We start from the raw sequence: 122,399 nt of genomic DNA on the forward strand, positions 1-122,399 counted from the left end.
ACTGCAGCAAACAGGCAGCTCTGTTTTATAGATTACAGTCACTAAAAGGCTGCATTGGGCCTTGTTTATATTTGTAATAGTGTAATTCTGTAAAGACAAAATATGTAAATCAGAGCTAAACCACCAGCTCTGATTTACATTTCTTGCTAAATTGCGGGTTTGAATATTGCAAAACTTTCCTATAACAAAATAGACCTGCAGAAAAAATTACTAATAAAATATCTTATATATGCATAGTTGTATGCTCTGTATAGAGATTTACCTTAGCTTTGATTGTATATTTCACAATTTTGTAATTTATCATTGTTTATTAAACTGTGAAAGCTGAGAGGCTTTGTTCATATTCTGTCCTAGAATGCGGTAGGATGTGCCCTTTTTTTTTTTGAGCACCTGCCCTTGTAGTGGTCTCTGCACGGCCCTGGGTTCCACCACTTGTCGGATAAATGTGTCAAACTTAAGGTGGTTGACAATTTATCTTAATTTTCTTATCAAAAAATTAGAAATCATACCTTTAAAAAAAAGAGACATAACTGAAGTCTTCTGATTTTTATGATTATATTTTGTGTTGTTTACATGTTGTTTCAAGGTTTTCCTGAAGCTTTCTGTGAATTTTCCATGGTTCCTATTTAAAAACAATAAATTCTGTAATTTTTTAACAACAACAGAAAAGCTGACCGACTTCATTTATACCACATCAGCAGCCATTTTACCCCAGAACGACCTGATTTCACATGAAATTTGGAAAAATATTTCAAGGAAAGCAGGAATCCAGAGTCCTGGTCCTAAACTGAACCGTTCCGTTTGGTTCGGACTTCGGTTCGGTTCGGTTCAGTTCGGTTTGGTTTGGACTTCGGTTTGGTTTGGTTTGGTTCGGTTCATTTCGGTTTGGTTTGGTTCGGTTTGGTTTGGTTCTGTTCATTTCGGTTTTGTTCGGTTCGGTTTGGTTCGGACTTCGGTTCGGTTTTGTTCGGTTCGGTTTGGTTCGGTTCATTTCGGTTTTGTTCGGTTCGGTTTGGTTCGGACTTCGGTTTGGTTTGGTTTGGACTTCGGTTTGGTTCGGTTCAGTTCGGTTTGGTTTGGACTTCGGTTTGGTTTGGTTTGGTTTGGTTCGGTTCATTTCGGTTTTGTTCGGTTCGGTTTGGTTTGGTTCATTTCGGTTTTGTTCGGTTCGGTTTGGTTCGGACTTCGGTTTGGTTTGGTTTGGACTTCGGTTTGGTTCGGTTCAGTTCGGTTTGGTTTGGACTTCGGTTTGGTTTGGTTTGGTTTGGTTCGGTTCATTTCGGTTTTGTTCGGTTCGGTTTGGTTCGGTTCATTTCGGTTTTGTTCGGTTCGGTTTGGTTCGGACTTCGGTTCGGTTTGGTTTGGTTTGGACTTCGGTTTGGTTCAGTTTGGTTTGGTTTGGACTTCGGTTCGGTTCAGTTTGGTTTGGACTTCGGTTTGGTTCGGTTCGGTTTGGTTTGGACTTCGGTTTGGTTCAGTTTGGTTTGGACTTCGGTTTGGTTCGGTTCGGTTTGGTTTGGACTTCGGTTTGGTTCGGTTCGGTTTGGTTTGGACTTCGGTTTGGTTCAGTTTGGTTTGGACTTCGGTTTGGTTCAGTTCGGTTCGGTTCATTTCGGTTTGGTTTGGTTCAGTTCGGTTCAGTTTGGTTTGGACTTCGGTTTGGTTCAGTTTGGTTTGGACTTCGGTTTGGTTCAGTTCGGTTCGGTTCATTTCGGTTTGGTTTGGTTCAGTTCGGTTCAGTTTGGTTTGGACTTCGGTTTGGTTTGGTTTGGACTTCGGTTTGGTTCGGTTCAGTTCGGTTTGGTTTGGACTTCGGTTTGGTTTGGTTTGGTTTGGTTCGGTTCATTTCGGTTTTGTTCGGTTCGGTTTGGTTCGGTTCATTTCGGTTTTGTTCGGTTCGGTTTGGTTCGGACTTCGGTTCGGTTTGGTTTGGTTTGGACTTCGGTTTGGTTCAGTTTGGTTTGGTTTGGACTTCGGTTCGGTTCAGTTTGGTTTGGACTTCGGTTTGGTTCGGTTCGGTTTGGTTTGGACTTCGGTTTGGTTCAGTTTGGTTTGGACTTCGGTTTGGTTCGGTTCGGTTTGGTTTGGACTTCGGTTTGGTTCGGTTCGGTTTGGTTTGGACTTCGGTTTGGTTCAGTTTGGTTTGGACTTCGGTTTGGTTCAGTTCGGTTCGGTTCATTTCGGTTTGGTTTGGTTCAGTTCGGTTCAGTTTGGTTTGGACTTCGGTTTGGTTTGGTTTGGACTTCGGTTCGGTTCAGTTTGGTTTGGACTTCGGTTTGGTTCAGTTCGGTTCGGTTCATTTCGGTTTGGTTTGGTTCAGTTCGGTTCAGTTTGGTTTGGACTTCGGTTTGGTTCAGTTCGGTTCGGTTCATTTCGGTTTGGTTTGGTTCAGTTCGGTTCAGTTTGGTTTGGACTTCGGTTTGGTTTGGTTCGGTTCGGTTCATTTCGGTTTGGTTCAGTTCGGTTCGGTTCATTTCGGTTTGGTTCAGTTCGGTTCGGTTCATTTCGGTTTGGTTCAGTTCGGTTCAGTTTGGTTTGGACTTCGGTTTGGTTTGGTTCGGTTCGGTTCATTTCGGTTTGGCTCAGTCCGGTTCGGTCGGGCTCAGACCTGCAGACTGAAACCTTTGGACGGCGCCTTGGTCACCAGACTAATTAAAATAAGCGGCTCTACACTTTCCGTTTATTCTGTCTAAATCATAATTATCTGCTAATGTCTAATTAGTTTATCGCAACAGATCTAAATATTAAACTTTGCTTTTTAAGTTCATATTAATCTTAAATCTTGTGTTTCTACTAATTATGATAATTTAAACTCATAAAATGCTAAGTGAATGTTTTGGAGACAACCTGGAGACGTTTTCACATCGATGAGTCGAGTTGTAAAGTATCCCGTAGGAAAACCTCGTTTAGACGTCGGGTCTGTAAGGACAGCGGGACTCGAACCGACAACCACTGCAGTGGATCCTCAGCGGTCCGTGAATGTTTTCATCAAATCCTTGGTGTTGAGGAGGAAATTGCCACAGAAGATTGTGATTTTAAACGAAGGTGGTACGGAGGGCGAGACATCTGGGTTTAATTTATGGCTCCAATAAATCCCCTCTGTTTGCCCTCTGACCCCTGAACCAGCCAGCCAGCTTCCTAAAATCTGAATGGCTCCCCCGCCGCTCCGGCAGAGCGCGAACAGTGGCCGTGTTATTCTGCTGTAAAACCCAACGGCGTCCTTGTAATCACCTGAGTGCGTCAGCCAGGCGGCCGGCGGCGAGACAGTCGCTCTTTCACTGCCGGGAACGACGGGCCGAGTTACACCGCCGCTTCAGCTGCAGCTCATTAAGACCTGGAGATTTATTCTGCTTCCCGCATCAGCAGAACGCTTTCCTGCTCTTCACCAATAAAAACTCTGGATCTGCCTTCTGCTGTCAGGTCAGAGAGCAGTCAGCATATTTCATAAATATCTACGACTGAGATTCGGTCCATATTTTAGTGGTGGGATTAAGAACTTTAATCACATTTTAATTATGACTCATCTCAACATAAAAACATTTTAAACTCAAAAAGTTTTTCTGCTGCTAAATCATTGAATAAACATGAACTCAACAACAAAATATTTGTCTATTTTGGGTCTTCAGCCATCAGATTGGTGCAAACTGCTGTTAGACCAACCTGATTCAGAAATGTGGGCTGTGGATGCTAACATTAGCGTTAGCTGCTACTGTGGATGCTAACATTAGCATTAGCTGTTACTGTGGATGCTAACATTAGCATTAGCTGTTACTGTGGATGCTAACATTAGCATTAGCTGCTACTGTGGATGCTAACATTAGCATTAGCTGTTACTGTGGATGCTAACATTAGCATTAGCTGTTACTGTGGATGCTAACATTAGCATTAGCTGTTACTGTGGATGCTAACATTAGCATTAGCTGCTACTGCGGTTAGCTATTTTGACACTGATGCACTAAAGCAGGGGTGTCCAGTACATCGGTCGGTCGGAAAGGTTCTGAGTCGATCTCAGCAGGTGACAATCTGATCGCCACCAGGAAGCTGAGAGCAGCACTTCCTCTTCTGACGGGCTTATCAAAAATATTCACTAAGATCCTAAACGTTTGTAGCTTCATTAAAAAAGAATAATTATAAAAAGATCAACAAAATGTATTAAAATTAATAATCTCAGTAATTATTGTTTTAACAAGGTGTTGCGCAATTCAGTGCGTTTCGGTTCCATTAACAGAAAAAGAAAAAAAAAGCGACTCAAAGACTGAGAGCAGAGCAGGAGTTTAAATGAGCTGCTGGACCAGCGCTGTGTTCATGAGAGGATTATTAATAATCCAGAAATAAATATCAAGTCTGGAAACCCGATATGTAACGGACTGAATGTTGTGTTTTTAATGTAATCTCTGCTCGGCTTGCGGGCGCAGGCGGTTGCCACGGCAACAGGTGTGCTTAAACTACAAAGAGACAGAAAGTACAAAGGTGGGAGTGGTTTTGATTTGATCGTCTGTTCGGGTTGGTTTACCTTTGTTTACCTTTGTTTACCGTTGTTTACCTTTGTTTACCGTTTACCTTTGTTTACCGTTGTTTACCGTTGTTTACCTTTGTTTACCTTTGTTTACCTTTGTTTACCGTTGTTTACCGTTGTTTACCGTTGTTTACCGTTGTTTACCGTTGTTTACCGTTGTTTACCGTTGTTTACCTTTGTTTACCGTTGTTTACCTTTGTTTACCTTTGTTTACCTTTGTTTACCTTTGTTTACCGTTGTTTACCTTTGTTTACCTTTGTTTACCGTTGTTTACCTTTGTTTACCGTTGTTTACCGTTGTTTACCTTTGTTTACCGTTGTTTACCGTTGTTTACCTTTGTTTACCTTTGTTTACCGTTGTTTACCTTTGTTTACCGTTGTTTACCTTTGTTTACCGTTGTTTACCTTTGTTTACCTTTGTTTACCGTTGTTTACCTTTGTTTACCTTTGTTTACCGTTGTTTACCGTTGTTTACCGTTGTTTACCGTTGTTTACCTTTGTTTACCGTTGTTTACCTTTGTTTACCTTTGTTTACCGTTGTTTACCTTTGTTTACCTTTGTTTACCGTTGTTTACCTTTGTTTACCTTTGTTTACCGTTGTTTACCGTTGTTTACCTTTGTTTACCTTTGTTTACCGTTGTTTACCGTTGTTTACCGTTGTTTACCTTTGTTTACCGTTGTTTACCGTTGTTTACCTTTGTTTACCGTTGTTTACCTTTGTTTACCGTTGTTTACCGTTGTTTACCGTTGTTTACCTTTGTTTACCGTTGTTTACCGTTGTTTACCTTTGTTTACCTTTGTTTACCTTTGTTTACCGTTGTTTACCGTTGTTTACCTTTGTTTACCTTTGTTTACCGTTGTTTACCTTTGTTTACCTTTGTTTACCGTTGTTTACCTTTGTTTACCGTTGTTTACCGTTGTTTACCGTTGTTTACCTTTGTTTACCGTTGTTTACCGTTGTTTACCGTTGTTTACCGTTGTTTACCGTTGTTTACCGTTGTTTACCTTTGTTTACCTTTGTTTACCTTTGTTTACCGTTGTTTACCGTTGTTTACCTTTGTTTACCTTTGTTTACCGTTGTTTACCTTTGTTTACCTTTGTTTACCGTTGTTTACCTTTGTTTACCGTTGTTTACCGTTGTTTACCGTTGTTTACCTTTGTTTACCGTTGTTTACCGTTGTTTACCGTTGTTTACCTTTGTTTACCGTTGTTTACCTTTGTTTACCTTTGTTTACCTTTGTTTACCGTTGTTTACCGTTGTTTACCTTTGTTTACCGTTGTTTACCTTTGTTTACCGTTGTTTACCGTTGTTTACCTTTGTTTACCGTTGTTTACCGTTGTTTACCTTTGTTTACCGTTGTTTACCTTTGTTTACCTTTGTTTACCTTTGTTTACCGTTGTTTACCGTTGTTTACCTTTGTTTACCGTTGTTTACCTTTGTTTACCGTTGTTTACCGTTGTTTACCTTTGTTTACCGTTGTTTACCGTTGTTTACCTTTGTTTACCGTTGTTTACCTTTGTTTACCGTTGTTTACCTTTGTTTACCGTTGTTTACCGTTGTTTACCGTTGTTTACCGTTGTTTACCGTTGTTTACCTTTGTTTACCGTTGTTTACCTTTGTTTACCGTTGTTTACCGTTGTTTACCTTTGTTTACCGTTGTTTACCGTTGTTTACCTTTGTTTACCGTTGTTTACCGTTGTTTACCTTTGTTTACCGTTGTTTACCTTTGTTTACCGTTGTTTACCTTTGTTTACCGTTGTTTACCGTTGTTTACCGTTGTTTACCTTTGTTTACCGTTGTTTACCTTTGTTTACCGTTGTTTACCGTTGTTTACCTTTGTTTACCTTTGTTTACCGTTGTTTACCGTTGTTTACCGTTGTTTACCTTTGTTTACCGTTGTTTACCGTTGTTTACCGTTGTTTACCTTTGTTTACCGTTGTTTACCTTTGTTTACCGTTGTTTACCGTTGTTTACCGTTGTTTACCGTTGTTTACCGTTGTTTACCTTTGTTTACCGTTGTTTACCTTTGTTTACCGTTGTTTACCTTTGTTTACCGTTGTTTACCGTTGTTTACCTTTGTTTACCGTTGTTTACCTTTGTTTACCTTTGTTTACCTTTGTTTACCGTTGTTTACCTTTGTTTACCGTTGTTTACCGTTGTTTACCGTTGTTTACCGTTGTTTACCGTTGCTGTGGCTCATCAGTCACACCCGCTGTAGTTTCTGAACATTCAATAAACGACAAACTTGGACTAATGACCTCGTTCTTTGTGAGTCTATGTCACAACGTCAAATAGGACAAATATATTTCATTAAGTTTTAATAAATTCTACCGCGATAATTATGTGAAATTAAATTAATTATATCCTGACTTCAGAAGATTTGCCTTTAGCTTTTCTGGGCTCTTGGTTAGTTTCTCATATTTCAGTCATCAAACCAAAGTTCAGATCCACCATGACTGACTGACCTGCTGGTCTGAAACCAGCTTCTGACTGAGAAACCAGTAACCTGCTCCCAGTGTCAGAATCTCACTGAGGAAGAAACTGGATCAGGTTTTCTGTCACTTTATTATTTCTGCTATAACTGATGCATATTCGCATACAAAATAAGTCAATAGAGTTTAATTTGTAATTTTTATGACTTTGTGTCATGAAGTAGATCTCAGGCGGCTGGTGAGAGAAAAAGTAGATCTTGCTCTCAAGAAGTTTGGGCAGGCCTGCACTAAAGCATCTGGAGAACTCTGCAGCAGATGCCAGACTTCTTTTTGTCGTTTTTAGTTCAGGTTTTAATTCTATCCATGTAAATATTCTTCTCAGGAAATTGGTACAGTTGAAGGTTAATCCTTCTTTAACTAGTGGTATTATTCCTTTTTATCAATAAGATCTCAGCAAGTGAAATACAATTCAGTTCTCTCTGATTCTATGTTAAGTAGCACAGGGGCTGCAATGCCTTTTTATTTTGTACACAAATGAATGTGTCAGTTCTCAACCCAATCAGTACATAATAAAATGTTGAGATGATTCTGTTATTCTGAGTCTCTTAACAGACAATCCCGACAGTCATAAATCTGCTGTATGTAACAGAGAGAAAAGCTTGTGTGTGTCTTTGTGTGAGTTTTGATCAAAATGATTGTAGGGTTGTACGTTTTTATTAGATTTTTGATCAATGCGTTTGTTTGGAGCCACCTAGTGGTGTGATTAGTGACTGCATGCAACGCGGCTTCCCCCACCAGAATGCTGAGGAGCTGGTGGAGCCTGTCGGACCACTTGCCTGCAGTCAAAGCCACATTGTGAAGAGTTTTTATTTTGTATTGTACTAGGTGACCAACAACTAAATAAGAAGAGTTACACAAACACTTTATTTAAACCGGCCCGGTCTAATGAGAAGAAGCTCAAACTGTTTTTGAATGTTTCCCAGCTGATGTGAACGATTACTGTGCATTTTCACTGAGAAGGCCTGTAATTGTTGAAGCCCTGGGGATGTGGCTGATTGGACCTCGTTAAGCTGCATGTGCGTCAGCGGACACCAGCCCAGAATATCGCAGTCAAACTTCAGCTTTATAACCTGCACTTTCCCCGCAGAGGGCGGCTAATGGCGCACAACGTCCAGGTAGCAATTTGGGCCAGTTAGGGTTTAACTACATCCGACTGTAATCTGAAAGCTCACAAAGAATAATACGGCACGGAATCTTCTTTAGAATATTGTGGGAAAACATTTGGATCGGAACCGCAGCATCACAAGTTACACAGTCAAAAAGCAACAGCAATAATCTGAGTTATTTAGCCTGTTAGAAGAGGAAAAAGTCCTATTTTCACCTTGTTATACATTTATAAATATCACAGTTTCAAACTAAATGTTTAGACAGCAAGCTAAGTATATCTTTACAAACATGTAAACAAAATTAAAAAGTTAAATATTTCATCTGAAGCTAAATATGTAGCTAATATGCTAATTTCCTTACAGAGAAGCCGAATTACACTACCAAAATAAAAGGGGAGTTATTGAACCTTTTTATAAACTTCTAATTTTGAATTGCTTTTTGTCATCGTCATCTTTCATCTTATTCAATATTTCAGATTAAAATAAAAGATGAGTGGTTTTAAAGGCGCCTACAACAACAGAGACTGCAGCTTTTATTTTAATAGTTCACTTCCGCTTAATGGCAAGTGAATTTTCATGTTAGCTAAATATTTAACCTGCTAGCTAAATATTCCAAGTCCACCTCGCTGCAGCAAACAGGAAGGGGCGGGACGGACCGCAGTCAGTCTCAGACCTTATTTGGAAATGGGACCATTGCACTCCGGAAATGAAGGGGGCGCTATTTCCTATATTATTCGCTGTCTCCCGTTTTTTATTTTCTTTTGAAATCTGTGATACATCTTCACCTTTGGGGAGGAGTTTCACTCTCAACATGTATTTGAACTTCTCTTTTATTTACTTCAGCGCAGCTCACAGTTTTTAAATTCTGTAGCTTTCGGTGTACTTCTAAATCTGCTCTTTAGTCGCATGTTTCGGGTCTACTACTGCCTCTAGTGGCGTGGGGTAGTAACACAACTGACATAAGTACACTAAATGAGAATAGCACAAAGTCTTTATTATTTATTATTAATGTTTTCATTTTTGTTAGGATGTAGATTTAATTAAATGACCTAAACAAGACCTGAAAGTGGTTTGAGTTTCTCTTGATGGCCAACCTGTTAAAACTGTGGCTAATTTTAAATAGTTTGGGTCGTTCCTGGACAGTCAGCTCAAATTTGCTGAAAACACTGACTATGTTTTTAAGAACTGTTCTTAGAGACTCTATCTTTTAAAAAACCCAGTGATCTTGGGGTTACCCAACTAGAGGTTGTGTACAAGACAATGTTGAGTTTTAACTTTTCATTTTCTCAGCTGGTTTGGTCACATGAGCTGCAGAATAACAGACAAACTTTTAAGAATATTTTCAATGGGTAAAATAGCAGGTAAATGGTGGTGAAACCAAAAACATCTCTGTCTCAACTGTTTGCTGAAAGAACATGGAAAACGGAAAAATATTTCAGCAGAGATCATCCATCCTCTTTATTCATCAGTTTGAACCTCTGAGCTCATGAAGGCGTTACTTTGTTCCTCTGGTAACTAAGAACATCTATTAGACGTCACTCATTGACAGTAAAATAATTATTCTTAACCAAACTAAATGATAACATTTACCTGTAGTGTGCTAAGTGTTTACTCGATGCACAAATTGAGTTTTATTTTATTGTTTTAGAAGGAAAATTTCCACCTTGATATATTAAATAATTTCATCTTATTTTTTCCTATGTATAAGACTCTACCAACAAAGAATCTCTCAGAATAATATAAATGGCACAGTAAAAGCAAAAAATGTGAATTTTTGCTCGCATCTGTTTAACAACCAGATTTGTTTTTCTTCTGTGAACCTAATTCATTTGTTTATTATTGACTTTTGCTCAATTACGTTTCTTACATATACATTGTAAATTGTTTTTATTATAGTTGATAATGTTGCTTTTCATGTGTCTGTTTCATTTATTCCTCCTACAATTTATATAGGTATTATTTATAATGTATAAAGATCTTGTTCAGGTCATTCAATTAGCTCCACATCATTAAGAAAATTTAAAAAAAATATTGTGCTTTATTAGAGAATTTATTTTTTTACGGTGCCAGTAATACCGGAATTAATAGTAAATAATAAATACTTTGTGCTATTCTCATTTATTGTAGTTATGTTAGTTGTGTTACTACCTTCCCGCCACTGGGGGCAGTAGAAAGCCTGAAAAGATGCGACTAAGAAGCAGATTTAGAAGTACACAGAAAGCTACAGAATTTGCTAAAAACTGTGAGCTGCGCTGAAGAAAATAAGAGAGAGAAGTTCAAATACATTATGAGAGTGAAACTCCTTCCTAAAGATGAAGATGTATCACAGATTTCAAAAGAAAATAAAAACGGGATAAACGGATAATATAGGAATTAGCGCCCCCTTCACTTCCGGAGTGCCATGATTCCATTTCCAAATAAGGTCTGAGACTGCCAGCGGTCCGTCCTGCCAGCGGTCCGTCCTGCCAGCGGTCCGTCCTGCCGCTTCCTGTTTGCTGCAGCGAGGTGGACTTGGAATATTTAGGCTGGAGTTAAGTAGTTAGCTGTACTGCTCAAAAACTAAAATGGAGCTAAATATTTAGCTTTAATGTCTAAATATTTAGCAAATTAACCTCAACTTCTTTCTTCTGACAGGCTAAAAACCCAAATTATTTCTGTTCATTTTGTAACTTTACCAACAGCAGGTCATCCACAACGACTCTGAATATTGTTGGATATGATTAGCATTTCATTTCCCTTTGGGATTATTATGTAAAGTTTTTCTGAATTGGATAAATGACCCTTATTGACTGACTTTCATCTTTTCATGAGTTATTTTAGATATGAACGGCTGATTTTTTTTTTTTTTACATTTTAACCTTTTTCATGTTGCCAGATGGGTTTTGTTTAAGTAATTTCTTGATTCTACCAGTCATAGTGAAGCGAATGAGTGAAATTTGAACAAAATATGGTCAGTTACTCTTAATTACACCAGTTTTGTTCCCTTTCAGTTTCCTTGCTCCTGTAACGCTGCTGCCTGTGACACTTTTAGTTTTAGTTTATAAAATATAACTTTGGGCTTTCCCAGCCTTCCTGTTTCCTTCCTGTTTCCTTCCTGTTTCCTTCCTGTTTCCTGCAGCCCGACATCAATGCATGAAGCTTCGTCAGTAAAAGCCGTAACACTGGCAGAAAGTTTCTGCATGTGGAAGGAAAGTAAAAATGATACCGAGGTGTTGAAGGCAGGAGTGTCTATAAACCAGAGGATAGGATAATTACACAGTTTAAAGATGAAATGTGACGAGGATGGCCGTCTGCTCCGTTTGTTCTTTAAAGTCTTTGTTTGGGCTCAAACCCAAGAGGATGAATCGTCCTGGAAGGGAATTCACTCCCAGCAACAAATCACATCTTCAGTAAGACACTGGGCTGCTGAGAAATGTCGTCTGTTCTGGTTGCTTGGTCAACTTAAATCAAATACAGCGCAATGTGTTTTTTTCCTCTTGGGTTGCCATGTTTGGTCTTTCATTTTCAGCTGCAAATCAGAAACAAACAGATGAAAAAACAAAAATCGTGTCCTGATTTAACATGAAGCAGAAGTCTGAGCAGTGTGGTCTGATGGTGCGTCAGAGTAAAACTGTCGTCATAAACCAGAAGCTCAGTGCAAATGAGAGTCATGAAGCTGGAACATCTAACAATATTATAGAGCTTAGAAGATAATGAATGGGAGGAAAAACTCAGTGGACGGAAAGCTTCGAAGCTTTTGTTTGTAATGAGATGCAGTTTGAAAACAGGAATAAAATCATCCCACAAAAACAGAAACGTGTTCAGGAAGGACCCGACTTCACATGAACGATAGATTCACTTCATCGCTTAAGGATTTCACACTTATCAAAAAAAGCTTTTTAAGAATATATTTTTATTTCAAAATGGATTCCCTTTCTTGTCCATCATCCATCAGACTCTAATTTTTCATTCTTCATATAAAATCTGATAATTGTAGAAACATTTTGACATGATAATATTTAAGAAGCTCATGAAGGTCCCAGAGAAAATGTTGATAATCTGAATTCCTCTGGAACCTGAATGTTGGAGTCGCTTTGAGCGAAGCGTAGAACCGCAGCGACTTATCAGATGTCAGTCAGGCGGTTCTGGTTGGTGCGTTTCTATGGCTTTATCTGGGTCATCTGGACCAGAACAGTCTGTTGTTTTCTGGTCTGCAGAACTTTGTGTGAAAGTTTCATATGTTGAACGTGAGACTCCATGAACAGGAAGTCCAACTTCAGGCGGGAGGAAGCAGCGAAGAGGCGCCGCTGAGAAACGAGATGCACCTACGGAGCGGAGCTGCCGGGACAGAACCGGGACAGAACCAGGAGTAAAAACATAATTTCTCAGATTTTTGGCTCCTCTGCTTGTTTGAAAATGAAAAATAAGATAAATTGATTTTTACAGCGTGGAGGCAGAAACAGGATTTGTAGGAGAGTCGAAGTGAATCCGTTCCGTCAGACGATTTATTTTTGTCTCGTTAAAACGAGATCAAATCATCACATTAAATCAAGAAACTTCTCTGGTGTTTCCCTTCATTATCATATTTGCTGGTCTGAATGAGGCAGAAACACAAAGCTGTAAACTAAATGGTGCTAAAACTCATATTTATTATTTTTATTGTTTAAGTTTCTCTTTTGAGCCTCATGACTCCAAACCGTCCACAGCAGAATGTGTCCTATTCAAATCCTCCTGTCCTTTTGTCCTTCTATTTTTCCTCTGAGAAAAATTTGAATCTCAAATGTAAAGTTGGGATTTTACATTTTAGACAAACGAGTGGATTTACATGAAGCCGGACCGACCCGACGCTTCGTAACATTTCATGTTCACCGTCGTTTCTCCGTTGAGTTTTTCAGGGAAACAAACTTTCTGGGTTTTTGTTCTGCTGATGGTTTTTAATAATCAGGTCAAGTTTATCTGTAGAACATTTCAGCAACAAGGAAGTTCAAAGTTTAACATCAGACAGCCTCTGAATGTGAAACAAGAAATAAATAAAACATTTTGTCAAATTCCATCATCAGAATCATCAATACACAAATAATACACAGATCAATATTCCACTTGTTACGAATCAAAGCAGCTCCAACCAGCTGGGATTTTAGCCTTAAAGCACATGTGTCAAACTCAAGGCCCGCGGGCCACATGTGGCCCGCCATGTCATTTTATGTGGCCCCCCAGCGTTTTATAGGCCCATGATTGACTTAAAATAGGTTTTGAGCACGAATTAACTACAAACTACATCTCCCATAATGCATTCCGATTGTTACTAGCAAACATTACGGCTTCTCGCCACTAGAGAGCAGCAGAGTCACCTTAAGCTGCTTATTGATTTTACCAGCGGATAAAACTGAGACGTCGACAAGCTAACATCAAAACGTCCGAGAAAAGAAAAATCGATTTACAAGTAAGACTGTGAATGAAGATGTGTGAGTTGGTGTCAGGACGGCAGGTGGCGCTAGACTTCTTTTGTTATCCGTTATCTTGACCGGCAACATAAAAAAAAAATCGGTCATGTAATATTTTTATCCGTGAAATTACAATAATATAAACATCGGCTATTTAGCAGCATTTTATGCGGGTTAGTTAATATTCACGATGAATCCAGATCCCATCACAAATTAAGCATCTACGTTTTTCTCCGTAGTGACAAAAACCACTGACTGAGGCCCCAATAACTTTTAATAAATTAAACTAAGCGACTTCACTTAAATAAGCATCACTTCACCCGCTGGGGTCTGAACGCACTTCCTCCTGGTTCCCATCTGCAGAAAAATCTGCGCTAATTCATCAGTCAGTTGGATCTGTCTGATCCAAACAGATCAACTGAACTCTGAGTGTTTTACCCTGCGCGGTCCGGTGTGCGCTTTAAGGATTTTTTTTTATTATTATTATTTTTTAGCTTCTCTGAAACGGACAGATGTCACGTCTGCAGCTCCTCCAGAGCGGCTCTCCTGGGTAACGTGAACCCAGAAGGCTCCATTTGTTAAATCCGCTGGATGAGTTTCTCCCAGCGGTTTTTAATTCTTCGCAGTGGCGTAGCGTAACTGCCTCCGCAGTGGTTGAACATCAGACTGTGCATGTTACAGTCTAATTAATTTTTGCATCGTCATTTATTTCCTCAAGATAAACTGCCGGCTCCTCAGATGGATTAACAAAACGTTTCATTCTCTTTAGCTTTCTCTGGTCTGTAATGGAAACTTGAATTTAACGCGCCATTTCAAACAAAGGTTTTGAATGCGCTTCCTAACCAGACGTTCCAAAGCGTTATTTAACAATATGAGGTGTTTAATTTATTTTTAACATTGTATTTTTATACATTTATACTAGGGTTGCCCAAGTCTAGTTTTCCAGAACTACCATCTGCAACTTTAGATGTGTTCCTTCTCCAACACACCTGGACCATTTACTCATTATAAGGCTCTACAGAACTGAATGAGGGAAGTCAACCTTTTGCCTGGGGTGTGTTTTAGCAGGGATGCATCGAAAAGTTGCAGTCTGGAGGACTGGACCTGGCCACTCCTGATTTGTACCGTCAATGTGGCCCGTTGAGGGTGGCCAATATGCTGAAGTGGCCCTCGGTGAAATTGAGTTTGACACCCCTGCCTTAAAGGAACTCAGGGTTTCGGCTGTTTTTCAGTTTTCTGGAAGTTTGTTCCAGATCTGTGGATTGTAGAAGCTGAATGCTGCTTCCACATGTCTGGTTCTGGTTCTGGGAAGTCTCCTCTCTGACCTTCAGTGGGAAAACGTGAAATATTTGTGACACAGTGTCGAGAAAAGTCGAGCTCAGCCCACTTCCCCATGCTGGAGATTTTAGTTTAATAATAACAATAAATAAAGTTATCTTTAAAACTGATTATACAGGTGACATCAAGACCCAACAGTAGAGTCAGATGGTAATAAAATTAATCTGGTTGTGTGTGTGTTATTGTGTCCTGCAAACTTTGCTTTAATTCTACTTTTTTCTATTTAATCATAAAAAAAAATCATAGTCAGACAGAAAGAGAGTTATGCAACAGGAAAAGCAGGTTTCCTGGAAAAAGAGGAAGTTTCCAGCCTGCAGTGAATAAATATAGTTCAGACTGCTCATTTTGAGCTCTAAAGGTTTAAAGAATAAAATCTAGACGTTTTGAGTAATTGAATAAAACCCAGAGTAAAATCCTTGAATTAATAATGATAACTTATGATTAAGCCGATAATTAATATTGGGTTAACCGGTGGTTGATGTTGGTTTGATTATAAGAATATTTACACTTAGTCTTATACTTAAAGGTGAAACAAGTAACTGTAACATGGTGTCAAATAATTAGAAAAATGAATTATTCTTGGTTTCTTTTCAGAAATGTCTGTAATAACACATTATGATTATAATAAGAGTAACTAATAAGTAATGGTTATTATAAAATTATAAGTGAATGCTAAATCAGAGAAACTAAAAGATTATAAATGTGAATTTGACATTGAACTTGAAATGGTGTAAAATGTGTAACTGTAACTAAAGGTCACTGATGTTGTGTTAGAGGTAGATGGTAGGTGAAGGGTCAGGTGGAAAGAGGAACTGATGGGAGAGCGGAGGAGTCCAACGCCTTATTGCTAAACTTCAACTTACCTAAGAGAAGGTTAGACACAGGAGAGCTGGGAGCAACATCTCCCTCCTCTCAGAAGAGGAAGTAGAGAGAGAGAAGGGGGGGGGGGAGGTGTTGTGCAACAACAAGGTGGCGCCCAACGTGGGGCCACGCCCCTTGAGAAGAGGTGGGCCCATTTCAAATGAGTAGGAAGGACCTACGTTAACCAAGTCAGTAAAAACAGAGAGGCGAGTATCTGAATAGCTCACTTGGAGGCTAGCTCTTAAGGAATAGAGTTAGTGGTGACTGATCCGGCTGTCAGTCACAACCCTCGCAGTAACTGTATGGCATGCAGGTGAGGGAGAGCTTCTGCTGAGGATAGACGCGAGTGTCCAGACGAGAAGCCAGTAGCCAATAGCCTAAACCCATCCCTGCTTGAAGGCTAAAGAGAGGCTTTGGGGGAAAGGCAACTCGAACACAAAGAAAAGCAGGAGAGAAGATGAAGATTGATCCCTGTCTAAATCCCTGTTCCAGTCAGCCCCAGTGAGAGTGATTCTGTATGGCGAGGGATTTGAGACATGGACTCGAGTGAATCAAAGGAAGGTTGTCTTTGCTGGAATCGAGAAGTGGGACAGTTCTCCCAGAGGAAGGGAGGTCCCAGAAGAGTACGGGGACGAGGTCGTGCGGAGCGTGCATGGGGCCCTAGGACATGCAGGCGTGCGATCCACCCGTAAGGAGCTGGAAGAGCATGAACTTTGGATCCCACTGAAACAAGTCCAACGCGTGCTGAGGGACTGTGAAGTGTGTGGAAAATACAACGCAGGTCGCCGAGGGCAACGGTTGGAAGGGTGTTCATCAAAGAGCACATTACCCAGGGCTTCAGTCTGCATGGATGTAGCAGACCCCATGGATAACAGAAAAGAGAGGTCAGGAGTACCTCTTGGTGCTGATGGACATGATGTAACAGTGACAGCTGTAGAAGAGTAGGTCTTCCCCTGCAGAGAAACTCCGTTCACGTCACGGAAAGCAGGAGGGCGGAGGCGCTTCTCCTTTTGGCCCAGAGAGGGAAAGGGGAAGTTGCGGTTTGCAGTGTCATTGAAAACAGGGCAGAAAGTTTGGATTAAAGCTCAAGATCAGCCTGCAACAACGGTGATCAAGCTGAAATTCAATGGAAATAATTTTGTGAAGCAAGTACTGCACTGCAAAACAGTACTATTAATGAGGAAAGGGGTCCACAAGGTCAGTGCTCAAGCCAGTTCTTAGCTAAAGCGAACCAGAACATTGCAAGAATCAAGCAACATGCCATCACGTGTTAGATTTTCCACTATTACAGGATGATTGCCATTCAAAGATCAACTTCAAGGCTTTGACTGGGAGGGCCCTGAAGAAATTGGATTATGCTAAAGAAGAACTCCTGTCACAAACGGATGGATTAAAATGGAAAAGGGACTGAAGTCGTGAGGAAGGAGTGGCATCATAGAGAACCACAAAGATCATCCTGCAACAAAGTATTGAACACCTGGAAGGGGAAGGGTCAACAGTTTCCTCCCAGGACCTGAACAACTTCTGATGCTCCGACAACTCCAGTACCCCTTAACGACCTCCAGCGACGGAAAAGGATTATGATTATGGATAAAGCGTCATGCTGCTCATGCTTTTTGTGTTGTTCTGCTGAACTTCCAGATTTTTTTTTTTTTGTGAGGTTTCTGCCTCAGCCCGTCAGCTCATCAACATGTTCCTAAGGATATTCCACATCCTGAAGAACCGACAGTTCATCCAGCTGAGGATCAGAGCGACCTGGGTTCTCTTCGACATTCGTCACTTCCTGGGAGGCATCAAAACTCCAAGGAGGGGGTGTCAAAGAGCAGTGGAGTTTTGAGACTCTGCATCTTCACATCACAAGCTGCTGTGGCCTTGGTGACGACTGAGGATCTGCATCTTCACATCACAAGCTGCTGAGTCCTTTGTGACGACTGAGGATCTGCATCTTCACATCCCAGAGGACCATCTTCTCTTTCCAGAGGATGAGGACGCAGACCTGCAGGAGGGTGTTGGGTTACCAGCATGTGAAAGGTCCGACCTCGAGGAGGGGGTGTCGAGAAAAGTCGAGCTCAGCCCACTTCCCCATGCTGGAGATTTTAGTTTAATAATAACAATAAATAAAGTTATCTTTAAAACTGATTACACAGGTGACATCAAGACCCAACAGTAGAGTCAGATGGTAATAAAATTAATCTGGTTGTGTGTGTTGTTATTGTGTCCTGCAAACTTTGCTTTAATTCTACTTTTTTCTATTTAATCATAAAAAAAAATCATAGTCAGACAGAAAGAGAGTTATGCAACAGGAAAAGCAGGTTTCCTGGAAAAAGAGGAAGTTTCCAGCCTGCAGTGAATAAATATAGTTCAGACTGCTCATTTTGAGCTCTAAAGGTTTAAAGAATAAAATCTAGACGTTTTGAGTAATTGAATAAAACCCAGAGTAAAATCCTTGAATTAATAATGATAACTTATGATTAAGCCGATAATTAATATTGGGTTAACCGGTGGTTGATGTTGGTTTGATTATAAGAATATTTACACTTAGTCTTATACTTAAAGGTGAAACAAGTAACTGTAACATGGTGTCAAATAATTAGAAAAATGAATTATTCTTGGTTTCTTTTCAGAAATGTCTGTAATAACACATTATGATTATAATAAGAGTAACTAATAAGTAATGGTTATTATAAAATTATAAGTGAATGCTAAATCAGAGAAACTAAAAGATTATAAATGTGAATTTGACATTGAACTTGAAATGGTGTAAAATGTGTAACTGTAACTAAAGGTCACTGATGTTGTGTTAGAGGTAGATGGTAGGTGAAGGGTCAGGTGGAAAGAGGAACTGATGGGAGAGCGGAGGAGTCCAACGCCTTATTGCTAAACTTCAACTTACCTAAGAGAAGGTTAGACACAGGAGAGCTGGGAGCAACATCTCCCTCCTCTCAGAAGAGGAAGTAGAGAGAGAGAAGGGGGGGGGGGAGGTGTTGTGCAACAACAACAGTTTTCCTTTAATTGAAGTCTAATCTATCTGTCTAGTCAAAGTCCGGTTGGGTTGGTGTGAACACCAACCGACCTCTGACCTCTGGTCCTCCAAACCTCGGTCTGGGTTCAGTTGAAGTGAACTCTGGTTTGGTTTGATGTGAACGCCAAGCAGACTGGAGACCGCTCCAAAAGCAGGAAGTGGACTACAGCGCAGGGCATTCTGGGTAAATACAACCAAAGCTAACGTGCTAGCCTAGCGCTAGCAGCAGAAATGCCTCCATCTTGATTCCATCTGGTGAAGAAGGAAGTTGCTCTCAGTGTCTTCAGAGGTTTTTTTGTCGTTTCCTTCTGTGGTTCTTGGTGCAGCGCCCCCACAGGCCAGGAGGGGAACAGGTTGGTTTGACTCAGAACCACAGCAGCTGGAGGTGGAGCAGATGTTCTGGGTCCAGTAGAACCGGGTCGACCGGACTGAAGGAGGGAAACATTCATGGCTCTCTATCCAGTCTAAATGTTTCAGTTGGAAAATGTTTCCAGAAGCTGGCTTCATATTCGATCCCCTCTCCATGTTGTGCGTCCAGAGTGAAAGCGAGCCGCCTCGTTAAAGCCCATTTCTGAATGAAAGTCCTTAGATTGACACATAAACTCTGAAAGAGAAAGTGTCTGCAGGCAGCGCTGCTGTTATGACCGCTGCTCTTTGTGCTGCAGCTTCGTGACAGAGACGTCAAGCTGTCAGGCAGGACAAAGCAGCGCGTCCCGACTTCATCTCTGGGAGACGGAGACACACAAAGAGCTGCTGGGAGGAGGTGAACTGAAGGCCAGATGGTGGAGATGCTGCTGTTGCTACTCGTCATTTCTTAGCTTCGCTGAGGTTTGGTGATCGTTCTACCTCGGTGGGGTGAGGCTCTCCTCCTCCGTCTGATTGGCTGTCCTGCATGAAGGAACCTGAGAATCCTCCTGAAGATGTCTGCCTGAAAATGAGAGATGCTGAATGTCTAACAGAAAGGTTTGGAGAACGTTGACCTGCCTAACTATCCTCCTCACTGAAGCTGCCCCTCCAGTCCAGTCCAAACACGGAGCCTGGTCTTCATCAACACTAATATCTCCACCACAACCTTTCAAAAATACGATCATTCACACAGGATGTTTCAGAAAAGTTTTCATCCACATGAACCAATCCACCCTGGGGCGTTGCTTTAAACCTGCCAAACCCATAGGGGGCAGCGCAGTGCTAAGAACTGTCAGATTGCTTCAAAACAACACGACTTCCTGTAAGCTATTAAACATGAGGTTGATTTGAGTGGACAGATATACAAGTTCAACTGCTTTTAAAACGCATATTAGAATAAAGTTAATAAAAGACAATGTTGGCTGGGAATCGTGTCAAAGCGAGAACACAGATATATGAGGTAATTATTTGTCATATTAAATAACGATAAACATATTTTACTTAACATAAAATCTTATGCATAGTTTTCATCTGAAAAACCCAGACGTTTCTGTTGATGTAAATCCAATGAACGAATAAAACCAGCTGACCAAACCTGCTGGAACATTCTTGGGTTGCCAGGTAACGAGCTGGGATCCACCGTGGTTGCTAGGTAACGGCGCAGCGCCAGTGGAACGTGACTCAACAATCCGGAGGTTTTTCAAATAGCTCATAATGGATCCATTTTTTTAAAAATTAAGATGTAAATGGAGAAAAGTGATTGTAGTAAGTTGTCTCTCTTTTTAAAATGCTTTATTTACTTGTTAAGTAAACTCAACCTCCCTACTTTTTATTTTATTGTGTTTTTTGCTAGTGTTAGTTTGTTTGTGTATGGCTAGTTATGCTAAGGAAAGCTTTGCATAAACAAAATAAAAATAAGTAATTTCACCTTTAATATGTTAACAGGTCTTACATTTTGTCATAACTGGTCTATTTAATCTTGAATATTTAATGTATTTTTCTGTCAGGCAAAAGGTTGACTCAATGAAACATTTCATTGTGTTGTGACTCCAGGGGTTGATGCTAAAGCTAACTATATGCTAATGTAGCTACATGATATTTTGTCTGTTTGATGACACCATTTCAAAATAATGAATCAGACATTATGATCACTACTCAAGTAGACTTTTTACCAAATACTTGCTTTTACTTAAGTAATTTTTTGTCAACTTTTTACTGGAGCATAATTATGTTGACGTTTTACTCTGAGCATAATTTATCGTCACTCTGCCTATTTTTGGCTTTATGATGTTATTTTCCTCTGGATTGTCCTGCCATCTTTTTGTCCACCATCTGGCGACACGGCGTCCCGTCCTCATTGATCCATTGGTTCATCTGCCTGTATGGTTACCCCACAGAGGGGCAGGGGGGCAACTGAGGCTCTTAGAGCAGAAAGCAGGGTGATAGCATCAGGTCCTTCACAGCCCTCCTGCTCTCTGATCTGATCCTGGCAGAAACCTGCAGGGTGGATTGGCAACGCAGTGAAGCGACCAGAGCCAAACGTTAACACGCAGCATTTCACACCTCGGTCTCTGTGTGAGGGAACGTCAGCTAACGCCCAACACAGCATCCAACCTGACGCCCAACACAGCATCCAACCTGACGCCCAACACAGCATCCAACCTGACGCCCAACACAGCATCCAACCATCTGACGCCCAACACAGCATCCAACCATCTGACGCCCAACACAGCATCCAACCATCTGACGCCCAACACAGCATCCAACCATCTGACGCCCAACACAGCATCCAACCATCTGACGCCCAACACAGCATCCAACCATCTGACGCCCAACACAGCATCCAACCTGACGCCCAACACAGCATCCAACCTGACGCCCAACACAGCATCCAACCTGACGCCCAACACAGCATCCAACCTGACGCCCAACACAGCATCCAACCTGACGCCCAACACAGCATCCAACCTGACGCCCAACACAGCATCCAACCTGACGCCCAACACAGCATCCAACCTGACGCCCAACACAGCATCCAACCTGACGCCCAACACAGCATCCAACCATCTGACGCCCAACACAGCATCCAACCATCTGACGCCCAACACAGCATCCAACCATCTGACGCCCAACACAGCATCCAACCATCTGACGCCCAACACAGCATCCAACCATCTGACGCCCAACACAGCATCCAACCATCTGACGCCCAACACAGCATCCAACCTGACGCCCAACACAGCATCCAACCAACCATCTGACGCCCAACACAGCATCCAACCATCTGACGCCCAACACAGCATCCAACCATCTGACGCCCAACACAGCATCCAACCATCTGACGCCCAACACAGCATCCAACCTGACGCCCAACACAGCATCCAACCTGACGCCCAACACAGCATCCAACCTGACGCCCAACACAGCATCCAACCTGACGCCCAACACAGCATCCAACCTGACGCCCAACACAGCATCCAACTTGACGCCCAACACAGCATCCAACCATCTGACGCCCAACACAGCATCCAACCTGACGCCCAACACAGCATCCAACCTGACGCCCAACACAGCATCCAACCATCTGACGCCCAACACAGCATCCAACCATCTGACGCCCAACACAGCATCCAACCTGATGCCCAACACAGCATCCAACCTGACGCCCAACACAGCATCCAACCATCTGACGCCCAACACAGCATCCAACCATCTGACGCCCAACACAGCATCCAACCTGACGCCCAACACAGCATCCAACCTGACGCCCAACACAGCATCCAACCTGACGCCCAACACAGCATCCAACCTGATGCCCAACACAGCATCCAACCTGACGCCCAACACAGCATCCAACCATCTGACGCCCAACACAGCATCCAACCATCTGACGCCCAACACAGCATCCAACCATCTGACGCCCAACACAGCATCCAACCTGATGCCCAACACAGCATCCAACCTGACGCCCAACACAGCATCCAACCATCTGACGCCCAACACAGCATCCAACCATCTGACGCCCAACACAGCATCCAACCTGACGCCCAACACAGCATCCAACCTGACGCCCAACACAGCATCCAACCTGACGCCCAACACAGCATCCAACCTGACGCCCAACACAGCATCCAACCATCTGAGGCCCAACACAGCATCCAACCTGACGCCCAACACAGCATCCAACCTGACGCCCAACACACCATCCAACCTGACGCCCAACACACCATCCAACCTGACGCCCAACACACCATCCAACCATCTGACGCCCAACACAGCATCCAACCTGACGCCCAACACAGCATCCAACCTGACTCCCAACACACCATCCAACCTGACGCCCAACACAGCATCCAACCATCTGACGCCCAACACAGCATCCAACCTGACGCCCAACACAGCATCCAACCTGACGCCCAACACAGCATCCAACCTGACGCCCAACACAGCATCCAACCTGACGCCCAACACAGCATCCAACCATCTGACGCCCAACACAGCATCCAACCTGACGCCCAACACAGCATCCAACCTGACGCCCAACACAGCATCCAACCTGACGCACAACACAGCATCCAACCTGACGCCCAACACAGCATCCAACCTGACGCCCAACACAGCATCCAACCATCTGACGCCCAACACAGCATCCAACCATCTGACGCCCAACACAGCATCCAACCTGACGCCCAACACAGCATCCAACCATCTGACGCCCAACACAGCATCCAACCATCTGACGCCCAACACAGCATCCAACCTGACGCCCAACACAGCATCCAACCTGACGCCCAACACAGCATCCAACCATCTGACGCCCAACACAGCATCCAACCATCTGACGCCCAACACAGCATCCAACCTGACGCCCAACACAGCATCCAACCATCTGACGCCCAACACACCATCCAACCTGACGCCCAACACAGCATCCAACCATCTGACGCCCAACACAGCATCCAACCATCTGACGCCCAACACAGCATCCAACCATCTGACGCCCAACACAGCATCCAACCATCTGACGCCCAACACACCATCCAACCTGACGCCCAACACAGCATCCAACCATCTGACGCCCAACACAGCATCCAACCATCTGACGCCCAACACAGCATCCAACCATCTGACGCCCAACACAGCATCCAACCATCTGACGCCCAACACAGCATCCAACCTGACGCCCAACACAGCATCCAACCTGACGCCCAACACAGCATCCAACCTGACGCCCAACACAGCATCCAACCTGACGCCCAACACAGCATCCAACCTGACGCCCAACACAGCATCCAACCATCTGAGGCCCAACACAGCATCCAACCTGACGCCCAACACAGCATCCAACCTGACGCCCAACACACCATCCAACCTGACGCCCAACACACCATCCAACCTGACGCCCAACACACCATCCAACCATCTGACGCCCAACACAGCATCCAACCTGACGCCCAACACAGCATCCAACCTGACGCCCAACACACCATCCAACCTGACGCCCAACACAGCATCCAACCATCTGACGCCCAACACAGCATCCAACCTGACGCCCAACACAGCATCCAACCTGACGCCCAACACAGCATCCAACCTGACGCCCAACACAGCATCCAACCTGACGCCCAACACAGCATCCAACCATCTGACGCCCAACACAGCATCCAACCTGACGCCCAACACAGCATCCAACCATCTGACGCCCAACACAGCATCCAACCTGACGCCCAACACAGCATCCAACCTGACGCCCAACACAGCATCCAACCTGACGCCCAACACAGCATCCAACCTGACGCCCAACACAGCATCCAACCTGACGCCCAACACAGCATCCAACCATCTGACGCCCAACACAGCATCCAACCATCTGACGCCCAACACAGCATCCAACCTGACGCCCAACACAGCATCCAACCATCTGACGCCCAACACAGCATCCAACCATCTGACGCCCAACACAGCATCCAACCATCTGACGCCCAACACAGCATCCAACCTGACGCCCAACACAGCATCCAACCTGACGCCCAACACAGCATCCAACCATCTGACGCCCAACACAGCATCCAACCATCTGACGCCCAACACAGCATCCAACCTGACGCCCAACACAGCATCCAACCATCTGACGCCCAACACACCATCCAACCTGACGCCCAACACAGCATCCAACCATCTGACGCCCAACACAGCATCCAACCATCTGACGCCCAACACAGCATCCAACCATCTGACGCCCAACACAGCATCCAACCATCTGACGCCCAACACAGCATCCAACCATCTGACGCCCAACACACCATCCAACCTGACGCCCAACACAGCATCCAACCATCTGACGCCCAACACAGCATCCAACCATCTGACGCCCAACACAGCATCCAACCTGACGCCCAACACAGCATCCAACCTGACGCCCAACACAGCATCCAACCATCTGACGCCCAACACAGCATCCAACCTGACGCCCAACACAGCATCCAACCTGACGCCCAACACAGCATCCAACCATCTGACGCCCAACACAGCATCCAACCATCTGACGCCCAACACAGCATCCAACCTGACGCCCAACACAGCATCCAACCTGACGCCCAACACACCATCCAACCTGACGCCCAACACAGCATCCAACCTGACGCCCAACACACCATCCAACCTGACGCCCAACACAGCATCCAACCTGACGCCCAACACAGCATCCAACCATCTGACGCCCAACACAGCATCCAACCTGACGCCCAACACACCATCCAACCTGACGCCCAACACAGCATCCAACCTGACGCCCAACACAGCATCCAACCATCTGACGCCCAACACAGCATCCAACCTGACGCCCAACACAGCATCCAACCATCTGACGCCCAACACAGCATCCAACCTGACGCCCAACACACCATCCAACCTGACGCCCAACACACCATCCAACCTGACGCCCAACACAGCATCCAACCATCTGACGCCCAACACAGCATCCAACCTGACGCCCAACACACCATCCAACCTGACGCCCAACACAGCATCCAACCATCTGACGCCCAACACAGCATCCAACCTGACGCCCAACACACCATCCAACCTGACGCCCAACACAGCATCCAACCTGACGCCCAACACAGCATCCAACCATCTGACGCCCAACACAGCATCCAACCTGACGCCCAACACAGCATCCAACCTGACGCCCAACACACCATCCAACCTGACGCCCAACACAGCATCCAACCTGACGCCCAACACAGCATCCAACCATCTGACGCCCAACACAGCATCCAACCTGACGCCCAACACACCATCCAACCTGACGCCCAACACAGCATCCAACCATCTGACGCCCAACACAGCATCCAACCTGACGCCCAACACAGCATCCAACCTGACGCCCAACACAGCATCCAACCTGACGCCCAACACAGCATCCAACCTGACGCCCAACACAGCATCCAACCTGACGCCCAACACAGCATCCAACCATCCATTTTTGTGGTGATCTGTGTTTTCTGTGGTTATTTTGAGGTTTTCTGTGTTCAGTCCAGTTCCTGTCCTGTCTTCCCTGTTGATTGTTTCCCAAGTCTGCCTAGTTCCCTGATTACCCTCCCTGTGTTTTTAAGTCCACCTGTCTTTGTCGCTTGTCGGATCCTCGTCTAACGTCATTGCTACGTTCGTCTGCCATCATTTATCATGACAACCTGGGCCTCCCTGCGTTTCTCCTCACCACGTCATTACCACATCATGACAATTTTTGCTCTATTTTTCTTCCTTCCAGTAAAATTTAGGCTAAAACCATTTTGTAGTTTCTGGATTTTTGGTTTTTGATGTTTTGGGTAAATTATATGTTTTTAGTTCTTGTTTTGTTTGCAAAATGTTTTACAGTAACTTTGTTAATGTGGTGGATCTGAGGTTTGAAGCGTCTCTCCTCCTTCAGTGTAGGAACCTGTGGAGCAGAAATGTTCAGATAAAAATAATCGTCTGGGACATGAAGCTGTGAAAGGCAGAGCGACGGAGCCAGGAGGAAAACATGGAGGAAAGAGTGAAGAGGATGGAGGGAGGGAGGGAAACCGTTACGCTTTGCTGCCTCTCAATCAGAGGCTCGACCCGGCGGCTCCATGCCTCCCCTTTGCATGTGAAAGGCGGCGTATTGTTGGAGCTTAACTGCACATTTAACCTGTCTGGAGCAAAGAAAGGAGGATCTCTGTCCTCCTCTCATGTCTAACAAACCAATTAGCCAAAAAAACTGAATCCTTTTGCTTCTGGATCGCTTCATGATTAACTGTCAGGAAAATAGATTCACCAAGTTTGGATAAACTGCAAAATCACTGAATCTGACCAATATTTTGGTTTATTGTCTAATGCAAATATCCTAGAACATCTTTTTAAAACGAACTTATTAGTTCAGCAAGACCCAAGAGTTTAAGTCAATAATTCCTTAATACTCATGAAATATTTCTGCTTAATTATTATTTCATCATAATGTCAGAAAATGTTTTAAGTGAAAAGGAATGAAAGGTTATTGACTTTTAGGCAATTAAATATTTTCTTATTTTAAAAAATGATTATTTGCATCTCTTTATGTATTCCTAACATTATATAAAAGTCTTAAATGAAAAATCTGCTAGATTAATAAAAACATCTTATTTTAATTAATAATCAATAAATTGATCAATAACTAACGCAGTCATTGTTTGCAGCCAAAATGAATTGACTGAATTTCATTGTGTCTTCTTTTGGCTAAATTTATTAAATAAAACCCTGAATATGATTAAATTAATCTAAAATAAAAGGTAAAATATAAACAACTGATCCTAATGCTTCAAAAAGTGGCGGAGCTACCGGTCACTGGTTACCATGGCAACTTCCAACTGCAATAAAAACCAGGAGAAAAACTTTTTGACCAAACAAAATAAATTTGAAGAACAAATAAACCATAGAACAATCGAAGCAAGACGAGGTCAGGAGCCGTTCCATTCTGAACCGGTTTCAGTCTGGATTCTGAGGAGCTGATCAACTGGAGACATTGATTATTGATTGAATTCTGGCCTGTTTAATGACAGATTTTGGTGCATGAAGTCCCTCGTTAAGGCGGCAGGTGCAGCTCTCAGCCACCTGCTGACATGTTTCTGCAGAGGTTGCCGGTTCAAATCCCGCCTCAAACCGAACGGCTGCAGTGAGAACATGGAGACCTCTGCGCCCCTCTAAACCCCAGGAATGTCTCATTAAGCCCAGGTCCCTGGCTGGCCAGGGCCTCGGGCCCCCCGGGGCCCCCTGGGCCCCCCGGGGCCCAGGCAGCATCTCTCTCTCTCTCTCTCTGTCTGAGGTCTGTCCGTCTTTCCTTTCTCCCCATCAGGCTTTCAAAGCCCTCAGCACTTCCTCTTCTTTTCACTCGTTTTCCTCAATTGTGTGTGTGTGTGTGTGTGTGTGTGTGTGTGTGTGTGTGTGTGTGTGTGTGTGTGTGTGTGTGTGTGTGGCATCCTAAAACAGAGAGAAAAGAGAGGTGTGTGATTGAATTGAGGTTTTTTGTCCTGAATGAGTCTCGTTTCAAAGAGATTTTTTTCTTTTTAACACTTTGCTGAAGACTGCAGTGGGATTAAGGAGGATTATGCAGATGAGGATGTAATGAGGGCTGAGAGGATATTTAGAGACGTGAAGAGTGTAAAGCACTTTGAGTGTCAAAATGACTGGAAAAGTGCTGTATAAGTTCAGTCCATTTACCATTTTTTGAAGTAAACTAACTGATTTGAGTAAGACTTAAATCTGTTATCTTAAACATGCTTAATAAATTTCTTAAAAAAATATTAACAAATTGAGTTGGATGATTATAATATATTGAATTGGTCAAACTTAATAAATTAATTTGGATAAACTTAATTGAATTGCTTGTTACCTATAGAAGCAATTCAATTAAGTTGGTTCAACTATTTTATTTTTAGTGCTGAAAATCACTAAATCTGACCAAATATTTCTGTTTAGTTTCCACTTGAAATAAAACCTAAATAATTATAGGAACATTTTCAGCAGCAAATAGCCAATAATAACTAAATATTGATCATAAAATATAAAGTATTTTATAAATTACCACCAGTAATTTAAAGGAAACCTATGATGTAAAATTGACATTTGTCACATTTTTATTCTCTCATTTGAGTCTCTAAAATCAAAACGAACGCTTTAAAAAATATGCAGTTGTTTTTTGGTGTCTGGAAAACGAGCCGTTTGAAAAACCCCAGCTGATCTCCAGCGGTTGGTCAGCTGTTTTTCATGCTCTGTACAATGGCTGCTGAAAGTCAAGCATTTTCTTGTTGACTTTGTGCATTCTGGTTGGTTGTGCAGGAGACTCCACTGATGCTTTTCAAAGATGTACAGTTGTATTATTGTGCATCCGTTTGCAGCCATTTTGTTGCAAACGTAAACATTGAGTTGGGGGCGTGGCCAGCAGCAGCTTGTTTGGATTTAAAGCAATAGAGACCCTAAAACAGCTCAGACTGAAACCTAATTATCTGAGAATGATTTAGTGTAAAAAAAACTTAACGGACAGGTTTTGTTTAGGCCGTTGACAAATCCTAACCTGTTATAGGAAGCAGAATAAATCTCCTTTACAAACAGCTGGGGGTATCTAACTTTTACCTCAGGAGATGAAAAGTTGCCACATTTTCTTTATTCACTAAATTCAATCCCATTTTTACAGTTTGTATCCAGTAAAATATTTTTTTATATAACTAAACATGACAGGAAAAGCTGTGTTCAGATTTCCAGACTCCTGGACCGACTGCAGGCCAGGACAGCTGACAGCTGGGCTCACCGTGGGTCAAAGGTCACGGATTGGCAGCGGTGGGGGAGAAAGGTGGATTCTAGAACAGGAAGGAGCGCGAGGCGCCTCCGGATCTCCTGTGACACTCGAAGATCTGTTCACATCCTCTCTGTTTATATTCCATAATAAAAATTTAGGAAAATGTATTTACCTGTTCTTCTTCCTGATTGGCTGCTTCACTCCTTAAGCATCCAGGGAAAAGACACAATGATTGGACCGGACCAACCCCGACAGGGCCTGACCCGACCCGACCGGACCCGAACCACCGGACCTGACCCGACCGGACCCGAACCACCGGACCCGAACCACCGGACCCGACCCGACCGGACCCGAACCACCGGACCCGAACCACCGGACCCGAACCACCGGACCTGACCCCACCGGACCTGACCCACCGGACCCGAACCACCGGACCCGAACCACCGGACCCGAACCACCGGACCTGACCCGACCGGACCTGACCCACCGGACCCGAACCACCGGACCTGACCCGACCGGACCCGAACCACCGGACCCGAACCACCGGACCTGACCCGACCGGACCGGATCAACCCCAACCCTACCCAGAAACTCACCAGACATTCAAACCTGCAGCTTCTGTTCAAGTTTAACAAGTTTTTCATTGAAAGAAACTGATTTGGAAAATAAATATTTCATTTTCTTTGTTCCTTATATGAATTATTGTCATTTTGGTCCTTAAAACACCAAAATTTCCACTTCATTTTGGTTTTTTGAAAATTGCGTCTGGAGATGTAATTTTTAAATATTAACTGCTTTATAATTTGATTAGTTACTCAGTATTTGAGTAAACTTTTTACTAAATACTTTGTATTCTTACCGAGTCTCTTTTTGGTTCCTCTTCCTGTAATTATTTCGTCTCATTTGTTGCTGTTGGTTTTTCCTCATCATAATTGTGGTGATGCCGCCCCCTGCTGGACGGCAGTGGCACAGAGCCGTTTCTGGGCGAACAGATGAATGTTTGGGTTTGGAGGGTTGGTGGATCTTTGTGTTGTTTTCTCTCAGATGCTTTTCTTGTTTTTTAGAAACTCCTGGTGAATAATCTGAATAATATGATACGGTTCCATGTTTTCATCATTAACCAGAAAAAAAAGAAAAACCTCCACATACTGGAAGAGGTTTACATTTCTTTGTCGTTTCTCCTGCTTCGTGTTGTTGGACTGGAGCTGATGAAGTTTCTATGGTTTCACATCGAGACAAATTCCGAGTTTCAGGAACATGCTACAGAAGACTAATGAAGTAATTAATCTGATGAGACCGGTCAGTTCCAGGGTTTAAAGGTTTTGGGTTTTTCATCATAGTTCAGGTTGTTTTGTTGTGACTTTTTGTCCAGTTAGTTTTATTTTTTTCAGTGTGTTTTCTAGTTTTTATTATTAATGAATTGTTTAGTTTTAGTTCAGTTTTTATTAGTTATAGGAGTAGTTTTGGGGGAGCGGGGCCGGGGGGTTGTACTTTAGTGAAAGTATAAATATTTACTTTCATGAAAAAGTGAAAGTATTATAACATAACCTGACTAATGAATCCTCAGCAGAAGAAATACTTTTTAAAACATTAATTTAGCTGATTGGTGTTTTCTGCCTGCAGCTTTTATTCAGGTTTTTTATTGAAAGAAATTAAACATTTTCTTTTGCCTGATTTTGTTGCTTATATGAATTATTGTCATTTTGGTTCTTAAAGTACCAACATTTCCGAATAACTTTATATTTTGGCCTGTCCAATGATGTAAGTATTCAATTGATAATTTGGTCATTTACTCAGTACTTTAGTCGACTTTTTACTGAATATTTTTTACTCTTAGTTGAGTAATATTTTCCTCAGCACATTAGAAGTTTTTAGTTTCTAACGGCTCGCCGGAAGTCTAATCAAACACGTTATTAAAGCGGACGTGATGCAATCTGCACAAACAGAAAACCTCCGCAGCGTCGATTCGGATTCATGTGAGCTGGAGATTTTCAGATCCAAATGTGTGAAAACAAAAGTTTCTGGTTCTGATGGACGGGTCCGTTTCTGCTCTCACCCTCCGCGCTGCTGCCCCCTTGTGGACGTTTTTATTCACGTTTCAGACACGGAGGAGAACCTGTTGGAAAAACTCATGAAATGTAGAGCTGCACCTAACAAGCCGATCATCCTGATCATTAACCACTTCAGTCATTTTATACATAAGAAAAACATTTAAAATACAAATAAACAAATAATTGAATCCAGTGAACATTTGATTGTTTAAAAAACCCTTCAGACATCAACATGAGAAAAGTTCAGGCCTTTCTCCTGGATTAACATTAATACAGAGTAGAGATGATTGATTATTTATTGATTAGCTGATTAATAATTTGATAGAAAACGAAACCAAATAGGAAATTTATTTTTTTATTTGAACCAAGTGAAACTAAAACCACTCCGGGTAAAACCAATTTAATCACAGCAGAAGAGTTTTTTATTTTTTATTTTAAATGTAAAATGTTTTTATTTTTTATAGTTTTGGTTTAATTTCTGCTCCTTCAGGAAATAACTTTTCTTTGTCTGTTCACTCTAATGATTAATGAATTACTAAACTAGTTGATATTTATTGCAATAATTGATTAATGAGCTTCACCACACTTTTATTCCAGCTTTATGAAGCTGGTTTATGACTGGACATGTCGGTAAATTAAGATAATTACATTGTGACTGGCACACAACGTAATTATTACATTGTGTAATATGTGACCCATCGTTTGACATATCTGAAAGAAATATAACTGAAGATATCTAGAATGATTATTCAAGCCACAAGATCAGTACAGGTATCTTACGTTGTGGAGAGTGAAAATATCCGTTTAGACATTTAATGAAACTGATTTAATGGTTAAACCGCCTGCTGATCCAGCGTTTCGCTCTGTTTCCCTGCAGATGTTAGATTGAATCAACCAAAGATGGAACCAGTCCTACGCCTGAACCTCGGAGCCATAAGAACCCACAGCCACCTGCACAGCTTTGAAAAGCATCAGTGGAGCCTACTGCACATCCAACCAGAATGCAACAAGTCACCAACTAAACTCTTGTCTTTTCCAGTAGCCATTGTTTAGTGTATAAGAACTAGCTGACCAAATGCTGGATATCAGCTGGGGTTGCTAGGTAACAACTTAGTGTTGGTGAAATTTGACTGAACAATCTGGAAGTTTTTTGAAACATTTCATTTTCCACAGAAAATCATAAAGTTATTACCAGAAACCAGCTGGATGTTTTAAAGAGCTTTGACTGATTTTAGACACAAATGATGACAAAATGATTCAGTCTGAACTTACTGACATTAGACTATTTTTTTAAATGGTGAAAATAAAGTCCTGATAATTCAAGAATAAAGTTGTAATCATAGGAGAATAATCACAAACAAAAAATAAGAAGTTACTAAAAATAAGAGAAAAAAGTTTTTCAATTAGAAAAAACCTTTGACAGAGTTTTGAAGGTCTGGATGAGGAGATCGGTGATTCTCTCTTTGGAATAAATTATTTATTTACCCGACATCTGAAAACAGAGAATTTGATGCTGATGGTCTAATAGATCAACCAAATATGCTAAAAATAACACATTTTAATGCAAATCTCAAATGTTTGACATTATTCTGAAAGTTTAATAAGAACTCTGTGTGTGTACATATATATTTATATATAAGTGCACCATGGGGGGCCAAGAGGCGCCCGGGGGCCGCTCCCTCAGGAGCCGCCCCTGCTCTGCAGGTCTGAAGCGGCTCATGCTGAAGCAGTAGAAAAGCAGCCATGATGTTTCAATCTGGAATCGGGTTTTTTCCGGCTGATCTCAGAGACCCGGAGCTGCGCAGTGCCGCCCAAAGTGGCGCTGTTCTGCGCAGCTGAAAGCCGCAGCAGGCCCCGTCCCGTCTGAATAAATCAGTTTCTGGGTTCTGAGTCCAGCCCGGGTGCTGCTGCTCAAGCAGGGCTGGAAATCAAAACGTGACGTGAAATGAGCGGAAGCTGCTGAGTGTCCAGGTTTCTGCTGCTGCTTCTCCGTTTGTTCCCAGCGATGACCCCACGGAGCTGCGAGGCGCCGCGGCGCCACACTACGACCCGCCCACAGTCATGAGGCTCTGCGGCCATTTCCACTCAGGTTCCCCGCATCTCCGCCCGATGCCCGCACGGATGCGTGTGTCTGTGCGGACGCATTGAGCAGTCAGTGTGAAAGCTGCCCAGCCTCCCAGATAAAAGCAGAAGAATCCCAAAGCTTTGGTGAGAGCAGCTGGAGGCGAACAGGAAGGCAGGAGAAGCTCCGCGCTGCGCGGCCGAAGGCTGCCGCGCTGGCCGCCGCAACAAGCACCAAACCCGGGAGGAAAGCAGCTCAGGCTGCTTTCCTCCCAGTAAATGTCCTGCTGCTGTTTTACGTACGACACACACACACACACACACACACACACACACACACACACACACACACACACACACACAAGAGGGACATAACTGTGACTCTGCTCTGTGTAACATAAGCAGAGGAAACTATCTGCCGCCGTGGAGAAAAGCTGGAAGGATTTCCTCCAGAACCGCAGCAGAGGTTCGATGTGCGGCTCGGTTCCTCCGGGTTTGGGTCACCCTCATACCGAACATGCATTAACACTTTGTGGCCTGTTTTCCGTTCCCCCTCTCGCCTTTGGAGGACCTCCATTTTGAAGAGACATGGCGCGGCTCGGTGGCTCGGACGGCAGCGGGTTCTGGTTCTGGCTGGTTCCGGTGGTTCCGGCGGACAGCTGGAGCTTTTCTTCCTGATCAGGTAGCGGAGGAGGACATGTCGGGACTGATCCATTGATTCTTCATTCTGTGGTTTTGTCTTGAGCTGCAGCCTTTAGGCTCCCTGAAGCATCGAGGGCCAAAAATAATTAAACATTTGAATTTCAACACAGTTCTTTAATGCAGTAAATAATTACCAATATGGAAACATATTGTTGAGTAAAACATTTATTAAGTACACAAATAATCCAGAAATAAAAAAATGTATTTGATGTTAAAATTATACAAACGTTAATAAAAAGTAATGATTTAATTTTATAGAATATTTTAATATTTTTGCCTCAAGGACTCAAAGGCCCATGTGGCGTAAGTATAATCTGTACCTGCCCACTAGGGGGCGTAGTCCAGGTTTGCCTGCAGTTATACTCCCGTCCGAAGGGTGGCGCCAAACAGACTTTGATTCAGTTCAAGAACAAGATTTTGCCATTTAATGCCGTTCTGGTTGTTATCGAGTTATTTTAGAACAAAATGCCACAGATTGATTTGTTCCGACAACAACAGAACATTTGGAGTCATTTTCTACAATCTACAGACTTTAAATATGGACGAGCAGCCAGCTGGGCGGAATCAAGCGGTATTCATTTGTCATATTTTACAGTTGGAAAATGAATGGGACTCGGATGATTTGGCTAATTTATGTATTAGCAGCCACAAGGGTACAAACGCTTGAAATAATTTATTTTTAAAAATTCTTCCTGTTTTCTCTGTAGGCAGCGTATAAGCCAACAGATTATCGCCCCCTATGGGCTGCTGGAAGAATTACAGTGAGATGCCGTGGAAGCAGACTCAAGGTTAGAGGTCAGAGGTTGTTTAGGACTCATCTGATTGGTTAACCTGCTAAACAATGGTGTTAGCTACGCCCACTAATTGATAATTGATCAAATTAATATTTTATTAATTTAACTTAAATACAATTTTAATCAATTCTAAAAGTTGTCAGTGTCAAGCTAGCCCAGCTGACCTACCTCCGCCTCTGTTTTTATTTTTAATTATTTTTCTGAGCTGTGACCTGATTGGACCTTATTATTTATTTTTAGTTTTAATAATCCACAGCAGGGCACTGCATCATTTTTTATGTTAAAATATTTAAGGCGTTATGCAACAGCCAATAACACGCTAGCATGATGCTAGTCATCACGTCATGTCAAGTTTCATATAATAAAATCAATTATTAAATAAATACTAAATCTGCCTGCATGTGAGATATAAGAAATACTTAAAAATTAATTTACAATAAAATAATAAGCTAACTTGTTATTTTTCCTTTTGCACCATCACATAAATCTTTCGTAGCGATGTTTGATTGAATCGTGCGGCTCCCGGCAGGTGACGGGGTTAATTATGAAGGATGCAGAAAAGGGGCGGGGCTTCTGGCTGTTTTGGTGATTTTCTGGGTTTTGGTGATGAAGATGCGCTGAGCGGCGGTGACGCCTGGCCGAGTGACTGCCGGCAGGAAGCGGCCAGCAGAGCAGCCACCCTCTGGCTGAATTAGAAACGAGATTAGAAACGGGATTATAAAGTTATTTCAAAGCAAACAGAGGAATTTGTGATGTGTTAGGCTGTTCCCGGGCCGCTGGGTTAGCGCATGCTTTGGGAGGAGGGGAGTGTGTGTGTTGGAGGGGGAATGGGTGAGAGAGAGAGAGAGCTCAGGATCCGGGCCTAGGAAGTGCTGCCGCGGGGACTCGCCTCATCCGCTCTCAAAAATCCTGAAATTGGCCCGTTTATCCACCAGAATGAGGCGGCGGCGCGGCGCGGCGCCGCTCCGCTACACCGGAATGGTAAGATTCAGGCGGCACATCCCGCGACATGCGACGTTTTCTGCGCGATTTCTGCTTTTTCTGATGTTCATAGCCCCGCATATGTCGGTGGGAGCGCGTGCGCGTGTCTGCGTGTATGTGCGCGCGCGTGCGTGCTCGTGTGCGTTGCTGAACTTGTTGTTTTTTGTCGCGTTTGGTTTTTATTTCCAGGCATCAAGCCGCCGCATGCATAATGCACACATGTCGTCACACACCGACACACATACACGCACACACTTTTCCTCGTGCGTGGACGCGTGCGCGCCTGTGTCCACGTTAATCCCAATCCCTGATGGTTTTTTTAATCATGTAACCTGACGTTGCGGGCCTGATTGGCCGCCGCGCGTCCATGAGATTCCAGCCTGACCTTATCGCGTTGGATGTCATTTCCAACATCTCGCGATAGCAGCGCAGACCGGCAGCTCCGTGTTTTCAGCTGAAATGTGACGTTAGGACGCGCCGCTGCAGGATCCATGTTTTATTTTGGCTTCATTCAGATCTGAAGAGGAAACAGAGCTGCAGCTCAGCTCAGATAATTACTGCATAGCGATATCACAGAAACTAACGGATTCATTGCAGCCCAGAGAAATATTAAAAACCGAGATGATTTTGACCTTTCCAACTTTAGCTAACTTTATTTATCAGCGGTTCAATTTGAAATGTTTTCCCATTTTCTTCTTTTTCTTCTTCCATTTCGCACATAAACTATCATGAATCTTTGTTTGGCGGTGAATTATTTTTACACAAATCTAATATGTTTTACCTAGTATTTATGTGACTGTAAACTATAATTAAACCAAAAATATCTAAATCATTTTTATCTGATTGAGATAGAAAAACTTTTTTTTTTTTTTTTAACAATAGGCTGGTATCAGGCAGGTAAATATAACAATAATAAAACAACTTTTAAATTAGCTGCTCTGTTATCGCCTAATATATCAGCTGTTATATAATTAATTTTCTTGTTTTATTGGTTGATATTGCTGCTTATTTTCTCTGTTGGCCTGTTTTAAATACTGAAGATAAAAGAAATAAAGTATAAAGATTTTATCACTGCATCTGTCATTATGAGTTACAGTGAAACTAAGTGTAAGCTCAGTGTTTGTTTGAGCTCAGATTTCTATGACCAAATTGGGATAATTTGAGACTTTTTAATTTTCTATGGTATACATAGAAGACATATTGGCTTCAGTGTTGCTGTTGCTGAGTTTGTTGCCAACATGGTTAAAGTTGCTCCGGCTCTGAAATATTTTCACAGTTTATAACATAAATATAAAAAGACGTTAATATTTTAGTCTTTAGGTGAACCGCGTGGCTCACCTGGCTTAAAACTTTAGTTCAGAAAAATTGTTTGAACGATCGTTCAATGGAGTATACGGACTCTAAAAAAAAGACAATTTCTGTTTCAGGGCCGGATCATGTCAGAATGAGTGGGCCTTCCAAAGGCCCTGACAGGAAGTCCAGCTGCCCTTTGACCCCGGCCCTTGACCCGTGCTGCATCAGCCCAGCCATGTCAGCCGCCGCCTCCTCCCTCAAACACACGTCTGTCTACGGCTACATCCAGTCAGACCACTCTTCCTCCTCCTCCTCTTCCTCATATAGCCCCCTGAGGAGGCTGCAGCACCTCACCAAGATGGTGAGCCGGCCCGACCTGGTGCTGCCGAGCCGGGGGCCCGACCGGCGCTGGGACTGGGGGTCCAACCAGAGGGACAGGACAGAGGACTGCTGGGCAGAGTACAGAGAGTATTCTGTCTCCCAGGAAGACGTTGACGTCTCATCTTCTTCTGGTGAAAAGCAAACGGAGCTCCAAAGTGAAAGTAAAGACTTTCCTGCTGTTTGTTGCCACCAGTCTGCTGTTTCTGAGAAAATGGGAGGCAACTCTCCATCCAGTGCGCCAAGCCCGGCCTTCTCTCTGGACAGCAGCAGCCCCTTCGCCAACGGCCTGCTGCACTTCGACTCGGCTCTGTTTGAGGCCGACGGCGCCGACGAGGAACCGCAGAGCGCCGCGCCCGGCCCTGGTTTCCTGGACAAACGCGACCAGCCGCCGACCGCGCTGCAGCTCACCCCCGTAGACGCTCGTCTGGACCCAGAGGAGTCGGCGGCGGCGGCGGCGCCCAAGGTGGTGACACGCTCCCAGTCCTCGGGTCAGCGCCGGCGGTACTGGGACGGCTCAGAGGACGAGTGGGACAGCGACTCGGAGCTCTTCCTGTTCGATGACTGTCCTGCATGGCGGACGGTGGTAGGCTCAGCTTCCTTCTGTCTGTAGCATGGAGGCAATAACTCTATAATGTCTATTGCCATAGGGACAGGATCTATATCGATAGATAATATGTCTGTAGAATAATCAATATAATATTGACTGAACTCTGATCCAGAACCGCACAGTATTCTGGGAGATGTGGGCAGAGGACAGACTTGACCCGCTCAAACTCCCATGAGTGGCTAAGCTAGCTGGGTAGCATCAACTAACTGACTCTCTCTTCGGTTACCTAGCAACTCTCTCACTCTTCGGTTACCTAGCAACAGCCTGTTGCAGCAGTTCCAGGTTTCTCCTCATAGATGCTTAAAAATAAAAAAATGTGAAGTGAAAATTGGGTCAAACAGTTCAGCAAACAAAATAAAATCAAACCAATAATGATCAATATTAGCTGATATGACATATTGTTTTTCAGCCGTATCGTCCAACTGTAGTTAATCATAAAAACAGAAAACTAACATTTATATTTATATTGGCTAATGTGCAGTAGGCGTCTCCTAATCAACCTATAAAAACTTAAAACAATTTAAAAGGCAATGAAACAACACAGTAAGATAAAATGTCCTTCACAAAGTATGTTTTTACGGTGTAGTTCAGAGTGACATAACCCATTCATCGACTCAAACAACTGAAGGATTTGCTGTTAAATGAACTAGTGTACATTTTGCTGCAGTTTGTTTTGTGGGTGAAATTGTTTATTAATCAATGGAAAACAGAATTAAAGAGGTCAAAGGTCAGAAACATTTGCTTCTGGTTTATCTGCATGCTTGTGAAATAACTACATGAGAAAACAGCGTGTGGATTTGTTTAGAGTGTTCGTGTCCTGCAGCAGCCGAGCGGCTCCAGGAAAAAGCCTCCGCCTCCGGTGAAGTTCGCTGAGGGGGAAATCGTTTGGGCGAAGTTCGGCCGCCGGCCCTGGTGGCCGTGTGAGGTGCTGTCCGACCCGGCACTGGGCGTCTATCACCGGATGAAAGGTAGAACCACAAACTCGTTTTTATTTAGTTAACGATTAATCGATCACTAAATTAGTTAACAATTATTTCTGTAATGATTAAAACAATTAATTGTTACTAATCAATGTTCAGCTTGGTTTCAGTTTGACTTTGACCTTGTTTTACTCCAGGTGGGTCGTCGCTATGGAAACGACTCACCAGGAGGACAATTGCTTCCTGGCAGCTTCAGCCTGAATCTTCTCTAATTTAATTTGTTTCATTTTTTCTCAACACGTTTCCAGCAACTGTTGATTATTTCCATCAAAACGTCAGACACGATGGTGACTCAACTGGAAAATAATTTTCTGAAGATTATAAGACTTTGTTTGAAATTGCAACACATTTTCAGACATCAGTCTTTATACTGGTGCTTTTTTCTTGTACTTTGCCAAATTATTTTTGCACTAATGATTTATGTTTTACGATTTTCAACCACCTTGTTTGATGTTTCATCCATATTTCAGCATATTGTTAATTCTTTCTGTACTTTCCGGGTATTGCTGTTGTAATTTCCACTTTCTAAAAACAATCAGCAGGTATTGGTTTCTTTGCAGAGCCCTGTGACCGGCTCTGTCGGCTGTATCACGTCCGGACCTTTGGGGAGCCGAAGGAGTTCGTTTGGGTGGAGGAAAAATCAACTCAGGCGTTCCACGGAGGCTTTGAGTTCGACCAACTTCTCCTTTTGAGACGAAGAAGCAAGCAAAGAGAGCAGAACAACAGAAACACTGTAAGTGTTCAATTGTGACTTATTGCATGATGCGTGTTCTGATGAAAGGTTGGTCCTTCGCTTTATTTTGGGACAGTAGCTCTAATCCAGAACACTAACAGAAATCTGTGACTACCAAAAGCATCATGAGAAGATAACAGTCTGTTGTTTTGGTTAATTAAGTCTTACGGACATGTTTTCTCATCTTGCTGCAGATCCCTAAGCGTTTCCAGCATTTGTGGAGATGCAGTGTGGCCGAGGCTGAATCTGTTCTGTCTGGGCGACCCGACGTTTCTCCGTCTCTGGCTCCATCCACAGATCAAACCTTTTCCTGCAGTTCCCCGGCAGAAGGACAGAAGAAGCCCCATCCAGCCGTTCCCTCGCCCTCTCTGCCGGTTCCCACTGTTTCTGAACCGTTGCACTTAAAGAACGGATCCACCTCGTCTGCAGCTACAGCACAGACAAAACCAAGCACTTTAAAGAAAACTTCTACCAAGAAGAAGCGAAGCAAATCCCTTCAGGACCTTGGGAATGAAAACACATTGTGTTGCAGTCTTGATCAGTCTCACAGAGACAACAGAGAGTGCCCATACTCTGATCTCGACTCAGTCCCAAAGATTTTGTGTCCTAAAGCTCTTGAGCGTCAGCCAAAGCTGCTTCCATGCCAGCCGTCTGCGGCTGCAGTCAAAGAGCTAAAGAAGCAGCCAGACACCCAGACCGGACTGTGGTTCAGTAAATCGGGCAGAGACCGGCGACCTAAAACTACCAGCCCAGTGTCAGACCGCTCCCTCTTTAGTAAGGGTCCCTGTAAGAAAAAGCACTTATCCACCGTTAGCAAGAAGGCGCCGGTTCCCTCTGCCTCGATGATCAACGCCTGGTCCAATGACCCAGTCATACTGGCAGACAGTAATAAGTCAACAGATAATGGTCCAATACATGAACACTCAGTACCTGAGAAATGTAGGGCCAGCGAGGCCAACCCTGTTGAAGGAAGAGGTGGGTCTTTAGACAAACCAAAGGCCCAGCTGTCCACTGAAGACAAACAGACTTCTGAGACCAAAATAAACCCTTCAAGCATTTCGTCTGACGACCCGGATGTTGAAAAAGACTTTTATCCCTCAAAGAAAGTCGGTTTAAATGATGACTCAGATTCTCCAAAGACGATAACATTTGTAAGTTCAACTGAACTTTCTGTCGTAATTGCTACTAAACAACTTGATGAAACTGAAAAACCTTCTGACCAGGAGAAAGAAAGCAAGCAGACTTTGGGGCCCTGTTTAGAAGTCGAAAACAGGGATCCAGTCTCAATATTAGAAAAACAAAAAAATCTGGTCTCTAAATGCAGACTCCCGTTTGTGAAACTAATACGCAAGGAGTTAGAACAAAACAAATATTTACACTCATGTCTGACAAATGTCACCACTAACAGAAGTGAATGCAATAAGAAAGAGAAGACATCAGATAGTAATGTGAATAAAGCTGCAGCTAATAAATCAGACTTGACAGGCAGCAAAACGAGCGTCTCCACGGATCAAATTACACCTTCAAAATTCATCAAGGTCTCAGTCAAGAAGCTACGAGCTAGAAGTGAGTCTGGCCTACTTCGGCTGTCATCAGAGTCACCGCCTGAACACAACACTAAGACACCCGAACACAACGCTAAGACACCCGAACACAACGCTAAGACACCCGAACACAACACTAAGACACCCGAACACAACGCTAAGACACCCGAACACAACGCTAAGACACCCGAACACAACGCTAAGACACCCGAACACAACACTCCCATGCCCGGAAACAACGCTAAGACACCTGAAAATAACGCTCCCACATCTGGAAACAACACTAAGACACTTGGAAATAACGCCAAGACACCTGGAAACAACGCCAAGACACCTGGAAATAACACCAAGACACCTGGAAACAACGCCAAGACACCTGGAAACAACGCCAAGACACCTGGAAACAACGCCAAGACACCTGGAAATAACACCAAGACACCTGGAAACAACGCCAAGACACCTGGAAACAACGCCAAGACACCTAGAAACAACGCCAAGACACCTGGAAACAACGCCAAGACACCTGGAAACAATGCTAAGACACCTGGCAACAATGCTCTCACATCCACAAAACTTTCTGATGCGTTGAGCAGCCCAGAAGTAGAACGTATCCCAGCGTCAAACGTTAGTCTAGAAAGTATCACCGCCTTATCATGCAATGAATCAGACAGATTAGAATGTAAAGACATTTCTGTTTGCAGTCAAACAAAGACATCGTCTGACCAGCCAGACAGCTCAGAGGAAAACACTTCATCTACTAAAACTGCAGCTTCTCCAACAGGAAGTCCTCACCTCCCTGAAAATCGGCCTTCTCCAAAATCCAGAAAAGCTGTTCACAAATTGACGCAGGCTAAAGAAATTCAGAAAGTCCTGAAAGAGCAGCCGGCGCATCTTCCAGCAAGCAGTCGGCTGATGACCAGAGCCCTGAAGGCCTTGCAGGTTGTCGACCAGAGGAAGCGTAGAAAAGCCCAGCAGGAGATTGTGCAAACTAAGCTGAGCAAACCTCTGGACACACTTCAGGATTCTGCTGAGCCCAAATTTGATATTTGCACTAATTTAAAACTTCTAAAATCTACTCACATTGACAATGGTGACTGCTTTTCTAGATGTAGCTCCCCTTCCATACTGTTCTCTGATTCAGATGATTTTGAAGCTGATGTTAAAAGTGAAGATGAAGACCTTTCAGTTTCTTCAACTCCGCCAATGGACTTCATACCACTTACATCTATAGTTAAGGCAAAGCATGAAGATCTGCCCCCACCAACACAACCTCCATCACCTCAATCACCGTTTTCCTTCATGAAAGCCTTCAAGAATGTTACGGAGGTTTCCTTTCAATCCTTACCAAACGGCAGCAATGGAAAGCCAGTCTCTTTCAGGCCAGACTCAAAATACCAGTTTAGCACTTTTCTTATGATGCTGAAGGACTTGCATGACACTAGAGAGCGAGAAGGCGCGCCCCTAGAGTTAGAGATTGGGCCACCCAGTGCACATGTGAAGGAGGAGCCGCTGATGATGCCATACAAGGCTCCACTGGAAGGACACGGCCACACATGTGTTCTTAGCAAAACCGATCCAATTGCAGATAAAAGTGTGATTGGACAGAGCAGATGTGGTAAAGGCCAGAAACTCAAGAGGCCCTGTAGCAGAAAGAGTGGCAGCCATTGGTTGAAAGGGAAAACCAATCGCAGAGTGTCTGGACCTGGTTTTCCTGGAATAAAGTCAGCAACAGGAATCACTTCCTGGCCAACAGCAGATATCACTTCAAAAATACTGGATGTACAAATTGGCAGTAGCTGGATGCAGGCTGGCTGTAGTGGAGACATTGGTGGGCAAGAGGAGCAGCAGAGATGGGAAAGACTGAAGGGCAACCAACAGGTTGGTGTTCCTCTGGAAAGGAGGGAATGTCTGACACTCATCCTGGAACAGCCAACCAGCCTCGGAGACGACATGGTGAACAAGACGGACTTGATTCTTGAAGCTGAGGAACAAGACAAGACTTCAGCCGGTAAGGACAGTCTGACGTACCGTCCTCACAAAAATAACGACAATGGAAAGTTGGCATTTTCTGTAGCACAATCCATTTTGTGAAATGTGATAAACTGAACATGAAAACTGCTGACTTCCTGCTATTAGAGCTGAGATAAAACACCTGTAATGTGGATGAAGGTGGTTATCTGTGCATTTACTACAGATCAGACTAAAGGCAGAGTAAACATTCAAAACTTTTCCAGACTTTGGATGAATTGTTTTTCCAAGACTTATTGCAACAACCAATGTTTTCCTGTCTGTTAGGCTACATTTACTCTGCAGAATGAAGTGACCTAAATCCCCCTTTTTTTTTTTGCCTTAATGCGATCTGCATCTGATCTTTTCATGACAGTCTGAACAACACAGATCCGTTTCTGATCTTTTGAAATGTGACCTGTGTCTGCATGGGCAGGTCACATCCATCCAACCATTTTCTTTAGCCTCAGCTTTCTGTTCTTATCTAATCAAAGGGGCACCTGCTTGGCCTTCTGCTGCTGTAGCCCATTTCTTTCAAAGTTTGACTGGTTGTCCATTCAGATATGGAATTAGCCAGTAGATCATCAGTTTCTGGAACAGTAAACATATCCTGAATGTCTTCCCTTTCTAAAGCTCGGGTTGATTTTCAGCAAGTCACCTTCTTCACCATATCTAAACTCATCAAGTTGTTCCTGTGTGATTCACTCATTTACAAGTTAATTACTCAATAAAGTGTCAACAGAATGTTTAATGATTTCCTTCTTTTTGTGTTTCAAGAACATAAACGAATACGAAAACCCAGCAAGAGACTACTTGAATGGACTGAAGAATACAACCAGATTTTCTCCCCAAAGAAGAAACCCAAAAAGTCTCTCCAGCTGTTTGGAAAGGTAAAAATGATGCAAAGTGAGCTCTGTTCTGTCTCTATAATCAAACATTGGCTTTAGTTCATCTTCAATCAGGCAGTTTAGTTTCCAGGAATCAAACATTGTTCTCACAAGTAGGGCTGGGCGATAGGAGGAAAATCTAATATCTCAATATGTTTGCTATATACATGATATTTTTAAACAATCTTCAATGTTATCTTAATCTATATGGCATGTAAAATGCATCGGAGTACTCTATTCAAGTGGACCATTCAAATTTTGTTTATTCCTATACAAAATCAGAATAAATTCATATATTTTATTGTAGTCATCGGTTGCACAAAGATGTTTTTCATTAATGAAATTACAATACTGCTTCTTTCTGGTGTCGGCACTAGACCTTTAATAAACAAGACCATATCAGCAAAAAAAAACGAGTCACGGTTAAAAAAACAAAAGTTTAAGTTAATCTAAACTTAGCATATTGTCAGGTTTCTACAGATTCTGTGCTAAAAACTCAAGCCTATTGATGACTTATTACAGTGTTTTTCAACCTTTTTTGAGTGAAGCTACATTATTTTAATTGAAAAAATCACGAGGCACACCACCAACCAAAAATGTAAACAAAGATACTCTGTAGTCGCCTATATTACATATATAATAATTCTTATCAAAGTGTCTTGAATAGGAATCAAATAAACACAAAAATTTATTTTTATCATATTTTACATTTCTTATATCAAATTGCACGTAACACTGTGGTCTTAAATTTACAGAAGTTGTAGAAAACGTCAAAGTGTTTTACAAACTAATCCACAAGCATTATTTAAGCTGGAATACAGAAAATCATTCTTATTCTGAAAGAAGCAACAATATTTGTTAAAGATTTTACTTCATATTCACTGCTACAATATGAAGAGTTGCATGTACAAAATGTCCATATCTGTATATTTTACCCATCTAGTGTGAAACCTGTGCATATTTGGATGAAAACAGCTGATTTCCTGGCAGAAATTGAAGAAAGACAAAGCTCTTCCTCAACAGCTCTCAGTCTCTCTCTGGTTTCAGTTTTTATAGTATCCAGGCTTGAGAAGCTCACTTCACACAGACATGTTGTGGGAAATGGACCCATGTTCTTTCAACTACTGCTGAGCTTCACTGTCTTTTCCATCACTGTTGTTACAGTCTTGCTAGATACGATGCTCTCACCACTACCTGTAACATTCATGCATCACTAATTATCTTGTTTTAATGTAAAATGCTCTGTACCTACTGCCATCTAGTGGTAAGAAAATTACATGATTACGCCGCTAGCCACTACTACAGCAGAGACAATCGAAGACGGCATTATTTGCAGATAATTAATTGATTTTCAAAAACTCTTTTAAGACCAATTACTGTATTTTCCAGACTACAGAGCGCACCACACTGTGAGCCGCACCTTCAAATAAAACAAACAAAAACTGGAAACCGCACCGGGCTATAAGCAGCTGGTATCTCTGCTGCTCTGTTTCCCATAAGGACCCAGCAGAGGGCAGCAGAGGGCTGTGTCCTAATACCTGCTGGATATATTAAGGACGCAGTTCTCCGTCTCCTAATCCGGTTTCGTTCACCCCGAGTTTACGTGCAGCGGCTTTATTTCCCTCCTGTTCTGCCAGATCGATACTCCTCAACTTAAAAGCTGCATCATATGAGATTGAAAACATTTCTCATTCGTGCCTGTTGCTAGCATGTGCTTGCTCTAAAGTAGCGGTTCTCAACGTCCTCTGAAGCGCCCCCTGCCGTCCTCTGAACGCCAGAGGACGGCAGGGGGCGCTGGCGGACATTTTTACAAAAGTGGGGCGCGGGATGCCTTTGGGGGGCGTTTGGTCGAAGGTAAACTTTACACCTTATATGCACAACAATACCAGTTTAGACTTTGAGCAACTTGGTAAAACTGTATTGTTTAACATTAAACCATGCTTGGCTGCAACGGTATCGATGGCAGCTCTTCTTCTTCTCCTTCTATTCAGTGTTTGTTAGCTTCTGTTAGCTTCTTGGCACAGCTCCGTTCTCCTGCTACTGGTAGCTAAAATCACAATACCCTCACTGTGTATCCCTCTGAAAAATGAACCCATTCAAATAAAGAAATCCCTCCATGGTGATACCACGATAGAGAGCGTTCATTTTAACATCGGTGCTGTAAGGTCCGGTATGAAACGGGGTTGATAGAACAACACAGCACATTTAAATTTCAATTATCAGAATGCAGAAATTGTTTCCGTTGTTTTAAAAGGTTTATGTCAGTCTGCCTTTTCCTCATCGATACGTTTCCCGACCGCCCTGCACCTTAAGGGGTTAAAAAAAAAAAACGACACGCACATCGCGCAAAACTCTGAAACAGGAGAAGCGGGACATAAAACGGAGCGACGAACTAGATGTGAATTATGGCATAAAAACAGAGAATCCGACGCTGAACAGTGAAAAATCAACACATGATGTGAAACATGATGATTAGACGGCGCAGCAGGTGATGAGTGAAGATTAATGATGGTCAATAAATGATAAAATAAATCTAGCAACAGGAAAGAAACTAAAGTGGACATAGCAATAAACCAAGAGAGGATAATATTAATCAGAGGAAACTAAATGGAAATGAATGAAGAACAAAATGCAAGAATAAACTAAGAAACTAAAGTAAATACAGAGGAATAAACTGGTATGGCAAGACCTTTTGATCAATAATTAATACAGAGACTGTATGGCAAGAATAAACAGACACTATTTCCAGATAAAAGGTAAAATAATATTGTTGAAGTTCCATGGGTTTGTTGAGACCATATGAAATATATCTTACAGACCATAACAGTAAAGAACTGATCACTTATTTATGTTTTTAATTACATTTGATTTATTTCTTCAATATTATTTTTCATGTCAGTGTTAATGTTATGAGGCTGATGACTCCATGACACTTTCAATCTAACTCATCAGGATTTGATTAAGAACCAGATTTGTTCTTTGTAATTTCTGTCCAGTAAAACTATTAATCTATAAATCAATAGACAGGTCTATATAAAGATATGATCTATGTTTCTGTCTCATATTTGTGTGGCATTAAAAGGACCTGGAACTTTTGTTTTTCCACTGAAACTCTGGTTTCCACACTAAATGCCATGTGGGTGAAATTTCATGGATGATACTCTGATGTCCCATTCTCCTGAAGGCAGCACAGAGCTGCACCACCAGAAACCGACAGAAACACTGAAGAGAAGAAGAGCTATGATTAATGTAGTTCCAGTTCTATCCATGTTTTAATGCTGCAGAGCTCAGTCGGTTTGCAAATAGATCAAAGTTTAAACTGGCATGTTGAACATCTTTTATCTGATCATTTTGTGGAATATTTAACAACTAGAAAATGGCACAAAATAAGAATATTTTTTGCTGCTGTTAGGCCTGCCGATTTTAACTTGAATGTTCATTGCATTTTTTGTAAACACCTGTGAAAATAATTTCTATTCCCATGGTTTTTTTGTTCTCTGGGAAATTATTTTTGATAAATACAGAAACAAGCATAAAAATCAAAACATCTACAATAGTGATAGTAATATTAATGATAAAATAATGGTCAGTGCAAAGTAGCCTGCAAATTCTTTGGTGGGGGGCGGTGAGGGACCTGGATAAGGGCTGGGGGGGCGCTGGCCCAAAAAAGGTTGAGAAACACTGATCTAGATGAAAATTAGCGTGTTCTTTGATTTACAATTTTGACTTCGAATGATTCACTTCATGCTAAAGAGCCCCCTGGTGGTTAAATAAATGTTTTCAATCTCATATGATGCAGCTTTTAAGTTGAGGAGTATCGATCTGGCAGAACAGGAGGGAAATAAAGCCGCTGCACGTAAACTCGGGGTGAACGAAACCGGATTAGGAGACGGAGAACTGCGTCCTTAATATATCCAGCAGGTATTAGGACACTGCCCTCTGCTGCCCTCTGCTGGGTCCTTATGGGAAACAGAGCAGCAGAGATACCAGCGGCCTGCAGCCCGGTGCGGCTGATATATGTAAGTTTCGGGGGGGCAGAGTGGGGGTCAAAATTTGATGGTACGGTTTATAATATGGTTCGCTCATAGTCCGGAAAATATGGTAATTGGTCTTAAAAGATTTTTTGAAAACGAATTAATTATCTACAAATAATATCATCTTTGAGTGTCTTTGCTGTAGTAGTGACTAGCGGCGTAATCATGTAATTTTATTATCACTAGATGGTAGCAGGTACAGAGCATTTTACATTAAAACAAGAGAACAACACTGTTCAGGTGTATTTTTGAAGTGGACATGTTAAGTGCAATTTGAAATAAGAAATGTAAAATGTGATAAAAATATATTTTTGTGTTTATTTGATTCCTATTCAAGACACTTTGATAATGATTACATATATATATATATATATAAAATCCAGGTATATATTGTTTATATACCTGGATATAAACAATATCCAGGTTCAGCTAGATTCAGGTTGAGCTAGGTTTGGGTTGAGCTAGGTTTGAGTTGAACTAGGTTTGAGCTAGGTTTGGGTTCAGCTAGGTTCGGGTTGAGCTAGGTTGAGCTAGGTTCGGGTTGAGCTAGGTTAGAGTTGAACTAGGTTCGGGTTCAGCTAGGTTTGAGCTAGGTTTGGGTTGAGCTAGGTTTGGGTTCAACTAGGTTTGGGTTCAGCTAGGTTTGGGTTCAACTAGGTTTGGGTTCAGCTAGGTTCGGGTTCAGCTAGGTTCGGGTTCAGCTAGGTTTGGGTTCAACTAGGTTTGGGTTCAGCTAGGTTCGGGTTGAGCTAGGTTGAGCTAGGTTCGGGTTGAGCTAGGTTCGGGTTCAGCTAGGTTTGGGTTCAACTAGGTTTGGGTTCAGCTAGGTTCGGGTTGAACTAGGTTCGAGCTAGGTTCGGGTTGAGCTAGGTTCGGGTTGAACTAGGTTCGAGCTAGGTTCGGGTTCAGCTAGGTTCGGGTTCAGCTAGGTTTGAGCTAGGTTTGGGTTGAGCTAGGTTTGGGTTCAACTAGGTTTGGGTTCAGCTAGGTTTGGGTTGAGCTAGGTTCGGGTTCAGCTAGGTTTGGGTTCAACTAGGTTTGGGTTCAACTAGGTTTGGGTTCAGCTAGGTTCGGGTTCAGCTAGGTTGAGCTAGGTTTGGGTTGAGCTAGGTTCGGGTTCAGCTAGGTTTGAGCTAGGTTTGGGTTGAGCTAGGTTCGGGTTCAGCTAGGTTTGAGCTAGGTTTGGGTTGAGCTAGGTTCGGGTTGAGCTAGGTTCGGGTTCAGCTAGGTTTGAGGTAGCTTTACAGTTGACGCACCGGGCTCACACCGCGCCCCCTTATGTTGGTCTCGCGCGTTGTCGCAGCTCCTCGTGCTGCTCTGAATTTCTGTAACCCGTCACGTTCACACGAACTGGCGGATCTGGAAGTTGTTCTTGCGGAGCAGCTCCCTTTGCGCTGATATTCATGAGAATACACCTCCAGCGTAGCATTAACTGTAACCACCATGCCGTTCTTTTGGCTCTCGCACTCAACCCGAACTTTCAAAACTCGGCCTTCATTCGCCCGTTCACCTGAAACTCCCGCTGCTGCCATGTTGTTAGCTCCGCGCCGTATCCGGCAGAACGTTTTCATGTTGGGGGGCTAGTGATGGCCAAATGAAGCCTCGTGAAGCAGTGAAGCTTCCCAGCCCTTTTCTTTGCCCAAAGGCTCATTCCTCGGTGCTCCATTCGTTTCTCACTGGTGACATCTGCTTCTGAAACTGTGGCAGCCTTGTCACTCAGTTAGACTTACATAGTAAATGCAGTATTGTCACAAAGTTTTTGTCAAACTCATGTTTAGTAACAGCAGAGTCAATTAAATCCTATTTAATTGTAATCTTTTTTAGTTATTAAAATGAGTTGTAGCCAATTCTGGTACATACTGATTGTCAGTGGCGGTTTTCTTTTGTCATTGGCTGATTTGACAATAAAGACATTTGTTTTAGTGTTTTTGGAGTGCAGAGTGCTTGTTGGGGCAGACAGTATTCTTTGAGTTTTGATTTGCCTCCTGAAAAACTAAAATTTGTCAAAAATTCTCTTTTTCTTGGATTTCTATTGGCTCTTTGATCTGATCCCTTATATTTTTACCCATCAGGCCAGAATTTTACTCTTCCTACAGCTTTAAGTGTTTCTGCTGTTCAAGACTGATATATCTTTGCTGATCAAAATAATAGTGGAAATTTCCAGAAGGTGAGAATTTGGGAGGTGAAGGGGTTAATTATTTTTATTTAAGATTATTGTGAGCAATCATCTCAAAATATTCCCAGATGTCAGATTTCTTTTCCTCTTCCTGGCTGCATTTCAATGAAGTTTGTTTGTTCGAAGTGCTTTACATCCTAAAATCACAAAAATATAAAGTCATAAAAACACCATCATCAACAATGTAACAAACATAACATTTTGGTGAATGCCATCATCAAAATCATTAATACTCATTAATATGTTGGTCGATGTTCCTTTTCATTGCAGCCGCTGCTAAAGACATACTCTCCTTTGACCAAATACAACCCATGAAGCAGCACAGCTTAAGCTTTTATTTTGAAGACCAACACGCAAAATGAAGCAGTCAGATGCAATTCTTCTCAAGCCTGACTGCAGATGTCCCACCACTAGGGGGGGCTAGTGATGCATTCATAGCCTGTCTGATAAACAACACTTGCAGTGAATTAGACGCCAAAAGCTTATTATTTAAAGGACAATTTATAATTGATGGTTGTGTGAGACTGAGCCTCTTTAACCACGGTGAATTGAAAAACGATGGCTGGCCGATGTATGGAGTATTCTGGATACACCGCCCAGCCCTACTCAATCGTTTTTTTCCACTAGGCCAATGAATCTATTGCTGCCCTGTGTGAGCTTTCGGACCTGGAGAAGAACATGGCCGACAGCTCATCATCCTCCTTACTTCCTGAAATGCTGACGCCACCGCCAGAGGAGTTGGCTCCAGCCACGCCTTCAGAAACCCAGATTTCCAAAGCAGAACCGCCATCGACCCAAGAGCTTCCGGTGCTTTCCATCGACTCCTTAACTCCGCCCCCTGAAGCTGAGCCCTCCCTGTCAGACGGCCTAGTCAAAGGCAACAGTAATGTTTCTGCTTTTATGCATTTATTTATGAAATGATGTTTCATTGAACTCTTTTAAAAAATTCTGTTTTTGTTGAAAGTGTCACCATGCATCCGTTTAATATGACAGATAATCTGTGAGCAGGTCAACCTCCTCTCTGAGTTACTATCACCAAGAAATGAACCAAAAACAACCAGTCGGAGCCAGGAAGCAGGGCTTAGCGCTGTGAATCATCCTCATGTACTCATTGCTAAATGTGCTATTGGAGGAGGAACAGCTTACAGGAAAACTGTTTATCTGCTGTTAGCATGGCTATGCTAACTGGCCATAACACCACAGGCTATGCTAGCTAGCAGAAAGCAGTGCCAAACAAGTTTATGATGAATTGCACTAAGCCCCGCCTTCTGGCTCTGATTGGTTGTTTCTCGTTAGCACTGGGAGAAGGAAGAGATCGATCTTTTGCCAAACTGTCACAACATGGAGACAGTTTGAACAAATATCTAAAAAATGTTTTTCTTAAAGTTACAAACTGTAGCTTTACGGTCCAGGATTTGATGTAAGTTGAGGTTTTGCTGGCGGCTGGGTTATTTCGACCCTTTCCTGCTAACATGATGTTGGCTTATTTGATCTTTAAATCCAGTTAGTTTCAACATTTTATTTCTAAAAGTTTTTATTTTTATGGCACATTGTTTGTTGTATTAGCAGAATAAACGTGAAGATTATGCAGTGAGTCGGGGTTCTTGAATCACGCTGAATGTAAAAGAAATGAAGCTGCTGCTGCTTTTTGTTTGGGCTCCAGGGTCCGGTCCTGGTTCTGCTCGGCAGATTCAGTCAGAAGGTCTTTTGGTTTCTGATGATTTCTGTGTTTGATTGGCAGAAGTTTCTTCTGTGCTTGAAAAGAAGCGGAAGAGGAAACCCACGCAGAAGATCCTGGAGTATTGCCTGGAGGCCGAGGCGTCCGCCGCCCCGAAGAAGAAGGTAGAAAACCTTCTAGACATAAGCATCACAGGAATAAACCATGCTTTGATCAGAACCACCTTTCACTTGTAGTGAGTCCAGAAATGGGAAATTACTCCATATGAACATACCAACTTATGAGAGATTTCTGCTGATTAGAATAAATTTTTATGTTTTTGGTTTTCTGTAGCCAGTTTAATCATGAAAGTGAATTCAAGGTCAGATTGTTCCAAAAGACAAAACATTTTTTTCTGTTTTAAATTTTGCTTCCCAAGTGGAACCAGGTTATCATGAAATGAATAAAATATTAATGGTAAATGTAAAGTAGCTGTTTGACCAAAACATTTGAATTTTATCGCTGAATTAGAGAACTTTACCTGAGAGGAAAAACAAAAGTCAATTTTTTGTTTCCCTTGAATTATGATAAATGATTTAAGATAAAATACCGATATTGATATTTCCACTTCCTGACCTGTTGCGTGAACATGCATGCTGCTTCTTTTGACTCTTTCTAATATTTATATATTCATATTTAATGTGAAAGTCCAGTTTCATGTTCTGATCATGTTTATGTTTCATTCCAGATTAAAACACTGAAGATCAATTCAAATGCTGGACCTCAGTCAGGTTCGTACGACTCCAGTTATCTAGAAAATCCTCTAGAATCTACTAACGGTCCCCAAAGTGGAGGATCAGTTAAAGCAGGGTTTAAACCAGGGGTGGAAATTAGCACCGCAACTGGCCAAATACGGGTAAAAGTCTGAAGTGGCGTGTAACTGGAGCAACGCATCTGCCACCGTGGCAGGTTGACAATTTGAATAGGAATAAAAAGAGCTGCATTTGGTTTGAACTCCTGTCCAGGGGAGGGTTAGGGGACTGGACTACAGACTGATGCTCATATTGTATATGGGACGGACCGAGGCTGTCATAATTTAAAAATTTATCAAATATAATTTTTATCGACTGCAACAGCCCATTGGTTGATTTCATTAACGGACAATGGGCTTAACCAATGAAATCCCTCAGTGCTCCTTGGCACACCCCTCCCCTAAGGTTATAGCGCCATTTCAGGTAACCAGAGTCCCAGAAAAGTGATCGGATACAAAAGCTAAAGCTAAAAAGCACGAAAGCCCATTCAGAGAAATGTGTCAAACTAACTCGTATACTAATTACCACACAGTAACGTCACAGAGGGGATTATGACTACAGTAAAGGCAGGGATGGAGAAAAGATAGCATGAGGGGGGTAGGGGTATAAAATACAGGGGGTAAAATACAGGGGGTAAAATACAGGAGGTAAAATACAGGGGTAAAATACAGGAGGTAAAATACAGGGGTCAAATACAGGAGGTAAAATACAGGGGTCAAATACAGGAGGTAAAATACAGGAGGTAAAATACAGGAGGTAAAATACAGGGGGTAAAATACAGGGGGAAAAATACAGGGTTAAAATATAGGGGTAAAATACAGGGGGTAAAATACAGGAGGTAAAATACAGGGGGTAAAATACGGGTGAAATACATGGGGCAAAATACAGGGGTAAAATACAGGGGGTAAAATTAGAGATGTGCCGATCAGGTTTTTTCCTGCCGATACCGATACCGATCACCCATGAGGGCCGATACACCGATACCGATCACCGATACCGATCACATAATTATTATTATTATTATTATCATAAACACTACCGGTTACATTATGTGGAAAAAGGAACCATGAATTCACCTTAATTTAGACAAAAACTTGTTTTTAATAACTTTTTCCAAGAAGAAAACTAAACAAAACAGGCATTGTGCAAATTGTACTGCTACTGATAAAACTATCTTTAACAGACTGATAACATATGAAGGCTCTGAAGAGGCTAAATAATGCAAAGAGCCAAAATAAAACCTCTCAACATTGCCAAGAAGTTCAAGTATAAAACTTAACATTCAAAGGCAAAAACAGGATCCATTACAATAAACAATCCAGAGTTACTGAATGAAAACTTCCTGTTAGCATGGCGGCTAGCTGGTTACTGCTAGCTCTGATTGGCTGTTTCTGACTGAGCGGAGTAATTATGCAGATCAGGGAGGAGATCGATTATTTTTTTAGAGATTATCTGTCTCATGTTAGGACAGCGAAAGTTTTAATACGTATGTAAAATGTATTTTTTACGTTAGATGCTGCAGCTTTAAGCAGGTTCGGTGTGAGAGTCACTACCAGGTGGAGCAGAAGCGAAGCTCCGTCTGTCAGATATTACTACCTGTAGCGTAGCAGCGGTTCAACAGGAGAGCAGAACCAGCGTCTGACATCGCAGCTCGAAGACTGAAATAATTTTCCAGGTTATTTGTTTAGCTTTCTGACCGTCATGCTAATCCGGGTGAGTGTTTGTAGCTGTGCGCTGCTTTACCTGCTGTCTGATCCTCCGTATGTCTTTTTTACTGCAGTGAGCCTCGATGTAGCCAAACTCCGTCAAGTATCTCATTGTTTTTATGTCGTATTAGCTTCGTTGTGTTGATGCATTTTGACCTGCTTCAATTTTCCACCGCAACACGCAGCAAACTTCCCCATTCACTCAGTGCGTTATAGTTCCACATCGCTTCGGATTTGTTGCTGCGCGTTTGCGCAGAGTGAAGGAAAGAGGAGACCAGCTGCACAGGCAGGCTGGAAATGAGATGCAGGTGATCGGTATCGGTAAAAGAGACAATGATCGCCGATCACCGATCATGCACTTTTTCACGAAAATCGGCCCGATTATGATCGGTGACCGATCGATCGGCACACCTCTAGGTAAAATACAGGAGGTAAAATACAGGGGGTAAAATACAGGGGGCAAAATACAGGGGGCAAAGTACAGGGGTAAAATACAGGGGGTAAAATACAGGGGGTAAAATACAGGAGGTAAAATACAGGGGGCAAAATACAGGGGTAAAATACAGGAGGTAAAATACAGGGGGCAAAATACAGGAGGTAAAATACAGGAGGTAAAATACAGGGGATAGAAAAACGGGAGACTTGTCAGGTTTGCTGATAACAGGAATGATGGCGGCTCGTTGAATTAACAATGAACATGTTTTAGTAATTAGAATAATTGTGAATTTCAGTAGAAAACATAATAAGTAAAACAGCTACTGATGCCATTTAAAATGATTTCAAATTACATCTTCAGTAAATACTATCTGGGGGAGTTGTAGCCAAAATGTGGAAATGTTCAACACAGGAAATGATTGCAAGAATGTTAGGTCTAGTTAAAGTCTGCTGTTAGTAATTACTACAGGGGAACTTATTGCACTGCACCTCTGCTAAGGTGTCCATGTTATGTTACATTAAATTAGTTTATATACGCACATATGTACGGTAAACTTATTGTCAGTAAATTGGTTTTCATAGGGTTAAGAGAATAAATCATGTATTTTATGTCGTTTGTTGTACTGGTGGGATCTCTGATAGAAAGACAAAACTGTGGCTGGTGAAATGTCTGAGTGGCCCATAAAAATTTTAATTTCCACCCCTGGTTTAAACTAATTAATATAATAAATATAATATTCAACAACACAAAGACTGGAGCTGTTAAAATCCAGATGAGATTTTAAGAATAATTTAAAGAAGTCAGTGAAGGAGCTTCCCTGACATTCAGAGGAAAAATAGCGGCGCATGAAGGAGACGATGGAAAGAGGCCATTAAAGCTAAATTAGTTTTATAAAAATGTATATAAAATGTCTCTATGTCATGAGTTTGGTATGAGAGATAATCTGTGAAAAGATTTAGTTCCTCTAACTAGAAACAATTTAATTCAGTTTATTTCTGTAGCACCAATTCAACAACAAATATTGTTGAAAGTTTCAGCTGTAAGGGTAGAGCAGCGCACACACAGACATGATTGACAGCACTAAGCTCCGCCTCCTGGCTCTGACTGGTTGTTTCACTGGGAAAAAGCAGAGATGAAACTTTTACCACGACATGGAGGCAGATTCAACTATGAAAACACTGCAGCTTTAAAGTTAATTAATTATATTTTTATAAAATATTTTTATAAAGTGACTTGAACTGAAACCATTTTGACTTCAAAAGATTGAATCTCTTAATTGATAATTTTCTACACAGATTTTTCTCCGCCATCTTTAAAAGTGAAACCGCTCTCTGAGCCGCCGCCCTGCACGCCCCTCCCCCCTGTAACCTCTGACCCCCCGGCGACCCCCAGCCCACCTGAGCAGGTGGAGCCGCCCCCAGCAGACGCTTTCCAATCTGATGACGGCAGCTTCCAGGAGGAGGCGCTGGAGTCAGAGGTCAGCCGACAGGAGCTTTAGGAAACGATCGCTCCTCTGGTTCAGATGAAAACCCGACGTGTTTCTGCAGGATGACAGGTTTCTGCTGGAGAACCGGTTCCCCCCCATGAAGGACGACCTGCTGGGCGACGACCCGCCTCTACCTGTCAGGAAGATCATCGGCGACCGGGGAGGGCCCGCCTCCATGAAGGAGAACGTCTGCCAGGTGAGACACTGACCGTAAAATCAGAGGAGGAGACGGAAGACCAGGCTGGAGCGATTCATCAGGATTAACTCATTAGTCCTGATGAATCCTGGTTCATTTCCTTTGCTCTGATCCTCACCTGGTTTTGCTCCTCAGGTGTGTGAGAAGACAGGGGAGCTGCTGCTGTGTGAGGGTCAGTGCTGCGGCGCGTTTCACCTGGCCTGCATCTCGCTGGCCAAGGCGCCGAAAGGAAAGTTCGTCTGCCCAGAATGCAAATCAGGTCAGTTTATTCCTCCTGATGATCAGAAACGGGTCAGAACCAGAACCGGCCCATCCAGGCTGTGCTTTCCTATGGATCAGTTTTGCTGTTAGACCAAATTCACCACCATTTATAGGGCCTGTAGGGGGCGCTGTTGCAGTTTTACACCACACTTTACCATTCCTCGGTCTAATGCTAAAGAAAAAGTAAAGGCGAAAACCAAAGATCATGTGATCACCGTGGTAAGATGTTTACTACTGTGGTTTTTTTCTTTATTTTCCTTCAGCGTGGTACATTATGCTGTAAACTTCAACAGCGCCCCCTACAGTCACAGTAAATGGTAGTACCAGATTATGGAGTGACACCGGTTCAGACACTACGATACTTTTAATGGACCACCTTCTTCTGGTTAGCCCTGTTCTGGTTGCTATAGATCAGGGGTGTCCAGTACATCGGTCGGTCGGAAAGGTTCTGAGTCGATCTCAGCAGGTGACAATCTGAACGCCACCAGGAAGCTGAGAGCAGCACTTCCTCTTCTGACGGGCTTATCAAAAATATTCACTAAGATCCTAAACGTTTGTAGCTTCATTAAAAAAGAATAATTATAAAAAGATCAACAAAATGTGTTAAAATTAATAATCTCAGTAATTATTGTTTTAACAAGGTGTTGCGCAATTCAGTGCGTTTCGGTTCCATTAACAGAAAAAGAAAAAAAAAAGCGACTCAAAGACTGAGAGCAGAGCAGGAGTTTAAATGAGCTGCTGGACCAGCGCTGTGTTCATGAGAGGATTATTAATAATCCAGAAATAAATATCAAGTCTGGAAACCTGATATGTAACGGACTGAATGTTGTGTTTTTAATGTAATCTCTGCTCGGCTTGCGGGCGCAGGCGGTTGCCACGGCAACAGGTGTGCTTAAACTACAAAGAGACAGAAAGTACAAAGGTGGGAGTGGTTTTGATTTGATCGTCTGTTCGGGTTGGTTTACCTTTGTTTACCTTTGTTTACCGTTGTTTACCTTTGTTTACCGTTGTTTACCTTTGTTTACCGTTGTTTACCTTTGTTTACCGTTGTTTACCGTTGTTTACCGTTGTTTACCGTTGTTTACCGTTGTTTACCTTTGTTTACCTTTGTTTACCGTTGTTTACCGTTGTTTACCGTTGTTTACCTTTGTTTACCTTTGTTTACCGTTGTTTACCTTTGTTTACCGTTGTTTACCGTTGTTTACCGTTGTTTACCGTTGTTTACCTTTGTTTACCTTTGTTTACCGTTGTTTACCTTTGTTTACCGTTGTTTACCTTTGTTTACCGTTGTTTACCGTTGTTTACCGTTGTTTACCGTTGCTGTGGCTCATCAGTCACACCCGCTGTAGTTTCTGAACATTCAATAAACGACAAACTTGGACTAATGACCTCGTTCTTTGTGAGTCTATGTCACAACGTCAAATAGGACAAATATATTTCATTAAGTTTTAATAAATTCTACCGCGATAATTATGTGAAATTAAATTAATTATATCCTGACTTCAGAAGATTTGCCTTTAGCTTTTCTGGGCTCTTGGTTAGTTTCTCATATTTCAGTCATCAAACCAAAGTTCAGATCCACCATGACTGACTGACCTGCTGGTCTGAAACCAGCTTCTGACTGAGAAACCAGTAACCTGCTCCCAGTGTCAGAATCTCACTGAGGAAGAAACTGGATCAGGTTTTCTGTCACTTTATTATTTCTGCTATAACTGATGCATATTCGCATACAAAATAAGTCAATAGAGTTTAATTTGTAATTTTTATGACTTTGTGTCATGAAGTAGATCTCAGGCGGCTGGTGAGAGAAAAAGTAGATCTTGCTCTCAAGAAGTTTGGGCAGGCCTGGTGTAGTGATTCCTGTCTCCATGGCGACAGGAATAATGGAAGAGAGCGCTAACGCCTCACATGATCGTAGCGCGGATTCTGCGGTCGTGGCTCTCCAGGCTGACTGTCCTCCTCCTTCCAGGCGTCCACACCTGTTTCGTGTGTAAGAAGCGCAGCGAAGACGTTCGCCGCTGCATGATCCCCGTCTGCGGGAAGTTTTACCATGGAGAGTGCATCGCTAACTACGCCGCGACCGCGCCGGTCAACCGAAGCTTCCGCTGCTCCATCCACGTCTGCCTCACCTGCTTCATCGCCAGCCCCGGCAGCTCATCCGTCTCCAAAGGTCAGCGGAGTAAAGGTCAGCAGGTCACGCCTGGCCCGCCGCCCCACTTTCATGGCGCCTGTTGCTCCGCAGGCCGTCTGGTGCGATGCGTTCGCTGCCCCGTTGCTTATCACGCCACCGACCTGTGCATGGCTGCCGGCAGTGTTGTGCTTTCCAACAACAGCATCATCTGCCCCAACCACTTCGCGCCACGTCGCGGCGTCAAGAACCACGAACACGTCAACGTCAGCTGGTGCTTCGTCTGCACCGAAGGTACGTCGTCTCTTTAAACTTTCAATGTTACCCCTTTTGGATCATTTCCATCCATCCATTCTCTAACACCTCGTCCCTTAATGGGGTCAGGAGGAGCTGCTGCCTCTCCAGCTAACGTTCTGGGCGAGAGGCGGGGTCACCTGGACAGGTCATAGGTCACCTGGACAGGTCACCTGGACAGGTGACCTATGACCTTTCTGTCACAGGGCAACGCAGAGACAGACAACCATGCACACACACACACACACACACACACACACCTAGGGAGAATTTAGACAGACCAATTAACCTGAAGTTAGTGAAGTTAGTTTCGAGTTGGATATTGGATTTTCCAATATCCGCCGAGCAAGCGGCATTTAGCTCAAGGTTGATCCGATTTATGAACGCTAATTTCGGCCAGCCGTTCTCCAGCTCCCTCCTCAAGCCTCGGAGGTTCACCTCCCTGCAGTCGTAACACAATAAAACCACCGGGATAAAGTTTGTTTTGGTCTGTGGCCTGTAAAGATGGCACCGAGCGACTGGACCTAAACGCCCCACAACGTCTGACGCAGTGACGTTGGTTCCAAGGCTCTATTGGCCAATAGCAGACAGAAGGCAGCTCTCCTCATTAACATAACGATGCAGCAGAAAAACAACAAACGGAACAACAGCAAGCAGAAATACAGCGAGCAGAAAATAGAGAAGCAAAAAAGGCAAAGCAAAATAACTATTTTTCTTGACGGAAAGTCATGTGTAAGGAAAAGGAAAAACTAAATATATATTTATGCTTTTGTTTCTATATTTATTCTTTTATTTCTTACTATGTCGGTCCTGGCCCTCCATAGACAGCAGCTAGCAGCTGTAAAATGAAAAACATTAACAATCATCAGACTTAAAAACGTATCAGGTAAAATTACACATGAAACCCAGAATATGATTAAAGAAAACAAAACATAATTTCAAATAGTTTTATTGAACATTTACATATATATTATGTCAAATAAAAGATTTGTAATCTTTCAAAGGCACATAATTTAAATTGATGTTAGCATTTTAGCATTAGCTTCCGGTTAACACTGTATTGGTGTATCGCTTTAGCATCAGTGGAGATAATATTTATTAATTTATTTTTTAATGCCACTCGGAGATTATTTAGCAGGAGAGATGAAGCTAACAACCTCGTTTGTGGATCAGTCTGGAACAGTCTCGACCTTTGACCCCGCGGCGTGTCTCTGTCCGTCCGGCAGGAGGAAGCCTGCTGTGCTGCGAATCGTGTCCCGCTGCTTTTCACAGAGAGTGTCTGAACATGGAGCTGCCCAAAGGCAGCTGGTTCTGCAACGACTGCAAGGCGGGGAAGAAGCCGCGCTACCAGGACATCCTGTGGGTGAAGGTCGGCCGCTACAGGTCAGAACCGGCCCACCGCTCCCAGCGTCTGTCGGTTTAGCTTTATGTGGTTTTATGTATAAAGACTTTTACACATTTCTAAGCTTCAGCTTGTGTATTTTAAGTGATGCGCTCATTTTGGACCAGAAATGATGGCGTGTGTATTTGTGAAGGTTTTTATTTGCGATTGTTTTTTAGTTCTTTACTGCGACCTGCTCTGTGGGAAGAGCAGCCGTCTTGTGATCGGAAGGTTGTAGGTTCGATGCCAGCTTCCTCCTGCCACAAGGCACTGAACCCCAGACCGCCTACCGATCTGCCTGTCGGAGTATGAATGTGTGAGTGTGAATGGCTGAATGTGACTCTGGTGTGAAGCGCTTTGAGTGACTTCCTGGAAGATAAGTGTGTGAAAATACACACACTTTGCTTTCTGCTCCTTCGGTGGTGTTCTTTCTGGGTCTGTATTAACCGACTAAACAGTTGGCCATAATTCCAATAATTGATTATCAAGATTATTTCAATCAACCGTTTCAGTCTTTTTCTGTCCACTCAGTTTTTCTTCTGCTGTTAAAAACCTTCTTCTGTTTTTTTGCAGGCAGGTCTGATATTTATTTCCAAACTGAGCTGAAGCCATGAAATGTCTCCTCTGCTGTTGATTGAAGCTTTGTATTGTTATACACAGCTCCCTTGTTCCTACATCAGGGGTTTGATTGTCTGTAACTGAGCAGAAAAGCTGAAACTAAACGATGAAGCGAACGCGTGCTTTGCTCTCTGACCCGAGGTGGTGGCCAGCGGAGGTCAGCCATCCCAAAACCATCCCAGAAAACATCCAGCGCATGCGGCACGACGTGGGCGAGTTCCCCGTTCACTTCTTCGGCTCCAACGATTACCTGTGGACCTACCAGGCCCGCGTCTTCCCCTACATGGACGTCGATGCAAACAGCAAAGAGAGGATGGGCAAAGGTGTCGATGCAACTTACAAGAAAGGTGAGGATCATCAAATATTCAGGTTTTATGTTCGTTTAATAACATCTTCATGATGCTGAGTGTGATTTATTTCCGTTGTCAGCGCTGGAGGAGGCGGCTGTGCGATTTCGTGAGCTTCAGGCAGAAAAGGAGCTTCGGCAGCTTCAGGAGGACAGAAAGAACGACAGGAAGCCGCCGCCGTACAAACACATCAAGGTCTGAAAACCTGCCAGCGTTACGCAGGCTCACAATATGATGACGGAGTAAAAACACCAGCAGCTTCTGGAAATAACTTCATGTTTTTAGTGTTTAATGCGATGCTGATATTTCTCAATACTGAGGCTGAACTCCTCAGTATTACTGCTATGCTAGTCATTTAGCATGCTAACGCTAGGCTATTGCTCTTGTTTTTGCAATACGTTGCTGCTGTTAGCATACTGATGCTATGGTACTTTGTAGTATGCTAAGCTAATAGATTGTGATAAAATGAAAAATATTGCTTTATTTTATTTTGTGAACATTTTGAAATGAAAGATATGAGAAGAAAAAGAAAACAACAGATCTTTAAGTTTTGGAGCAGCAGAACCATGAAGTCACTGACAGATGATTTAAATCATTAATCACTGATTTAAATCACTGATTTAAATCACTGATTTAAATCAGTGATTTAAATCATTAATCAGTGATTTAAATCAGTGATTTAAATCATTAATCAGTGATTTAAATCATTAATCAGTGATTTAAATCAGTGATTTAAATCATTAATCAGTGATTTAAATCATTAATCAGTGATTTAAATCATTAAATCACTGATTTAAATCACTGATTAATGATTTAAATCAGTGATTTAAATCATTAATCAGTGATTTAAATCATTAAATCACTGATTTAAATCACTGATTAATGATTTAAATCACTGATTAATGATTTAAATCAGTGATTTAAATCATTAATCAGTGATTTAAATCAGTAATCGATTAGTTTTTAAGAGCTTCTGTAACTCTAAGCGTCGGCCTGTGCAGGTGAATCGTCCGATTGGGAAGGTTCAGATCCTGACTGCTGACCTGTCAGAAATCCCGCGCTGCAACTGCAAGGCGACAGACGAGAGTCCGTGTGGGAACGACTCTGAATGCATCAACCGCATGCTGCTGTACGAGTGCCACCCTCAGGTAGCGGAACCGCGTCTTTCCACTTTCCATGAATCATTTCATTTCTCTGAGTGGAATTTAGACCTGGTAAAAAGTGACAGGAGTAAGTTGGGGCTGCCCCTGTAGGTGTGTCCGGCTGGTGAGCGGTGCCTGAACCAGGCCTTCACCAAGCGCCAGTACAGCCAGGTGCAGATCTTCCGGACTCTGTCTCGCGGCTGGGGCCTTCGCTGCGTCCACGACATCAAGAAGGTGAGTCCAACCGAGCGCCGCCGTCACCAGGGACGTCGATAAATCTCCAGCTGGTTCTTTCTCAGGGTCAGTTTGTGACCGAATACGTCGGGGAGGTGATCGGCGAAGACGAGTGCAGGTCGAGGATCAGACACGCCCAGGAGAACGACATCTGCAACTTCTACATGTTAACTCTGGACAAGGTGCGTCACGCATCCATCAACAACAAACCTTAAACTCAAACAGAAACTTCAAGAAAATCTAACTAACGACACGCTGATCCAATTTCTGCAGCGCAGCCTGACAGGAAGTGACATGTCCCAAAGTAAAACACATCCTGTTTGGAGGAAAAATACAAACGAAAATCTTTTACTCAGGAAAAAAGCAAAGTTCAGGCTAGACAAGGACGAAACGTTTTCAACAGGGAATGCCGACCTTCCCTGTTTATGCAGCTTAACTCATTTTGTCCCTTCACTCCGTTATGATTCATTTCTAAGCAGTTATGAGACGAAACTTTGACCTGCACATTACCCAGCAGGTTGTTGCTAGGCAACCACAGAGGGAGGGCGTTAGTTGATACCACCAACCTAGCTTAGCCAACCGTGAGTCTCTCCTCTGCCTGCCTCTGGTTTCAGGACAGAATAATCGACGCCGGGCCGAAGGGCAACGAGGCTCGCTTCATGAACCACAGCTGCCAGCCCAACTGTGAGACGCAGAAGTGGACGGTCAGCGGAGACACGCGGGTGGGACTGTTCGCCCTGGTGGACATCGCTGCAGGTCACTGAACTTCCTGCTTAGGAAGGAAATGAAAACGTTCAAAGCCCCGGTGTAACGACCGTTCCTCCCTCAGGCACAGAGCTCACCTTCAACTACAACCTGGAGTGTCTGGGCAACGGTAAGACGGTTTGTAAATGCGGCTCCGCAAACTGCAGCGGCTTCCTGGGCGTGAGGCCAAAGGTGAGGCTCCCGGCCTGAGACCGGCTCCTTCCATGATACGGACAGAAACACACGCTGTTGTGACTTTTTTACACTTATGTTGTTCAGTATATTTGCATGATAAGTGACTGATTACAATTATATGTTAAGCATAATTTACATGATGATTATTATTATTATATTGAATATGATTGTATACAATTACAAAGGCGAAGTGAAATATATTTCAGTGTAAGACATGATTTATTTGAATAGAGGAAGTCTTTTATTTTGAAGAATGCTTAAGGATCTGTTACTGTTTAGTCACTATCTTGCTTTGTTGATTTTATTGCTTGGTTACGAGCAGTTGTTGTTGCTGTTGTTCTGTTTTTATCGGCTGAAGCCCTTTTTTTCCTCTTCAATAAATACTGAACAAAAGGGTTCAGTAAAGGAAATACGAGCCTCCGTCTTGTTTGAGAAGAAGCTTTACTCCGCTACATTTTGGTGCCGAAACCCGGGAATAAGAAATTTTTTGATTTTTTTGAACGAAGTGAAGCTAAGGCTCAGTTTAGCAGCCAACATGACGGAAGGACTGGAGCGGTTAAAGAGGAAACGGTCGACTATCCGAACAGCGACGACGAAGCTGTTAACTCGACTAGAAGATGAGGTGGGCAAAGAGAGTCCCGATATGGATAGACTGCGTGAGTTCCTGGCAGTTTTATCTTCTAAGGAGGAAATTTTATTGGATTTGGACAAGAGCATAGAAGATGAAACGTCAATTGAAGACTTGGACACTGAGATAACGAATTCACAGGATTACACGGACCGGATTCTCATTTGGAAGGTTCGCACCACCAACGTTATTGGATTGCAGGAGACCGCTACAGACACCCTGAGAGCGCATGTGAGTGACGTAAACAACGGCTCATTTTCATCACAATCCAAACAGACGGTTAAACTGCCCAAACTAACGATAATCAAGTATGATGGAGAAATAAGCCAATGGCAGGAATTCTGGTCACAGTATGAATCAGCCATTCACAGAAATGATGGACTAAGTAAGACAGACAAGTTCACTTACCTGAGATCTTACCTAAGTGGAGCAGCTGCTCGTACTATTGCAGGACTGACAATGACAGATGTCAACTATGATGCTGCAATAGAGTTACTCCAGAATCGTTTTGGAAGGAAGGATATTGTGATAAGTGCTCATATGTCTAAATTGCTGAACTTGACACCTGTGAGAAGATCATCTGATGTTGCAGCTTTGAGGCACCTTTATGATGAATGTGAGATCCAGATACGCAGCTTGGAGTCTCTTGGAGTGCAAAGTGATACTTACGGCTGTCTCCTATGTCCAGTGTTGCTACAGCTTATTCCAGAAGACATAGCACTTGCTTATACACGGCAACAAAACTCAACTAACGAATGGAAAGTCCCAGAATTGATTCAGTTTCTGCAAAATGAAGTGCAAAGCAGAGAACGGGCGCTTCTGCTGACCAGACCAGGCCACACATTGAAGAGCCCGAGCCCACAACACAAGCATGTGGGTAAGCCATCCTATGCCTGTGATCAACCTAGAAAGTGGAGCATTCCATCAGCGACTGCTTTGCACACAGCCAGCGTCGTGCCACAAACCTGTGTGTTTTGTGACGGTAATGACCACAAACCAGAGAACTGTCCTGGTTTTACAATAAGTGCACGCAGGGAGAAACTGAAAAGGCTTGGACGGTGTTTTGTCTGCCTGGGCCCGAAACATATTGCGAAATACTGCAGAGTGAAGATTTTGTGCAGACAGTGCAATCGAAAACACCACTTGTCAGTTTGTGAACAATCTGAAGCTAAACCAGAAGTCGACAGTACAAGTAATAGTGGAAATGCAGAAGCTGTGTTGTCTTCGTTGACCAGCCCAGTCAAAGTGGAGACAAATACTCAGAACACAGTATTGCTCCAAACGGTTAAGGCATGGGCTGTAGGACCAAAAGAAAAAAGAATATCTCGCTGTCTGTTAGATGGAGGTAGCCAGCGTAGTTTTGTGCACAGAGACATTGTCCGAGCCCTAGGACTGCAAGTTGTGAGGCAAGAGACACTAAACCTCCATGTTTTTGGTTCCACCAGTCCTGTAGTGGAAAAACGCAACATAGTGAGAGTTCAACTTGAAAATGTGTGGAACGCTGAACGGAAAATCGAAATAGATGCTGTAGAGACCCCCGAGGTGTGCACCGCTGTAATAAAGGTACCAACTGAGCCCATTCAAGCAGAGATTAAGAAAAGAGGACTGCAGCTTGGAGACTTTCCACTAGAGGGTGCTAATGAACAAGAGTTGCAGATGTTAATTGGAGCAGATTACTACTGGCAGGCTGTTACTGGAAAGGTCCAAAGGGTTACAGATTCATTAGTGGCAGTTGAAACCCTCTTTGGATGGGCTTTACAGGGACCAGTGACTACCTCCAGTGTTACAGACACCACGTGTATGCACATTAGTTTGAACGAAGACACCCAGCTGTCCAATCAGTTGCATGCATTCTGGGAGGTGGAGTCCCTGGGTATTGTAAATAAACAGTCAGAAAACCCAGAGGACTCAGAAATTATGCAACGTTTTGAACAAACAACAACATTTGAAGACGGAAGGTACCAAGTTGAGTTACCCTGGCAATGTGACAAAGACCAGCTTCCAGACAACTTCAGGGTAGCGAAGAAACGCTTTGAGAATCTAACGAGAAAGCTGAAGACTGATGTAAATTTATTTGCCAGATACAACGATGTAATAGAAGACTATCTTCAAAATGGTATCTGTGAGGAGGTTGCAGATGGAAAACCAGAAATGAATCAACAGACTGTGAAATATTACATGCCTCATCATGCTGTAATAAGAGAAGAAAAGGCCACTACCAAACTTAGAGTGGTATTTGATGCATCCTCACATGAGACAAACAGTCCATCCCTCAACGATTGTCTGTACACTGGACCTAACCTGAACCCAAACCTGCTAGATGTGCTCATAAAGTTCAGATTGCACAAGATAGCATTTACTGCTGATATAACTAAGGCCTTTCTTCAAATCTCACTAGCAGAAAAGGACAGAGATGCTGTCAGGTTCTTGTGGATGCACAGACCTTTAGCTAAGGACTGGAAAAATGAGGTGCGTGTCTTAAGGATGAAAAGAGTTGTTTTTGGAGTAACTCCCAGCCCATTCTTGCTTGCTGCCACTATCAGAAAACATCTCAAACAATTTGAAAGAAAACAGCCAAAGGCAGTACAGGCTCTCAGAGACTCTATGTATGTAGATGACTTTATTTCAAGCTCACCTACTGTGCAGGATGCTCTTCACATAACAACTGCAGCAAAGCACATTCTCTCTCAGGCAAGCATGAACCTCTGCAAATGGGTTACCAACTCACCTGATCTGAAAGCCATGTGGAAAGAAAATGGAGTAGAGCTCACTGGTGATACAGAGTCCAGTGGAAATGTGCTTAAAGTACTTGGACTGGTTTGGAGACCGGAACACGATGATTTTGTGTTTGATCAAAAGGGGTTAATGGACATTTTGAAAGACAGAGAAAATACAAAAAGAAGTGTACTAAGAACATCAGCCCGTATATTCGACCCTATTGGATTTCTTACTCCTTTTACAGTCCGAGTAAAGTGCCTGTTCCAAGAGATGTGGGAAAAGGGACTGAGTTGGGATGAACCATTACCTACTGACTTAGAAGAGAAGTGGGAGCAATGGTGTCTGGAGTTACCACTGTTACACCTGGTGTCTATTCCCAGGTGGTACCACACTGAGATTAACAAAGAGTCACACACTGTAAAGTTGCATGTCTACTGTGATGCAAGTGAAAAGGCTTACGGTGCCGTGGCATATCTTCAAGGACAAAACAACCAAGAAGAGACTATTAACAGTTTTGTGGCCTCCAAGTCACGAGTAGCACCATTAAAGAAAATGACATTACCTCGCTTGGAGCTCATGGGTGCACTTATTGGAGCAAGATTAGGACACAGCCTCCTTAAGCCATTGAACATGGAGAAAAACCAGCTCAACATGTGGACGGACTCTATGATCACGCTTCACTGGATCCGCAGCTCATCACGTCGATGGAAACCATTTGTGAGCAACAGAGTGGCAGAAATACAAGGGCTCACAAATCCAGAACTCTGGTCCCACTGTGCTGGCAAAATGAACCCTGCCGACCTTCTTACGCGGGGTTACCATGCTCGGAGCCTTATTAAGAGCCAGCTGTGGTGGAAGGGACCCACTTCACTGTCTACGGATGAGAAGGAACTGAACATTTGTAGTGACTATGTAGTGGATGAAGTGAATGCAGAGCTGAGGTCTGGGTATGAGACTGTCGTGCAGTTCACTGGCACTGAGCAAACTGAACCTCTGTTAAACTTAGAAAGGTACAGCAAGCTTAAGACCATGTTAAGAATCACTGCATGGGTAAAGCGGTTTGTTAATAACACAAGATCTTATCTGAAGGTTCAGGGAGAGATAAGTACAGAAGAACTTGGTGCAGCTGAAATGTACTGGATTAAGTCAACACAAGAGAGTTGTTTCAGTTCTGAAATATTGCAGTTAAGGTCAAACAAAAATGTGAAGGTAGATTCTAAAATCAAAGATTTGAAACCATTCTTAGATGAAAATGGTCTAATAAGTGTTGGGGGAAGGCTGCAGAATTCAGATCTTAGTTTCAGAGAACAACACCCTTGGATACTACCGACAAATCACAAGTATTCTGAACTATTAGTTCAGTCATGTCACGAAAGAGTGATGCATTCTGGTGTAAGAGACACATTAACTCAAGTTAGAGAACAATATTGGATTTTGAGAGGCAGACAGCTTGTAAGAAACATTGTTTCAAAATGTTACATCTGCAAAAAACTAAAGGTTAAGGCAGCACAACAGATTACTGCTCCCTTACCTCGAGACAGAGTAACAGAATCACCTCCCTTTGAAGTTACTGGTGTAGATTTTGCTGGACCCTTATATGTTAAAACTAAGGACGGGTCTGTAAAATCATATATAGCACTGTTTACATGTGCAGTGACAAGAGCAGTACACTTAGAGTTGGTCTCAGATCAGACTACAGAGAATTTCTTATTGGCCTTAAAGAGATTCATTGCAAGACGAGGTCTTTGTAGGGTCATTTACTCTGACAATGCTAGAACATTCAAAAGGGCTGACAAGGATTTAAAGGAGTTATGGCAAAACATCTTAGGATCGACACTCACAGAGTTTTTCACTGACAAGGGAATCACGTGGAAGTTTATCGCTGAGCGAGCAGCTTGGTGGGGGGGATTCTGGGAAAGGCTTGTGAGATCTGTAAAAACATGCTTAAGAAAGGTACTGGGGAAAGCATCTTTGAGCTTTGAGGAGCTCACAACTGTTCTTACTGAAGTTGAGGCAGTGTTGAACTCCAGGCCTCTGTCCTATGTAACTAGTGATGCATTAGAGCCCCAGCCACTTACCCAATCTCATTTCTTAGTTGGTAAACGCTTAACTTCCTTGCCACCAAAGATTATTCCATCACCTCACCTAAATCAGGTTCTCACTGCAAATCGCGAACAGCTAGGTAGAAGGTGGAAATACCAACAGAAACTTTTGATAGGCTTTTGCAAACGCTGGCGCAGAGATTATTTGATGGACTTAAAATCAGCCCACAGGGTGAACAGTCCTACTCCAACACTACTTAAAGTAGGAGATGTAGTTCTTTTGGGGGAGGACAATACACCCAGACAGACATGGAAAATGGGTAGAATTGTAGAGGTCTTCCCAGGCAGGGATGGTCTCATACGTTCATGCAATGTTCGTACTTCGACTGGTGGCTTGTTACGCAGGCCTATTCAGTTATTGTACCCTTTAGAAGTATCTTAAATGAAAGGTAAATCCTACACAGATGAACAGTTGTTCATCGGGTGGGAGGATGTTGTGACTTTTTTACACTTATGTTGTTCAGTATATTTGCATGATAAGTGACTGATTACAATTATATGTTAAGCATAATTTACATGATGATTATTATTATTATATTGAATATGATTGTATACAATTACAAAGGCGAAGTGAAATATATTTCAGTGTAAGACATGATTTATTTGAATAGAGGAAGTCTTTTATTTTGAAGAATGCTTAAGGATCTGTTACTGTTTAGTCACTATCTTGCTTTGTTGATTTTATTGCTTGGTTACGAGCAGTTGTTGTTGCTGTTGTTCTGTTTTTATCGGCTGACGCCGTTTTTTTCCTCTTCAATAAATACTGAACAGAAAGGTTCAGTAAAAGAAATACGAGCCTCCGTCTTGTTTGAGAAGAAGCTTTACTCCGTAACACACGCTAACCCGACGCTGTCCAAACAGAACAACCCTCCATCCGACGACAAGGGCCGCAAGCTGAGGAGGCGGGGCCACGGCCGGAAGAAGAAGAAGGCGCTGCCGACCAAAGAGAGGGAGGACGAGTGCTTCAGCTGCGGAGACGGAGGACAGATGGTGTCCTGCAAGAAGCCAGGATGTCCCAAAGTCTACCATGCAGACTGCCTGAACCTCACCAAGAGGCCCGCAGGTCAGACACCTTCAGGACTGGGGGCCAAGTCGAGGCCCGCAGGCCAAATCTGGCACGCCCTAGATATTTATGTGGCCTTCAAGACTCAAGATGGCCACATAAATACAGGTGACCTGGGCTACAAAATATTCATTACAGTTTAAGCACAAAATCATTAAGTCCTATTAACTGTAAGAGAAGAGTACTTTCTGTTCCAAATGACTTTAAGAGTTTATTAATAAAACTGATTAAAGATGATTTCCCTCCTTCAGTCCGGTCGACCCGGTTCTACTGGAACCAGAACTCCATCATCTGCTCCACCTCCAGCTGCTGTGGTTCTGAGTAAAACCAACCTGTTCCCCTCCTGGCCTGTGGGGGCGCTGCACCAAGAACCACTGAAGGAAACGACACAAAAACCTCTGAAGACACTGAGAGCAACTTCCTTCTTCACCAGATGGAAACAAGATGGAGGATTTTAGCGGTTGGAGGATTTCTCTTTAGGCTAAAGACCAGGAGACCAAAGACTAAAGAGAAATCCTCCAACCGGAACCACAGCAGCTGGAGGTGGAGCAGATGATGGAGTTCTGGGTCCAGTAGAACCGGGTTGACCGGACTGAAGGAGGGAAACATCCTTCATGTTTTCCTGGATTGTTGCCTGTATGTCTGTTTGGTTGAAGGTCGTTGGGAGTGTCCTTGGCATCAGTGTGACGTCTGTGGGAAGGAGGCGGCGTCGTTCTGTGAGATGTGTCCCAGCTCCTACTGCCCTCAGCACCGTGACGGCCTGCTCTTCATCTCCAAGCTGGACGGGAAGCTCTGCTGCAGCGAACACGACCCCTGTGGGCCGGAGCCACTGGAGCCGGGGGAGATCCGGGAGTACCGGCCTGACCCTGGGGCCCTGACCTCTGGGGCCCTGACCTGTGGGCTGGGCATGGCCGTCATCCCTGCCGGTCATCTCAGCCGGACCGGTGGCGGCGGGAACACGAAGGAGGCTGGCGGTGGTGGCGGTCCAGAGCCATTCCCTTCGTTTTCCATCCCGGTGCCCATCACCATCCCAGTTGCTAATGGCAACACCTCGCCGCCTTCTAGCAGCCCACACAGATTCGACCTGCCGCACTACTCACCCATCTCCTCGTACGAAGAGGAGCGCGACGTCCTGGAGGAGGAGCTGGCTGAGGAGGAGGAGGAAGAGGAGGAGGAGGAAGTAATTAGAAATAAGTGGGACCCCCAGGAGGAAGATGATGAAGACGAGGGACTGGAATACCTGGAGCTCAAAGATGAAGATGAAGATGATGACAATGACGATTGATACGCAGAATTATTTTGATAACTGCACTGCAAAAACACAAAATCAGGTTTTTTTTGTCCAGAGCAAATATCCGAGTTTATTTGAAATCAATCAAATGTTCTCTGTGCAGCATGTCAGCAGCAGGCTTTTCAAAGACTTTACATCACAAACACAGAAACACAAAGTCATGCAGCAGAGAATCAACAATAAAACGTGACATTAAGTCGATGCCGTCGATAAATTGATCACGATTCTAATAAAACTAACCAGGAGTCTGGATTTAAAGGAAGTCAGTGTTTCTGCTGTTTCTCAGTTTTCTGGAAGTTTGTTCCAGATCTGTGGTGCATAGAAGCTGAATGCTGCTTCTCCTCGTTTGGTTCTGGTTCTGGATGCAGAGCAGAACCAGAACCAGAACCTGAGGGTCTGGCAGGTTGATTCAACAGCAGCAGATCTTTAATGGTTGTGGTGCTAAACTGTTCAGTGATTTATAGACTAACAGGATTTTACAGTCTGTTCTCTGAGCTACAGCTGTAGGACTGTGGATCTGGTGTTATGTCTTCGTCTTCCTGGTTCTAGTCAGAACAGCAGCAGCAGCTTCTGGATCAGCTGCAGCTGGAGGATCGATTTGGTGGTCAGACCTGTGAAGACGCTGCTGCAGGAAACAATGAGACCGAAGATAAACGCCTGGATGAGTTTCTCTAGATCTATAACTCTAGATCTGTAACTCTAGATCTATAACTCTAGATCTGTAACTCTAGATCTATTACTCTAGATCTGTAACTCTAGATCTATTACTCTAGATCGCTCCTCTTTAGGTCCGATAACATCACTTTTGTTTCTGTTCAGCTGGAGAAAGTTTTGTCTCATCCACACATTTATCTGTTCTAAGCATCTATTCAGTGACTGGATGGGGTCAAAGGTCACCTGGTGACATCATGATGTAGAGCTGTGTATCATAGTTATGGTAGCTAATCTTATTTCCTGTTATAACCTGAGCCAGTGGGAGCATGTAGATATTGAATAGGAGGGTCCTAGGATTGAACCTTGGGGTTCCCCACATGTGACCTTTGACCTCTGTGATGAGAGGTTTCCAGTTGAAACAGAAATCCCTGTTCTTTAGGTAAGATTCAAACCAGTTGAGCACTGGACCGGAGAGTCCGACCCAACTCTCCGGTCGGTTCAGTAACATGATCAACACTGCGGTCCAACAGAACCAGAACCAGCACTGTGGTTCTCCCACAGTCCATATTTATACGGATATCATTGAACACTTTGACTAGGCCAGTCTCCGTGCTGTGGCAACCATGGAAACCAGACTGGAAGGAGTCAAAGCGGTCGGTTATCGTTGGAAAGCTATTTAACTGCTGAAGCTTTTTCAATAACTTTGCTGATGACTGGGAGGTCGGAGGTCGGAGGTCGGCCTGTAGTGTGGTTTGATAACTTACAGGAAACGTTTCACCAGGATAAGGAGCTAAAGCTAATAATTCATTAATGTTGATAAAGACGCAGATTATTTCACTGTAACGTAAAAATATTTTGTTATAAGAGAAATAATCTGCTGGTGGAACCAGAACTGGGTTGCTAGGCAACAGGCCGGGCGTGGCTGGCATTGCTAGGCAACGGTGTGAAACCGTCTGACAGTGGAACAAGAAGTTTTGATCAATATTAAGGAATTATTTTTGTAAATAATTCCTTAATATTGGAATTATTTTATTTCTAACTAAAAATGACATTGAATTTATTTTTGTCTAATTTTCAGAATAATCAAATATTTCCACTAGAAACCAGACAAACGATTTAGTGTTTTTGCAGTGCAGAGCGAAGCAGCATTAAAGGATTTAATCGATTTTAGGAGAAACATTAAAATCATGGAAGCATAAATAAATTGAACCTATAAATAAAGAACTCAGAAGTATTAATACTATATAGATTTCTAAATAAAGTGACATTTATCCATCATCCTCAGTTTATTTATGAAGTGATAATAATCTCTGAACCTGAAACAGATTTCAGTCTTCAGGGGTCAGAGGTCACACAGTTTGACCTCCAGCTTTGGGACGTTTTGTTTCTGAACGTCTCGCCTCCAGATCCGTTTGGTTCCGGCCTCGATCGGGTCGGATCACCTGGACCTCCTGCTGCCGGAACGAACCTGGAACCTGGAACCGGGCCGGCGTCCGCTGGAGGATGAAACTCCACCACTTAGAAAATCAGATTGACTTTTTAATAATTTGTTTGTCAAACTGTATTTGATCATTTCATGCTAAAAATACGAATCCAAGGATCCAAGGACTTGAATTAAAGGAAATTTCATGTTAAACTCAGTGACAAAGTATTTAAACCTTTGAACTTTTATACATTTTGTCTTTTCACAACCACAAATTTCAGTGTATTTTCATTTAGAGCTAAACTAATAACCATTTCAGTTAACGATTCATTTTTTGATTATTTTAGCAATCAATTAATCGGTTAATATTTTTGATAAAATATCAAAAATATGCAAAAGATTCAAAAAACGATTCAGTCTGTGAGCTTTCATTCGTTTAATGAACGTTTGAATCTGCAGATAATCCTTCACATATCAACATGAGAAAAAGTGATCATCAATACAGAGAACAGACGATAATTGATTATTAACTGATTAATAATTGTATAGAAGAAGATGCCTGGGAGATTTTTAACAGAATCTGAAACATTTACAGGTGTTTTGTTTTTCATCTTAATGCAGAATTAATATTTTAATGTTAATCGTTTCATTGTGAATTATTTTCAAAATGCTTAACAACAATCTGAAAGGTGCGGCTTGCATTTGTATTCAGCCGTTATATTTCTTAGTTTGTTGTTTCCATTTGCTCTGATTAATGATTTATAATCTAACTGCTGTTCTCCACACCTTGACCTTTGACCTTTCTGCTGTTTTCAGATTCAAACTTGACATTTTAATAGAAACTGAAACTAAATGTTTTAACTCGTAACAATTCAACACTGCAAAAACACAAAATCTTACAAGTATAAACTAGGCTCAGTTTCTAGTGCAAATATCTTGAACTTGAAATATGAAAAAATAACTTTATATGTAACTTTTCAGCAAAATACAGGATCTTATTTTAATAAAATAAATCATTAATGTTGATTTTTTTAAATAAATTGTAGTTTCACTGGCAAAGTATTTGACTTTAAGCATTAATCCCACGTTAAAGTGAAATAATCTGTCAATGGAACTAGAACTGTTTCATCAATATTAAGGATTTATTTTATTAAAATAAGATCCTGTATTTTGCTGAAAAGTTCCTTTTTCGAGTTCAAGATATTTGCACTATAAACTGGACCAAAATACTCGGAAGATTTTGTGTTTTTGCAGTGAAGTTTCTATAGATGCTTATAGCAGTGGGTGCAACGTATCTGCTGTAGCTGTCTGTGTTGCAACTTCTCTGAGGAAACCTCTGACTAATGACTGTTGTTAAATAATCTGGATTGTTTGTTTCTCTTCCCTTAATAACAAAAGTTAATAAAAGACATGGAAGTTTGTGGTTGTAATGGGACAAAACGCTAAAAGGCCGGTGAATGCTTTGGCTAGGCTGCAGCACCAGGTGCTTTATGTCATTATTTAAGACGCACAAATGACCAGGAGGGAGAGCAACATGCTGTGCTTGTCCCTGACTGTTCAGTGGGATTGAAGCTGGGATTAAAGATGTGGGATTAACAGATTCTTCAAGCTTCATCTGATGTGTGTGTTGTCTCCCAACGCCTTCAAGTGTGTTTTGTCTGAGACGTTTTTAAAGATTGCTTTTGCATCTGTGAGTCGTATCTCTTTACAAATGCCTTTTTACAATTGGCCAACTGGTTCCGTTTCATTCCAGTGTAACTTTGACTTATTGAGCTCAACTGACCTGTTAAAATAAACTCCTGTATAAACATATAAAAAATAAAGTTATTACATTAAACTCGTTTGTCTGGGGTCTGTTATTGAGATATATATTTCAAACATAAAACTACACTGAACAAAAATATAAGCCCCGTGTCAAATGTCAGAGTTTTATGAACATTTGGGTTACGCAATATATAGATAAACTCAAACTATATTTTCAGTAATTACTGATCTTCATATCGGCATTGATATCGTGGTTCGGCCGTTTGTAGCGGATTGACAGTCATGATCGGGGTCAGGATGAGGAGTCTGATTCTGACTCAGTCGGCTTCCCGTAGCGGTTACAGACAGTCTGAGGTTTGATGCGTCTGTTGTTCAGACCGATCAGGGGTGTGTCGCTGGTCTGAGCCGATCCTCCGATGGACGAGCCGATGTGGCGATCTGGAGTCGGTCAGACGAGGATGAGGAGGATCTGCAGTCTGTTGGAAACCAGCTCTGAAACAGCCGGCGGTTCGATACCGGAGCTGCTGCTCTGCTGGACGTCCTGCATCCAACACGCCAACGGCTCCACAGAACATCTGAGGCTTTATGACTGGAGACATCATGTGACGTGTTGGGGCCTTTTATTGTCCAGTTGTTTTCACCCAGTGGACATGTCCCACAATGCACTGAGTAAAGAACTCACTGAGTGATGCTCACTGGACTAAACATTATACACAAACCAAGAGAAATATTAGTTTGGTACAATAAATTGTCAGCAAATGTTCATTCCGCGTTCGGGTCGTTTCCGATCTATTGGAAATGTCATTTTACACCAGGTGCTGCAGGGCTTGGCCGATGATGAACATCGACCCGAAGCCCCAACAAGTCAGCTGGAGAAAGGTTAAGATGTTCGCCTCGTTATATTCACGGACACGAAGGTGAGTTTTACTTTCACTTGGCTTATGCTAGTAGGCAATATTCTCGGACATTGTTCTTGTAAAAATGTGCTATTTAAGAATCTAAACATTCTAACGGACAATGTCTGTGCCTTATTTTCCTGTTAACGTGTGTTTATTGTCGTTAGTGTCAGAGACTGACGGGGAGGTTCCGGTTCTGAAGCCTGACGGAGCTCAACAAGCCTCATAGCTTGACAGTAGCGCAGCTCTGGTGTCAGAGATCTGGTTCCGCTGTTCAGGTTCAAAGTTGCTGCTTTTAGAAAAATATGACCGTGTTGCTTCATGTCTCCGTGTTATTTCATTTTATTACCTTTGCATGTTTCTTGTTCAGAGCTCAGATAGGACGGTGTTTACAGCAGGATGTACAGGCGGATCAGCCGCTCGGCTGTCTGGCTCTGGTCTGCTCTCTGGTTCCCATAAACTCTTTCAGGCTGAATACAGAAGTGACTCCATGGAAACAACTCAGGAGGCTCCTTTATTTACCATCCGTCTCCTCCGGTAGTTTTAGGCTGAAGAAGCTGATCCGGAGTGAAGTGAAGGCTGCAAACTTTGCTGTGCGACGTTAGCTTTAACTGGTAGCAACGGATATTTACAAGCCTCCATTTTCTTAATTCAGGATTGTTTGGAAATTAATGAAAGCTTAAAAGCCCATTATATATGACAACAATGTTCATAGTATTGCTTTTTTTTGCGTCTGAAATACGACTTAGACTAAGAAATACGACTTAGTCTTTTCTAGCTGTCATGGTAACTCAAAGCGGAAACAAGTGAGCCGCATTGGCTCATGCAGATGTGACGTCAACGCCGTACCAAAGAGTCCATTGGACATGGGGCGTTTATTTTGTTCAGTATATATAGAAAGCATTTGATATAAAATATCATTTACAACATGTTGGGTAGAACTTTCTACACTACATATTATAAAAGTTTCTAATTTCCTGTTAACTAAAGTTTAGACTTTCAGAATAATTGGTAACAACTTAAACTGCACATAGGTCAGCGTATTGTCTGGTCTGGTAAAAGTATGGGCAAATAAAAAGAAATTGGTTCTGTTAAGCTATAAATTAGCATTAGCAATACGACACAGTTAGCAGCTACAGGAAGTTTAAAAGATAGTCTAAAAAAATTAAATGTGTCTTAAAGTCACTGGATAGCGAAAGGTTTGTTGTCATAAGTGGTAAAAAAATATTACAGCTAATTAAGTAAGCATATACTTACTTAATTAGTATTAATTAATACTACAGTGATCCCTCATTTTTCGCAGGGGTTGCGTTCCGAAAATAACCCTCGATAAGTGAAATCCGCTAAGTAGTTACCTTTAGTTTTTACAATTATTATACAGCATAATTAAATACTCTACATTGAAACCAAAGAACAAAACCTGTTTTCAGATCAGCGGATGTGCGTGTTCCCCTGTGAAAATCTGCCCCCTGTGTCGGGAGCGCGCATTGCAGCCAGAGAGGCGGATCTGACCATTTCTCGGTAAAAACTACTCATATAATCATGTCAATGTTGTAACTTCCAGTTTAATCGGCAGCTATCAAAATAAAAACAATACATAAATAAACGAGGTCTTGAGTAGTCTACCCCACTGCGCGCTCCCGACGCAGGGGAACAGATTTTCACAGTGGAACAGAATTTCGCACAAGACCGGAGTCGTGTCATTAAAGCGTCTCCTCCAAGCTGCCCTGTGAGATTCACAGCTGGATCTGCGGCAGAGCGATGGATCTAGTAAAGCCTCCGGTCGGTTTTGCGCTGATTCTGGCCACAGTTTTTTTCCAGCTGGCATTCAAAGTTTTCAGCTTTCATCTCCTGAATGGCCAATCTGTATTACTTATATTTAAATACCATAATGTTATTGGCACACAGGTAGAGAAGGAGCTCGGAGACTGTTTAGCCAATCACGACGCAGAACACAATGCACTGTGAAAAAAACGGCACAAAAAAATCCGCGAAAGGGATCAGTTACTAAAAAAAATTCCCTTCTCACCCTCCGCGGGTGGCCTCTCTCTCTCTCTGAGCCTCTATTGCTCTGGTGTTTAGGGCCTGTTCCTGGGCGGCCAGGATGAGGGCCTCCGTGCTGTCCTTGAGTCCAGCTTTCTCCAGCCATTGGTAGGATTTCCTGATATCAGCCACTTCAGTTATTTGTCGGTGGTACATCCCATGTAGGGGCTTGTCCTCCCATGATGGTTCCTCCAGCACCTTGTCCTCTGTTCCCCATTGTCTGAGACATTCGCTGAGCACATCGTCCGTTGAGGCTTTGTCCTTGATGTATTTATGGATCTTGGATGTTTCATCCTGGACAGTGGCTCTCACACTCACTAGTCCTCTGCCTCCTTCCTTCAGCTTGTGTACAGTCTCAGGGTGCTGGATTTGGGGTGGAACCCTCCATGCATGGTTAGTAGCTTCCGAGTCTTAACATCCGTGGCCTTCATCTCTTCAGCTAATTATTCCGGCAGGGTATCTGATTACTGGCAAGGCATAGCTGTTTATTGCACGGATCTTGTTCTTGCCATTGAGCTGGCTTCTCAGGACTTGCCTTATTCGTTGGAGGTATTTGGCTGTGGCTCCTTTCCTTGTGACCTCATCGAGGTTGCCATTTGCTTGTGGTATTCCCAGGTACTTGTAGCTGTGCTCTATGTCTGCTATTGTTCCTTCTGGGAGTGAGACCCCTTCTGTGCGGACGACCTTCCCTCTCTTTGTAACCATCCGGCCACACTTCTCTAGTCTGAATGACATCCCAATGTCAGTGCTGTAGATCCTGGTGGTGTGGATCAGTGAGTCGATGTCTCGCTCGCTCTTGGCGTACAGCTTGATGTCATCCATATAGAGGAGGTGACTGATTGTGGCCCCATTCTTGAGTCGGTATCCGTAGCCAGTCTTGTTGATGATTTGGCTGAGGGGGTTCAGGCCTATGCAGAACAGCAGTGGGGACAGAGCATCTCCTTGGTGTATGCCACATTTGATGGACACTTGTGCAAGTGGTTTGCAGTTGGCTTCAAGGGTGGTTTTCCACAGCCCCATCGAGTTTGCAATGAAGGCTCTTAGAATCCTATTGATGTTGTACATCTCTAAGCATTCAATGATCCAGGTGTGTGGCATTGAGTCATAGGCTTTCTTGTAATCAATCCAAGCGGTGCACAGGTTGGTGTGTCGGGTTTTGCAGTCTCGGGCGACTGTGTGGTCTACAAGGAGTTGGTGTTTGGCTCCTCTGCTATATCGGCCGATAGTTGGATGGGACTGAACCCTTTGAGGGATCCTTCTGTATCAGGATTGTGCGCCCTTCAGTTAACCATTCAGGGTGAGTCCCATTTTGTAGCAGCTGGTTCAGTTGAGCTGCCAGTTGCTCATGGAGGGCAGTGAGTTTCTTTAGCCAGTAGGCATGGATCATGTCAGGTCCTGGTGCTGTCCAGTTTTTCATACCTGAGACTCTTTCTTGGACATTTGCCACAGTGATGGTTACCGGGGCTTGTTCAGGGAGGTTGCTGTGGTCCTCTCGTAGAGAGGTTAGCCACTGTGCATTGCTGTTGTGGGACGCCTCCCTTTCCCATATGCCTTTCCAGTATTGTTCAGTCTCCAGCCTTGGTGGGTCTGCTCTGTTGTTATTACCCTGCCATTGAGAGTACACTTTAGCTGGTTGGGTGGAGAAGAGCCGGTTAATCCTCCTGGCTTCATTCTCTCTTGTGTATCTCTTTAGGCGACTGGCCAAGGCTTGGAGCCTTTGTTTGGCAGTTTCGAGTGCTTCAGGTATGGGCATCTGGCTGTACTTCTTAGGTACTGATCTTTTCATTGCACCCCTTAGGAGCTCTGACAGTTGGCTCACTTCCCTCCTTGTTATCTTGATCTTAGCCTCTAACCGTCTTTTCCATGGTGGATATTGGGTCTCTTGGTTGCTCTTACAGCCGAGCATTTCAAGGATCACTGATGCTGAGTTGTATATCAGCTCATTGGTTTCTGTTATGGTGTTGGTAGGGATTGTTCTCAATGCTGCATTCACATCTTCAATGAGACTTTCTGATGGTACTTCACTCAGCCGTTGTAATTGGCATCGGGGTTGTCTGGTGTTCATTCGGGCCACAATTCTATCTCTCAGGTCAGTTGCTGTCTCGTTCAGCTTTGATGGTTCGTTCATTACTGGGGCTACATACACAGTTTCTGGGCGGGTAGTTGTAGTTAACTCCCTTCTGACCTGGCGTCCTGGCTCCTCCCCTTTGTGTTGTACCTCGTCAATCTCAAGTTGTGATAGCAGTTGCCGTTTGTGGATGTTGGAACACTGAGCTACTAGTTGTTTAGCAGTCATTGTAGACTGGGGATGTCGAACTAACCATTTTTCCCTCATTCTTTGCATGTAGCGCCTCTGACTAGGGTTACTTGAGTAGTAGCATTCCAACAGATCCATGTTTTCGTCTCTCGCCCATTTCCGTCTTGTTCCAGTAGCCCATTTTTCATCAAGGTGCTCTGGTTCCCCAGCACCTGACACAGACCTTGTTTGGTCTGAGAGACATTGCTTATCAATGTTTCTCATGGTATGAGGTAGGCTATATAGCTCAAAGGGTCTTGCCTAAGGACCCACACTGGATAGCTCAATTTGACTGTTGTATCTTTGCCCCGGCCTGGAATTAATTCTCCTGGGGTAAAGTCGGGTGACTATATATATATATATATATATATATATATATATATATATATATATATATATATATATATATATATATATCAGTTTTTAGTAACACAAAGAAGTTCCTCCTGTGTGTAGGAATACACAAACGAGTCTGAGTTCATTAAACACAGATGTAAAAAAAAAACTTGTGAAACAAGAATGGAGAAAAGTTTCATGATTTCTTTAGAGTTTATTTATTAAAACTTATACAGAACAACATAACTGGAGCTCTGCCATCATTTCAAAACATTCATTCAGGAAGTTTTTGTTTTTTAAATAATCTGAACAACTTTACCAGCCTTTGATAAAAAATACTGTGCATCAGAATTTTATGAAACGTAAAACATGAACAAATATTCACTTGCAGCTCAACTTAAAAGGCAACAACAACTCAGCAAATCAAAAGTCAAACTCACCTGCAAACGACGAGCAAACAGTTTTTATGTCAACATTCAGCAGGAGGCTTTTCCAGTTTGGGTCAATCTGAGAAAGGAAACTTTGACCGGCTACAACCTCACAGACCGGCCGGCAACTTCTGAATTATCTTATCAAATCAAGGTGTTTTCCAGTCAGGCAGCTCATGCAACACCAGCAACGCAGAGATGAGTCTGATGGCGACCAGCAACCAACACCAGCTTATTTCTGACACAATCGCAGCTCGTAGTGCAAAGTTCATGCGTCAGATATTCCATAATGACCATGAAAACTCTCTGCTGTGATGGAGAGTCAAAACGTACATTAGTGTTTTGCTATATAATAACTGGAGGAATCGTAAACCTGCATGTTTTAGACGTTACTTTAACTGTCAGATTCTTCTCTGAATGGCCGCTGTGTTTCTAAGCTGTGCTATGAACAACAAACCAAGCTGAAAAACAATCTAATAACTGGTTTCCTTTGACTGAAGTTGCAGTTTTTCTGTCAGAAAATTTGGATTTTGTAGCAATTTGAGACCAACGAAAGCTGAGTGTTGCTTTTCTTCTTACATCCATGGCTGTCGTGGCAGAAAAAGTCGTAAACATGGACGAAGTGAGGCTGTTGAATGTAAACAAACCTTCTTCTCCTCAGTGTTTGTTGGTGACTCTAGATATGTGATGAGCGTCCGGCTCGGCGGTTCCGTCTCTCCTGCTGCGATCACAAAGAAAAACAAAGATGGAGCCTGGGTTCTGCTCTGTGATTGGCTGCCAGCAGACCCAGACTGACGGTGCAGAGGAATCCTCCATCCGCTCTTCCTGCATCAGTTTCCATGGCAACAGGAGTAAAAATACGAGTCTTTCTTCTGACCCAAGTCGACGCCGGTTTCCTCTGGAACAGAAAGGAAGAAATTTGTTTCCTGGGTTTTATAAATCATCTCTGATATCACAAAAAATATATATATATTTTAGTTTCCTGTTCAAATGTAGTTGTTGAAATAAAACAAAACTAACAAATACATTTTCATCAAGATAAAGTTTAAGTCAATAATTCCTTGATATTGATTTTTAAAAATTCCTAGGATTATTTCAGTATAAAACATTTTTATAAGAAATGTGAATAAAAACTGTAATTTATGTTTTTTACTGATATTTACTGTAAAAACTCTAAAGTTGCTTTTATAAAAATGATTTTTTGTCACAACTCTATATAAAGTGTTGGGAAACATCATAAATACATTTTTCTTCAGAAGCCCAACATGCACAATTTGCAATTTGGAGGTCTGCGCGCGTCCCACCAGTTTAGTCCCAGAGGGAAACGGTGCGACTGAAATCACTTAAAGTTTATTTCTCAAGTTGACATTTAAAACTGTAGGATAGAAAAGTGGAGCTGCTCATGTTGTAATTATTATCCATTTTGGTAATAATCCATGTTTCAATCCGTTCACAGGCTGATTTATGAACATGAGGATTCGCTGCAGACTGAAACTGAACCGCTCAGGCGAATGTTTTTAAGTGCAACTGAACCGATTTTGTTCCAAACTGGATGTGAAATGATCAGCTGGTTTTCCTGAGGAAACTCACCAGCCAGGAGCTGGAAAGCAGAGCTGCTGAAATCCTCGGCAACTTTCTGGAACAATTCATCTGGAAAACAGATAAAAGTTCAGAGTTCAGATCAGAGCAGAAAAGCAGAAATTCTGTTACTCCTTTGTTTTGTTTGTATTCCATGCCCATCCTCTAGGGGGCACTGTTATGCCAGGAGCATATGATTTTGGGTTTGTACTCTTGTTCTGCTCTGGTTGTCTGTTCGGGTGATGAACATGGCGGAATAAAGCTGAGCAAAGAAACAAGTTATTTTACTAACATTGGTAGCAGAGGATGGTTAGTAACTACAAAGTTCCGCCAATGTCTGAAGAAAGAAAGCCTCACGAAAGCTGGAAGAATGAAGGCAACATTTGGACGAGAGTTACAGATTTGGAGAAGAAAAAGCAGGTCTTGCTGTCGCCCTGGATCCGTCTGGAAGAGCGCGGGACACGGCGACGGAAACTCCGGTAGACGGTCTAAATGAATGACCACACTGTCCGCTCAACTGGATGACTTTTTCATAAAAGAGGAAAAGGACAGGATCTATGAGGCGTACTCGGATTTTGACTGAATCATAAATAAGTTAACACGTCGATGGCGGACTATTATTGATTTCGAGCAGCGTTACTCGAATACATCATGGAGCCGCTACCTGACGCAGTTTTGGCTTTTAAGCTTTTGGACACCGCGTGTTTGGAAATAACGGACAGACAGGTGGCTTTAACGGCAACTCTGATGTAACATTTGCTTCTATGAAGTCCGCTTTGAAGATAATATTTTGCGAAAAAACAGGTGCGGCAGCAGAAGGCAATAGCCAGGAGCAACGGCGGCAAAAAGGCAAGAACTGGCGGCAGCAGAAAACCCCACAGCCCGGTACCAACCCGCTGGAGAAGTACGGACGTCGGACAACGGTCCAAATGTCCAGTGTCCCAAAGTACTTTTCACTGGGTTACAAACTGTCCGCACAAAGCTGATAGTGTTCAAATTACCGATGATACAAAAGACGTGGAAGAGTGTAATTTAACTCCGTACACCAAAGAATCACCCACAGATGCAGAAATATTCATGACAGAATGTCACACTGCTTGCACTAGGACAGTTTCTGGACAAGAGTGGCTGGACAACTACAGTACTGTGTTACAAAAGAAAAGAGTGAAAACTATGAAAGAGACAGAAACAGAAAATCATGGACCCTTCAAGTCTACTCCACCAAAAAGGAAAAGATACCTGCAAAACTTGGCAACACAAAGTGTTATATAGAAACTGAAGTGGAACCTGCTAACATCCCACTGCTTCTGAGTAAAACCTCATTAAAAAGGTTCCTAAAAACTGTCCTGCACTTTGGACAGTGCAGTGATGTTCACCCAGCCTGTCAAACTGGACTTTACTAGTTCAGGTCATCAGCGTGAACATTGTGGACGGTAAAAATAGAAATTTGACTCACTCTGATAAGCTATTAGAAGCTTCTGAGGAAGAAATATTGACAACAGACAAGATGGACACAAGTGAACAGATGAAAGTTCTGGAGAAACTTGATAAACAGTTTGGACACGCCTCTGTTGATGAAACACGCAGACTTGACTAATTCTGGCAACCAGGACACAGAATGTGACAGCCTGCTAAAAAAGGTCATGATCAGTGTGAAGTGTGTCAGAATAATGTAAGACCAAACCAAACCTGCTGACGGCTTACATTGGCATCTACATACAATGAAACAGTTGCTGTAGATCTGCATGAACTTGAGCTTGGGGTTTGGTGCCTACACTTTACTGACCAGTTCACCTGTTTCAGTGTAGTGTCTGAACCACCACGAGGTCTTCTGAAATAGTCAAACGTTTTATCCATGATTGGATCAGTGCGCATGGCCCACCACAAAAGTTGTTCAGTGCCAATGGTGGTGAGTTTAATAATGAGGAGACATGACCTTTAATATTGAAGTTAAGACAACAACGTGGAGCAGTGGACTGTTGGAGCATCATAATCAAACTCTGACGGAGATCCTACTGAAAGTCAAAGCAAGTACTGGATGTGACTGGAGCACTGCCATGAACTGGGCCCTGATGGCAAAGAACTCTATGCAAAGAGTAAAATGACCATGGATGCAGCCCACATCAGCTGGTGTTCAGGCAGAATCCCAACCTGCCCTCTGTATTAATAAACAGAGCTCCAGCTCTAGAGGGCACCACCAAGCACATTTCAGCCCTGCATACTGCAAGAAAAGCTTTTCAGAAGCAGAATGTTCAGAAAGGACACGCAGAGCACTAAAGAAACAGCTGCGGCCCATAGACGAGCGATATGAAACTGGAGACAAAATATTTTACAAAAGACTAGATTGTCTAGAATGGAAAGGACCAGGAGTGGTCATTGGTCAAGATGGTGCAGTGGTTTTTGTTAGACACAGAGGCACCTGTGTCAGAGTGCACCAAGTCAGATTGAGGAAAGTTACTCACGAGAATGAAGAACCTCAGATTACCTGCAATGAGAACAATCAAGGACAACACACATTGAAGAAAACGTAGGATTAGACACTATTGCAGTAAATCCTGAGAATGATCCTTTGCCAGAGGCCCAGAGACAGCACACTGGGAACACCATCATAAAAACAGGTCAAATTGTGACATTCAGAAATGCAGAGGGTGTCTCACAAAAGGCCAAAGTGTTGGGGCATGCCGGCAAAGCAACTGGGAAATACAAGAACTGGTTTAATTGGAGCTGCTTGAGCCAGCAGAAGTGGATGGCAACAGTGAATCAGCTGATCTGTCACAGTTGGAGGATCTTCAAGTCCAGGCAGATGTTCAGGATACAGATACACACGAGGATGTTTTTGTGAGTAAGGACATATCGTTTGATGAAGCAAAGGAAAATGAAATGAGAAGCTGGAAACAGAACAAAGTGTTTGAAGAAATTGAGGACAAAAGTGCGTCTCCACTCGTTGGGTGTGCACACTGAAAGAGACTGAAAATGGAATAATACCAAAAGCAAGACTTGTTGCACGAGGATTTGAGGAGCTACAAGTTTCTGACCTACAAAAGGACTCTCCATCCTGTGCCTCAGTCACTGAGACTCCTGGTGGTAGTTATATGTCAAAATCAACGGAAACTTCACTCAGTGGACATTAAATCTGCCTTTTTACAAGGAATGGAACTGTCCAGAGACATTTTCATCAAACCTGCTCCAGAGCCCAACAGCACAGGTTTTGGAAACTGAGAAAATGTGTGTCTGGTTTAGCTGATGCTTCACTGTATTGGTTTAACAGGGTAAAAAGCGTCATGACTGAAGCAGGAGGCGTCATGTCTCAGGCTGACCTGCAGTTTTCTATTGGCTGGATGAGGCCAACAATGTAGTTCATTGTTGGATGGGGGACAGTGGACGGCTCTGGCCCATTTCACAGCAGCCAAAGAGAGTTAAGGTCAGAAACACACTGGCAGGTGAAACAGTCGCCATGTCTGAGGGGGTTGATGCCATTTTTCTTTCCACTCTTTTCTAACTCAGTGCTGGTAGTACTGCTTGTCCTCTGACAAGCAGTACTACCTTGTCAGAGGACAAGCACTGATAATTTCTCTCTTGTTGATGCTCTTAAGTCAACTAAGTTTGTTGCAGAGAAAAGGTTACACTTGGAAATCAGTTCAGTTAAAGAGCTGATTCAAACTAAGACAGTTCATCAGGTGTTGTGGTCTCAAAGACCAACTCAGACTGTTGATCAAAGAAGGGAGCATCACCGACCTCACTGCTGTATGAAGGACTTTGGGTTGTTCAATAAATTCATTTAAACGATAGCTGTGTCCGAATTCAGGGTCTGCATCCTTCGAAGGACTGGTCTACGTAGGACGGGTGTTTCGAAGGCCAGGAATAAACTAAGACCGGAAGAAAAATATCTGTGGATTCGGACAGGTGTAGCTTCACCAACTGTCCCCATCTCAGCGTAACTCATATTGCCTAGCAACCGTGACAGCGCGAAGCAGAGAGGAGAAAGTTTGTTTTTCAGTCATGTATTACTGATTTCTATATTATTCTTCACCTTTTATAGTAAAGGATGTTCCATAGTAAAAAGGAAATCTTAGTTTGATTCTAAAATGGTCAAATGTGTACTGCACTTTTCTACAAGGAATACAAATTATTCATTTACAAATATAATACTCTCCACATCGCAGATAGGACATTACGGTTAAATAAACCTATTATGTTTGAAGGCTTAACTTTAAGTAATCAATCAAACCGATGTGCTTGATTGATGTACTTTATAAACCAAACAATTTTCAACCAGACCTGTCTGAATAATATCGGTGTTTAACTCCCACTCATTGGGGAAAGCTAGCGGGAGTTTTTATAACAATATGCCAGGAGTTAGGCGTTTTCTCTCGGTGTACCGAACCTGGAGCGCCCGGCCGGCTGACAGCTGGAGGGGAGCTGGCTGTTAACGCAGCGGGAGCAGACAGGTCCGAAAATGTCAGAGCAATATTGCTATTAGATGATGTATTGATGAACCGAGCAGATATTTGAGATTTACACACTTACATTCTCGCCTAAAAACGTTGTACCAAATCACGTTGTGTCATTTAAAGTGTTATAAAGCTAAATAATTTGTCGCTATTCGCCGCCATTGACGCTCTGCCTGAACGCCCAGTGGGAACCCGCAATGAATTATGGGATATCGTGGGCCGTGAAGGACACCGGACCTTCAAATCTGGGGAAAAGAAGGAGCATTGAGGTCGGACAGGCCTTGTCGCCACGATATTCTATCAGGTTGAAACTGTTCTAACTAAATCCTTAACGGCTGTGCTTTGTCATGAGTCTTAAAATATATGTATCTTTTCTTTTTTTTTTTTAAGTGGGAGATTGTTACTCCTTTGTTTTGTTTGCATTCCTGTCCATCCTCTAGGGGCTGTGAGGCACTTACCCCCTCCTTAACAGGTGCTGTTTTTGTACTTCTATTTTCTAATTTATCTGGTAAATGTATTGTTTTTGTTTAGAGGAAGTAACTTGCTTTATTTAGTATTTTGTTTTAATCATCCTCTCTTATCGTTGAGGTTACCTGGTCATGTGTTGCCATGGAAACGCGCCCATGAGCAGTGCTGACAAGGACCTGGTGTTTTCAATCAGCCTCAATGGGAAAATCCACTGTTTGAGAGGGAGGGGAGAAGTTCTGGATTTTGTTTGGGCCCAGATTGTTTTAGTTGGTGTTAGTTGTAATTATGTAAAATTTTTTTCTAGGAAAATAGTTTAGTCCAATTGTGACTTTTTTCTATCTGGAAATGTAACTGTTGTCTCCAGCCCTTAATTAGTCCTGGTAGGAGCAGATGCTTTAAAAGCCAGATGTATTAGATCAGAGGGGGTCTCGCCCTCCTGTTTGAATTCATGTCATGCTGTGAACTGGAATGAAATGCTTGAAGAACTGCATAAAGAAAAGATTCAGAGCTCTACAATTTCTGGATCTTGTCTGATTTTTGATCGCAAACCAACTGTTATGCCAGGAGCATGTGATTTTGGGTTTGTACTCTTCTGCTGCTCTGGTTGTCTGTCCAGGTGATGAACATGGCACAATAAAGCTGAGCAAAGAAACAAGTTATTTTTACTGACTAACAATTCTATCAAATCTGAGAAATTTACTATTTATTATATTTTGGAAAATACAGATAACTATCTATCTGGTTGTCGTTGATGTTTTTCACCTTTTAAATATCCATTCAATGATTCTCTGTAAGGCAGTTTTGTTCAGCTTTTTACTTTTTAAAAAGTCAAAAATCTCGGAACCAGTTTTAGTCAAAACCACAAAGTCGTTAAAATCATATTCCAGAGTAAATTTATTCTTCAATGATTGAAAAGTGTGACTTACCTACGTTTTTTCCTGTTTTACTGGAAGTTTCAAAATACTGAGCGCCGACGTCTGAGGATGAAACAAAACCTTCAGCAGATGTTCTAGAAACCGGAGCAGAGAAACTCCAGGAAGATTTACTGAGACTTCTGACACAATCACATTAAAGACTTAAATATTAAAACTAAAAGTTCAGCTTACATTTATGGCAAAGACTCAACAGTGGATGGAGGGAAGGATGGATGGAGGATGGATGGATGGAGGATGGATGGATGGAGGGAGGGAGGGATGGATGGAGGGAGGGAGGGATGGATGGGTGATGGATGGAGGGAAAGATGGATGGAGGGAGGGATGGAGGGAGGGATGGATGGATGGAGGGAGGGAGGGATGGATGGGTGATGGATGGAGGGAAAGATGGATGGAGAGAGGGAGGGATGGATGGAGGGAGGGAAAGATGGATGGATGGATGGAGGATGGATGGATGGAGGGAGGGATGGATGGAGGGAAAGATGGATGGAGGGAGGGAGGGATGGAGGGAGGGAGGGATGGATGGGTGATGGATGGATGGAGGGAAGGATGGAGGGAAAGATGGATGGATGGATGGAGGATGGATGGATGGAGGGAAGGATGGATGGAGGGAGGGAGGGAGGGATGGATGGATGGATGGAGGATGGATGGATGGAGGGAGGGATGGATGGAGGGAAAGATGGATGGAGGGAGGGAGGGATGGATGGGTGATGGATGGATGGAGGGAAGGATGGAGGGAAAGATGGATGGATGGATGGAGGATGGATGGATGGAGGGAGGGAGGGATGGATGGGTGATGGATGGAGGGAGGGTAGGATGGATGATGGATGGCAATCTGACAGGAAATGCATTCTATAAGTTCTTCATATTTATATTTTTCCCTCCTTGTTTTTCTTTAACCAGACGTGGAAATGGATCAACCAGATTCCCAGAGTTGGGGTATTCGTCTCGGTTCGTCACCTTCTGCGAAGTCCTGTGCGTCGTGGAAGTCGACCTGACGCAGAGCGCGCTCTCCTTCGATCAGGTCGCTCTTTGTGCCGCACACGTAGATTTTACAGTGCTGCAAAACGCAAAGCAGCAAATAAATCTCAGATAAAACCAGGCAGGAAATAAATTGTCACATTAAAGTTGACCCACTTCCTGTAGCAGGTGAGGATTGATCAATGGCCTAATCCAAACCTGTTCATCACATTTTTCACATAAAATGGTTCTTCTTTCATAATGGGTCGCTGTCACTTTCAATTCAAACAAGCTGGAGTTCTGCTGCGGTTCCTAGGTAACAGGTCTGAGCTGCAGTTGCTAGGTAACCGGTCTGGGCTGCGGTTGCTAGGTGACGAAACATTTTGGATGTTTTGAAACGGATCATTTTCCAGACACCAAAAAACATCTGGGTGGTTTTTAATGAAGAAAATAAAATAATAAAATAAACAAAAACATGAAAAATATAAATTTTATATTCATAGGTTTAAGAAATAAACATTATGAAAGTAAAATCTCCATTAAATCTGCAGTTTATAAAAATATTTATTTTATTTTTACTCAAAAAGTGTTTTTTAGAGATCTTCTGAAACAACCAAACAGAGCCAAAAGGCGGGTCTTAGTGCTGTCAATCATGCCTCATATGGCGCTACTCTGCTACACTGCAGCTAGCCTTTCCTGAATGCTAGTCTAGTGTTTCTGTACCGGTAATTAGTTTCTCCTCCATCAGCACATTTAGTAGCAGGTATGAGTCTGACCAACAGCGCTAAGCCCCGCCTCCTGGCTCTGATTGGTTGTTTTGCATTAATTTCTTCAGACAGCATGTGAAGATGGATCTACCTCATAAACATGGAGACGGTTTGAATAAATGCTATTTTAATAAACCGTATGCAGCAGGAAGGAAACGCTCTCACCTCCTCACAGTTCTGCAGCTCCTTCACCCAGAACCTGGCTCTCTGGAAGCTGCTGCTGTCCGTCAGATCTGAGGCACAAACAGAGAAACTCAACATCCTGCAGGTTTCACTCAGTTCAAAGGGCGGAGCAACGTAAAGCTTAAAAACAATAAATCAAAAAAATACAGTTAAAATGAATATCAGTTATTTGCGCTTTTGTTTAATCCAAATCAACTCAGCAGCTCCATCGGACCCCAGGGCTTCAGGGCCCCATAAATGCTAATATTTTAACACAGATACAGGAATGTAACATTTATTTATTTAGATGATCAATGCTGCTGAATTTGATTTAATGGTTTCAACATAAATTAAAAATATTTTAAATTGTTTAACATTTAAATGCAAGATTTGAAGGAGCTGGCAAGTTTAGTTTGTAAAAGTTCAAAGAACAATATTCATAGTTAGATTGTTTTGTTACCATAGCAACAATCTGATGCTGAGTTTAATCTTTGAGTTTGAGCTGTTTGTTCACAAATATAAATTAATAAACTGTAATTATAACTGATAGTTTTTAGGTTGGCCAGTTAAACTCCTCCTCCTCTCAGATTAAATCCAACACAGAAGCTGTTAGAGCTGCTGATGTTTTAGCAGCAAGAGGGGCCCCTCAGTCAGATTCTGCTCCAGGCCTCATCAGCCTTGGACTGGCCCTGCATGATGAGTTAAACCTGCTGCACTGAGCAGAGATGAGCAACAAATGGGAGATTTAATTCAATGCTGCTAATGTGGCTTTAGTAGCTCTGACATTTCTGTCTGTTGAGTTTTAATAAGCGTCACAGAAACTGTTTTGGTTGCTAGAGTTTGTGGGACAAGATTTTCAGATCTCTGCGCAGCTGTGCACATTAACCTATTTCCCCCTACATTCATTTTACCCCCCATTAGGGGGAAAGAGGTTAACTCTGTCTGACTAAGTGGACGAAGCATTTGATATGGTTTGATGCATTGTGTAACCGGAAAAATAATAATAAAATTAGAAAATTCCTGAAGAAATCTAACCGGGGCCTGCCAAAGTGAGCCCGTCAGTTTGGACCCAGGGTTCTAATGCTAAAAATTAGCATCAATGCTAAGCTTACCTAAATTGTAGTCAATAGCCTGTGGAGAGTCACAAGAATGTTGACTAACCTGGACTTGCACCATTCAGTATGTTAAAATAAGTGAATCAGCTAAAATTAGCCTAAATGCTAATGTTAGCATGAATTCTATCAGTAGCATGTGGGGTATCACAAGCATGTTGTCTGTCCTTGACTCTTGAGAGCAATATTGAGGCTTTTATTTTGAAATTTTCAGTAAGGTTCATATTAAATGGCCACAGTAATCCAATGTAGGGCTGTTGTAAACGAATATTTTAGTAATCGAGTAATCTATCGATTATTCTTACGATTAATCGAGTAATCGGATAAAAAAAATATAAAATGAAATATTGGTAAATCTGGCATAATACCGGTGTTACTATCAGATATCAATATCAGTCCAATTTTTCATATTTGAGCATCCCTAACAGTTGCTTTTTTGTAGTTTAGAAAACTAACCTGTAACAATAATAGCTCACTTTCTAAGTTAACCAGAAGAAAAGTTATAGAAAAATCTGAAATTATATTGAATGTAATAACAAAGAGGCAGGCTCACAAATATGCTTATAAAAATGTCTACAATCCAGCTTTTAGTTTATGTATTCATCTTCAGTGAGTTTAATAGATTAATTAAACTCACCTTGCCACCTAACCTGTCACGCTTTGGGTTTGAAAATACGGGAAATGCCGCCTGGACTGGGAGGAGAGGGCGAATGAACGAACATGGGGTGGAGGGGAGGAAATAGACCAGCGGACTGACGAACCGTTAGACCGGGGGACGAACACGGGGGGAAGCAATACGGGATATTTACGACACCTTCACTGGTCACACTCAGAAACTCATCTACCAGCCATGTACGATGCGCTCCGCCACCCGTTTCTTCAGACCGGGATATGAAATTATTGTGCGGTTCGTCGGTAAAGCTACATTTACACGGTAAGTGTAACATAGTTAAAATGGTTGAGGTTAAATCCTGCTAAAATGCACCATCTGCTGGTAAAAAGTTGTATTGCATTCACCCTAGAAAGAGCGAGGTATTATGGGTAATCCTCAGAGCCATGAGGATCACTGACGAGGTAACGTGTCTCTGCCATGTGTTAAAGAAATATTATTAATGCATTTTGTGAAGTGCGTTTGTGGTTGTCGTTTTTGCATATTGTTGAAATATGTTCGGTCTGGGTCACGCTAGTTCTGTTATTATGTTGTTTTTGTCGTGTTTGAGAATGTTTAGTTCGTGGGAAAGTGCAGTGGGAATTTCCCACGTGGTAACATTATGGCTCCTCCTTGCAGGAGCTTGTTTTATGCCAGAGACTGACCTTACCTCCATGCCCGTTCTGTGAAATGCAGGTATGTTTTACCAAACCTCCTGTAGCAGATGGTTAGCATGACACTGAGTTTTATATTAACAGTTTTATACAATGATGTGGTTAATTTATGTTTTTGCACTGTTCTAAAATGCAAGGTTATATAAACTAAAACATAAAAATGGCATCCAGTAAATAAAATGTCAGCATTTTATTTTATTTTTCAGAACATTTTAATTAGTTACTTTATTTTCTCTAAAAAGGAGACTCACTGGTTGTCCTTTTATTGTAAAACAAAATCCACTATACGATCACTGTAATTTTAAATTATTTTGTTGTGGTTATTGTATTATGGGTGATCCTCAGAGCCACGAGGATCACTGACGAGGAGCTTGTTTTATGCCAGAGACTGACCTTACCTCCATGCCCGTTCTGTGAAATGCAGATGGAGAATTAAAGAAACAGCTGATGCCAACTTGAGCAGCTCCTTGTCGTCATTACCACACCGATAGAAGCCACCAAAACCACATAGGCCACAATGGTGCCGTGACTCGTCGAGAACTACATCGGACCGGGCTGGTGACTTCTGATCCTCACGTCGCTGGAGCTCCACTGTGTCATCTGAATTTGCAACGGAAGTCTAAGTAGCGCATCTGAGTGTGTTTGTACATCTTTGTGAAAGGACATTTCTTTTGAATGCTCTTGGACTTTTGTCAAAATGAGTTTCAGTAATTTTGGACAATCAAATGTGACTCCACTCTGTATTGGCAGAGGTAGAGGGTTCTCTAACACCCCTGTTCCATTTTCATTGGGTAGTCCATCACTTGATGTACATACTGTAAATGACTCATTGGTGACTGGGGAAACTGTTACACCCAGTGGTCAGACCTGTCCTACTATTCAACCTCCTCAGTGTTCTAGCACATCTATCCAAGATTCTCATGTTAATAATGCTGGGCTAGTGGATCAGATGAGCACTATTGTCCAACAAATAGGGCAACAGCTGGCTAATAGTGTTATGGCACACCTGAACTCAAGCAGCCCAAGTGGAACTGTAATTGAAACAACTCGAAATGAGAACCATCAAGTCCCATGCGGCTCACTGGATCTTTCTCAGGTCCAACTCGTCTCCAGAAGCCAGGTGAAGGAACCACCTATTTTTAAGGGGGAGAGTTCTGATACGGTTACAGTTGATGAATGGGAGGACTCGATGAAAAATTACATAAAAAAGAGTGGTGTGCAGCAAGAACACCAGGCTGAGGAGATCCTTATCCATCTTAGAGGCAGAGCGAGGGATGTTGTGAGGTGTGGAATACGCAACTGTGGAATTGATGTTCAGCGTAATCCACAAGCCATCTATTCGCTTCTGCGCAAACATTTTGGGTCTGATCAGTGCTCTCCCGTACCACTTGCTGATTTTTACTCCACCCGGCCAAGAGAGAACGAGGATCCATTCGAATATTGGCTAAGATTGAATGGAGCAGCTGATGTTGCTGCTAACCGACTTAAAGAACAGGGTAAGACCTTTGACAATCCAAGTGTTGAAGTCACTCGCATGTTCATCAGATACTGTCCATGTAAAGATTTAGCTCTCACCTTCAGATCCAAGACCATAGAAAAATGGTCAGCACAAGATGTTCAGGAAGTGTTGGATGAGTATCATATGGAAAAGGGACTGCGGTCTGCTGAGAAAGAAAGCAGAATCAGTGTGAACCGAACAGAAGTGGCCTGCACAGCGCCCACATCTGTTCAAAAGCAGGAACTGCAACAATGTGTGGCCCCAGACAATTCCACAATGGAAAGACTGATTGGCATGTTGGAGAAAGTGCTACTTCAAGCCCAGTGCAACTCCCAGTCCAGCAGAAGGCAACCTGTTAAAAACCGTTTGCCGACTATTAAAGGACTGAATGACATACCATGTTCTGTGTGTAATGATAATTCTCACACTGCACGTATGCACTGCCGACAGAACAATCTGTGCTTCTTCTGTCATCTTCCTGGCCATTCAAGTCGAGACTGCAGTCAGAGAGATCAGCTACCATTCATCAAAGAACTTCTGGAAATGGCTGGCATACAAAAATCTCACACTACACCGTACCACCCGATGGGGAATGGCATTGTTGAACGTTACAATAGAACCTTAGGAAACATGATACGTGCACTTCCTCCCCAGTCCAAGGCAAGATGGCCTCAGATGCTCAAAATGCTAACATTCTGCTACAATTGCACTGAGCATGAAACAACTGGATTTGCACCGTTTTTCCTTATGTTCGGCAGGATCCCGCGCCTGCCCATTGATGTGGTTTTCCAGCACGCTCTGTCAAATGGCCCAGTTGTAGACCATCATGAGTTTGTCTCCCGCCTCAAACATGACCTCTCTGTGGCTGCCCGCATTGCCCGACAAAACAGTTCATCAGAACAAGCCCATCAAGCAATGTACTACAACCGCAAGGCTAAAGGTTCTCCTCTCGATGTGGGTGACAGAGTTTTGGTTGCTAATCGTGGTGAGCGAGGGAAGAGGAAGATTGCAGACAAATGGGAATCAACGGTATATGAAGTGGTGTCTGTGAAGCCTGATATCAATGTGTATTGCATCAAAGATCCTGTCACATCAAGGACAAAGGTTCTCCACAGAAATCTTCTCCTCCCTGTCAACTTTCTTACTGCTGCTGCCGTTTCTGATGATGTGGACAATTCCTCTTGCCCTTCCACAGCAGGAAGTGGACCTTCTCACCCTGTTGTGCCTGATGAGGTACAGGACAATGACACTAAAACTGTGAACTGGCTTTTGCAGATGGACGGAAATGGTTGTATGGATGAAGTTGTTGTAAATCACCCTGACTGTGCTTCTGACATTTCAGTATGTGGTTCTTCAGTAGACATTGTGTCTCCTGCCTCAAGTGATGTGACCAAGGATTTGCCTGAACCTCATCTCCCTGAATCTGTTGCACTGTCAAGCTCTCCTGAACCAGTTTCCAACCTTACAACTGCAGCTGTCCACTCTGAGCTCATTCAGCATGATCTTTCAGCTGAACATAGTATTGACACAAAACTGGATTTGCCCGCAACTGATGTTATTTGCACTCAGCCTTCTCGGCTATGCACTAGGTCGGGTAGGCCTGTTAAGCCTCCGGCCAGACTTATATGTGAAATGAATGAACAGGTTGTGGATGATTCAATGTCGACTGTGGACTCTCTGTTTTCCTTTGTAAAGACAATGTTTGCTGGGTAGATTTGTGTTAATTCAAAGTGTTTTTTTTTTTCTCTCGGTGATTGCCTTATAGAGCAACGGTTGAATATCAAAAGGTGTAAATGGCATCTTTTGGGTCTGTGTTGGTGAGAGTATTGGCCACACTCTTGCTAGCATTATTCCTTAGGGGAAGTTTTGAACTGATGTGACAACTATGTGCTCTCTTTATCGCACTTTTATTTTAGTGCTGTGTGTGCTTGTTTGATGCAACCCCATTTTAGCAGAATTTAAGGGGGGTGTATGTAACATAGTTAAAATGGTTGAGGTTAAATCCTGCTAAAATGCACCATCTGCTGGTAAAAAGTTGTATTGCATTCACCCTAGAAAGAGCGAGGTATTATGGGTAATCCTCAGAGCCACGAGGATCACTGACGAGGTAACGTGTCTCTGCCATGTGTTAAAGAAATATTATTAATGCATTTTGTGAAGTGCGTTTGTGGTTGTCGTTTTTGCATATTGTTGAAATATGTTCGGTCTGGGTCACGCTAGTTCTGTTATTATGTTGTTTTTGTCGTGTTTGAGAATGTTTAGTTCGTGGGAAAGTGCAGTGGGAATTTCCCACGTGGTAACATTATGGCTCCTCCTTGCAGGAGCTTGTTTTATGCCAGAGACTGACCTTACCTCCATGCCCGTTCTGTGAAATGCAGGTATGTTTTACCAAACCTCCTGTAGCAGATGGTTAGCATGACACTGAGTTTTATATTAACAGTTTTATACAATGATGTGGTTAATTTATGTTTTTGCACTGTTCTAAAATGCAAGGTTATATAAACTAAAACATAAAAATGGCATCCAGTAAATAAAATGTCAGCATTTTATTTTATTTTTCAGAACATTTTAATTAGTTACTTTATTTTCTCTAAAAAGGAGACTCACTGGTTGTCCTTTTATTGTAAAACAAAATCCACTATACGATCACTGTAATTTTAAATTATTTTGTTGTGGTTATTGTATTATGGGTGATCCTCAGAGCCACGAGGATCACTGACGAGGAGCTTGTTTTATGCCAGAGACTGACCTTACCTCCATGCCCGTTCTGTGAAATGCAGATGGAGAATTAAAGAAACAGCTGATGCCAACTTGAGCAGCTCCTTGTCGTCATTACCACACCGATAGAAGCCACCAAAACCACATAGGCCACATAAGCATCAGCTACTCAGCCGCCCGCCCTGTTCAGGCTATCCGCTCACCTCAGCGCTCTTCCCGCCGTTCGCTTTCAACCAGCAGCCCCGGAGGAGAAATGCTGCCGTACTCCAGGCATTCCCCCAGTCATGTTAAGGATGCTTATTGGTTCCCCAAAAACGATAAAAAGTCGGGCATTATCATCAATCAATAAAATCCCCACGGGCCAATCTTGAAGATTGGACTTTATGCCGCTGAGACTTAGCTTTTGTCAACAACTCAGAGGCGGAAGTGAGAGCTCCGCGCAACGCAAATGAAGTCCCGGCCGGAACACGGTGCGCTAACTAATAAAACATAAATTAACGAAGCTTCGAGGCAGGTAAATTTTCCTCGAGGAATTTTAGTAATCGAGGTACTCGAATCATTCGAGGAATCGTTTCAGCCCTAATCCAATGTGTAACAGTGGTTGGGATAAGCCAGTTATACAAAGCCCAAAAGAGCAATAACCAGATGTAAAAAATGTCAAGGTTTTTATTTTGAAATTTTCAGTAAGCTTCATTTTAAATGACCACACTAATCCAATGTGTAACAGTTGTTGAGTTAAACCAGTTATATACTGTCAAAAACAGCAAGTAGTTCTGAATGCCAGCTTATCCTGCTCTGTAGTCACTGAGTGTCCGCCATAGTTAGAACTACAAAGATGGCCGTGTTTGTAGTCCTAAGCAGCAGCGCTGCTGTTGCCATGGTGATTAACCCTCTGTCAGCTGTCAGGGGGAAGACATAAGTCCATCTGTTTGAGCCAATCAGTTTCACTAAAAAAAACAGTTCGAACAACTCCTTCCCGTTCGGGAACCTGGATACCTATTAGAAAACTGTTTGAAGCGTATGAGAGGGATATCTGTCGTCTCCGATAGTCCCGCGATTCATATCTCTACCTCACTCACTGTAATAACAGTGAAGAGAGAAAAATGGTGTTCGCTGAGCTCTGAAATTTTTCAGAAATGTATGGAAATCAATGGCTGAGAGCGTGAGCTCACCATTTTACGGGAGCAGGCATGCGTATCAATGTCATGACCGACTTTGATACCAATAGGGCGATATTTGTGGGCGTGAGGGCGAGTTAAAAAATATTTTGGGGTCAAAAATCCACTCCGTTCCTCACTTTAACGGAGCGGCAGTTGCACTCTAATTTAAAACTTTAGTGCGCTTAGAGACAAGTTGTGGACAAACCGTAATTCGTATCGACGTGCTGTCTTCACTTCTGAACAGAGCACGGACGTATCTACAAAGTGAAATTTGAATGGAATTTCTACGTGAATTCATAACACAGAAATTCCTGAAAAATAGTGGATTTTTAGGATTTTTTTTTCCTCGCTCCATTGACTTGAATGGGACTTCGGGGCGTTGTTTTTCACGATTTATGTCACCATGGTAACTCCAAATCCCACTAAAAGTACTAGCTCCCTTTAAGAGATTGAGTCGCACGTTTTGATACCACTTTTGTGGGGGTGCATGCAGCGGTATGAGCCGCATTAACGGTGACGTAAGAAAAATAAGTAGAGACATTCTATTAGGTGTAGAACAATAGGTGCCTGCCATGCATTGCATGGGCAGGCCCCAATAATATCCTCCTGACTACCAGTAGTTCATTTTTGTCCTCTGTAGAGGACATTTCTAAACTTGAATATCTCCCACTCCCTGCATTCTACCGAATTAATTCCTTTTGGTATCTGGAGAGGACATTTAGGGCTTTTCAATGATACCACATATGAAGGGGTGGGACTTTTGTTCGTATCTTTTTCTAATACATAAAAATTGTGTTCATCAGTAATAACACATTCTATGGGACGAGACAAAGTAAGTGCATAAAACCTTTTATTACCTTACGAAGAATGTGGGATTTAAAAAAAATGGTGATTGGACAATATTTTTTTTCCTGGTAGTCAGGAGGATAAAAAACCAGCGTGATGTGTGACTACGAGGCGGGCACAAAAGCTCCTCACCGGGCTGAACCTGCATGATGAGGTTAGCGCTGGTTCGTTAACCACTAACGCTCCGACCAACCGGGAACATAAACTTTACAAAGAAGACAGCGTGTTGACATGTAAACGCTGCACATCATTCTTTGTTCACAAAGATAAATCGTTCTCGCCACTCGCTCAACACACCTCAGAAAGCGACTACAACTTATTCCTGCGGTTCACATTGAGCTGCAACCAGAGCTAACACGGCGGGTTTTAGACTCTTACCCAGAGTTCTCCAGAGGATCATAATTCCTCACAGTAAGTTGATGTAAATATCCATACAGGTCAGCCTGAGTTCAGTTTGAGTGAAAGGAGACGCGCGGAGCGCCAGCTCTGTGATTGGTCTGCTCTCCGGCTTGAAATGCATAAACTATAAACCTGTCTTTTAGATATAAATCTGCTATGCCAGTGAAATTCCCAGAACAACAGAGACGTTTGCAATTTGGCTTTAAGATAAAAAAAATAATTAAGAATTTTTTTCCCCCAATTATTAATTTTTCTAAAAATAAAATAAGCAACTCCTAGCCTGGCGGGGGTCTAGTAAAGCATGGAGGGCCGCCAGGCTTATAATACACTGGGGGAAACCCTGCTAAATATAATTTTAATGAAGTAAAACAGGAAAAAATAACTGCATCCTCTCTGTGGTTCATTTCTAATTAAAAAATGAAAAAACAATAGAAAAATAATCATCCATCTTTGAAAATAAAGAAATTCATCCAGCAGCTTTTAGTGGATTATCAGTGGATCACCATAGCAGACCACGGCGGCCCGGGCTCCTCGGTAGTAGATCCGGCTCATGGCCTCGTAGCGCTCCGATCCGGCCGTGTCCTGTCAGGAACATGGGAAATTTAAAGGAACATTCCTCATTTTAAATCAACATCAATAAGATATTTCTGATATGAAGCTGCAGATTATTTATCAGTTTGAAGGACTTGTCATCATTCACCTTTGACCTTTATTACTCACCCAAATCCCCAGAGTGATGACTCTGTCTGCCACCTGGATGGGTTTGGCCACAAACGCAGCGCCGATGGTCTGAGGGCGACACAAACGCAGCTTAATGTTCTGATCCGAATATTTTTTTCTCTCTTGCTCTCGATGAAGGCGGACGCTTTTTCCCTCTGCTCCCTCCCTGCCCTGCTTGCTCTGTTTTTGCCCTGTCGTTTCTGTATTTTTGGAGCCTTTCTTTGTACATCATCCAAATCTACAAATTATGGATCTGGTCACCTGATCTCTCAATGCAATTGATCAAATTTTCAATGAGAAGCCTCTTGTCCTGCAGGGACACACCTGGCAGGATTCACCCTGGATTTATTCATGATAACAGGATTTCTGCTGTTTGGAGCTTGTGGATTCCTGGATTATTGACAAATTTGTGGCGGACTTGGCCGAACTAGCGAACACTCAGACTGTTGTGTGGACAGAGACGAGTTGGATGTGAGTCTTGCTGAGACTCGCAGCCCAGCTGAGGACTCTACACTCAATAAAATGAACTTAGAGGGTTATTATATTGACAAAGGAATATCATGTACTTTTAACACAATAATTTCATGTTTCAAACAAAAACGTGATAAAATCATGTTGGATAAACAAGAAATTCAACAACTTAACTTTTATGAAATTTAATCATGTTGAGATAACATGATTCATTTTAGTCAGACTGATCTTGTGCTGAAGACGACTAGCGAGATCATGGGAAATCACATGACATCACGCGAGATAATCGTTTTGCGTGCTGGGAAAACTCCAGCGGCAGTTATGAGAAGACGACATTTTCCCGGCAGCATTGTGTATGTATCATAGGCGCCGGAACGGGGAGGGGGCCAGAGGGCCATTGGCCCCCCCACTTTACGGCCCTGCCCGTTCATTGGTCCCACCAGACATTTACACAGACCGCACACAGCTCTGACAATCTGTGACTGACATCTCTCTGTACTAATATAAAGACAGAGGCACAGATAAAACCTACAGCATCTGGACCAAATCTAAGGCCCCAGATCATAACAGTCACCCAAAGGTTTACACACGCTCCAGCTCCGGGTCGGGTTGGGATCAGGAACCGGTCTGACACCTAAAAAATAAGACTTTGACTCTCGGTCCCTGTCTCAACCAGATCTTCCTAAAATGAAATGAGCGTTCAAAATGCCATATTTGTAGAACTGTGGCGACGTTTTCTTTCCCCCATTTTTCCCAAAAAACCCCCCAAAAAAACATCCGATGTCGGCCCATGTCCGTTAACGGGTCCGGACCAAATGTTCACCCACACTTTGCCCAGAGCAGATTGTTTTTGCTCAGGTCGAAAAATAATTGTGCGACTAGGTTTTTATTTATTTACTGTTTTGGTCCAAAAGCAGCCGGCCAACCATCAGGAGCCATAAGAGTCGATGGCTGCTGATGGTTTTCAGGTCTCTGTTGGCTGTTGATTGAAATTCATTTTTGTTTGTTAAAAACAAGCACATTAAAATGTAATCATGGTGTTTTTCATTTTGTTTTTAATACAAAAATATTGTCATAAGTTCAGCTGGTTATCTGTCCCACACAGTTAGTGGAACAGCAAACATAATCTGCGCTGCCTTTTGTCTTCAGACCCACAGCATCCAGATAACGGTGCTGAGCGCTGGAATTATTAGTTTGTCCTGCTGCTCTAAATTGACATTGCTGGAGAATATTTGACATCTATTTTATTATTATACAATTTTACTCTTCCAAATATTTGACCAGTCGTGATTTTTGTCATCCATCTTCTAGGTGAGCACAGGGCGCCCGTGGTTGTACAGCTGTACGCATTGTGCGGACCTTGAGATTTTCCTTTAAGTAAAAAAAGAAAAGAAAAATTTTTGGATTTTTTTTTTATTATCTAACCGTCTTTAAAATTGCGGAGAAAAAAAAATCTTTTGTGTGAAAACCTCATGTACACAGCTCAAACTGTGTGCTACATACAAGATATATAGCATGTAGCACACAGATGGGGGGTTGGGAACGCCAAAGCCTAAATGCTAAATTGGTCAGTTTACTTTTGTTTATTTGGCAGCCTGGCGCTTTTTCTGTAAGCTAAAAATGAAGGAGGTGTGAATGCCCCTGCAGTTCTGAGAGCATTGATTTGGATCCCGGCTGTCGTGATTCTGTCATGATTTTGTTTATGTGCACAGATGCACATGAGTCTTCTTCACACCTGTACAATAAACTTCATGCTCGACAAAACCAGCTGTGTTTTGGTAGCAGGTTGGAAAATTACAGTTGCTCCTTTATTGTACAACCATCAACATTCTAACCTGCCTTCAGACAACAAATAAGGGTGAACAATTATTCTAGGCCACTTATTTTGAAAAAATGTGATTTAGTTTGGCCCGGGGTCTTTCTGCATGGAGTCTCCATGTTCTCCCTGTGCATGGTGGGTTCTCTCCGGGTTCTCCGGTTTCCTCCCACAGTCCAAAAACATGACTGTCAGGTTAATTGGCCTCTCTTAATTGGCCCTAGGTGTGAGTGTGTGTGTGTGTATGGTTGTTTGTCCGTCTCTGTGTTGCCCTGCGACAGACTGACGACCTGTCCAGGTGACCCCGCCTCTCACCCAGAACGTTAGGTGGAGATAGGCACCAGCACCTCCTGACCCCATTAAGGGACAATGGTGTACAGAAAATGGATGGATGGTGATTTAGTTTCTTCAGAATATGCTTGTGCTTACTTTTATTGTTTTTCCTACTTGTAGACCAAAGATGTTGTTGCCACAAGGACTGCTACCCTGGGATGTCTCTCAGTTTTCTCTCAGATGGAGGAGAGTTCTACAATGTCTCTTGTATGTATTATAATTCTGTTTGTCAGAGGTTGTGCACAAGAAAATCAAAACTTTCACCTCATTCTTTTTTTAATTTGTACTTTTCTTATTATCCACAGGATTCAGATGCCATGGCAGACTTCATCCAGGTTCCTGTGGGGTTATTGACTGTTATGTTATGCTAAGTATATCATTTTGTTAAAATAAAACGTTGAGTCTTGTAAATTTTAAATCTGTGCCTGTGGTAAGCTGAACTATTTTGAAGTTTCTTGTTACTAATTAAACACTGACATTAAAGGTTTTGTTTAAACTATTAACTGAAACTGGCTTAAACGGATGTTCAAATGGGTTGCCATCTGCCACGAGTTTACACCTTTTGTAGTAAAGGGCCTGCACTGCACATGGTAAAGAAAATGGATGACAATTTTGAAAATACAGTTCTGTTATACCTTTTCTAATTGTTGAGTGTTCTTTCTACCCTGTCACCCAGTGCGGTCTTGAAGCATGTTTGTTGAGCTAACTTAATTTTCATGGGTTGGATCAACTTAATTAAGTAGTGTGAAGGTATCACTGTAAAATAAGTTGGTTTCAACTAAATTTGCATTCATCTTAATCAAGTTAAATCAATTATTTGGTCCAAAACATTGCAAATTAGTTGATCTGGCTCTATTAAATTACATTTGGTCCAACTAAAGCAAATGAGTTGAATCAACCTTAATAAATTAAGTTGAGCCAACACATTTGCTTTAAATTGGAGTAACAGAATTTCATAGTGCTGAAACAAAGCAAAGTAAAAAGATGGAAATCCTTTCCATGATTTTTTTATGTTAATCCAAAGAGTTATTTTTTCAGTGTAAAACTCACTAACAGGATGGAATCGATCTTGGAGAAGTTGCTAGTTTCGGCTCAGAGGAACGACCAAACTAATTTGGATGATTGGAACTGAGACGTATCGGAGAGACTTCGGGGAAGATTGAAATTTATAATCTTCCCGACCTAAGACGTTCTGTTTCTGAATTGGCTTTCCCTGTGTGGCCTTGGAAGGGCTGCATATTTCCAATCTCCTTGAAGATATGTAAACATAACGCTTCTTCCCACCTCACCCCCTCCTGTATCCATGCAGCTGTGGAGCTGAGCGCTCCCAAGGACATTCCTTGATAAACAAGACCTTTATCGGACTTTGCCGGGAGGCTGGGCAACCTAGTTTCATGGCCCTGTGACGTCACCGCCTTCACTCATGTCTTTGTTTTGCCCTTTGTTTTGTCTGAATGTTGCCATTTGCCCTACTGTGTCCTTTCCTCTTTTTTGTTTTATTTTGTTAGAAACTGGAGTACTCCCTATTTAACCCAGAAAAGGATTATTTTAGTTTATTAGTAATATTAGAAACTGTGGAGTACGCACTATTTAGATCAATATTATACAGCCCAGAAATGGAATCAGAATTAGAATAACTACGAATGGGGAATCCTGAAATACTTAACAGAAAGAGGCACTGCTTAATTACTTTTATATTTCTACTCTTTAGAAACTGTAGCTACTCACTTTACACCAGAAAAGGACTTAGTTCAGTCATTTTGCTTTTTTCTTCTTCTTTTTCTTTCCTTTGGTTTGTTATTTTGTTTGTATTTCCTTTTAATTCATGTAAAACACTTTGAATTGCCTTGTTGCTGAAAATGTGCTATATAAATAAAATTACCTTACCTTACCTTAATATGGAAAATTATCACAACTAAAACATGACAGGAATCAGAAGTTTACATACACCAGGATCATATCAGTTTTTAATTAATCTATCGGTTATTCTGACAATCAGATTACAAAACTGGCACAAGCTGCACATTTTTTAAAGTCTTTTTTATCTAATATTAGAAATACATAAAAATAAACTAATAATTCAATCCTTTTTAAAATAAGACAATAAACATTTTATTGTCCGTAACTTTTTACTTCTTTGATCATTTGAAACAAAAGATGAGAAAAGATGTAGAACAATACAGAGAGTAGAGATTATCTGGGGATTATTTGTTGGATTATCACATTAATAATTCAACAGCAGAAGGTTTTATTGCAGAATGTGAACCAAGTGAAGCTACATGAGGAGTTTAGGCTGGAACAGATTTTAACTCATATTCAAAATGTTTATTTTTTTATACAGTTTACAGTTTCAATTAGAATTACCAAGTTATTTCTGATGAGACACCTGGAGAGTTTGTTGGCAAAAAGTGAAACCTGCCCTTCACATGACCTTCCCCTGACCTTCCCCTGACTTTCACCTCCACCAGAGCTTCCAGTCGCATCAGGCAAACTGGTCCCTGCTGGAACCAGCAGTCTGAAGTTTCTACTGCTGTCCAGAAAAGATCAAATTAAAATCTTAACATGGAAAATGTTTGGTGCAACACAAAGTCTCCATTCAGGTTTCTGTTTCTAAATGAATGTAATTTATTATAAAAATGGACCTAAATCAATCATCCAGAGGCTTCAATCACATGAAAACTTGTTCCCTTTTAACAAACTTTAATGAAATAACGCAAAACTGAACCACATAATGTTCCTGTTGCTTAAAAGATTCAGAAACAAATTTAGAAAATATGAAATATGGAAAATATGAAATATGGCTTTTTTATATCTTGCAAACCTGGAAAAGCCTTTTAGTCTGATTACTTTCTCACTTCATTAAAACATTGAGCTGAGTTTACTGTTTATTTAGCAAGTAAAAATAAATTAATAAAACTGTTTTTGCATTAATAACTAAAAAAAACAAACTAAAAACAATAGTAAATATTTCCACTTTACATTTTTGACAGCCAAATAGTTTGAAAACCACCGAATTACAGAAAATACCCTGAATGTTTGTGATGTGACAAACTACAAACATGTTCAGTTGGTTGGGAAACTTTTCCGAGGTGGTGAATGTGGGAAAACAGGAAGTCCCGCCTCTCCCGTTTTTACTAATAAAATCAAAGAGTAAAAACAGAGATAAAAAGAAAGCAAGTGAAAACTGTGAAATGTAAAATTTTCAAAGGTTTTTGCTGAGTGAAAATGAAAATGAAGAATGATTGACTGCAGCCGAAATCACATTTTAGACTAACTAGTGTCAGAGAAGCTTTCCCCAGTTATTCATGCTGAGGTTTTCCGATTACTGCACCAACAGTCCAAAGGTCAGGCATGAAGAACGAGCCGCCATGTTGAGCTCAGAATCGCTTCTCTGACGGTGAAACACGCCGTGACCCGGCAGCTCTGACTTTCCTCTGAGCCCACAAAGCCCACAGCAGCTGAACTCACGTTCTGGTACGGCCCCACCAGGAAGCGGTGGTGGACGTATCGCTCCACCAGGCTCGTCTTCCCCACGCTCTCCTTCCCCAGCATCACCACCTTGGCGTCCACACGCATGGCGCTCATGGCGGCGAGGCGATCAGTCAGGGCGTCACCGGGCAGCTAAGGGAGCTGCATGAAGAAAACACAAAGAAATACAGCTTATATCAGGAATAAAATCAGAAAAGATGAGATGAAGAAAGTATGAAAGAAATAAATGTGATGGAAATACTAACATTTTTTCCATATTTATCTAGATATAACAGTACCTAGATGCCATGTTTTTCCATGCTGATTAAAATCCTGACCAAAATATCACAAGGACAGAATGAAACATTTTTTAAAGAAGATCCATAAAAATGACAAAACAGCTTAAGGTTAACCAACCAAACTTAATTTAACAAAATCTCAGATGAAAAGTCAAACCAGATTTTAAAAACTATTTATATCTGGCATCTTCACTGTTTATGAAAAATTATTAGAGGCAAAGGAAAAAAGGACTTTTTCAAAAGTCGCATTGATGAGATCAAAGTCATAATTTTAGCTTTAGCGAAAAAGAAGTCAGACTATATCAGTGACGTGAGGTCAGGGGCCTCACCTGTCATCATGGAAAAATAATACATAATGATAAAATCATTTATATTGCTATTTTCACCTTGTGGTTTGTACTATAAAGTACCTATATTTCATTTAGCTTAACCAATTCTGATCATTTTTTATTCAAAATTGCTCAATTTTCGCGTTTTCCCATTCAAATGCTCTGAAGCGAAGCCGATGAGGCAGCAGTGAGCCGAGCCTCACCTGGACTGATCAACCTCTGTAACTGCCCCGGCTGCCATTCGATGAGAGCAGCTCCTCCTGTCTGTACGTCGCCAATAAAATATTAAAAAACATTTAATGTATGAACTGATTTTCCAAAATTTAGCTTATGTATATAATGCACAGTGTTTTTGTCACCAACTGTGTGTGTATTGTGTTTCGTGTAAGGAGGAGCGATCAGAAAGGGCAGAGAACAGAGGCAGGCAGTTCTCTTGCCTCATGGCAGGGGGCGCTCATGATCCCAGATATTGTGACTTCACAACTGCAGAGTAAGAGACAGTAACAGCGAGCTAGCCATGGAGCTAGCCATACAGTAAAGTGCAGTGATATATTTATAGTTTTCTCCTTGTGCCACAGCAATCACTTACTAATAATCGAAAACTAAACATTAAGCCTAAAACCAAACCACTGCAGCAAACTCAATGTTCTGTTCTTTGTGTGGGAAATATTTGAGTGTTTTTTTTTTTTGGGTGTGGCGTTGTTGTCAGTTGCTATGGCAACGAGTCTGCGCGTAGCTGCGCTGATGCAGAGACCGAGAAAGAAGTGGTTTTGAGTTGTACTTCAACGGTTTTTCCGTTTGCTGTGGAGCACAGCACGAAATTAATCATATCTACATGTCTAAGGGTGTGTTCACACTGCAGCCTGAAGTGACTCAATTCCAATTTTTTGGCAATTCCGATTTTTTTGCCGGGGCCGTTCACACTGCCAGTAAATGCGACCTGTATGCGTTCTGCAGTCTGAACGGGCAAACGACCTGAAAGTGTCCCACTTGCGCAGTAGAGGGCGCCATAGCGTCAGCGTTCTCAGTGTTCCGCCAACCACCATAAAAAGAAGAAGTGCTCAGTGTTTGCGGAAGTAAACATGGAGGCTAACGGTGGAGCTTAGCTTACATATTTGAAGTTGTTGTCCGGCCGGAGCAGCATATTAACAACTTAATCCTGATATAATCCGTCATGGTTGTTGTTTTTCTTCCCACTTGCGCTTATCAGGACGCAGAATAGTGAGATTTGTTGAGCATCACTGACGTTCAGTTCGGATGAATGTGACCTGGATGTTAGGTCACATTTGAATCGGATACGTATCGGATATGGGTCACATTCGAAAAAGAATCCGACCTGTGCTGTTCACACTGCCATGAAAAGATCGGATACAGGTCGCATTACGTCCAAAAAAATCGGAATTGGGTCACTTCAGGCTGCAGTGTGAATGCACCCCAAGTTTGATTGAGATTAGGGCTGTTGTAAACGAATATTTTAGTAATCGAGTAATCTATCGATTATTCTTACGATTAATCGAGTAATCAGATAAAAAAAATATAAAATGAAATATTGGTAAATCTGGCATAATACCGGTGTTACTATCAGATATCAATATCAGTCCAATTTTTCATATTTGAGCATCCCTAACAGTTGCTTTTTTGTAGTTTAGAAAACTAACCTGTAACAATAATAGCTCACTTTCTAAGTTAACCAGAAGAAAAGTTATAGAAAAATCTGAAATTATATTGAATTTAATAACAAAGAGGCAGGCTCACAAATATGTTTATAAAAAATGTCTACAATCCAGCTTTTAGTTTATGTATTCATCTTCAGTGAGTTTAATAGATTAATTAAACTCACCTTGCCACCTAACCTGTCACGCTTTGGGTTTGAAAATACGGGAAATGCCGCCTGGAGTGGGAGGAGAGGGCGAATGAACGAACGTAAGATGGAGGGGAGGAAATAGACCAGCGGACTGACGAACCGTTAGACCGGGGGACGAACACGGGGGGAAGCAATACGGGATATTTACGACACCTTCACTGGTCACACTCAGAAACTCATCTACCAGCCATGTACGATGCGCTCCGCCACCCGTTTCTTCAGACCGGGATATGAAATTTATTGTGCGGTTCGTCGGTAAAGCTACATTTACACGGTAAGCATCAGCTACTCAGCCGCCCGCCCTGTTCAGGCTATCCGCTCACCTCAGCGCTCTTCCCGCCGTTCGCTTTCAACCAGCAGCCCCGGAGGAGAAATGCTGCCGTACTCCAGGCATGCCCCAGTCATTTTAAGGATGCTTATTGGTTCCCCAAAAACGATAAAAAGTCGGGCATTATCATCAATCAATAAAATCCCCACGGGCCAATCTTGAAGATTGGACTTTATGCCGCTGACACTTAGCTTTTGTCAACAACTCAGAGGCGGAAGTGAGAGCTCCGCGCAACGCAAATGAAGTCCCGGCCGGAACACGGTGCGCTAACTAATAAAACATCAATTAACGAAGCTTCGAGGCAGGTAAATTTTCCTCGAGGAATTTTAGTAATCGAGGTACTCGAATCATTCGAGGAATCGTTTCAGCCCTAATTGAGATAACGGAATTATCCTACAGCGGCAGCGCAGCTGTGGATGACATAAAAGAATAGTCTTTTTGCCCTTCAGCGTTGTCCGCCTGCGCGAAATTTTCTTATGTAAACAATAACATGCAGGGGGTCTATATTTGTAAATATGATTATGATTAAGTCAGTAACTCACCACACGTCACTGGACTATATATAAAAAATATAAAAAATACCCCTCTCACCCTCCGCGGGTGGTCTCTCTCATCCTCTGAGCTCGGGTCCTCTACCAGAGGCCTGGGAGCTTGAGGTTCTCCTCCAGTATCTTGGCTGTGCCTAGAACTGCACATTTCTGGACTGAGATGTCTGATGTTGTTCCTGGGATCTGTTTGAGCCACTGCTCCAGTTTGGGGGTGACTGCCCCGAGGGCCCCGATGACCACAGGCACCACTGTGGTCTTCACCTTCCAGGCCTTCTCCAGTTCCTCTCTGAGGCCCTGGTATTTCTCCAGTTTCTCCTTTTTCCTGATGTTGTAATCACTTGGTATTGTGATTACAATGAGATACTCCCGGAAACCCCCCACAAGCCCCTATAGGGACACGGTCAAACGCCTTCTCCAAGTCCACAAAACACACGTAGACCGGTTGGGCGAACTCCCAGAACCCTCCAGGATCTTGCTGAGGGTGTAGAGCTGGTCCAGTGTTCCACGACCAGAACCAGAACCAGAACCACACTGCTCTTCCTGAATCAGAGGTTCGACTATCCGACGGACCCTCCTCTCCAGGACCCCTGAATAGACCTTACCAGGGAGGCTTAAGAGTATGACCCTCTGTAATTGGAGCACACCCTCCGGTCCCCCTTTTTGAACAGAGGGACCACCACCCCAGTCTGCCAATCCAGGGGAACTGCCCCCGATGTCCATGCGATATTGCAGAGTGGTGTCAGCCAACACCCTACAACATCCAGAGCCTTAAGGAACTCTGGGTGGATCTCATCCACCCCTGGGGTCCTGCCACCCCAGGGCCCTGCCACCCAGGGGCCCTGCCACCCAGGGGCCCTGCCACCCCAGGGGCCCTGCCACCCTGGGGCCCTGCCACAGAGGAGCTTCTTAACCACCTCAGCGACCTCGTCCCCAGAGATTGGAGAGCCCGATCCAGAGTCCCCAGGCTCAGCTTCCTCAACAGAAGGCATGTTGGTGGGATTGAGGAGGTCTTCGAAGTATTCTGCCCACCGGCCGAGTTGAGGTCAGCAGCACCACCATCCTCACTATAAACAGTGGTGGTGCTGCACTGCTTCCCCCTCCTGAGACACCGGATGGTGGACCAGAATCGCCTCGAAGCCGTAGGAAGTCTTTCTCCATGGCATCTCCAAACTCCTCCCACGCCCTAGTTTTTGCCTCAGCGGCCACCCGAGCCGCATGCCGCTTCGCCCGCTGGTACCCATCAGCTGCTTCTGGAGTCCCACAGGCTAAAAAGGCCCGATAGGACTCCTTCTTCAGCTTGACAGCATCCCTCACCGAAGGTGTCCACCAACGGGTTCGAGGGTTGCTGACGCGACAGGGACCAACAACCTTCCAGCCACAGCTCCGATAAGCCGCCTCGGCAGTGGAGGCACGGAACATGGTCCATTCAGACTCAATGTCCCCCACCTCCCCTGGAACGTGTTCGAAGTTCTGCTGGAGATGGGAGTTAAAGCTTCGCCTCACAGGAGACTCCGCCAGACATTCCCACAGACCCTCACTACACGTTTGGGCCTCCCAGGTCTGACCGGCTTCCTCCCCCACCACCGGAGCCAACTCACCACCAGGTAGTGGTCAGTGGACAGCTCTAGGCCTGCCATGATAACAAATATTGCTGAGCGATTATCTAAAAAATGATTGCGATAAACGATAATATTGTTTCAAGACCTTTTGACACTAATTTAATGGAAATAATGTAATAATGGACCTATTTCCTGCCATAGATACACTTTATTTTTAAAAGAACACTTAACATTGGAACTGGTAAACTAAACTAAACAACCAAAAACAAAAATAAAATGGATTCTCAGTCTCCATTAACAAAAAACGTACTTGAATAAAAACTAAACAACATAAAGCCAAAGTGGAAATAAATACTGCATTCAACCAAAAGAGTGCAGATATGAAGTCTGTATCCTGTATTGGCCTTCAGTAATCACCAGATTTAATGGGCACACCCGACTACCTAATGCAATAGTTCACCCTACACGAGTTTTTGTGTATTTTCTATTTTCTCCTTACGACAATCTTAGATCGTTGGCCGATCTAAGATTGTCGCTGGTGATTTCGTAACCGATCATCCTGCAGTGTGATCGTCGTGGCCGCTCCGATCTAAATCAGGGTTTTCCCCGACTGGGAGTTTAACGCTGAATGTGACAGGTAGCCAATCAGAAAGCCGGATTCTCCTCCTGCTTTCTGAGGGGAAATTATGGAGGGGAATCCCAAACAGCTGACACGGTGAGACACGATGTCCAGCGGACATTGGAGATGATATGTGGAAACAACATTAATGTTCAACATTTCGTGCAAAGAATATAGAAATGACAAGGAGAGGAGTTGGAGCCAAATTGCTACCGCAGTTGATGAACCCGGTAAGTTTTCAGCTGTTCTTCGTTAACGTCACAGGTTATAGGTTACCCCTCCAGGTCTCACCTCATTGCCCATGTGAGCGTTGAAGTCCCCCATCAGAACAAGGGAGTTCCCAGGAGGGGCACTCTCCAGTACCCCCTCTAAGGACTCCAAGAAGGGTGGGTAATCTGAACTGCTGTTCGGCCCGTAAGCACAGACAACAGTCAGAACCCGTCCCCCACCCGCAGGCGGAGGGAGTCTACCCTCTCGTTCACCGGGGTAAACCCCAACGTACAGGCGCCAACAGGCACGTGCAGGGGGGGGCTGGGGGTGCTTGAGCACCTGCCCTTTTTGCTCCTTGCCCAAAGTGCCCTTTTGGTCAATTTTTTATTTTTATTTTTTTGTTGGTATTATTATTTTCTAAGCCCTCTTCTGACACATAATAACATGTACTAAAATTATTTTTTTTGTTTTATTTTGTTTTTTTGTACAACATAATAAGCCGATCACCTTGTTACCTTTGACCTTTTGCCCGTGACCCAGTTGCCTCTCGCGCAGTGAGGTAAGGCGGCTAACTGGAGCTCAGCATAGCGAACGATCAGATTACAGATCAGTTTCTGGTGAATTAAAACGTTTTTGGTGAATAAAGTGGAGCAGACCTGCTGCTTGTCAGATGATGGAAAACGTTGAAGTCTCGTTTCTGCTTCAGCGGTTTAAGCAGAGAGGTAATGAGATACAACAGACACTGACAGGCCTCTGTCTGCCTTTCTCTGAAGAACTACTGAGGGGAGGAGACAGCCAGGTGAGGAGAAACTGTTCTTATCCATCATTCAGGATTTTTATCATACAGGCTGTTGTTGTTGTGCCATTAGCTAGCTGCTAGCTAACGACTCTGCTAGCAAAGCTAGATAACAAAAAGCTTCTTCCCTGTGTACGAGGCACATCGCCCGTCCAAAACTTATCATCTCCATAATGGATAAATGTGCGATCTTCTAATTTCCTTTGTTGCATAATGTACATCGCATTTATTCTGGCGTTAAGTAAATGTATCTTGAAAGAAAATAGCAGCACTTAAATAAAAGTCCAACAAGGATATTCATTTAGAATTTAAAATAACTCGCCCTGAATTACCATGATAGATAAAATGTATGTCATTAATGAAGGGGAAAAAACTCAACCCTGGTTCGCTGAGTATGAAGTTAAATTTTTTCCCTAATTATTCAATGGGAAAAAATAAACTAACCTCACTTAAGTAAAATAAAATTGTAATCAAAACTTTTGGAATTGTAATGATTTCTTTTTTAAAAACAAATTGTTTTGTTTAAAAAACTTTTTTTAAATTAAATAACTAATTTTTGTCTTGTGAACTTAAAAAGTTATTTGCCAAACAAACTTTTATTTGCACACATCAGAAATCTTTTGTTGTGATTTTGGGTCCTGCCCATGACGTCATGTGAGAATCACAAGCAAAACTTTGAGTCAAACAAAAACTTAGAATATCAAGAAAAGATTTCTGACATGCACAAATAAGTTTGTTTTGCAAAATAAATTCCCTTCATGAGACAAATGTCTGATTTAAATGTTTAAAAAAAGTTTTAAGCAAAACTCAGTAGGCTTTTCCCACAGTGACATGCATTAACAATTCAATTTTTGCTTTTCTTTTTTTCTTTTTCTCTGCAGTTCCACCTTAAAGTTTGATGCAGCTCTGCTTTCCTGAATGGACCATCTTCATCTCCACTGCAGCAAACAGGCAGCTCTGTTTTATAGATTACAGTCACTAAAAGGTTGCATTGGGCCTTGTTTATATTTGTAATAGTGTAATTCTGTAAAGACAAAATATGTAAATCAGAGCTAAACCACCAGCTCTGATTTACATTTCTTGCTAAATTGCGGGTTTGAATATTGCAAAACTTTCCTATAACAAAATAGACCTGCAGAAAAAATTACTAATAAAATATCTTACATATGCATAGTTGTATGCTCTGTATAGAGATTTACCTTAGCTTTGATTGTATATTTCACAATTTAACATTGTTTATTAAACTGTGAAAGCTGAGAGGCTTTGTTAATATTCTGTCCTAGAATGCGGTAAGATGGGCCCTTTTTTTTTTTTTTTTTTGAGCACCTGCCCTTTTAGTGGTCTCTGCACGGCCCTGGGCGCCAAGATGGGGGGCAACAAGTATGCCCACTCCTGCCCGGCCCCTCTCACTGTGGGCAACTCCAGAGTGGAAGTACGTCCAGCCCCTCTCAAGGAGACTGGTTCCAGAACCAGAGCCATGCGTCGAGGTGAGACCGACTATTTCTAGCCGAAACCTCTCAGCCTCACACACTAGCTGCGGTTCCTTCCCCACGTCCCAAGAGCCAGCTTCTGCAGCCGAGGATCAGACCGCCAGGGTCCCCTCCCTCGGCTGCTGCCCGTAACACATTGCACCCGACCCCTTTGGCCACGACTGGGAACGTGTCCGGGCGAGGGAACACCAGATCCAAAGTTATTTTCCATCATAAGGGGATTTCAGGCTGCGCTTTGCCTGGTTCCTCACCTCGGACCTGTCTGCCTTGGGTGACCCTACCAGGGGCATAAAGCCCCAGACAGCATAGCTCCTAGGATCATATATAATCGTGTTTCATTAATCCTATAACCTACATATTATTTCCTACGGAAGAAAGTTGGAGCCACTAAAAAACTGACTTGACATTCACCAAAAATCCGAATTTGTCGACAAAAGGAAATTCTTAGAAAAGTCTGCTCCCCCCTCTCTCTGTGATACAGAGTAAACCCGAAACTTTAGTCCTACCCGTAGATAAATTCTGCTGTGCGTTGGGAAACGTAAACATGACACAGCAGCAGAGCGCTAACATAGCCAGGCTAGCAGAGCTAACCGAACCCCGTTACAAACTCACCTGGTTGCTAGCGCCACTCCGCCAATCTCTCTAAACATCCGATCACGTCCCGCTTCCAGCAGGGAGCCAGACTTCTTCTCACACCCGCCTACCAGGCCCAATTCGCGGCTGACACGCTGCCCAGCAGCTGGCTCGTCATCTCCGTCCGGCAGCGGGTGGAGGAGCCCTGACTGGATGGCGGCGGACGCAAAGCTAGCTCCGCTTGTTGCGCAGTGGCTGAAATCACAATCCGGTCGTCAGAAAGCGGACGACACAGAAACGGTTGGAGGCGGTTCAGCGGGCCGAGCGGATTCTCGTTCAGAAGACGAGATGTTTCTCCCTGGGCTGGGGACAGATCTCCCGCTGAGCTTTGTTTGGTTGGTTAGGTCGGAACTAATGAGCGAGCGCTGCTGGTTTCCAGAAACCGGAAGTGGTCGAGTTGTTCGAGACATTCTCCGGATGTTTTTCCTCCGAATCATTCAAATTAAAGTGTTTCTGTTTATTGAAACGTTTTTTTGTTTGTTTGTTTGTTTAGATTTTTATGTAGAATTAATTGTAATTTATTTATAAAGAGTAAGCCGAGCAAACAGTACAGTCAGTAATGTAAAAAGTAATAATAATGTCCCACGTATGTTTTCTACCACAAAAACAATTTAAAAAGCTTGAAAATACTTGTAAAAGTAAAGCTTGCTGTTCTGGAAAATGCTCATCCTTACCATATATGGAAAGTGACGTAAATCCAGGGAGTTATTAATAATACATTCACTTCTCCCTGAGAAGTTTGATCTAGTAAAAACATCACCCCTGAGTTCTGCTATAGTCATCTCACAACCTGTGTAGTGATTGCTTTGTTGTTTCTTTATTACATGGCGCTCTGTGGTTATTGTGTGTCTCTTTATAATGTCATCTCTGTATCAGTTACTGAAGGAAGATATTAAAGAGCTACTCCACAAACATGGGGAAAGATTAGGAGCAGAGGTGTTAGTGAACAGGGCATTGAAGGCCTGGTGTTTGTTTGAGCAAATGTAGAGAAGAACTCTGTTTTGACCTAAAGAAAATATAATATAATAGGGTTCCAAGAGAATATCTGTTGCACTTTAGGGGGTATTAGGCATTGCAGTGTGTGAGGGTGGAGCAGAACATGCAAGGACAGAGAGTGAGCCAAGCAGTGTTGTGGTACTCGAGATCGGTCTTGGTCTCGAGACCGGTCTTAAGACCGTTTTCTGATGGTCTCGGTCTCGTCTCGGACTCGACCGCATTTGGTCTCGGTCTTGTCTCGGTCTCGGGCTCTGAGGACTCGGCATTTTATTTCAAGACCAGTCAAGACCGCAACTGTGAAAATATCAATAAACGTACAGCATACTGTCCAGTTTATTTTTTAACATCTTTGTTTTCAGTGGATCCAAAATGCACCGATTAAAATCCAAGCAACTACATGTTTCTGTTACTCTGCCCTCCTGCCCCCCTCCCCACCTTTAACTCGCACGCGGTGCTCCAGGACATGCGCAGTGGTTTTCTCTCAGCGGCAGAAAATGTTTGTCTAATCGTCAGTAATATAATAGCGCTGCATAAATAGTAAGAAATCCGATGGCCACAGCTAACTCAGCAGCGCTTCGCTTTCAGAGACGGTGGGGACAACGTCTTAACTATTTTCGTCACTTAGAAAAGTAGCTCAAAGAAGGTAAGCTCCGTTGGCGTGATGTTAGCAAAGCTAGCTGTACAGAGACACATAAGAATTTGTGATGAAAAAAAGTCACTCACTGCCTGAATTATTGTGCGGAGATGTTGACTGACTTGTCGCATATATAGGACAACGCTGTGTCCAAAAGTCTGCAATATAGTGATGTGACATTCAGAAACAGTCGATTCTTCTCCACGGCTCTTTATTTATTAGATAGGACTGGAGTGTCACACACTGAGAGCCGTTGTTCTATCAGATTACCATACACTGTCAGAATAGCATACGTGCAGTGAGTACCATGCCTGCGCATGCGCATTAAGAAGTCCGACCGTCAGAGGAGTTGTCAGTTCACCATATGCAGCAAGTTATGACGAAAATAAGTCATTAAACTGTTTTCAATGATAACTATATAGATATACTTGTGTTGTCATGGTTTCAAAGTGTATTTAAAGCAGGTCTGGCTGCAGCTGGAGTCAGCTACAACAAACGCCCGTGTAAAACTCACTTAACCGCTAAGTCAGGATGCCATACAACTGTTAATAACAGATCTACGTCATGATTCTATGTTCCTAGCATACATGCAGTGAGTACCATGCCAGCGCATGCGCATTAAGAAGTCCGACCGTCAGTGGAGTTGTCAGTTCAGCATATGCAACAAGTTATGACGAAAATAAGTCATTAAATTGTTTATAATATGACATAATGTGATAACTAGATAGATATACATGCGTTGTCGTGGTTTCAAAGTGTATTTAAAGCAGGTCTGGCTGCAGCTGGATGCCATACAACTGTTAATAACCAAGTGTATGATGATCTACGTCACTCATGATTCTATGTTGCTGATTAAATAAAATCATATGGTAATGACAGCGTATGCATGTCTGAGCTAAGGTATGACTATCTGACAACGTATGCTGATCTGACAGAACACCGTGAGTTCGTGCTAAGCGTATGACGATCTGACCTGACAGAACACCCGTTCTTTGTTCTTGTAATGCTCTGTGTACACTGCATCATTATTTAATTATGTACGTTGATATTTAAATGAACAAATAACTAAAACACAAGAACGAAAGAGCACGCAGAGCATGCACATTGCTCTTTGTTTTTGTTCAAAGTGGCAGCTGTAATGTCTGCCATGGTGTCAGACTGCCTGGCTTCATGTACTGGTAGAGAGAGTGAAAACAGTCACGATGAGCGCCTTCTGTTTGGTTACTTATTGCTTGTTGCTCCTTGGTCAGTGTTCGTAGTTGAGCGTTATTTACAGTCAGGGCATTGCCTCAATTGCTATGTTTAATGGTACAACAGTGGTGGTTTCTTACATGAGCAATATGGGCAAATGCCCAGGGCGTTATGTTTTTAGGGTTGGCACGAGACCATCACACATTGTAACACAGAAATGGAATATTTAATATTGGTAAAATGTATTAAGTATTTAATATCTAGGTGTTTTTATGGGAATATGGATCTTTCAGATTATTCTGAGAAGCAATTTCGATCATATTTTACATTTTATTGTGTCATGTAGCTGTAGCTGGTCTTGGTCTTGACTTGGTCTCGACTTTCCTCGGTCTTGGTCTTGACTTGGTCTCGGACCCTAAAAGTCTTGGTCTTGTCTCGGTCTCGATACACTCTGGTCTTGGTCTTGTCTTGGTCTTGGGTTAGGTGGTCTTGAACACAACACTGGAGCCAAGCATGGGCGGTTCTAGACAGGGCCTACAGTATTTTTAATGTGTTCATGAACACATTAATGTGCACTTTCAGCCTAAGTCACTTTCAGTTTAGACACTGTGATTTTATCAATAAATTAAATCAAAACTATTTTTTTGTATTTAATCAGTGTTTGTTTGAAACTTCCTTGATGATCTGAAACATTTAACAAAAAAGCAAAAACAGAAGAAATCTGTAAGAGGCAAGTACTTTGTCAAGCATTGTGAAAAAGTCTCACTCTTTGTGTGTTGTGGAGAGAGAATCTTGACACTCATTAGAAAATCACATAGAGAACCAAATAGTGATTTTGGTAGGAGTGTAAGCGTCACTAAAATGATTTATGTTATGAAAAAAATGTATGTTTATTTCTAACAGTTAGGATTATGCATTTTAAGTTGTTTGGTTCATGTTTTGAGATTTGTGTAAAATGATTATATTTTATTTCGTGTCCAACTATTTTTTTGTTGGAAGTTATCGCGAGATTTGTGTATATGTGTTGCGAGACTTGAATAAACAGAGAAGGAGCAGAAGTCTGGAACTGAGCCACGTGCAGCAGCCTTGTGTCTCATGTAGCTCTTAAGGTATTTTGTAGTTATGTTTGTAATATTTTGTTAATATTTTGTATTTTGTAAGTGTTTTAATTACTTAATATTTTAATTTAGAGTGGACGACGAAGTATTAATCTGCTAAAGACCTCCGAAGTGGCAGGTGTCCACGAGGTAACTTTGTTAAAGCACGTCTCACCTGTCTGTCTGTAAATGTATCTGTGTCTAAAGCTTTGTGTTTTATTTCTATATATAGAAATAAAACACAGATGGGCATTTAATAAAAAAAAGCCCGTCTAAAGGAAGGCGTGCCAGTGTGTCACTTTGGAGCTACACTATCTTTAGAATAAAATGTTTTGTAAATACAAATATTACCTAAGCTAAATATACTTTAATTATAAATAAAAAACTAATTATATCATTGTAACTGTCTAATTACTTAGAATAGAATAGAATATACTTTATTGATCCCCAAGGGGAAATTGCTTATTTGTTGAAAGGTACTCTATCTTAGGTAAATACAAAGTTTGTGTGTGTGTGTGTGTGTGTGTGTGTGTGTGTATATATAAATACACACACACACAAACAATATATATATATATATATATATATATACACCTATATAGGTGCTGGAGGTACCATCATGGGAGGACAAGCCCCTACATGGGATGTACCACCGACAAATAACTGAAGTGGCTGATATCAGGAAATCCTACCAATGGCTGGAGAAAGCTGGACTCAAGGACAGCACAGAGGCCCTCATCCTGGCCGCCCAGGAACAGGCACTAAACACCAGAGCAATAGAGGCTCAGATCTACCACACCAGACAAGACCCAAGGTGTAGGTTGTGCAAGGAGGCCTCTGAGACAGTCCAGCACATAACAGCAGGGTGCAAGATGCTGGCAGGGAAAGCGTACATGGAACGACATAACCAAGTGGCGGGCATAGTGTACAGGAACATCTGTGCAGAATATGGACTGGAAGCCCCGAGGTCAAAGTGGGGAACACCCCCAAAGGTGGTGGAGAATGACCGAGCTAAGATCCTGTGGGACTTCCAGATCCAGACAGACAAGATGGTAATGGAGAACCAACCGGACATTGTGGTGGTGGATAAAGAACAGAGGAAAGCCGTTGTGGTGGATTTAGCAATACCAAGTGACCACAACATCAGGAAAAAAGGAGAAACTGGAGAAATACCAGGGCCTCAGAGAGGAACTGGAGAAGGCCTGGAAGGTGAAGACCACAGTGGTGCCTGTGGTCATCGGGGCCCTCGGGGCAGTCACCCCCAAACTGGAGCAGTGGCTCAAACAGATCCCAGGAACAACATCAGACATCTCAGTCCAGAAATGTGCAGTTCTAGGCACAGCCAAGATACTGGAGGACCCTCAAGCTCCCAGGCCTCTGGCAGAGGACCCGAGCTCAGAGGATGAAAGAGACCACCCATGGAGGGTGAGAGGGGAATTTTTTTTTTTTTTTTTTTTTTTATACACACACACACACACACACACACACACACACGCACACACACACACTCCTGACTGCCAGTAGTTCATTTACAGAGGACATTTCTAAACTTGAATATCTCCCACCCCCTGCATTCTACTGAATTAATTCCTTTTGGTATCTACAGAGGACATTTAGGGCTTTTCAATGATACCACATGTGAAGGGGTGGGACTTTTGTACGTACCTTTTTCTAATTCATAAAAATGGCGTTCATCAGTAATAACACATTTTATGGGAAGAGACAAAGTAAGTGCATAAAACCTTTTATTACCTTACTGTGATGGAGACCAGGGGTTCCATCCCATATTGATTATTGATATGTTATTTATTTACAGTCTAAATGTGTTTTGTATCAGTTCTTTATTTCAGTTACACTGTGACATTTAGTGAATATTCTTTTTGGGTAGGGAGGCTGGCCATCTTTCCTGTTCAGAGAATGTGGGGGAAGATGTCAGTTTGTTTCTGATTCAGATTGGTTCAATCTGAGTTAATTGAGTAATTACCTTTCTGGGTGTGTCTCAGAAAGGTGGAGCAGAAAGGGAGACAAATTATCCTGGAGCAAACCATCTTCCATTAAGAGGGGTAATACGCTGAGGATTTATATTTAGTTATATTTACTTTTGATTGACCTTAGATTAGTTTAGTTTTAATAATTTGCATACATGTAAATATTTATTGGATCATTTATTGTTTGCTAGGTTTGTGTAAGTAGTGTTTGTTTCTTGTTTGTCTTTTTTTATCACCCCTTTACCTGGTTAACTGTTGGAACTTGCCTCAGGTATGAATGTCAGCTTCTTTGCTTCACTGTGTGAAGGGTGTCGGTGTAATGGTGACCTGGAGCTCCCAAATAAACCCACCTCAACTATATTTTGTTGCCTCACTTCCTTCCTTCCTGAATGCAGTGCCTCCGCCGGTCAAGGTGACACAAAAACTGTGGGATTTTCAAAAAATGGTGATTGGACAATATTTTTTTCCCCTGGTAGTCAGGAATATATATATATATATATATATATATATACACCTAACAGTGATAAGTTCAAAATGACTAGATAGTGCAATAAAATAACCTATACATGAGCACAATTGTTTATTTAAATTGTTGATTTAAATAAGGGTTTGTATACTAAGGTCAGTTTATTGTGTTTTATCTACACTTTGTTTTGTAGTGTTTCTTTTTTT

The 122,399-nt window shown here is 42.6% G+C and overlaps 2 protein-coding genes across 8 annotated transcripts; one reads left to right on the top strand and one right to left on the bottom strand.

The window, feature by feature from the left end:
* The first annotated feature begins 33,267 nt into the window (after positions 1-33,267).
* Positions 33,268-76,038, top strand: nsd1b (nuclear receptor binding SET domain protein 1b). 3 transcript variants are annotated; one of them, XM_088012212.1, is made up of 24 exons: positions 35,604-36,043; positions 37,471-38,300; positions 39,148-39,292; positions 39,865-40,037; positions 40,232-43,589; positions 44,366-44,478; positions 51,313-51,568; positions 52,427-52,527; positions 53,091-53,133; positions 56,592-56,773; positions 56,844-56,978; positions 57,114-57,237; positions 59,209-59,409; positions 59,482-59,661; positions 60,888-61,044; positions 61,802-62,007; positions 62,090-62,202; positions 63,009-63,155; positions 63,261-63,383; positions 63,449-63,565; positions 63,998-64,139; positions 64,213-64,319; positions 70,632-70,833; positions 71,490-76,038. In XM_088012212.1, exons 2-24 carry the CDS (start codon positions 37,488-37,490, stop codon positions 72,116-72,118), a joined length of 7,767 nt encoding a protein of 2,588 aa, XP_087868338.1. In that variant the 5' UTR covers positions 35,604-36,043; positions 37,471-37,487; the 3' UTR covers positions 72,119-76,038. The 3 variants fall into 3 exon arrangements, with proteins under 3 accessions (XP_087868337.1, XP_087868338.1, XP_087868336.1); XM_088012211.1 differs by lacking the exon at positions 35,604-36,043 and adding an exon at positions 33,268-34,248 and having other exon boundaries at positions 59,209-59,661; XM_088012210.1 differs by having other exon boundaries at positions 59,209-59,661.
* Positions 76,039-81,730: 5,692 nt separating this feature from the next.
* Positions 81,731-116,220, bottom strand: rab24 (RAB24, member RAS oncogene family). 5 transcript variants are annotated; one of them, XM_088012214.1, is made up of 11 exons: positions 115,801-116,220; positions 107,147-107,308; positions 101,059-101,127; positions 100,842-100,920; positions 91,286-91,353; positions 90,354-90,453; positions 89,388-89,438; positions 86,005-86,027; positions 83,555-83,614; positions 82,761-82,862; positions 81,731-82,685 (listed from the first exon to the last, which is right to left on the bottom strand). In XM_088012214.1, exons 2-11 carry the CDS (start codon positions 107,261-107,263, stop codon positions 82,641-82,643), a joined length of 714 nt encoding a protein of 237 aa, XP_087868340.1. In that variant the 5' UTR covers positions 107,264-107,308; positions 115,801-116,220; the 3' UTR covers positions 81,731-82,640. The 5 variants fall into 5 exon arrangements, with proteins under 5 accessions (XP_087868340.1, XP_087868344.1, XP_087868339.1 ...); XM_088012218.1 differs by lacking the exon at positions 86,005-86,027 and having other exon boundaries at positions 115,801-116,219; XM_088012213.1 differs by having other exon boundaries at positions 81,731-82,862; positions 115,801-116,219.
* Positions 116,221-122,399: the final 6,179 nt, after the last annotated feature.

This window comes from Poecilia mexicana, unplaced genomic scaffold, assembly GCF_051168715.1.
Source record: "Poecilia mexicana isolate PSO_F unplaced genomic scaffold, ASM5116871v1 scaffold_14, whole genome shotgun sequence".
NCBI classification, from domain to species: domain Eukaryota; kingdom Metazoa; phylum Chordata; class Actinopteri; order Cyprinodontiformes; family Poeciliidae; genus Poecilia; species Poecilia mexicana.

Bases quoted from the DNA above. Each gene is read 5' to 3' on its own strand.
- rab24 (XM_088012213.1), bottom strand. From the start codon at position 107,263: ATGAGCGCCATGCGTGTGGACGCCAAGGTGGTGATGCTGGGGAAGGAG. The intron at 100,921-101,058 runs GTGAGTAATAAA...TGTTCCTGACAG, and splicing joins TCATCACTCTGGGGATTTGG to GACACGGCCGGATCGGAGCG. The intron at 90,454-91,285 runs GTGAGAGCGTTT...TGCGTTTTGCAG, and splicing joins AGCTGCAGAACTGTGAGGAG to CACTGTAAAATCTACGTGTG.
- nsd1b (XM_088012211.1), top strand. From the start codon at position 37,488: ATGAGTGGGCCTTCCAAAGGCCCTGACAGGAAGTCCAGCTGCCCTTTG. The intron at 56,979-57,113 runs GTGAGACACTGA...TTTGCTCCTCAG, and splicing joins TGAAGGAGAACGTCTGCCAG to GTGTGTGAGAAGACAGGGGA. The intron at 57,238-59,208 runs GTCAGTTTATTC...TCCTCCTTCCAG, and splicing joins CTGCCCAGAATGCAAATCAG to GCGTCCACACCTGTTTCGTG.